The sequence below is a fragment of the Pavona decussata genome, unplaced genomic scaffold, assembly GCF_977016875.1.
Source record: "Pavona decussata unplaced genomic scaffold, jaPavDecu1.1 SCAFFOLD_137, whole genome shotgun sequence".
Lineage (NCBI taxonomy): Eukaryota > Metazoa > Cnidaria > Anthozoa > Scleractinia > Agariciidae > Pavona > Pavona decussata.
Genome location: NW_028145550.1, coordinates 1,449,000 through 1,590,608, shown reverse-complemented (window position 1 = coordinate 1,590,608; position 141,609 = coordinate 1,449,000). Strand labels below are relative to the sequence as shown.

Genomic DNA, 141,609 nt, shown 5'->3' with positions numbered 1-141,609 from the left:
ATTCTGCTCCTACAGTTATAAAACCAGTCTCTATATAAATGTTAACAAATGGAGAATATTGGAAAAAAGTCTTTGGTGTTTGGTAGAATTATTTTGAAGCTTTTAAACTTGTGTGGGTTTACAAACACACGAGAGCTGTGGTGCGAATGAAAAAAGGGTCTGCGAAATCTGCGAGCCAGCGAGCCATGCGAGCCATCGTGCGAGCCATGCGAGTCACGCGAGTCATGCGAGCCATGCGAGCCATGCGAGCCATGCGAGCCACAGTGCAAATGTTAAGAATTTTTATTTAATTGTTTTATTTACATTCGCGTGAGAAAATATTGGACGAATTTTTTTTCTTTGGTTTTCTTTTTTTTTTTTTTTTTTCGTTTTTGTTATAATTTTGGAGAGAATTTTGCCTATTCAAAATCGCCCAAGATGCGCAAAAAAATAAAAATAATACGCAAAAATTTATTAAGGTTCAAGACTTCAGGGAAAAAAAAATCCGAGAAAAACATACGGCTGCACCGCTACTCGAATAGGTATCTATTGACACATGTCATTCATTGATATCCACGTGGAACTTCATTCAAGAAAAAACAAAAAAAAAAAGAAAAGAAAAGAACAGCACTTCGACTCCGTGTGTTGGCGTCAAGAATGGTGAGTAAATCGCGCCATTTTAACAGGTTTGGTCTTTAGTGGAGAATCAGAGTTATCAGAACTCTGTCGGTTGGCTGACTGCTGCATGTGGTTGTCCTTTCCCTTAGAGAAGTCTTTCTTCAAAACTCGCCACTAGAGTGGCAGAGGCTGGTTTCGAGATAGCATTCGACCCACCAGCTGACGACAAATGCTTCTGTTACGCTGCTTCTTTTCAAATTGAATTTAGTGCAACAATATTGACTTCGCTCATCTTTGAGTACTCATTTATCATACCTTACAAGATTGGAATGACACTGACAATCAGTCCTGACGTGTCAATTACAGTCAACCCAGGTCAAGCGTGAACAGTATTTCCAAGAATGAAATGAACATTCGAATTTCCCTTTGTAATGTCCGACGCGTGAATGGAATGTTGGACATTTCTCTGGAAATCGTTCCGAAAAAGACGCATTAACTGAAAAAAAAGAATCAAAATACTTGGGAAACAATTGTTATTCTTGAAATATTCAATTTTGCAGTGTAAAGAAAAATTCATAGCTTTATACCGTCAATAAGCTAGGGAAATTTATACGGGAACTCTGAAATCTCGTTGGCGATTTTCAAAACTGACATGTAAATTTCAACACTCCGTTCAAATTATAAAAATATCGTTCACGCATGACCTGGGTTGACTGAAACAAAAAACTGAAATATGATGGTTTGCGTTGTCCCACTGTAAGAATTAAATATTGCGATGTTATTCATCTTGTTCCGATGCTCTTGTTCTTGTTCTTATGTGAATGTAAATACAACAAATAAAAATTCTTAACATTTATACTGTGGCTCGCATGACTCGCGTGACTTACATGGCTCGCATGGCTCGCACGGCTTGCATGGCTCGCACGGCTCGCATGGCTCGCATGGCTCACACCTTGGCTCGCATGGCTCGCTGACTCGCAGATTTTTATCACTCATGAAAAAACAAGGCCACGAAAAAATATTTTTCAAAAATTAATTTCTACACCAAATAATATCGATGATATCGAGAATTTAATAAACGATCGAAACATCTGTCGGTAAAACTTTAAACACGTAACATAAAGAAAATTAGCGATTGTTGCCTGGAAGAAAGCATTTTCGTTTACAAATGATTTGTAAACGGCCGTCGAATCACGTACTGCATGATATTTTCCGCGAGAGCAAGATAGCTCCCGGGGGAAAATGTTTGGAAATTCAAATTTGGGTCAATTCTTCTCGTATAGTAAAATTTCTAGTCTCTAAATAAACGTTAAAAAGTGGAGAATACTGGAAAATAGTCTTTGGCTTTTGGTAAAATTATTTCAGAGCTTTTAAACTTGTGTGTGTTTACAAACACATGAGAGCCGCGTGGTGCGAATGAAAAAAGCACGGCCACGAAAAAAATATTTTTCAAAAATGAATTTCTACCCCAATATCGATGGTATCAAGAATTTAATGAACGATTGAAGCATCTGTCGTTTAGGCTTTAAACACGTAACATAAAGAAAAGTTATCGATTGTTCCCTGTAAGAAAGCATTTTCGTTTACAAATGAGCTATAAACGGCCGTCGAATCACGTAAACATTATATTTCTGCGAGAGCAAGGTAGCTCCCGGGGAAAAATGTTTGGAAATTCAAAACAGTGTCAATTCTGCTCCTATGGTAATAGTTCTAGTCTCTAAATAAATTAACAAATGGAGAATACGGGAAATAGTCTTTGGCTTTTGGTACAATTATTTCAGAGCTTTTTTTAAAAGCTTGTGTGAGTTTACAAACACATGAGAGCTGGCGGTGCGAATGAAAAAAAAAACCGTGACGGCCACGAAACACAAAGTTCAATAATTAATTTTTACACGAATATCGATGGTATCGAGAATTTAATAAACGATTAAAGTATCTGTGTAAAGCTTGAAACACGTAGCATAATAAATCATCGATTTTTGCCTGGAAGAAAATATTTTCGTTTACAAATGATCTGTTTAAACGGCCGTCGGAATCACGTAAACATGGTATTTTTTGCGAGAGCAAGTTTATAGGTTTAAAATAGCTCACAGGTAAAATGTTTAGAAATTCAAAACTGTGTCAATTCTGCTCCTAATTTTTAATAATTCTAGTCTCTAGATAAACGTTAAGAAAAGGTGAATACAAAAAAATGAAGGCTCTTTGGTGTTTGGTAGAATTATTTCAGAGCTTTGGAACTTGTGTGTGTTTACAATCACATGAGGGCGATGCGGTGCGAATGAAAAAACGCGGCCACGAAACATTTTTCAATAATTAACTTCTCCTCGAATATATGTGAAATCGAAAGCGATTAAAGTGTCTATGTAAAGCTATTTTAGAGTTCTGAAAGTTGCCATAACTGATCACGAACGGGTGATATAGACAAACGTGAAAACTTACTTTTCCGGCCGGTCTGCTGTAACTTGCTATTTATCGCTCTCTTTCACGTTGAACTTTGCTTAATCATCCCCGCTTTTCTGTTTTCTTTTTCTCTTTCTTTCTCTTCTTTCCACGTTTGTCAACATATCCAACGAAAAAATATAAATTGACTTTGTATTTTGTGTTCTTTAGCATTTCTGTTGTAAACGCATCTCGCCATGCAACTTCCCGCCAAACAAACACGGGCGTATTAGCATTGTGGGATTGCGTACGTACGGGCGGGCGGTCGGACGCATGTGACGTCATAACCAACCCAAAATTTCTCGCACGGATGGGTTTACCAAAATCTCTTAGCTATGGGGCTCCGCAAGCGCGCCTCCGGCGCGCGGAGCTGCGCTATCATTGACACTTGTTGTAGAACTGGAAGGCTTTCCTCCCTTGACAGGCTTTTTCGGATTGTCAGCCTTTGCCGCCATCGAAAAAAACACATCGAATTTCCAGGATTTGTTTTGATAGCCAGCCGAGAAGGTTAATTTTACCATCTGCCATCTGATTGGTTGGGTTAATTGGATATCGACAAGTTGTCAAATATGTAAATTTTGGGGGCGGCAAATGAAAATGACTGGAATCCGGGCAGGCGGTTCCTCGCGGCGAAGCCGCTCGTTGACGCGGTTCTCTTCCCATTTCGCCCGCAGCTGCACCACTCGTTTCGGCCCGGCTTTCCCGCCCACCAAAACCGCCAGCTACGCAGGCTAGGTCATGTGCCACGTAGGTTGACTGTAAGGGACTCTCTGGGGCGAAATGAGATTACATCTGTTACCCTTACCCTGTGTAACAAAAAGCTACCATTCAAAAACAGATATTTTGGGTGGGACAACTGAATTAAATTCCCGTCGACTGAAATATTTAATGTCGAGTTTTCACGTTTTGTCTGTATTAACGCTAACCAGAGCGCCCTTTTTTTCAAAAATATTTACGGGCAGGTGGGGGATTTCGGTACCCCTCATCCTGTTAACAACGCGATAACAGCCAAGAGTATGAAAGCCGTGGCAATGAAATTCAGGGGATAGATAGTACGTCCAAATGTTTTTCCCCTGAGATCCGCAGCGAGAAATTATCACGATGCACGAAGTGAGAATTACGTCATAACTTCCAAATGACGGCCATCTTGAATTTCCGGTTTCACCAAAACTGATCTAAATTTGCACTATAGATGATCCATTTTTACGTGAGATGCCTCTGGCAGACCGCGTTGAGCTTTTGGTCGAAATCTTTTTTTTTCTTCTTCTTCTTCATTGTGTCACAAATTGCAATGTTTTTTAATTAATTTATTCCTTAAAGTTGGATTAAAACCCTCACTTCCCCTAAAAGGGATATTTTTTGTCCTCGATTGTTCCAATTGTCTTCAGGAAAAACTGATCAATCAGAATCCATTGTCTGCGCATATATATTTTAGGTCTTAGTGGGGCCTAGAGAGGAAGGCTTTTGTCCTACTCATAAAGGATCAAATTTCAATCAAAATGGCGGACGTGTTGCTCGCGTAAATTTTCAAGACTCCAATACGCCGTTGTTATAAAGAAACATTTAATCGAAAGATTAATCATAACTTCTAAGGTGTACTCGAGAGTTTGACGCGTTCACTTTTACCCGATAGTGCCATATGGCACAAGATGCAATTACATGCTCAATATTCAGTCAATTTGTGTGAAATTTGCACAACTAAAAGATCTTGGAAAGATCTGCACATGGAAGGCATAATATCATGCCCCCCTCCTATACAAGACTTGATTTACCACCCCTGCAAGTTTTGGAACTTTTTATCTTTGTACGTTTTAGGCCAAGTTAATATCTGACAACAACCAATGCACTGAGAGCTGCAAATTAAGCTACAGTTTAGGGACATACCCAATCTGTACAAGGTACAGGAAAATTTTAAACGTTTTTATTTTTTCATTTTGGGCACTTGTCAATTCAATCTGTGACCTCCTCCATTTCTTTTGGTGTGATTTATGGCGTACCCCAGAAAATACCTTTCAAATGGTATATCACATGTGGTCTCCTGGTTCATAGTTACCGATTTAGAAAAATTTGACATTTCCCTCGGGGCTTAAAGGGTTAAGGAAAGCTTTTTTGTCTGTTTCTCTGTGTATTTTAATTGATTTAACGTGGTAACTAAGCAATCTTATATTCGCCCATGCACTCTCCCAGTCAACTGTGACCGAAAAGACACATCTGCACACTAAAACAACCAGTATGAAACAAGGCGAAGAACACCTAATGTCACTTGAAGATATCAGGATCAAGTAAAAGGTTAAAAAAAGAACATTACAAAAAATTGTTTCGTTCAAAATAAATCGTCTTTAATACTGGAGCGTTTTTTGAATGCTCCTGCGTTTTCCAGCCAAAACTTGATATGAATATTTTTCATGTTATATCAGTGTAGTTTGTGTCGCTACTGTTCAATTTTATATAGCAAGAAAATAAACATGTGCTTGGTGTGCGTGTTTTCTCCTCTACATGTATTTATATGCAAGATATAGCCTCATTCTCTCCAAATGAGTAGTTTTTTCCTTTCTCGTTGGTTGACCGATTTAGAACGTAAATTTCCTTAATTTCCATTGCCACAAGCACCCATATTCAGGTGATTCTGCTTTGAGGTAGTAAGAAGTTACACTTAGGCTAAACAAAACTTATCTTTTATCACCATTCTCATCCACGCTTGTATGACCGTGTCAAATGTACCTTAATCTTAAAATATTAAGGGGATGATTTTCGATGTTGTATTTTATGCATAATATCCATTATTCAGAACTAAATGTCAACAAAGCCCCGTATTGCATTAAAAATTCTCTGTGTGAATAGGTACCGACATTATATTAAAAGATGAAGAAAGACTTTTAAGCCGTCTTGACATTTATGAAGGAGCAAAATAGGCTTCTTTCGAAAGATTGAAATTGAACTTATCCTAGAAGAAACAAACAACAGTAATGAATAAACATGTCTACGCAATTTCTTTCTTTCAATTCTGTTTTCCTTTTTTCTTTTTATTTTGTGAACCCTAAGCCTCATTGTGAAGCTCAATAGAAGTATTTCGGAACACACTAATTGACGCGGGTTTACCGCAATACCAAAACTTTGCCGAAATACGCCGCTATTGAAAAAATATATATTTTTTCTCAGGGAGAGGTCAATTTAATTTCGTTTTACTGAAATATTTATTGAGGGGTGTACCTGGTTTTGTCGGTTGAGTTCATATTTTGACTTTGGAGAACAATCTGGTGACGTCATTGCGGGAGACTGGGGAGAAAATTTTAATGCCATATCCCATGAAACAGCGCGCACGGCCTCAATTTTTTTGTTCAAATGATGGCGTTTATGGCTTGGTTAAGTATCTCGTCTTAATTCGCTTTAGTCGCTGTTTACGGAATTGTTTATTGCCTTATACCACGACTGAAACTCTGAATGGTGTGGGAGACAAGGGAAATGTTACATAGAAAGTATATTTCGTTGGTAAAATATTTATAAGCCTGTTTTGAATTCGGAAAGATTTGCTTCGTGCAGAATGCAAGCCGTCGTACTGAAGTATGAAAAATACTTCGTGTTTTATTTGTGGATTTTAGCTGTTTATTCAAAGTTATACTTTTCCATGCGGTGTTAAACATACTTTTCTGTCGATGTTTTGTGTTTGTCTTGATTGAACTCCTTGAAAAACGCGCGATTTTTCGGTTGTTCACTCAATTAGAAATTTGGTAACAAACAATCCCATGTGCGGTACAAATAGCACACCGAAACTAAACCTTAACTACTAGGGAAAGAGTGTGATCAAATTTCTAAAAAGATTTAAAACGGAGTTTCACGCGATTTCCGCGAAAAGTCGATATACAGTGTAACCAGCGCGAGGACAATTTTCGGCACAATTTTGATGCTGCGACTGATCAAGGTACGAGTTCTGGAATCAGCTTTAAAAACTGGAAAAATATTGCCCGCGCCACTGCACGGTATCAACAGTAACATTTCATAAAACACCTTGTTGCGCTGAGAAACGCTCGTTCCGAATCGTCGCGTATAATTTCACCTTTACTTGGAGAAGACAAAAGTTTCAAACTTTCTCCATTGATTAGCAACCGAACAGATAGTTTACTTAAATGATTAACTGCAAATTTCAAATGTTCGTTTTACACCTATTGTAACAGCCATGTTTGAAACTTGTCAAATAACCAAAATTCGCCATAGAAAAATTTCGTAAAGTAAACTTAAATTTTAATTTAATTCATTCTAAGGATCAAACGTTAGAGACACTTTTTACCGAATAATAAACAGTACCAACACAGGAAAGCATTGCTCAATAGTGCTCACTAAAATTAAAACTTAAAACTAAATTCTGACTTTCCAATGGTTTGGTCTGAAGATGTAAAGAGAGGTTTATCTGAATAAACGTTTCGTTTAGGAAACATGCTATCTTTTTTCTATGCTGTTCATTCAGGGAAATTTCACAACAATCCCAAATCCCCTAGTGCGGTTCTGATTCGCCCATGTTGACAACATGAGCATAATCGATTCCTATGCAAATATTTAGAATTTGGACGCCGCGAGATTATTTTTTGGGCATTTCTTAATTCTCAACGGGCGTATTGTATTGCAAATAAGAAGTTCTAACTTTTCTACACCAGTAGATTATTTTGTTAACCTTCGTCATGATCAGGGGACTCCAATGATTCGTTTCGGTGGAATATCTGTTCGGAAAAGACATTACCCGCCTTAGAAATTCAGATTAAATTGTGAAGGGAAAAAAACTATAGCGTTTTCTTTAGCGAAAGGGTAACCTCAGACTTTCGCAATGCTGAAAAGCTAATCGCTGTTGTTTTCGTAATGCGAAATATGTCGTTAATAATGCGACAAAAGGCCAGTTAGCTTTTTCGGAAAGACAATAGCACCTCGTAGATTCGGCAAATAAGATTCCGTTTGCTAAAATTTTCGGCAATTTAATCTACATTTTCAGAAAAGATCACGATATGTTAGCTTACACAAATTTTCCTTTAAAAAGGCCAACATGAAACAGCATTTTAGCCACTTTGCATGTTTTTTTTTTTATGTCCCTGCTTAGTATGTCCATATTTATTTACCGTTTCTCTATGGCTCGATCTAAATTATATATTTTGAAAATCATAACAAATGTTTAATTGTACTCAGCCTCAGAAATCATCTAGTTGGATTGCTTGTCAATGATTCAGGCACTATGTGCTAGGGACTGGCAAATTACTTATCCCTGCCAGTGTTAAAACGCTCTAAAAATCCGATATCGTTTTCACCTCTGTGCCATTAACTGGGCTTAGTTCTTGACGGCATACCCTTAACCTACACCCTAACACATTGAAAATCTTAATTAATGCTTTTTTGTACTCTACGTTTAAAACTCCATACAGTGCCCAGTTTATTGCTGAGTTGGAAAAAGTTAGCCACTTCACCACACTACCCAAATAAAATTGATTTGGCAATTTGCCTTCCAAGGCTCCATCTACAGCGTGGAAAACAAGAAATGGTAGAAAACAGATGGCGAAAACGCCGACGAGAAGGCTTAATGTTTTGGCTGATTTTCTTGCCATGGATAAGGAGTGACTTCTACGACAGACCCAGCCTTGAGTTGTGGTTATTTTCCTTGCTTGCTGCCGAGATATTTGAAATATCTTGGCGTACGTTAGGAGACAAATGGCAAATGGCACAAGCAGATTAAAAACCAGAAACAAAACTGATCTTTCCAAAGGAGCTATTAACATAGAGCAGACAAGTGGATTAGGCTGAGTCCAGATAAAATAACTCGCAATTCCGCTGAACACGGTAAATGACCAAAGGAAGACTAGCGAAACGCCAACGTTAGTTGAAATATCGCTGCAGTATCTTAAAGCACGCGAAATAGCCAAAAAGCGATCGATTCCAATGGCGCACAAGTTACAAACGGAGGCACTTCCAAGGGCGACAAACATGGAGCTCCAGATATTGCAGACGGTTTCTCCAAGAGGCCAGTAAGGGTAATACGACAACAGCACAGCTTCCAGAGGCATTACGAACAAAGCCAATAATATGTCCGCGGTCACAAGGCTAAGGAAAAACGCGTTGGTACGCGTCCGCAAGTTGCTGTTTGAGTAAAACGCGGCATAGACGAGAACATCGCCGAAAATCGTGAGAACGATAAGAATACACACAAAGCAGTTCCCAGTGGTTAAAAAGACGGCAGAAGTTGAACTACTTGGTGCTGAGGACATGGTGTATTTCTGTTGTACGGGCAGGTTTCTCTGTTATAGCTAATTCTTAACTGTCGTGTCGCATGCCTTAAATCAGACCCACTTCAACCTGATTTGGGTTCAACAGAAACTTACAACTTCAGAGACTGTGTAAGATATACAGGTATAGTTACAGCTGGCACAGTATTTAAATCTCCTGTGATTTTAAAACAAAAGAAAAACCAATTCATTTGTAGGAGTTATAACGTTAGCGCCGAAGCAATTAATTCAGGCCCTTTGAGATGCACTGCAGCTTACTTTTAATCCTTACATGATGATATTAATTGACATCAACCCCACTGTTATGTCGAACTTGTTTACTTTCGTTCGCAAATATAATTATTTTTTAAGACTATTTCTCCCTTCGTGTACTTTAAATAACAATGGAAGACATCTTTCATTAGTCATACACATTGATTCGTGCACTTTCCTCAAGCTCTGTAAAATCAATATCTGACAAGTTTGAAAAGGTGTCATTAAACGTCGGCACAATAAAAGTAGTTCTTGTAGAATTCTCCTACTAAGACTCCCCTCTGTATACAAGGAAGCAAAGTTCTGCTCTTTAGAGTAAAACTACTCCAGCAATCGAAAATACACGCGATATGTTCTGTGAAAAAACAATACCGGTACAATGCCACCCAACATAAACATGAAGTTGTACCGACGGAAACTATTTTCTATTCTGCCAGGCTTTCAAAACATAATATGGAAGCTGTTTTATTTCCAGTGTCATGTTGGTCTCTGACACAAGTTCATTTTCAAAGTGAGTGATCACATTCACGTCAGAGTCACGTCAAGCGTTGTCAAAATCTGCACAAGAAGTAATTTATTATCTACTCAATATTCACAATCAAGTTTCAGGATTGGACGAATATAATAAGCATCTTAAAATTAGGACAAAGCCAAAATGGAGTACTATTGTAGCGGTTAATCGTCGGAAGACTTTGAATACTCGTTAGAAAAGTTCGGCTGACGTTCGGTTGTTTTCGTAATACTTAGTATATAGTCTTCAATAATATATGATTCACATTAAGCAATGCCAAAATCATGACAAGCTATTTATTACCTTTCAATCTTCACATTCAAGACACATGAGTGGATGAAGGTTCTCTTAAAATGAAGAGGATATGGCCCGAATGAAGTATTGCTGCAACGGTTAATCACTGGCAGACTTAGAATACTCGCCTGCAGTCGTCAGAAAAGTTCGGCTTATCTTCGGTTGTTTTCGGAATACTAAGGATCGTCTTCAGCAATCTTGGAAATGTTTCGAGTCGTTTTTATTTTAAAAATCTATAGAGGCCTCGGGTCTCCTTCGTTATCGTCAGATGTCTTCGTGTGATCTTTGCCCGGTAATGAAACTCTTGAAGTGAAATATTTACAACAAATAATAACTTCTTGGGTATTAATTTTGTTCGCGGTTTTTCACACTAGTAAAAATATTCCAGGAGACATTCCCAAGGAAATGCATTCAATATTTAATCGAATTCATTCCGAGTGAACAAAAGCACAACAAAAAACAAAGAGTTCTGGATATGAACTATCCTTCTAGCCACTCAGTCGGCACAGCTATGTCACATACGTAATCGTTCACAAGATGATATACCTTATTCTCACTAAATTTCGCGAGTATTTAATTTCGCGAAAATTAAAAATTGAAATTAACATTGGAGTGTATTAAATTTCGCAATTTTCTACGAATCTTTAATGTGAGGGTAGCTTTGACCTCAGAACTGAGAGACAATTAGAAAGAACCAACAGATGTAAAGTTTGACGACTGAACAATTGAGATTTTAAAGAACTAAGCGGCAGAGGACAGTTCTGACAGCGAGAGTGATGCACTGGAAGATAACTGATGGACAAAATCAAACACAATAACTCCTAAAGATGAAGCTGAGACATGTAACAATAACAGCAATAAAACAAAAGCTTGAATTTCATTAACATCGTATTAAATTTCCCGAGTTTATTCTTCGCGTGTCCTATATTTCGGGAGTATTAAATTCAGCGATTTTTTCAAAATCGCGAAAGTTAGGGAGAATAAGGTACACTATTTTAAAGGAATTCGAACGACTGGAACAAAACCAGTCCTTCAAAAAAGGGTGCATCCATTTGCAAAGCGGTAATTCTGGTTAGCCCAGACTGTCATTCTGGCAAATGAAAATCGCCTTAAGGCCAGTCTGGGGCATCGCCCGAGCACGAAGTGATTCAAAACTGGTCTGAGATTTTGTTTTCGTTGGTCAGAGATTGAAAGCATACTGGCCTCGTGTAAGCATCCCCTGTTCGCGTCAAGCTGGACTGGTCTGAGATTTAACAATGCAAATTATTTCTTTCTTTCAACCGACCGAACTGATCCCGATGAAAAATAGTCCTTAGTACATTATACTCGCATTATTTCGAGCATTTTAGTAAGACAAAAATGCATTGTTCGAGCATTTTAGTTACGCTTTTCCTGCAAAAATTAAGTTTTCGGGGAAACAAAATTTTTTTTTTGAACTTGATGTACATTTTAGACGATTTTTGTTGTATTAACACTATTCGTTAAACGATTCCCATACCCGAGAAATAGCGGTCATTACATCTTCCTCTGTTCTTTCTTGCAAAATCAAACCAGCAAGTATTTTTTGCATAGCATTGAGGGCCACTGGCTAATAGTATTATTGTACTATTTTTCTGCTACCCTCATTTAAAAGTCTCCTTGTTAGTCCTTCATCCTTGTAACTAATTTAAATGGACTTCTGATGCACTAACAAAAATAAAAAAACGTATTGCGTCATGCAAGATGAAAACCCAACAGAACTTTGCCAGCCTAATTAACCTCATTTCCTTGCTTGTAATCAAATGCGTCATGGAAGGCCAAACAACCGTAATTATATGTATATCTGGTATTACGAGTCAAATTTTATGAAGAGCCAGAAGAATGTAGCTTTAAGACATTACTACCTCATGAAAGGAATGCTACTGTCCTTTTTAATACCTGGTATAAAATTAAATGACCTCATGGCTACCAGCAAATCTTTCTTCTTTCGTTTTAACTATCATTTTTATGTATCTACAATGTAGCTCGTAGATATTGCGAGATCATTTTAGTACTACCCGCGTTGATTAAGACCCTTTATTAACCTTTAAAATACAGGAACGAACTCGAACTTAAACGAACTCATTCTTCTACCCTTACAACAATTAAAATTAAAATACCAAGCACGTCATCGCTCGAAATTTATGAGCAATTCACAACGAAGAGCCAATAGAATTTAACCAGGTTAATTAACTGTATTTTCTTCTCTTAAGTCAATCACTGGTCAAACAACCAATCAAATCAAGAATTCCTGCCCTTTATTTGAAGGAATGTCTTGGGATGTATGAAGAGCCAATAGGAGTTAGTCTCAAGACATTATAGTGTTAAAAAAGTAATATTATTGTCCTTTTTAATGCCTGGTATAAAGTCAGATATTTCATTCTTTAACAAAACTCAGAGCTTGGTGGACTAAGTGCCTTGTATCAGCGAAAAATTTAACCTGACAGAAGAAGTCTTCCTCGAAGGGTAAGAGCAATACTTTTTTCGGGACAATCTTTATCCATTAGTAAAGAAAATGGAATTTCAAATCAAATAGAAAAGATCCTCGCAGTTGCGAAAAGAAAGCCTGAAATGGAATTATAGTTCACGGTAATTCTGGATTTGCAGTTGTTTTCGTCACTCGTAATCAAAGTCCGCTCCACGAAATTTGACCTTCTCGTCCGACTAACTTTCGTCTGATTCGTTATTTTCGTATGCCACTTCATTTTGATGTACGGTATTTATCTGTTAGGACTTTGCTTGAAAAGGGACTCATTTAAGAGATGACAGGTACGCATAACGACCTACACACATGGTCATGATTTTCCGCCATTTCATTGTTTGTTAGCTTTCGTTTCATCGCGAAGAAGGGCTATTTTCGTTCACTGAGTGAGTGTTTATTCGGGCCGCCAGTTTGGGTGGATCAGGGTATCTGCTCGGAAGACATTAACCGCCTCCAAAATTCGGATCAATTTGTGAAGAAAAAACAGTTTCCTTAGCGCAAATGTCACCTCAAACTTGCGTAACATTGAAAACCACCTTATTATAGGAAATTAACAACGTACTTTATTAACGCGATTTTACAAAATTCGCGTTAATTTAATGTATCTTAATTAATGTCGATGTAAATTTAATGCACGCTATTTTACAACATTGTTATTTTAAAGCACCTTTCTTTCATTACAAAACCTTATTAGTTCATGACTCCTCTATTGGCTCTTCAGAGTCACTATCTTTTGAATTGATAGGGTCTAGTTAGGCTTCAAAACCAAATTTTCGGCTTTAAAAAAAACTTCGAAACATCCGTGCACTTGTCTTGGAAGGTTTTCAGTATTGACGGAGGCCAAAACGCAGTTTGGCATTCAGAAATGTAAAGTTCGAGTTTGCAGAATTATGAAAATCGGAGTAAATAAAGCAAGATGCTTATCGAAAAATTCGCGTTAATTTAATGCATGTAAACCTAACTTTTGAAAAATTCGCGTTAATTTAGTGTAACGTAAATTTTCTTCGCGTTGTCAACGTGCATTGTTAATTTCCTATTATAAGGTAGTCTTTGTTGTTTTCGGATATATATGTCGTTTTAAGTCAGGGGCACCCAAAGGTTCATTTCGGTGGATATATGTTCGGATGGCCTTTGTCGCGTCAAAAATTCGGATTTATTCGAAAGGAAAATCTATAGTTTGCTTCGGCAAAATACCAGCTCAATACAGGTTGATTGCACGCCACGTCATGGCGGCCATGTTGGTGGTTAGGAACAATAAGATTTTTCTCCTCTGGGATTAAACTTCCATTTTTATGAAATCTATGTGAACAAATTTCCTTTTGTTTTTGTACACCAACATGGCGGCAATGCAAACCACCTATTCTCTGAAAATGTCTGCGATTTAAAGTGTCAGCTAAGGAATCCCAACAGATCAAGCGTTCTTAAACAAATTTGCCTTTAAAAGGCCATAAAACCATCTGGGAGTACAGGAGACAGCATTTTAAACATTTTTCTGAAATGCTCTCGTTGGATGCCCCTGGTTGCTCAGAGTTTTTGAAAGTATTGGGTGGGTCTGTGTGGGGGTGGGGGAGGGGGGAGGTGAGGGGGAGGGAAAATGGGGGCTGGGGAAATGGAGCGCCTCCTTCATCCAGTTTTAAATAATTGGACTTTTACAGTGGGGATGGCGGACGTCTGGACCAGCTTCAGAAGAAGGTTCCATGTAGCAGCACTGACTAAACGTAACCATGTGAGAGTCGCGAGTCTTCACGACGTATACGAACGGTCCACCTCCACGCATGCGCAGACGATTCCAAGAGCTAAGAGTGTTGACTACTTAAACTTTTGCTGTCAGTCTGAGGAGGAGATGGAGGAAATATGGAAGGCAAATTTAATGGTATGGAAGGGGAGGGGGGATTCAAATAGAGCGTAATTACCTGTTCTTGTTCAATTACGTGCAACATGTAATTAGCCAAAGGCGCTTCACATGACTGAAGCTACCATTCGTGGAACTCGTGCACCTTTAAAGCCAAACCGAATTGTTACGGTTTTATGAGATCCCTTTCTGAACCCTTCCGTAGGTCCTTCAAAACCAGTGGTACACTTTTCGCCATAGACAAATGTTGCGACTTCTGTTTTAACAAATAAAGGTTTGATGCTGAGCAGTGTATCATACCACGCTGAATGATTTCGTGGTATTTATTACACTACACTCACCCACGACAAACAGCAACTCTATACTTTTCACTTTTTTAACAAATTTAGCCCTCGGCTCGAGGGTCATATTCTGCACGCACCAACTCTGAACGTTCATATTTTATTCAAATATGTGATCAAGACCTTATTTAAATTTGAATTTTGAACATGGCGACTGGACTACTTGTAACAAATTGGAATATTCCTGTTTCTAATTTTATGTTTTGATATCATTTTAGTGTTCTTTAAACTGTTTTGATTTACTTTTCGGCCATTTTTTGTGACCTTCTCAAGCTGTGGCGAAACACAGAAATCAAAATATTGGATCCAAGATGGACGTCGTTCGGAAATCGTGACGTAATTTCTTAGCCACATTTTGTTTTGTTTGGAGTACAGTAAATTTGTACGTAAGAGAATATATGAGACTGATCACAGGTACATTACGAAATCACAAAATGGAAATATTGGGAATACATAAAATGACCAAAGTTGGTGTCCATACATTCGATATCATCGACTGGACCCAACATGATAACACAGATATCTGTTTATACGTGGACGACATTATCATCAGCTGTGCCAGCCACTCTCCTGTTGAAGAGGTGGCCCTCCTCCTGTTGCTCGCGTAGAGTCAAGGGTAAAAGGGAACTTTATTTATGCAAGGTTAGACGTTTTAAATGTACAAGTGATATGCAAATTAAGGGACTTGTAATTGCCGTTGCAAGCGCTTGTGCATATGGAACAGTTCAATAAGTTACAGGTGTTCACACAAAACAACCACATGAGTATCCAACCAGCTACGATTTGTTGGATGCTGGTTTCACTAGGCCACTAGGCCATGTGAACCAAGATCTGTTCACACTGTCCTATGAGGGCAAACCGTGCGGCAAGAGATGCAAGTCACAAACCTTAGGCCTAGTTCATACGTCGCATTTCAGTCGAATATAATGCAGACGAAGTTAATACAAGAAATTAAATTCGTAGGTGAAGCGACGTATGAAACCGTTCGTGCAATTACATTCGTCCAGACGTTTTATCCGTCTGCCCCGTGTGCGTTTCTGGAATCGTCGTAGGTTGTCCACACCAAGTTCCACCATCCCATGTTATTCAAGTCGATTGAATTCAATTCGTCGTCTAAATCGAATCTCTATTATCGTCGTCTTGCAGACGAAGTCAATTCGAATTAAATTCGTCCGAATTTAGTTCAACGTTTGAACTAGGCCTTAGAGAGGTAATAGACGCACGACTGAGAATGACCAAGCCAGGGGGGGTCAGCAGCGAGGCCTGGATCCGAGTTTGCATGATCGCCCCAGTTAAGAAATTTGGCCGAGCGAGACTAAGTACTGATTTTTTGATAAACAAACATGGCGGCGATTTTATGAGAAAGCGCGTCTGTGCGGATTCGGAAACAATTTGGCTATTCGACTTCCAAACATTACAGGAAGGTTTCGGTCGCTTTTTTACCTGAAGTTTGGTCATCAAGAGGGATCACGGATGCAAATTCTGCAGCGAAAAACGGAAATACTGCAACCAACGACTAGCTGACCCCGGAGAGGATCAGTACTAGTTAGATCTGACATATAGTTCACAAGGCTAGACCTGCTCCTGTAGAAATTGACACTCGAGAGAGGTAATAAGACTTCCTCCATTCCACTTTATCGTTACCTTCCCTATTTTTTCATTTATGTACACTGTAGAATTTCCTCCCTTTACAGCAACTACATACTGGGAGTCAACAAACTGGAGGTTCTGGTGATCTAATTTTCTGTTTTGCTTAAGTTAAAATGTTACTATCATACTCTCAACAACAGATTTTTCTTTTTCAATCTCTTCTAAATGGTGAAAAGTTGAGAGGTGATGTAAGCAGCGCTTTGCTCTTCAACTTTGCCAAGTGAGCCACAAATATTGACTTTTGAATTTAGTATGTGTGCTTGGTAATAAATCTCATCATTTTAAAGAAAGAGGTGAAGTTACCTTTCATTATTTTAGATTTTGTCTATCATACCTCTGGGATGAGAACTGAAACATAAAAGAGGCAGGGTGCTAAACAGCAATACTCCAGCCAGTCATTACACTGTGCCAGTGTGTGAAAATGTGCAGTAATTGCATAATTTACAATATGCTAATTGCACTTGACTATGTTACACAATATGTACCAATTAAACAATATTGCAATATGTTACAGTTCTGATGTATATTGTCATGTACTGATGACATAATTATACTGCAGAGTAAGGTGGTCAGCTGGGTTAATCCTCGAGTTGCTACAAACATTTCAGTAATCAAGGGGTGATAATTTAGATTTGTCTTCTTCGAAATGGCTGTTGCATATACATAGAGAAACCATGGTTGGTTTGCCATCCCGGGGTCTATTTGTTTCTGTATCTCCCTTGCAGTTGGGCTTTAGGGTGTATTCCCAGTAGCCCAATTTTGACATCCACCAATGGGGGAAAACCACCATACCGATACAGGTGGTCATGGACATCTGTAAGGGTGACAGGTAAAACAATAATATTTACGTGTACCTTCCAAGGTTTCTGCACATGCATGTGGTTTCTGCAGGATCTCAGTGTATCAGTACATTGTTCAACCCGTACTACTGAACTCAACTTCCCAATTTTTTGCACAAGAGAATAAGGACCTGAATGTCTTTTCACGTAACTTAATCTCCCTGTACAGACAAGAGACAAACACCCCTGCATCCGCTCATACAAACCTGGTAGCTCTATTCACACCAATGTTAAGCAATCTTCTGAGATCTTTATAAGCTATCTTTTCCAGTTGCAAAATTTTCTTACCTAAAATTTCTTAAGGACTCAAGCCGTTTTCCTTGTGTATGCATTTAAACCATTTGTGCATCAAAATTAAACTTACAGGAATAACTGTCGTCTCGCAACATTTAAACAGAGGGAGAATTCCATAAAATAGACATGTTGTTTCATTCGTAACTACGCTTTCAACAGTTAATACGCATAAAATGTGGGACAAATACTTTTAATAAGTTTACATTAAAGTTCCAAGCCGATCTTGAGAAATAAGCTTACATTCTGGGCTTTCGCAATGACAGTCGTGAAACACTGCGTGGTGGCTTCTAGTTTCTTCAGAACTGAACAAGAATCGAAATTGAAATCTACTATTTTGTCGACGTACAATATCTTCCTGAGACGACGAAAACCATAATCGTTCGCTACATTACAAATCATATTCTTCACCACATACACTCGCTGGTAAAATCTTAGCTCAGCTGAGAACATGTCGCTCGCATTTTCAATGCTGACGGCTCTACTAACCTAAAATAAAGCTGGCACCTCATTCCAGCGGTCTTGATTAATCGTAGTGTTCAAACTTCGTACTACCGCAAAAAAAACATGCTAACAGTAAATAAACAATAACTAAATACGACTGCGTTTTCCACCGTCGAGTCGCCACGGACAAAATAGCACATGAATCCTTCGCATTTCGCGCATGCTCGTTACGGTTTTCGAATTATTGACAGATTTCTTTACTGGGGCGATCATCTATTTCCGAAAAGCGGCAAGATCAAAGGTAGCTGCCAGCCCCCCCCCCCGCTGGACCAAGCCATAAGTGGTAAAATCAGGAAAGCAAAATCTGCTCTCGGGTTCATTAGATATGCTGCAGGTCAAAATACCAACCCAGTAACCTGGTGCAAGTAGTGCGTGCAACATGTCTGCACAGACCACAGTTCAGGCTACGACTATACTCTCCATTTCATACACCCAGTTTTCCAACATGGACAGATTCCTGTGCCACGCTCTGGAGATTAACTCGGGGGCAACCCCGAACCCATCAGGAGAAGCTCCCATTCAGTACATGGGATTCTTAAACATGAGGCAAAGATATCAACTCCTTCGCTCTGACGAAGGGCTAACGCTCGAAACGTCAGCTCTGGAATCTCTTTACAATGGCCAAATTACCTTATCAACTCTGTTGATAAGACCAAACATTCATTTCCACTCCCCACCGATGCAACACCACAGTTTCTTTAGAAATTAACCCCTAAACCAACTCCAAGCTGCGCAGGAATACTTGAGAGCTTTGACAACAGAGTCTTTTGCATATGACGAGCTTCAGTGCCACGAGGACTTTGCAGGTAAACTCATGCGGGTAATTCCACGAGCTTTCATGCAAAGCAGCTAGGGACTTACTGGAGGATGTGATACCAGTGGGTTTTATAACGTCAGATTCCTGGGTAGCATTCAATGACAAACCCTTGCGGGTTGAGTCAATAGGTGACCAGAACGAGACAAAGCCACCAACAGCGCTGACGTGTCCCAGTACCTGGGCCGAAGGGAGGCAACTAAGCAATGGACGGCTCAGTCCGAGACGGCATCACAGCCTGAGGTGGTGCAGTGTGGCAGAACAACAAGAAAACATTTGAATGGTGTGCAGGCGGAGAAGCAGGGAAGGACCAGTTCTTTCCAGGCTTAGTCTGAAGTCTTAGTACAGGCTCTGGTCTGGATGGGAAACAACACCACAGAGAGAGAGGCAGGGAAGTCATACTGACGCGTCTACTGAGCCCCGTGACCAGACTAAAGTGTGGCCATGTGAAGGAACCCTGGATGGCTATGGAGGTATCTGGTATAACGAATCTGCCGACAAGCTAGCGGGAGTAGCGGAACCCATGGCTCCCATTCAATTGCACCCAATGGCCAGTGACGTTAGAAACAACGTGTAGGAGGCAGTCAGAGAGAATCCACCTGCTGGAAGAATGTGGTGGAACTTTAACGCTATGGAGTCTGCAGACATTAAGTTCGGGCATGGTGCAAAGCAACAGACAAGGGGCAGCGTTATATCAATCAATCGGGGTATCTCCCAAAATACACTTAAAGAAGTAAAGAAGCACTTAGGAGAGGATACTCCCACAGCCTTTATCCTATGATATGTGCAACAGACCAGACAGAACAGATGTACCAGGGGACCGCCATAGCAGGGATCATGGGTTTCAGGCTTTGCTTAGTAGCGTCTCAGTTGCCTACATAAAACTTTAGTTGTCGTTCATATATCAAGCATCAAGTGTTGTCATTACTTTTGCGGATTTGCTGCTTTCAGTTCTTTAATTTATCACAGTTTTATATTCATTGCAGGTGATCTACGTGTGTCCTTCTGGTTTGTCTGAATTTCAACGGCGTGTTGAAACGATGAAGAACGCAATCGCGATGGAGATGGATGAAGAGAACGCACGAGACATGCGTAACTACAACCTTGCAAAACGAAGAGAGGGGATTTGCAGAAACCTGCTGGAACATAAGGACAAAAAAGCATTTGAACAGTTGGGGATATTAGGTTTCGAGAAGATGTTCTGCCGCTACTGAAACTTTTCGGTTAAGGGTGGGGATGGCGGAGAATAATCATCATGTTTGTTGTTTTCCTTTTAACTTTTGTACATATGTTCGTGAATTCGATGTCCTTGTGCGTCTGAGCAACGCTATTATTACGTTGGCAGCCATAAAATGTAGGCAAAAGAAGTTGGTGTAAGAGCACGAATCTACCTCCCTCGTGATAATTACCTTCCACTAACACAGAGGATACGTTTTGCGATACGGTACATTTTTGCGATAATAAAGTTGATCCCCAAATAACTAAAAATTGGCATGGTATGAAACATCTACATTCTGTAAGCTTTCAAATGACAACGTAGGCTTAGAAATCCGTCCAAAGATTTCGGAGAAATGCATTTGTTTACGCGATAAGTTAGCACTGTGCAATCAAAAATTTCTTGTAGCGCGCTGCAAGAGAACAGTCTTCGAATACTCATAAAAAAATACGTTTGTACATTTTCAACTTTTTAGAAAGCCTCTCACAGCTTTTGAAACTATTTTTGTGTCGCACATGCAATTCAATAAACATCCCTTTTACCGCGATTTTTGTCTTAATTTAGCATCGACAACAACTAGCACCACGGGTTTGGGAGAAGAGTACAGTTATGGAGTTCTTCTTATATACGTTTGGCAACATACCCAACGGTTTTAGGCGTAACTTTAGGTCAGCGTTTAAAAAACAGAGCAAGGTACCCCAGAAGCCAAGTGATACTCCAAGCACATTACAAGGAACATTTTGACAGCTTTCTTCTACATGGTTTAGCCTCCTAACACAATGGTATTTTTGCACAGTTCACGACCAGGCGAGAAAAGTAGATCTTAGCAAGGACTGTTCGAATCCAAAAAGAAAATTGGCGGTAACCACGCATTTTTCAGAGTTTGAGCAGTAATAATTCGAAAAAGCTGTAACTACATAACAATGCATGACATTTTTTCCAAATTGAAGCTTTATCATCTCGATAGGAAGGAAGGAATTTCAGTCCAACGAAGAAATCTTTAGAAAAAACTGCCTCACACCTTTTTCAGGAATCTGAACGCTTTACTGGTAACCACGACCGTAAAGAAACGTGATATTAGAAATAATTCCGGGGCATTGTAGGTATTGTCCGCGACATAAATGACTAATTTAATCTTGTGATGTTTTTTTTTTCCTTTCTCCTGGCATGATTTCGATTTTCTTTCTTCTCTTTTTTACACATCGCAACTGTGTAAATAGCGTTCCTCACATGACTCCAACCTCTTGAAGGACAACTGAATTTCCAAAGGTCTAAATTTTTGCGAAAGTTCATGGGAAAATAGGAGAACATTGAAAGGGAATGTGATGTAATATTTTAAGCCTGGTGAGCAAATGAGAATGATGTATTATTCAGTGATAGCACAGGCAAACTCGGCAAAAGAAATTCCGAGTGCTCCTATCAGGAGTCGAACCTAAGACCTTCCGATTACTAGTTCCGATGCTCTACCACTGAGCTACAAGAGACTCGTGTGAGCTAAGGCCATTAAACTAGGTTCATGGGACAAATATCCTGCAAACTGTTAGGACAAATAGTAGCAGTATACAGGATGTTTGTCCCATGAACCTAGTTTAATGGCCTTAGCTCACACGAGTCTCCTGTAGCTCAGTGGTAGAGCATCCGAACTAGTAATCGGAAGGTCTTAGGTTCGACTCCTGATAGGAGCACTCGGATTTTCTTTTTCCGAGCATCACTGTGTCACTTACCGGCTGAATAACACATCATTCTCTTAGGAGAACATTGTATCTAAGTTTTCTGAACAACCTTCTTTGCTCCAGTTTCCCGTTCGATTAGCGTTTTGTCAAAGTTGTCGGGCCACGTATTTTGATTGCGAAGACCATGGGTACATCCAGAATTCTTTATGAGGTAGGCCCTTTCGAATTCTTGTGTCACGTCTGAGCGGCCATGGTTTGCGGGAGCTTTCAGGATGTTACTATAGCAACGAACAAGGTCATACCACTTCTTCTTTACCTTTCTTTTTTCTAACGATTTTTGTTTCTAAAAAGGATACGAAAAGAATACATATTTGAGATTCCAAGCAACGATGAATCGATGATATCTCTGCTAACTATGCCAAAAACGAAAAGCGACCCAAAATATGAGATTACACGATCACATGTTCCCAGCCATTTTGTTATTACTTTAAACTGGACACAGAAGAGTGTTTGTGATGTTAACTGTGCATGTCTATCCTTTGCATGGCGTGTGACTGAACTGGGGGAGTGCTTACGTGATAATAGTACGATTGTCTAACCGGTACCATTTCAAGGTTCCTGTTTCTCTCTTACGGCCCTGTATTCGTTTACGTGTCACCGCCGGGTACAAACTCTCAGATGGTACGAGCAGGGGCGCATTAAGATGGGCTCCTAGTACGAGTCATGACAGTGTGAGTTCACCATCGGGGTGTACTATACGAGGAACTAGCAGAATTAGTAACTCTCCAAGTTGTTGTTGTTGGTTTTTTTTTTTTATGCAGACATTCTGCAAAACCCCCGAGTCAAAACCCTCGACTCTTGAGGGCCACCCTAATTAAATTCGACTCACACTGTAGCTTGGTGCCACCCTCTCTAAAATATTGTTATTCTATACGCCAGCTTCAGTGATCCACTGGTCGTCAGGTTGGACACTGACTTTAAGCTTTTGACCGAGTTTACCCTTACTTTTGTCGAGCCGTTTTCTTTTGCTGCTTGAGGTAACAACGTCCATTGCGTCCCAAATGTCGTCGTCATTGTCATCATTACTATCACTGTTTTCTCTTTCAGTTGCTCTTTTAAGAGACTTATCTGACGAGACAGCAGTCCCTCCACTGTCTGTAGCTTGTGTATTCTGTGACAGACAACAACAATAAGATGGTCAGCTAGAGTGAAGAGGCTATTTGTTATCTCGCTACATTTAGTGCATTTATCTTAGCTTAGATGGTTCTTGGTTCTCAGGCAGTTTACTTTGCCTCAGCAAAAGAATATCAAAAACGACAAGCTACAGTGACGTCAAACATGTCAAGAGACGCAATAGCCCATCTTACAGTTGTGTGCTTAGTGACCTGGCCTTTGGTTGGAACGAGACTCGCGGTGACTTTGTTTTGATACAAACCTCACTGCTTTTCATACGTAATTGCAAATGTAGTTAGCATAAGAACAGTATGATCTACATATCAAAAGTAGCGAGGTTTGTATCAAAACGATGTCACCCCTAGCCTCGCTTCCAGTCAAAGACCAGGAATCCATTTCTCGAAGATCCCGAGAACTTACCGGGCCCGAAAAGTGTATTAGGTAATAATTGTTTTTCAACAGAAGTCAATTTTTGTTAGCTTTGGATGCTAAATTTTAAAATCTTTATAATTCTAGAAAAACACTGACCAAGTACCATGCCTGTAATTGGTGAAAAAGCATTTAAAAATACACTTATTGGGCCCGGTAAGTTATCGGGAATTTCGAGAAACAGGCCCCTGGGTTAGTAGGACACAACTGTAAAATGGGCTATTCTTACATCAAGAGGCAAAGACGTTTGTCTCTCAAAACGATTCAAAAGCTAACTCAATCACCGTTCCGTTATTTAACTGCAGTAGTGTGAAGGTACACTTACGAGAGAGCCAGACAAATTTTAAATACTGCTCAAATTTGAAACTTCATGGTCCCTGATGGCTAAAATGGCAGAAAAGTTTCCACATGACGTCACCCCAGTGACAACACAGAGTGTTGAAACATGTTGGATCACACGAACCTTTTCTATTTCTCTGGCTGAAAACAGCAAACAATTGAGTGCAGATTTCAAGTACACCTATGACAGAAATAAGGACAAAAAATCAATGATATGATATAAAGAATAACGACAAAAAATCAATGCAGTACAAAACAAAATGGTCAAAGAGAAACTTGACCAGATTTGAGACCAGTTCTATTTGTCGCCAACAGTTTGATAACATGTATGACAACTGCTGTTGTCGCATTCACACACAGCAGCTTGTATAGTTGGTAGAGCACTGCATCAGCAATGCAGAGGTCATGGGTTCGAATACCGTTCAAGCCTGAATTTTTTTTCAGGCTTTCTTTTCGCATCTGCTTGAGCTGCATAAATAACTGCGAGGGTCTTTCTTCTATTTAAACTTGTATTTAACAACTCCAGTTAACAAAATTTAGTTTTGTAGAAGTATGGAGTCATTTCAATATAAAAGGAAACGTCAGAGGTAAGCCCTATTGAGGATGTTCCCTAATACATACAATCTACCAAATACGACACTAAAAATATGACAATATATGCAATCAAAATTAACTTTGTCAGTGAAGCAACTGCAATTGATTATATCCCCTTAAACACCACCTTATTGTTTTACTTTTGATGGCTTACTGCTAAGACTTTTTTTGTTCCACTCTCCAATCAAATGACAAGTGTCATTCTGAGAAGTGTACAGCAACCCATTATCTTGCCCTACCTCCTTAACACTAAAAAAGGTGTACAGTCAGTCTATATCATGCATGACTAGTATTCTGAGAATGAAATCAGCATTTGAATTCCTCTTTGTAATGTCCAGCATTTGAATGGAATGTTGAAGATTTCTATGGGAATCCTTCTGAAAAAGATGAATTAACTAGAAAAAAATAATAATACAGAATACTTGGGAAACAATTGTTTTTTGAAATACTCAGTGCCGTAATCTGAAGAAAATTCATAGCTTTATACATGTACTGTCAATACTGGACTAGGGAAATTTCTTCGGGAACCCTGAAATCTCACTGGCGAGTTTCAAAACTGACGTATAAATTTCAAAACTCCTTCCAATTTTTGAAAAAAAATGGTCATGTCTGATGTAGATTGACTGCAACAGCCATAAAAGTTAATAATCACCTTATGAAGAAGTTTCCTGCTTTGAAGATGATGAATCCTAAGAAATTTGTCTAGTCCACATGACGCCACCATCTGCTGTTTACTAAGACAGGAAATGCAGCGAATTCCACCAGCAAATCCCTTGTAATGTCCTTTTAGTTGACCTAAAGAAACATATACATATTAGTTTGGTTCAAAATTCATATAAAAAAATGCAACTCTTTTAGATTTTCTACCTTGCTTGCTTTTACTTTAATTGTCCAGTCCTTGTCAACATTCTCAATATCCTTATTTCCTAACAGTCCCTCTACTCTTTTGTACAATGACACTATTCCAGAAATTAACAATGATTGTGTTCCAAACCATCAATTAAAAAGTAATTAACACAACAAAGTTTTACAAGATTTTGGGGACTGAGGCTTGCACTTCAGCACAGGGAATAATAATAATTGGAACTGACATAAGTGGAACTTACCCTTGCGTAAGTCTATACTTCCCATGGTGCCAACTGTGTTTCCCACAATAACCACACTGGGAAAAAAGAAATGAATCAATTTCAGAAAAACAGAAAACAAAAAGATGCATCAATACATGCAGGTGGGACTGATTGTTGAAATTGATAACTATTGTTTACAATTTGTGAATTCTATTTAACGTCACAAAAAACAGAGACATTACAGAACACTTACAGGTTCTGTGAAAGCACCAACAGTTTCCATCTTAGACTTAATGATCTGAGCAGTAAAAAAAATCTAAGCAATACTAAACCACAAACAGTACAACTTTCATCACCATATGGTTTGCATTACAGTCTCAAGTCTTCCCCCTCCCCCAACCCCAAGGCCAACAGTGGCATCCTTACTTTTCATCATCAGTCACAGCCAAGGCTGAGATTGGAGATTCCTCAAAGTTAAAGCTCAGAACTGGTCGACGCTGTGTTTTGGTGTCATACAGTCGCACCTGATGATACCCAGTACCAACCACAATCCTGGATTGCAATCCTTGACCAGCAAGAAATCGCAAATCAGTTATCCAGACTGGAACTTGCAGATCCAGAAAATCATTTGGTACCTTTTGAGTTGCAAAAAAAAACCATAACAGCAACGATTAAAACACACAAATTTAATCATACTATTGCACACATGTAGGACTATCTGATTACATTACATTCCAATTACAAAACTTGCTTTCTGTCACTGAAGAATTACAAAAGTCACTATAAAAGATAAAATAATGGAACACCCTTTCAATGTTTCAAAGGTCTTTTTCTAACCTACCAAGGATGCTTGTTATTTACAGGAGATTTGTACTTATGTTTTTAATTGTTGTTGTTGTTGTTGTTATTGTTGTTTTTACAACCATTGTTGATTACTTTGCCTTTTTCTTCACCAATTGATAAGGAGATCAACATTCTTATTACAAGATTAGCTCGTGGGCAGGAAACAACCTTACAATGTAACTAAACTGGGGTCAGTTTTCTAGAGGCAATCGTCAATTCTTGATTGGATGAGCTATTTTCACAGAAATAGATAATGGTGCTAAGTAGAGTTGAGAAACCTAGTTTGTAATTTCTATAAGGTAAAAGATGCAAAAATTTATTATTACATTTTTGGCTCTGAAAATTGGCTCCTCGGGTCTGTTTAGGTCCCAGAGTTTCAGGTCGTTTTTCTGCCCACCTGTTCCTACTTCAGATGGACACAAAGGATTTTGATGCACAGCAGACACTTGATTGCCAACTTTAACATCTTTCTGAGAAAAAAGAGTAAAAGTCACTAAACCTGAAAGAAGAAGGGTGGGAAGGAGGGATGGGGGAGGGAAGAATGGAGGGTGGAAGGATAGGGGGATAGAGTGAGTAAGGGAGGGACAAGGGGAAGGAGCAGGTGGTAGGAAGGAGGGAGAGAGGGAGGGAGATAGGAAGGGAGCAGGAAAGGGCAGGAAGGAAGGGAAGAAGGCAGGGGGAACTGCCAAGAGGAGGGTGGGAGGTTTGAGGAAAGGAGGTAGGGAGGAAAGCAAGGAGGAAGGGAAAGAGGAAGGGAGAAAGGGTAGGAAAGGACTAATATGAGAAAGGAAGCAAGAGAGAAGGAGGCAGCCCAGTCAAAATATTCTGGTAGCTGGGGATTTTGTTGCCTACAATGAAATATCTGCCACCTGTTTCACACCAAAAATTAACATTATGCCTCGAAAATTAATACTAGGTGTCTACTAGTTGCCTACTACTCAAACCATCTTGCCTACTACTGAAAACAATTTTGACTGGGCTGAGAAGGTGAATGAAACCCGACAATAAATTTGTCCCAGGATCCCAGGCTCACTTAGCTTTTGGCCCAGATATTAATAAGCAAATTCTATGAGAAGTTTTCTTTATCTTTGGTTCTCATTATTATACCCTTGTTTCTCCATGGTCTGCACATGTATGTCTGAAAAATGTATTCTAGATAATATATGTACATGTAGATAGTTAAGTTTATGCAACAGATCAATAAAGTGCAAATCATTATAGGGAAGGGGTTATAAGAGATGAGCTCTGGGGCCTGATAAAACCCTTCAGACTCAACCGAAAAATGGGTCACACTATCTAACAGTGCATTTAGTATTTATTTTGTACTTTATGATAAAACAAGCATTTAAAACAAAATACAATGACAACTTACAGGACTGTCATCATTTTCCCAGATTTGAAGTAATCCAGACTCCACACATGTCACAAAGGAGCTAAAAACATAAAATTTAATAATTATATTAAATTTTCAATTAATACACTTGCATGTAGATTACGTCACAGAGGCTGCCCTACAAACAGAGTTCCCTTCAAACTTTTGGTTTCCAAAAATGTTATTTAAATTTTTCATCTTTAGCTTTTGCTGTTATGTCTTGATGATGAACATTGAACTTCTTCAAACTTAATGTCAAACATCATTTTATACATCTTGTTAAATATTATTTTGATTAGCCATTAATCACAGATTTTGTTCACAGCTCTGGGCAGCAAGAAAATGAACAAAGTTTCTCTCGAATGACGTCAACATATAGCATCATCAAGAACCTTCTCTTTACTGACAGAACAGAAGGTTCTGTTTCAATAAAATTTAAAGCTTGTGGCAACCTACTTGTTCCATTTGAAGAGTCCTGTCAGCTTTTTGTCCCCAGTGGAAAACCTTTGTTCAGCAATAAACTCACCCTTGGTGACATCAAAAGTCTTGGCAATTCCATTTGTTAATCCCACTAATATCTAAGGATAACGGAAACAAAATTAACTTTTTTTTCTTTGTGTCATTGAACTTACAGTGAATTAACAGCAGGGTCCAATGGTCAATTAATCTAACCTGCCCAGGTAAGTGTGAAATTTGATTGTGGTTAAAATTATTACTAATCAAAAGAGATCTTTCCAAAAGATTTCTACCATTGAGTTTGATTTAGGCTATTCTTAAAGAGGAAGTGTCACTGGGGGAAGGTGTCACTTCAAAAGCATTAAGTACATGTATTTCAAAAATAACAATCGTTTCCCAAGTATTTTTACTTCTTTTGTTTGAAGTTAATGTGTCTTTTTCAGAAAGATTCTCAAGATGTTTTTCAAATGCCAGACATTACAAAAACAAATTCAAATGTTCATTTCATTCTTGGAAAAAACTTGTCGCGTATGACTTACACTGACTGCAACAGAAAGCTGGAACTAATGGTCCAGTTTTGGTAATGTGGCAAAACTGTCAATGAGTGTCTCTGGCCAGAGACGGACTTATGTCAGAATAGATCTGAACTTGCAAAAAGTAAGGCTAGTTGTTGTTGATGATAAATGATGATGATGACCTCCCTCGTATAAGCCTTGTGGTTTCTGGAGGTCTATTCATCACTCATATTTATTTTACTTGTTTTACTTTGTATTCAAATAATATAAGCCTAATAAGACAATAACAAAATTGCAATAACCTATACCAGAAAAAAAAATAATTTTTATTGTTATGGATGATAATCACTTTTCTACATTTGTTATTTCTGTTGCATGGCACAGCCACTAAATAAATATTAAATTAATAAATAAATATAAATCTCCTATCATTTCTATTGCTTATAATTAAAAAGTTGAATGAAACGGAAGGTGGTTGTTTAAGTAAGTAAATCATTAGCTATATAGAGTAGTGAGCTTAATTTCAATTTTGTCACAATTGATTAAACAGTAAATCACATCTGGCTTACCTGACTCTCGGCCTCATCAACCCAGCTCATAGCACATATTTCGTTTCTTCTATCTACTTTTTCTGCTACGCCATAGTTTGTAAACGAACACTTCTTCAGGTCAATCCCTGAGAACAGTACAAAATTAATCTTCACATCAAGAAATCCGTGAAGCATTACACAGTTAGCCATAGCACGTAGAATCGAATAAGCGATATACGAAAGTGCTAATTAATCTTATATTTCAACCAAACAATGCCATTATCTAACTTTCTCACCCTTTAAAAGTCCACTTTCACTGCCAACCCAAACGTCCGCCATGCTTGAAACTCACGGTCTGGGAGCCTGAGAACTAGCAATGATCTAAGGGAATTATGGGTAGTCCCAGGGTTCCTCTTTTGCGCCTGCCAGAAATTGAGTTACACGAGTTATATGTTTGATTTTTGGCAAGATTTCCACTGATTTGAAGTTCAAGATAACTAATGAATCTGAAAATAGGTATCTCAGCACTTTGCCTTGCATTTTTCGCATTTTTGGGATACTATGTCCAAGAAATTGAGCAATTAGAGCCGCCAGTTTCGCTGAAAACACATCTCAAGTTTTCATCCAAGACTCGGTACAACCAGCAGAAGAGAAACACGACCTTTGAGACGCCAAAAAATTGCGAACCACTTCACATCAGCATGGTGCTGAGACATGGAACCCGATATCCAAGCCTAAACGACGTCAAAAAAATTGACAAGATGCTGAATGTGCTTGAGAAGGCCTTAAATGCAAGCTCTATGCAAATTGGGGATCTCCAGCTTCCCTTGCAAAACCCGTTTTCTCACACCAACGACAAGCTACTGGCGACTGTTGGAGAAGAGGAAATGTATAGCATCGCCAAGGAATTGTTAAGACGTTTTCCAAGCTTGCTATCCCACCCTTATGAACCACAGAAATTTGATTTTATCAGCACTGGGACAAGGCGTGCTTCTCAAAGTGCTATGGCATTTGCCTTTGGTTTGTTTGAAGGGCGCGGCCAACTTGGAGCCAATCGTTTTCAACCCGTGGCGATCCTGTCCAGAGCAATCGACAGCGATCCTCTTCTACGATTTTTCGACTTATGCCAAAAGTACTTAACAAGGGTTGTGGAAAACAAAACTGCTCTTCATGAATATAAAACTTTTAAACATGGTGAAGAAATGAGAAATGTTCTGCAGAAAGTATCCAGTAAATTGAACATAGACTCTGCTGATCTGTCTGAGGAATTCATAGTTGGCATTTATACAGCTTGCACCTTTGAGGTTGCAATTCATGGAAGAGAAAACACTTGGTGTGAACTTTTTAATGAGGAAGATTTATTAGTTTTAGACTACATGTCAGACTTGAAGCATTATTGGAAAAGGGGTTATGGATACCAAATAACTTGTAAAATCAGCTGTCCACTGTTAGAAAGGATAGTCACCTCGTTTAAAAATGCTACCGAATCATCACCGGAGGACAGAATGCACGGTGCCTTCATGTTTGCTCATGGTGAGACATTGCAACCTCTTTATGCATTGCTTGACTTGTTCAAAGATCAGGAAGAGTTGAGAGCAAATAATTTTTTCAAGCATCTTGAGCGCAAATACAAAGTTAGCTACATAGCACCTTTTGGAGCCAACATTGCTTTTGTTTTGTACAAATGCAATGCAAAAGACATGGAGTCTTACGAGACAGAGAGCCTTGATGTGCATCCATTCATGGTTCAAGTGTTTGTTAACGAGGAGTTGATTGCAGTGCCTTGTTGTGGGAATCAAACAGAATGCCGTTTTGAAACTTTTCTGCAGTGTTTTGATAACAAACCGTGTAATCTATCATCGTTATGCAGTGTGGAAAGGAGCACTGAAGCACCTCATGTGGAGCTGTAAGAGATTATAGTCACTGGTTACAAAGAGCTTGCTGTGTGTTGGAATCTACATTGCACAGCAAGCTGATCCCCTTAAGGTAGTGGCTACCACTGACCGCATTTTATAGTTCAACTGTTACAACACAGAATGATTTTTTACAATTTATTCATTCAAATTTTAAATTTGCAGTCTGGCGTTGGTTTCTATTATTGTGCAAAATGTTCAAAACATTGCAAAGCAATAAATTATTGGTGTAGAACTTGTTTCCTGTTCATGAGTTGTACTACAGCATGGAATTTCAAGTTACAATTTGTTGTGTAAGCTCATTTTCCAGTCTTCTCTTGGGTCTGGTATTCCTCAAACAGCCAGTGACACTGTGATAATTACTTCTCCTTTTTTGCCAGCTGGACTTCAGTCTTCTCTATAATTTATGAACTTATTAACACAACTAATGTCAGCTGTCTGTAATTCCTAAATCTTCCTTCAGTTGCTCTATCATTTCCTGCAGGCGACTCTGAAAAGAGAAGATATGATTAAAAAATAATGCTCACCAACTTGTAGATTGGATCATGCTAAAGACAGATGTCATTGCCTGAGTTTCCAACCACTGAGTTACATTATCTTCTGTTGTAAAAAGTAAACTCTGTGAGTGTCTACTTACTAATTGAAGCACAGCCAAAAAGGAACTCATTCACAGCATAACTATGTTGAGGGGGGGGGAAGGGGGAGCGCTCAAGTAGTTAGTGCATTCCTCGGAAGATTGTAAACACATTTAATTATGTAAACTATTCAATTAATGGAATATCCTAAAAAAAAGGACTGTTGTTAAATTTTCCAACTACTGATACACTCAATGAAAGAAATGTCCCATGTTAAGTGTGAATCGTAAATGATACAACCTGGTACAATTATGGAGTGATCTCATTAGCGCACACACATTTTCCATTTTTCTCTTTGTCCAAACAAAGAAAAACAATATGTAAATTTTTAGCTTTAAAATAACCTTGCATACTTTTATTTTCTGACATTAGAAGAATGTAAAATTTAATATAAAGCTCATGGGTCTAACACTTCCCAGAGAGCTGTTGTGTCTTATCATTCATTGTTTATACTTTTCACCTGACAATATTTTTTTCAATAGTGTGTACAGTATCTAAGGACAGAATTCAGTTTTGGGGGAAAAGATGATAAGGTCACGGAAACTGATATTTGAATTTGCATTGAAGTTCATAAAGCTTGATTTCCCATAGTAAGGTTAACTTCGTTTTTAATTTACTTGGGACAAAAGAAAATAGCAAGCAAGCAAGTTAGCAAAGGAAATGTTCACCTTGATGTACATTCATGACAGTGTGCAGGTACTTACTTCATCCAAATGATCTTTTCTTCTATCAATGTGCATTTCAAACACTTGCTTTAGTACCCTACAAGTAAATGAGCATGAAAAAACAAAAGTACTTTAATAGATGTTAAGCACTCTCTTGATTCACTTACAAAACTGTACGTTTAACTGCAGGGCACCCTCATAACACTATGAATAAAATGTATACTGAAAGTTTGAGTTGTCATTGTTTGTGTCTTTTTCCTCAAGGGGTGGCCATTTTGAATAAGTTAGCCATGGTCAAAGGACTGTACTGGGACCAAATTGAGAGTTTTCCAACTGTGCACCAAGAATAATGGCCACGGTTTGAAGAAAGACATGAGCACCAACAAAGGTGATCAAACTTTTATTCAGGTTTTATTCATACTACATGTAGATTGTGGGGCTTCTTGTTACTCACAATGGCTGAATTCACACTATTATTAAGAAATTACTCCAAGATGGGTTTCCCGTCTGTGACGAGTTTCCCAACCTAGTGTGAAAACAACAAGGGACAGGTTTCCACTTTCTGGGTAACTAAACACTTTTCCTCCCAGCACCTTAGAAAAAAGTTGGCCTCTAACCATTCTAATGTGAAATTATGAATGTTGATGAGTTTAGATGCGATTAGTGTCACAATTCCCACTAGGACAGAAAACTCGTCAGATGGGTTATCCGTCTGAACAGACCTTTAAGTCCTCTAGTGTGAATACAGCTATTGATAACGCAAAAAATGATTAATTTCTGGCTTTCTTGTAACATGAGTTTGGGCTGCCTGTGTTGAACCTCTGCTAACAAAAACGGAGTCCCGATATGAAATGACTTTATTACTGACATGTACCTATTGCTGAAGATTCCTCTTGCTAGGATGTCTGTGGTTACATCAGATATAAATCTAAGGTACTTCTGTTCCTCTTCCCTGTAAGACAACATTCACATTGAATCTCTGAGATACTGTAACAGGGCGGGCATAACTCTTAAGAGGGATATACACATTGTTGGTCTATAAAGACAAAATTGCTATTAAAAATTTTCAACACAGCCACAGCAAAGTTATCTGTGACCTTTGGTATTCAGGTGAAAAAAAAGGATTAAATAAATAATCAAAATAACAAAAATGCAAAAGCTAGTTATTTCCGGTATTTATTTCCTTTTTTTTTTACCCAAACCCTAACTCCCCTGTCCTGTCATTATTGAATGCAAGAGAAATGTAGTGATGACTTTTGTCCAAATAAAGTGTTCAAAAATTGTTGAATTTTCTCATGCTGGTTGGTTTTTCAATGGTAAAACTGTTGTTGTTGAAAGTGAAATACCACTGATATAATTTATGTGAACTGCGGATGACAGATTTATTAGATTTATTAATATTTGAATGAAACTTGAGCAGCAGTGAAAAGAAAGCCCAAAAAAAGCTTTCAGGCTTGACCAGAATTTTGCAACTGGTCAGTGAGTGTTCAACACAACTTGGCCAGTTGCATCAACTGTGGTGAAACATCGATCATCTATCATTAAAATCTTTCATCGGCTGGTCACAGCTATGATATAAAATATTATTATAATTATTTCATATACTACATATACCAAATCATCAAGAAGTAGATTCATCTTCCATGGGAATAGTGCAAACTCAAAAAATGACCAGCTCCCAGTGGGCTAATGACAGCCCAGATGGTAGTTGAGCACTGCACCAATTGCAGGGGTCGAACTGCGTTCAAATCCCATTCAAGGCTAAATTTTCATTTTACAGATGCTCAAGCTGTGTCCACAACTGTTTTGCTCACGTCGATTACTATTACATATCAGTACAACTACAGTATGCTACACACTACACATAAAAAATTTTTAATTTAGAACTCACCAAACAGTTGCCTTAAAATCAGTTGAATCATTCATTGCCCTTGTTGAAGGAGGACCTCTATGACTGTAGGTCACTTCTGTTAAGTCAAGGCGTGGAACTCTGTCATCTCTTGTTGATCTGATTGTATCATTCATACCATTCAACATTCCACTTTGATCGTCAGTTCTTTTTAATCTCTCTTCAACAGCACTATATCCAGCTGTCATAGGAGCCTTAACATCTCCAGATTCATCATTATAACAATTCAGTAATGTACTAACATTGTTATCCAAATTGTGTGAAGTCCCCTGTTCATATTTCTCCGGAGAATGTACTGTTCTCAAATCTTTCTTCTTACTTAATTGTCGGCCTGTTCTTAAAGTTTGCCTTGGTTCTCTCGCAATTGGTGAAACTGGTGGTCTTATTGGAAGTTGGGCAGATGTTGATGTAGATTGATATTGTGTTGATGTCTTGATGTCTCTTGGCGATGAAGAAGGTACTGCAGGGGGGTAATGCCTGTCAAGGGACTGCACAGACAGACTTCTCTGCATTGGTGTCCCTGTGAATGGTCTCCGGCCTGGAGATTGTTGACTTCTAGCTGAATTCATTGAAGATGATCCATTATGTGAAGAGGATAGGAACTCCATGGAGGGGGACTAAAAGGAAAAAATTGACGCATGGTGAACCAAACTAGAACATTTGCAAATATGTAATACATAAAAGATCTGACAAAAACTGGGTTTAAATTGGTTTAGTTTCACATCAGTCAGGTTTAAGGTTTAAAGTTTAAACTTTAAACTTATTAGTTTCTTAGTCAAGAAATTAGTTGAGAAACTTTACTGTGCATCCCTAGTCTTTCTCTACCCACATTAGAGAGGTATACCAGTGAAAAAATGCCAGGGTGGGTAGAGTGGCAATACTCGTCCCAGTTGTTCAAAGCCCGATTAAGCTAATCCCAGATTAACATGAACTTTGATGTGAGTTTAATTAACAAATCAATAGAGATTCTCCCAAAACATTTTGGTCCCTCAGTTTTGCCTTAGACTTTCCTTAACCTTTAGCTTGAAATTAGCCTTTTAAGCCATTTTAAATGAGCGAGATGAAAACCCGATTAACTTTTAATCGAGGATTAGCGTTAATCGGCTTTCAAACAACCGGGCCCTGGACAATAACACCTACATTTAGCTGCTATGCTTCATGGTAAAGAAACTGACTGTTAACCCTTTATTACGCCCTTAGAGCGCCAATTGGCATGTAGAAATGATGCCATAACTTTATATTAAACATTGATAAAATTCTATGAATTTTTCAATATTTCCTTTTCAAATTTATACACATACATGTAGCATGTTAAGACATGACTGTATTTCACAGCTTACCCTTGTTCTTGATGAAAGTGGTGTCCCAGCTCTGCTTTGCAGTGCAACACGCTTCTTTTGATCACGAACTGTGCAACAGGAAAAACAATTAAATGTCCATCATTATATATAAATCATCATTACAGTACTGTCACACACAAAGTGACAAATTTACTGTGATTTTAAAATGAACATACTTTTACTCACTGTTGTCTTATACTAACCCTTCATGTGCATGTTCATCGATTTTGGAGGAGAAGTATCAACAGCAGCTGTATGGAGGGAAATGACAATTAATAACAATATACTTAACAATTATTCCACGAGCGCGCATTGGATATGAGATGATAGATAGCCAACGAGGTGCGAAGCGCCGAGTTGGCTATAATCATCTCATATCTAACAAACGCGAGTGGAATAATAACAATCAAGAAATATTGTAAGTTATGGCTGGTTTCGCTTAGCAAGAACAACCAGAAGACCATTTTAATGATCCCTATCCTCAAGCATAATATAATAGCTCACATACCATGGCCGCTAAGCCAATCAAATCCCTGGAATTGCATTATACAATGATACATTTTTTAATAAAATGTATTATTCCATCTTTTACTCTGTAGCCCCCTTAAAAATTGCTTATCCTTTATTAATTAATTAACTTATTTATTTATTTATTTATTTATTTATTTATTTATTTATTTCTGCTTTAAGAAAAAAGTTATTATTATTATTATTATTATTATTATTATTATTATTATTATTATTATTATTATTATTATTATTATTATTATGTACTTATTTACTTTTATAATGGACATATAACATATATTTCTCAACAGGCAAAAATTACAATATAATGTAACCATGCTAATCACACAACATCTTGGCAGCATACTTATTTTAATGCTGGCACCCATTACATCATCTGGCCTGATGGCTGATGATGATGTGATAACATTATTAACTTCGCCTTAACGATCTGTGGCCTCCAAAATAACAAATGGATTGATATGATAATCTCCTTTTAAGATTTAATGTGAATGAATTACCTTTTGCAGACAGTATACGCCTGTAGTGGGATTTCATGTGATTTGCAATGAAATCCTGCCCCATGTAAGACGTAGAAGTTGGAGCGAGTGCTACAAATGCAAAGTGTAAATTTATTATAAATGTGAAAAATTATTTACTTTGCAGAAATGCAGAAATATTTTTTTATCTTCTTTACAACCAATTCATTACTACAGTATATTTTTCCACTCCAGAGACAAAATGGGTATTTTTGAAATCATTAAAATGCACCAGGAAGAATCAACCATCGGAAATATCGAAACATCAAAAATAGGAAACTAATTTTAAGATGCAATTATGAACGCCAGTTTCTCAATGGCTAGTAACAAGAGTAGATGGTATTGTTGCTATTGATAACCATAGTTAATTGAGGGACTGGTTATGAAACTTTGCCATGAAAACAATGGTGCTGCAATTTATGTTGGAGGGGCCACGACAGTGTACAATCCTTTGTTTGAATGTTCACACTACAACTGAATATCGTAACACGAACGTTTCTACTGGTCAGTTGCTCCAACACATTTCAAAATCTATTGCCGTCTGTGCACTTTCAAGGCCAAAAAATTGCTGACAAAAAAATATAACAAAGAAATTTGGCAGGCTTCATAACCATTGCCTTTTATGATAATCAATAAAAACTTATATAGTTGAAGCCCTTGCGGGGGTTGTTCCAGACGGAAATACCTTAATTGAGGCTGAGTCAATTTGACAAAAAGAGAAAGATAAAATGGAGGAATGGCCTCACTCTCTTCAATCGGGAAGTTTGGAGCAGCAGAAAGAATAGCAAAGAAACGAGTTTACAACCACCGGCGCCATCTTGAATCGAGATTCTTTCCAAGTACTTACCACTGCTTTTCAAAGTGAAATGGCCACGCTGTAAACGTGTCTGTGAGTAGTCCATCTTTTAAGCTATACAATGAAGTAATTCATGGTGTCCTTCCGTCATCAGAAGTAAAGGAATGTAAATCAAATCAAGCAAAATTAAATCCACTAATCGGGCTTTTCTTTGCGAGGGAAAACATTTTACCGGCCTTGATCGCGGGCGCAGGTACGCCATGTTGTTATTTCCAGGGCAACAAGAAGGATGGGTCCGAACTGTGTACAAAGATCGGGAAAGCGCTTCAATCGAAGTATATAGATGACGTCTCAAATCTTAGGGGTACAATTGCAGTTTTAAAAACTACTTTTGCAAGGGAAAAAGCTAACTTTTCACAAAGCTAAGTCTTATTTACATATGACGTAGAAATGAAGCCTAGCCAGCCAATCAAATAACAGGGCACGATTGTCAAATCAATTGTTACGTAAAATGCGCGCGCGTGAAATTTTCATTCGCATATACATCTTTCTTGCAAGCGGTGCGCTTTGAACTGCGGCGAGAACTTCGCCTCTTTTTCACAATGAACATGTTCAAATAATTTCTATACCTTGTGCGGATGTTGCTACTCAACGCTGGAAGGCTGATAATCAACTCCGAAGCAACCATGCAAGAATATCAGTGAAAAAGGTATGAAAAAAAAAAACGGCACCAAGATTAGTCAACAACGTCCATTTCTGTTTTAAGAATCGCTCCTAGTGCTTGATCAGAATGCGCTTAAATTTCTTTTGAAAGCGGAAATTTCACAAGTCTCTATTTTTTTTAACCGTAGGCGTCTTTGTTTTACTGTTACACGAACAATTCGTTACGCTGAGGAAGCTAAAGAAGATTCTAGATTCAAGTTTATTTTCGACATGACGTAACAATTCACATTAAGCTCACGTTGAACTGATGAGCTCAGAACTTTTGGCAGATGGCACTATATTTTTTTTCTAAGGAAAGACAGTTTTAAAATAAAAACTTATTGATGAAATTGTGTTTTCCGCGCGAAAAAAGAAACGAATTTGAACCAAGAAAGCCGAAACATTTTGCCCACTTTCATCAGGACATGTTGGCAGGGCAACGAAAAGAATAAGTTCACGTCAGGTTGAGTCAAAAAAATTCTGGGAAGTGCTCCAGTATAGTAACTTATCTCTCAGTTCTTAGGATATTTGCAGTTTAAAACCTAATTTTTGCAAGAAAAAGGTAAAAGTTCACAAAAGGTCGTAATCATCATTTACTTCGTTAACAACTGAATCGAATAGAACGCATACGACGTAGAAATGAGAACTAGTCAGCCAATCAAATAAAAGCGCGCGCTTGCTAAATCAATTGTTACGTAGTATGTGGGCGTAATTGTTTTCATTCAAACACATATCTCTCCTACAAACGGCACGCTTCAAGAGCAGCGAGATAAGCGCTTGAAAACTTCGACTCTTTTTGGCAACTATCTAGTGCAAAAAAAATTCTGCGTTTAGTTAGGATCTATGTGTCTCACTTATTACTGGAGTTCTCATAATCAACTAGAAACAATGCAAGCGTATCAAGAAAAGAAAAAGGTAAGAGTGAAACGCGCCCGCGGCAATTAACAAAAACACTTTACTTCCGTTTCTGTTTTAGGAATCCCTTCTTCCACTTGGTCTGTTCAAGATTCTCGGAGAGCCGCAATGTAGCAAGTTTTGATTTTAAGCTGAGACTTTCTGTTTCAATGTCATACGTAAATTTGCTATGCTACGGACGTTAAATAAGATCCTGGACTCCCATCAGTTTCTTTTTCTTGACGTGACGTAACAATGCGCATTTAGCTCACACTCAACTCGTGATGACATTTTTAGTAGAAACCGCATTTTTTCTATTTTTATTTCAAGATATTGAAAACGAAAGCAATACTTTCAAGCCAAGGCTCCGCGCAAATTGAATTTAGGGTCGCAAACATTTTTCGTGTTTAAAACTGCACCCATATTTTTTTCTTTCAGTAAAAAGAAAGAATCCTAATATAAGTAAAGCTTTGATAATAGGAATACAAGCAAAAATCAACTGAAATCAATTATTGCTTGAATTTGTATTAAAAAGAATTAAAGTAGTCAAGCTAACAGGTAACAGGCAAAGTAATTTTTCCGCGGATAAACAGAAAGAAGAAAGAACAAGATATTAAAGGGAAAATTTAAATTTCAGGACTGAAGAAAGTAACCAAGTATACATTCGTAATTCCTACTTTTGTCCATCATTGTTTTATTGGATGATTTTTGGCTAAATATTGAAACCAATTTTGAATTGACCTTTATATGCGTTTTAAAACTCGTACCAACAGGACCTAAGGGAAAAGATTGGAGATTGCCCTTTTTATTACACATGTAATTGCATGATCTCTATCACGTTCCAAACAGCGCCTTCATTTTGGTTAGCACAAGGGTTGAAATGACTCAATTGGGAACGCGATTCCCTTAATCTCTTAGTAGCCGTTGCCAAATAGAACAGAAAGTTGTTTTCTTCATTCAATTAAGAAAGAGTTACTATACCCATGTTTCTTTTTGCTTAGTACTGGCCGACTGTGTGATTCAGCTTGGTGAGCCCAGGGCGCAGAAAAAAATGGATTCTTTTCTGCGCCCTGGTGAGCCTTGATGAGTTAAAATTAAAATGTCGATGCATTATTTGCAATTCAACCAAATATGATAACGTCAGCTGTGAGTAAACTTATCGACCATACAACTCTCAGGAAAACAAAACCTCCGTCAAAACTACAAAACTCCTGTGTTTACGAAATAATTGGCAGAACCACAGGAAAGTACTGCTGAGTTGCTTTCGTTTGAATAGTCTCAATCAAGAATTTCATCAGCGGACTAAAAATTCAAACTCACCTCAGTTGTCATACATAATAAACCACACTTTAGGATCTCATGAACTAGTTTCTTTTTGCCGAGTACTTGTTGAAGTGAAAGCTAACTTGCCCAGAAAACGCTGAATGTTTTCTTTGACAACAAGTGAGACGGTTGAATTCAGGCTGACAGAAAGCGCTGAACCATACCAAAAGTCAGTTAAAAATAAAACAAAGCACACCACTGTTTTTAATTTTCACACTGTTTCCGTCCATTTATTTGGTATCTATTAATAAAACACAATGTTTTTGTTTTTAAAATTGTGTAGAAATAACATACAAAGCGGCTTTGCCGCAAAAGGAAATACTTTGTTATCTATTACACTCTGTTTTAATTTTACATTTGAGCACTCTATTTTCTAAATGTGATATTTTAAAATACCACACTTCCCTTAACTTTAAATCATTTCCCAGTCACAATTCACTCAAAGTCAGCAAAACGATAAGTCATGCAACGGTTAACATCAATTCCCCCTTTCCTTTTGGTTTCATCCCCGAGCTGGTAGAAGGAAAAAAACCCGTTTTCTACAAAACTCAAATCATGCATGCAAGTACTCAATTTCCAATAGTTTCACGTTTTCTTCCCTGAGTCAAAACTGGAACAAGCACAGAAAACGTTGTCATGAAAGTACTATGGAGATTCCGATTTTCATTCTTCAAAATATAATAGAAATAGGGCGAGTACTCGGAACGTTTTTGCGAAACTGTTTCAAAAATTTCCAATCTCATTGTCCAATCAGATATAGCACTAGTACCATGAACATAAAAAAAAAAAAACTATCCGAAGATTTTCCAATTGCCATTGCCTGATCAGAAAAAAGACGAATACCCTGACAGTCTTTTTACGAAACTATCCGAAAAGTTTTATCCGTTTCTTATTGACCAATCAGAAACGGCACTAGCACAACGAACGAGTTTAACGAATCCATCCGAAAAGTTTCTGTCTCAAGACCATTTGAGCAAAACAAAAAAGTGGTTCTGAGCAATAACTTTGAAATTTCCGAATAGCTGATTCTGTTTAATTTAGAGTTTGTATAGTTGTCTTATTTCTAACAATATTATTATTCGATATATTCCATCCAAAGTCTTCCATCTTTCATTCAGTTTCTTGGAGCATTTCCCAATCCATGGAAAGTGCTTTTTGAGCCAAAGGTATACTTAGAGCAAACTGAAACAAGAGAACGGAAATATCATAATTAATTAAATTATTGCAATTTTGTCCTCTTGGATCAAACTCATTCTTGTCCCGGCGTTGCCCCGCTGACCAAAAAGCCTGAAGACTCTGGGTACGAGATTGGTCCTCAGAGCCCAGGAGGGAGAGGTCAACTCGTGGGCTCGGTTGTCCGGATGATACGGGCCATCGTGACGTCACTTCCTGTGAAGCGCGGGATTTTGTACAGTTTCGAAAATGGCGCTGGTGATTTTGTTGCATCAAACGACTTTTTTTTCCAGCCAGGCTCCGGATGGGGTTTATTTTCTTGCTGAATAGATTTTTAATCTTCTTTTCTCGATATAGGTAAGTGTTCATTTATTTTCAACCCATTAATTATGCTGAAATTATTGCAGTGAAGAGTTACGTGTACTTGTGCTGATCGGAAAAGCTGAGATTGTCCGCGCCAGAAAAATTACATCTTATTAATTATACAAAGTACTGGTGAAACAGACATTTGGCTCGGGACGAGGTCAAATCTTAGTGAAAACGTTCCAGTTGAGATTAGTAGGTTATATTCGACTGTAAAAATGATCAGTGCGTGTGTTTCGCCGAGTGAAAAACAGTGAAAATTATAAGTTTGTGTTTATTGCTGAAACTTGACCTGAAGTTATAGAATTTGCCTCTAACATTATTAAAATAATTGATAGATACAAAATGATGATTCAAAGGAGTTTATTTTAATTTACCCATGCCATTTAACCTTTCTAAAGAAGACTTTTGCTGAGCAACCTAGAATTTTGAAAAAGCTTGCAAAATATGCGGACGCCCGAGGAAACGGACTTTCTTTTGAACTGATAATTACTTTTTGTGAGAAATTTCTCGAAATTTCACACCAAATCGTGTACTCCTGACTCAGTTTTCTGCCCAAACATATTCACTATATCTTCAGCTTTCTCTAGATCTCTAATACGGAGACATTTTGTCATAGAAATAAACTTATGATCCACAAAACAAATGAGCAAGGCGACGATAAATGCTGTGTTTCAGTTGATTTACATTAGTAACTAAGTAAGATGATGAAAGAGTTGAAGTTGAGTTAAACTTAAGCACTAGTCCAGTGTGTAATTGAGCCCTCCTTATGTATTCCAAACCTGTGAGAAAAAAAACTTGTGCATTGCCCCTAGAATTTTGATGTTTAGATACAGAATGTTTGGACTATTTTGCCTTGAAGCTGGCGTCAGCCGCTGGGCCTCGCACGGAAAGTCTTGTCATATTTCCTGTTTTTGTGACATAATTAAGCAAAAAAAGCAAACCCCATTGCCCATTAACAATTACCAAATGGCAAATTACTTAGTACTGAAGGGTTCTTTACAACGTAGCTTTTCCGATAACTGGAGAAAAAAGTGTTTTCGCCTTTCTTTTCGTGAGCGCTCGGCCAGACAGTACCGGAGAAATGCGTTTAAACCCACTGATCATTTTTATTAAGTTGTAAGATAATTGTTTTTAATGGCCAATCGAAAGCTCTTAACCACAGTAAGATGTCACTTTTCCCTCCTTGTTAAATTCTTTTGGATTCTCAAGTTATCTTTCTTCAAAGAGGCGCAGGCTGTCACTGTTTTGTCGCATTTGCTATCAACCAGTGTCAAACTTTTGCGTGTTTTCATACTTGAAATATTAACTTCATGAGCGATGATGCTGTTTTCATGTATTATGGTAATAGGTTAATACATAGCTATGATTCTTTGATGGCCTGGCGTAGAATTATTTGACTGATCATCCAAGAAAAAAATTTGGCGAGGTTGTAGTTTATCAATCATTCAAACTTGCCGGGTTTTACAGGAAGTGACGTCACGATGGCCCGCATCATCCGGACAAGCAATCCGATTGCGAAAAGCCGAAGTTGACCCCTCCCTCCTGTCAGAGCCCAAGCGGTTTTTCTACGATTCAACCGCTGACCAAAATATCGTAGCATCTGGAAAGAAGGATGTTACGAACTTGATTCATTATGGCGTTCGGGCATGTGCACCCGCCTCTCTCCGTGTACGTAAACCAAAACTTCTTTCAACAGAAGTCTGGAGCAACATAAACACGACCAGGAAAAGCTTAGGTACTAGGGCGTAGCTAAATTTTAAAAAAAGCATTGTTGAGGACATTGTTGAGAAGCCATTTTCAATTTTGCCAACAATCACATCTAAACATTGTCTACTGCCCACGGTAACAAGAAGGCTTGCATCCCAGGCTAGAAAACTATTTATCTACTTAAAATGAACCACTTATAAACAGATTTGGATGCCCACTGATTGTCTTAAGCCGCGGCCTAAGTTAGACCCTGTTTATGTCTTTCAATTGGTCTCCGCTAGGAAACGCATCCGAAATATAAGTCCTTTATAAAACGATTCATGTTTTAAGAGAGCTTCAAGATAAGCATTAAACAAAGATATTCGACAAAGATCTGAGGTATCTAAAAACGATTTTATCGGCAGCAGGACATTTTCGTAAGGTGATGAGCAGAAATACCAAGAACGCCAGAGTCAAATGGGATGCCATCACCAGCCAAACCCAAATCCACTGTTGTTACGTTACGTCACATTCTTACATGAAATTCTGTTGACCATTGGGTCTTGTTCCAGCCAGAACTTAAAACCCTCCTTTGCGCGCTGGTTGTACACCGATGGTCGCCTCTGAATTTGTGGTCTTTGCATCTTGGTGGCATTGAGAGAAGGTTTCTCATTGACCGGTTTGTCTTGATAATACATGGTGTAGGATTCTGGGGAGTTAAAAAGTCACAGACCGCTTTTGTCTTGGAACACGCATCTTACTTTGTATTAGACTGATTATGCGTCTGAAAAAATACTGATACGAGTAAAATACACTCCAGACAAATAGATATTAACAACCGCATGGAAAGAAATGACCTGAAATCTGAAACGGTTTAAAATACTTTAGCACAAAATGGTGAGTCCCGTTGATTGTACTTTTACATTTATTTCTGATCATAGGGAAAAGTTCAAGAACTAATAGCGTTGAAATAATATGATATTAGTAAAAGGAAGTCGAATTGTTTTCGTGAGGGTACCAAGACCCCGCTAACTTCATTTGCATTTGAATCTTTTTTTTTTTTTTTCGCGTTTGTTTGTTTGGTGGTTATTTTTTTCATTGTCAATTTTTTTACGCATAAGAATTGTGTCTTAGACGGCGAATTTAATATGGATCTGTCAAGTTAAATAAGGACACCAGTAGCAAGATTTCCTTTACCATATTTCTACGTATGTAGTAAACTGCATGACTGAATCGAAAACAGTTTGATGTTTTCCATACATATATATTAATTAATTAGTAAAAATTAAATTGGGCTTAGCAGCCGACTAAGAGCTTTTGAATCTCTACTTTAGTTCGACCCCCTTGACCGTGGCAGCCGGACCACCGCAGGGAAAAACAAAATTTGATACGTAAAAAAACTTGAAAGACCCAAGGCTAGTCAAACAGCTAGTATTTTAAACTGAAAGATTGCTCTTTATCAAATTCTAAAAAAGCGAAGTCATAAGTTAAAATGTTTAATTGCCAATGTCTCCTAATTAGGCGGGACTTAGAATTTTTTTGTAGTTTTTCGCTCGTGATAAACTCTCAGTTACAGTTCACAACGGAGCTGACCCATGCTTGCAATCATTTACCATCTTAATTCCTTCCATTTCTCTCACAGTCCCGCCAGACTCAAGATTTATCTCTTAGTGCATTATTATATAATCTCTGACTACGATGTAATTACTCCCAAATGAACTGACTTTTCAAAAGTTCCTCTCTGCGTCTGCCCTGATCATAGTAATATCTCTGGAAAGCACTCGACAGGCCCGGAGTGTGTTGGGAATGACCAGGCTTGGGTTGACGCGGAGGAAAACCAAATGAAACGTTATTGACAAACTCGACGTGCTGAAACATGAAAGTTTAAATTCTGATTAGTTAATTTGTTATTGTAAACTTATAGATTATCAAAACCCTGCAAGCAACCATCCCCGATAGTACTGATCACATAATATGCAACTGGACAATTGTCTGCGTTCTTCATCTCTCTCGAAAAGCAAATAGTTTTCTGAGAAAATGTGAACTTCAGGGAACAAGTGGTAAGTCCAACCACAAATATTCGTCAAATTTAAAGTTTTAAAATTAAATCAAAAGATTATTATATCTATAATTCTTGAAATATTTTCACTGCAAACGTGCGTATGTTGGCTTTTCCATGTTTTTCCGTCGCCGCGTTTGGACAAGTATTTTTATTGCCTCATACGTCTCCCCCAAAACAAAACGCTCTTTCATCTTGAGGTTTTCAAATGTTGTATTTCATGGCGTTGAAGCGACTCTAGTCTGACAAGCTGGGATATCATTTGGAGAATATCACCTGATATTTCACATTTTTCAGGGCATACTGCGTCACGTGATGACCTCTGACCAATCACAGGCAGCGAAAATATTTAATGGATCACGAATGTAGCGACTCTCACCGCTCGATATATAATCAACAACTGTTCAAGACCGAATCAGCGTTGAAATTCAAAAGGGAAAAATGATCAATGTATACAAATAGATGCACAGAAAATAAATTAATTCTTGAGCTCGAGACTTAATTTGAGACTCCAATAATTAAGATTAGACATTCCAAACCGATTTAATTTTATCAAATGTAAGCTTATATTGTGGTACGCAGATTTCAGACAACTGATAGACTTATAAAGCTTCATCCTTAATCAGCCAGACGTAAAACTATTAGTTAATTAATTTTCAATTTCTGTCTTTTGAATCTATTTTTTTTCTTTCGATTTCTACTTTTTTGAATTCTTTTTGTTTTGTTTTTTTCGTATATAGATTTCTTTGTATTGTATTATACACTGTTCCTGGTTTTACAAGTTTGAAAGAAAAAAAAACCGAACGAATATTTGTTCCATCAATTAACGAAAACTATAGACTGAAATGCAATACTGGTTTATAGTGAAGCTTTTAGCTCTTCGCCAGAGGCTACAGATTCCTAATCTAGTAAATTCTCTTCTGGGCTCTCAATACCGACCTGACAACAGCGAGCGATCAACATCAAATTTCTCAATACCACTGACTAAATTTTGAAACGGAAAGGTAACAAGAATTCGAAGAAAATCATAAAGAGAGAATAATGTTTTGATGGTCACCAAAGGTTTCACACTACAAACATTTCGGAAATATACGTCTATCGATGCGGAGTTTTTATGTTTTGATATTGTACTGAAAAGATACGAAATGCTTCTGGCGGCCGACACATTACATGGGTCAGTAATACTCTGTGCGCATAAGTGTAAGATAAAATGCTTACTTTCCCCTTCAGCTTGGCCCAGTGGTCTGTGTCCAATTGGGAAGCAAGTTTCAGTGAGGGTACATCTCGCCTGGTCCAGTGTGACAGATCCTTCCTAAAGAAGTAATGTTTCAGATAAAACTTTTAAAAGCTTTGTAATCATCTTTCTTTATTCTCTCTCTCCCATAACAGACGATGAAAAGAAAGCTAAATCAAGAAGGTCTGAAAAAGAAGGTTGTGTCCGGTAGGCTAAAACGTTTATTATCATAAATATTTTCCCATTAATTATAGAAAAAATATTTCTAATAGAACTTGTCGAGATATTTCACCCAACTAAAAAGTCAAGCCTCAGTAAATTTATACCGTCAACTTATAAATTAAGGTTATTCTTCCCTCAACCACGAACTGCATTAGTCCTAACTGACAAGAATTCAAAACGGTTTATTTTTTTGTCACCATCAAAACCGTTTAATCCCCCTCCCCCCCCCCCCCCCCCCCCTTCTCTTTAGTTCCTCGTATAAGGCATCTATAGATTATTGTACCCTACGAGCAGTGGCTTCTAATACAGCTGTGTGTCGAATTCCACACGACATCAACAAAGAAACAAATATTGAAATGTTTTATCTGGCCAGGGGTGACGCTTACTCGGTATATGAAACAGTCAGCTTATCGTTATACTATGTCACCTTTCTCGTGCAAAAGCGAAAACTTTAATTTTCTAGTTTCAGTGTGTTTGAGCTTGAGTACACGTGCAAATTTTACCGTCTTATTAAAATACTTGTGTTAGCTTCTATAAGTTCTAAAAAAAATTCTTATATAATCCATATATGTCAGTAACAAAAATCTACCCGAAAAATCCAGTTAATTTACAACGGAAACCTTTCCACACAGACATTCGTCTATGTAATTTTGTTTGCAAACAAAAGTTCTTGCACACGCTTATGCAGAATTATGAACGTTTTCGTCTCCATCAACTTGACACACGTTAACACATTATCTCTTTTACCTGTGCTCCCAAACTTTTGGAAATTCTTTCGCCACCGGCGCTTGCGAAATGGCAGGAAGATGCACTGCAGCGGCCATTTTAACCAACCCGTTCGAGTCGCAAACACTTAGTATCTAAGAGACCTGAGAGTTTTCATTCATATTTAATTAATTCTGTCTGAAAACATCTGCTCTCTGGGGAAAAGATCTACAAAGCAAGTATATAATAACCGAATAACCAAACAAAGTCTATTGTCTTAAAACAACATCGCTTCGGTTCGTTGTTGTTTGGAATACTTCTATTGTTTGTGCAAGTATTTTGCACATTTGGAATTAAAAAGAGGTGTTTTTCAGCCCTAATCTCCTTGATTAATTTCTTCGGTGTTGTTTCCCGGGTTTTATTCATCGTGTCCCGAAACAGTCTGGCTAAGAATTTCAGACGAATCTTAAATAATCCTGCTTTAATACTCAACTGTTAGTATCAAACATTTAGTTCAGTTGCGATTTCGGCTCGTATATATCTCAAGGTCCCCCGCGCATTTTTCAAGTCTTTCAGCCTTTATCACGAGCTGCATTTCAGTCACGTCAGACGACTATTTTTGCCTTATAATTTCTGTGTTTACCAACCGTTGGGACTGGTGTAACTTAACTTCTTAAATCATTTTCATCCATACCCAGACGGGTAAAGTCTTGTTTGTTCAGTTTGATCACAGTCGGTGGATCTAACAGCAATTTGAGGCTGATTTGAATAAGAACAAGAAGAATTAACTAAAGATAGCAGTTTAAACGCTGCAGGTGGAAAAGCCCGAAGAAGTATATACTATTTTTGCATAATAGCACTTTAATTTTATGTTCCGGGGTAATTTATTCGTAAAGAGATCTAGAAGTTTCACCAAAAAATAAAAAGTCACATTAATCAAATGTGCGTTGCTTCCAAAAAATTCAAACTCTCTACTTCACCTTTGATGCTATTCATTATGCCGCACAAGGTATTCGTGAATGAAATCCTAAAATCCTAAAATGCCACGCGATTGAAAGCTGGTGAGCAGTGCGTCTAACTTATTGATCGTGAATGAAATCTTTAAGTGTAAACTAGTTTGAAACAAAGGCGTATACTAAGCAGGACTTACTTTCATGTAGTCCCATATTTTTATGCTGAGAAGGTCGTTTCCTGGCTTCTGATTGTGCAGAACTTCTGGTGGGGCTGTATAACGCCCAGTTTTCCAAATCCTGATCTTTTTCCAGAGCAACAGAATGTAATTTTCCATTACCTGTTCTCAAAGTTAGTTTCTCGTTGTGAAAACCCAAGCTCGTTTTCAGACTTAAACCCATTTTCAGATCAGCACTCTTCAAAATCCCATACGCTTTTGGTGCCATATACCTATATAAGGGAGTACCCTCTCCTCCCCTCAACCACCCCCCCCCCCCCCCACCTGAGATGACTCCCTCAGTTTTGTTCATTGGTGAGCTAAGGTAAGCCTTTGTTAACTACTGTAGCTCCCAATATCAACACACTGTTCAGTCTCAAAATCCACTGCGAATATATTTCTCATGGAACGAGTTGGGAACATTTTATCACGGAAACACAAAGATACGGTTTTCGAGATTATTTTTGTTAATCTTATGGCTCAAAAGTATTTTAGTTTCCTACGCAGCCGTTATTAGGGTCGTCACGCAACGTTCTCCTATAAGTCTTATAACATCACTGAGATCACTTTGGATCGTAAAAGATTTGTTAAAGAGGCGTCAAATCTAAAGTCAGTGAAAAAAGGTCGATCAGAGGATCACACTGATTGCGGTTACAGCTGTGGTTACTCGGATACGAGGAATATTGTTAACTACCAAACTGACTGTCACGTCTTGCATATCTCCCGTGAAGGCTTGTGCCGTCTGCTTTGTTTGAAATGCACCATAATCGTCAACGCACCCAACATGTACTAAATCAGCGTTTCTTTTACAACTGTTTTACTTAAAACCTTCTCTTTACCTTTTCACTAAAAAACAACTTGATCACAAGCGGAAACTGTAATAAATCGCTCTTTTCTTGTTATTCCAACAAACAACAGAGCATCCAGCTGTGTAAAATTCCTGCTTTACAAAGGGGTCTCTCTTAAGGCTCTCCGCATTTGAATGTACCCTGGATGTCAAAGGCTTTTCTTGTGGGGTAGAAATCTCTTACCGTCTTATGCGAAAAGCGATTGAACTAACAGATACACCTTAACATCAAGCAGGCGCACCTGTTGTAAGCACTATTTTCACTGGACCGGCATGATAACCTGAAGCTCCATTTTTTATGTCCAGCAGTATACATGTATGTTCTTTTGTTCTCTCGACCAATAATGTGAGACGTTGCAAATGCTGCAGGTTCAGTACCCTAAAGGCCTGTTTAAACGGTTTCAACATTTGAACAACATTCGTTCAACAAAAGTTACACGGATGTTGGGCAAATGTTGGATTAACGCCGGGAGTGTTCAAACGGTTTCAACGCAATTCAACATTTTCAAGAACGAAGGAAATGTTGAATCGATGTCAGTGAATGGAACTTTCAACATTTTCTTTCGCTTTCAACAATGTTGAAAGATCTGTTCAAACGTCCCCGACATTTGATTCACTGAACAACTGTGTTGAACGCATGTTGAAGCGAATGTTGAAACCGTTTCCGCCAAAACGGGTCTTATATTATACTATCGTACCTGTCCAGTGTCCAGTGTCTAGAAATAATAGGTTCACAATGGGTGTGAAGAAATTTACGGTCAGTGGCTAAAAATGGGCCTGAAATTAATTTTTTCCACCTACGCGGGAGTTATCGATTTCTTAGCCCCCTAACCATGTTAACTTTCTATAACTTTACTCTCACGCAGATTCCAACCCTGCGAGGCATTGTGAAGCGTGGCTCTAACTTCAGCCTGTGCCTGAGATTAAGGATGAAATGCTAAGTTGTATATAAAGTGTTTTACAATGATATAATAAATTATTTAAATATAGGTAAGGGGAAAGTTACTAGTAAATAGTGTAAAAATTTGCTTCAAAGTTTGGGAACTGAGGGGGATTGAAAGGAATTGGGATGAAAATAAACTGTGGCGAGGACGTCCCCAGAAACCATCACGCTTATAGCTAAGGGACCTCATGGTAGCTGAGCGTATGCATAATTAGGTATAGAACGGCAACAAAATAAACATAATTAATTTTACAAATGTCGGAAAGAAAGAGAGAAGAGGAAGACGAAGACGAAGGAGATGCAGGAGGAGTAGGAGGAAACTGAAGAAAGGGAAGAAAAGAAGAGAAGACAAAATGAAGGGAAAGGAAAAGAAAAACGTGGTGAGACTGTTGCTATTTTTATTTATATTTTTAAGTTTTTTTCTCCTCCCAACTGTCAATGAACGAAATAATGCAGCAAAGTACTAGCCAATGCAACTGATATGACCCGATATCCGCTATAACGTGAGCTCATTACAGCATGACCTTGCTAGCATAAATAAAACTCAGCCTGATGCGATCGAATGACTAAAGGTAATCAAAGTGGACTAAAAAATTAAGAACGTGAATTGGCACGAATAGTAAACGAGCTTTCCTTCGTTAACCTTATAATTAGAACTGCCAATCCTATTACAAGATTTTTTCCCCCTCCCTTAGCCTGTCTCAACTTGCAGTTATATAAATTAATATTTAGTATAATATACGTGCTGATGACGAGGTCGATATGTAAACAGATCTGAAACCCGGCCGATGCCAACATAAATGCAAAAAAAATATATATATATGAATTTTGTTCCATTGTGTTGCTACAATAAAAGTTTTCAGAGATACTTTTTATCAACGGCTAAATCAAATATACTAAGTTTAGGGCTTCCGGTTCTTGAGCACAAAAATTCTGTCAAGAGCAAAGCATTTGGGTTAATATCGATTGAAGTTGACTTCTCGAAAGAATATTGCACCCGACACTTAACGTTTTGCGGCAAGAGTAAACTGCTTTAATGAGCAAATTAAAATGTATATTCTCAACGCACGGTGGGCGATTTATCGTTATTCTAACTGGAGATGAATTAAAAAGTTCGTAAAGCCGGTATGAACTTGCCAACATTTGAGGTTGTTTTTGTTAACCAGTGAATAACCTTGCGAAAGCGAAACCCTCGTCCGAAGCATTACTGAAAAATAATACGTCTTTTTTTTTTTTGTCAAAATTAGCAACGTTTTTTGTTTTCATTTTCCCTTTCAGAGTCATCTATCAGACTCATTAGTACTGAAGGTGAAAACCAGATATTTATAACAAACAAGAAGACTATTAGAATACACGTTTTTATCATGTTACTGAAATGTGCTCCGAAAACTAAACCCTGAAGAGCTTGGATCGAGATGTTTTGCGCTACAGTGTTGTAAAATGAGTGAGTGTTTTCAAACTTTTAATTTAAAATTCAAGCACTTAGTGAAAGCCTCGAGCGCTAAAAAACTGACAGCATTCTTCACTTTGCTTTCAGTTTCCTTGGTTAAAGAAAGTAACTCCACAGTGGGGAGTTCTATAGTCTAGAAATTATTCAAACTACGCTGAAAAAACATTGTGTGAGAATTTTCGACATCTTATAAACAAAAAGCGATCGACCATAATTTTTAAGCTCGCATTATATGGTAACCGTAGTCAAACTCTCTACTGTTTGGTTTCATTAATTGATCAAACGATCAATCGTTTGATTAGAGCCTTCTGTTTTGTTATTCGCTTTTCAGTTTAAATCGAGCATGTTTTTCCTCTTTCACGTGTCAACTTTGATCATTAAAATACAAGGCGCTTTTTGAGTTTATATTCTAATACCGAAAGCGCATATTATCTTTTCGGTTGAGGGAACACAGCTCGAATTGCCAGTTGCAAGGTGGTTTTAAGACTCCAGTTTATGGACGCTTAATCCACCAGCCTAACGTTTTTATCGAGGCGTCTTGCGTGTGACAAAAGCATATCAGCCGTGTTTACCTAACGATGGACAACCTTGTTTCTAACAACTATTCTACTTCAAATTACACACAAGGAAACTCTCGCTTGAAAACAAATTATAATTTCGCAATCAGTCGGTGTGCTAGCGGCGAGCTTTTCCCGCGGGAGGTCATTTGCTTTTATTTTTCATTTTATCAGTAAACTTCTTTTAAAGACATATATTGAACTTCACTTATTTGTTATTAGCGCATATCAGCGTAAGCGTGAATCACCCCTACTTTTTCGTTCGAAACCAAACAGTTTTTTTTAACATGTCAAAAGTTCGACGACAGTTAAGAGTAATTAAAATTCTTCTTTTTTGAAATGCTCACTAGCTTGAACTATTTGAAAACGAAAGACATGAACTCTACGTTGAGTAGCACAATAGAACGACGCTGTTACGCCTGTCCGTTCTTGTTCAAATTAGAGAAACGGGTTTTGACTTGAAATGTGTAATGATAAGCGAAAAAGGCATGGGCGGAATAAAGAGATGTTGTTTCATCATCTTCTGCCCAATGTTGCAAATTATTTTCTTTGCGGTTTTGTTTTAATCTGAATAATCGTCTCCCAGATTAAATTTCGAGCCTGAGTTGATGCCTGTGACACCAAGCTATGTTAGCAAAGCTCGCATGTCACAGAATTCCTTTCGATGGCCTTTCTCATCGGACCAACACAACAAACCGACTAACCAAGCAGTTAATTCGCGACATTTTTATTTTCATTTAAATTCAACCATTATTTAAATAATTACTCCATGGCAAGGCTCGGATAATTTTGCATAACAATAGCATTAATCACGTGTGTTTTTTGTTCGCTGGTGAATGATTGACAGATCTTACGTATCGGATGAACAATTTTTTTGCATTTCTGTGTGGAAGAGCCTTCGTCTTCATGCACCACGGTAAAGTTCTCAACTCCTTTTTTGTCGGTCGTTTTACCAGCATCGCCTAAAACTCCGGATGAACGCTGTCCGGCGTTAAATTTTCTTGCCGTTTCGCTGGGTCGAGTTTCGAAATCCGAATTTTTTCGGGCGAACTGAAAAGTGGGTCTTGTTTTCTATATTAGCACACAGTTCTGGACTAGCCGGCAGTTTAGTTTTCATCAAGGCCTTTTCTTTTTACGCGTTTGTTTGTTTTTCAACGAGGATGGCAACTTCCTGACTCGCTTACTGTTTACTCCTTTCATTTCAGATGATGTTTCAAGGAACAGAAACTGGCCTCATGTCCGTAGAAGATAATGCAAAGCACAAAGGCAATGAAGACCTAAAGCAGCAAAACAAGTCTTCGCATGGAAACGAGGTCAAGTATTTCACGCGCTGCAACACAACCATTTCGATTTTTCATCCTTTTAAGTTCACGCAGATCGGTTTACCATCGAAAGAAAATTACGGCAATGCTAAGCAATTCTTCGTCCACGTAACCTCTGTCTTAAAACGGACAATTCGACGGGGAAAGGGCCGTTTTTCTAAATCGAAACTGCCTGAACCTAAAGGTTATTGAATATTCAAACAGTGAAACACTTGAAGCGTGTAAGCGACATGCATTGAAAAAAGGGCCACTCACGCCAGAATTCGTTCAAAACTATTTCCGCCGGTTCTGTCTTGCCCCAAGCTTACAATTAATCTCGTTCGCTTTCGTTTGAGAGCGGGACGCCAAAAGATCTTCCCGATTTTCCGTGTCACAAGTATTTTCCTATCTCGCCGTGTGTTTCCGAAAATAGCTTTTAGTAATTTATGAATTGATTTCATAACATTATAATACCATTTAGCTACTTTTGTTTGTTCTATGTTTCGTTTTTTCCGTACGCAGAAAATCGAAAGTTCAAAAAGGATCGCTTTTCCTTGCCGCTTCTCTCTGTAGTTTTCAGTCGAGAGTTCCGCAAATTCGAAAATGCAACATCTTTTCTTATTTGCTCGCGCAAGACAGAACTTGTTTAGTTTCACACCGAGTTGCCTCTATTTGACAAAATCGCTCGACCCCGGCTTTCCGGGGTCGCGATGTGGCAATTCTTTGAAAGCTTCGCTGTCAGTTAATTTTCCTACGTAAACTTATAATCATTCCAATAGGAATTTTGTCTCAAAGTCCGAAATTTACGTCATTTAATTATTTCAAGGACACTCGGTTTTGTAAAAGAACCCGACACCGCCTTTCCGCACTGACAAAACTTGACCGATTAAAAAAGTTTTGTTTTACTCAACGGGCAGATTATAAACAAATATTTTTGTCTTTGATTCTCAAAATTCTACCGGCTGTTCAGTCCTCAGACAGGTTAATTGTATAGTTTCTTACTCCGCAAGAATGTTTTCGCTCGTTAAAAATATCGAACCGCTATGGAGCAATATGTGGTTTTACTCCTCTTCCTGAAACAAGGAAGCTCTATTTTTTATCGCTTGATGAAATATTTTTTCTTTTTTTTTTCTTTTTTGATTAAAGCCTTGGCATACTAAATGCGTGAATTAATTTGGACCAGTCTCGACGTACGAATTATATTTTTCGAAGACTTCTTCATCTCTATTTAACATCAATACATCAACATACAAAAAACACACGCGATTGTCGAGAAATTAATGTTCGTGTTTTCGTACCGTGTTTGAGTTTAGCCAAAAGTTGTATTAACCACCAGCGAACCGCGTATCATGTTAATTAATCTAGTCTTGTCATTTTACATGTAAAACATCTGCAACGAAACGCCTCCACTGATCACTCGCAAGCTGAAGGCAACTCAATACGAAGCTTTACTGAAAGGTCAAGTATGGACGGTTTATAATACATTTCGTCACGCAACGAAAAAGGCTAGAGGAAGATCTTGTCCTGTTACTTTGCTAACCTTGAATAACAGATGGGCTGCTAAGTAGTTGAGAACAAAAATAGCGAAAACTAATTGTACGTGTCAAATTTTTGCCCCCGTTAACTGAAGGCGAAGTTAGAAACCTGCTTGAGGGAACCATAGGAAATGGTTTGTTTGGTTTCCTTGTCTTGAGAGCAGAGCAGAGAAGTAAGCTGTCTAAAATATTGGTGTAGTCGGCCGTGGAAGCTCGGATTTATTTCCGTGAAAAAATGAAACAAAAATTTTCCGCCCTCGCTATCTCGGATGTGTTTCGCAATTTTGGAAAGAAAAGAATCGAAAAGATGGAGTGCAGGGATGGATTTTCAGTTTTAAATCATTTATTTAGTCTACAACTAACTCCATAAAATCGTTGTTTTGTTTCCAATCTGCCACTCATCATGGATTGTAAACGGTGTCGATTTTTGTCATCTACAAACGTGTCGATTCACTTGACATTTGTCACGCATGATATCCGACATCTGAATTATCACAAGTCAGTCACAAGTCAGTGGTATATTCACCACTTTTCGGTTTGCGCATTAAACAAGCTTCCCATAATCCATTTTGCACTGCTCAGATCCTGCTTCCTGCAACGTTGGGAGGATCTAAACCACTTCTGGTCAACTGTCTGATCAAATCTCTTCTACAAACTGAAAGCAGGCTGTGTGAATGTATGAAAGAAAATTAAGCGACTTCAAAAAGTTTATTGGGTTATTTTTTTCTTGTTGACACACTCTACAACTTGTCTCTGCCGTCGCACGCGACTAAGAAACCTAATTTGTTTGCCACGTATGTGAACGCACCGAGTGCACGAAACTAACAACAAATTAAATATAGCTAAAGTAAACTCACTCTCCAGATAGCTTAGACTGCGAGCAGTCTCTCTTTTGCTCAAGAATCCGTGGAGAAGAACGCAAAAAACTGAGCGAGCACGATATTCGGGGGGACGAGTCGCGCGCGAGAGCGGCAAGGCCGCCCGCGCTACTCGCGGCTTTTCGGCTCGCGCGCGCAACTCACGCTCGAATCTTCGCGGATTCTCGAGCAAAAGAGAGACTTATTTAACTTTAAGCATTCAAAAGAGCAAAAAATCCGCAAACGGAGGATTATGTTCACGTTAAGCAATGACTGAAAAAGTGTCCGTAAAGGTAAGATAATTTTCTGAAAATCTCTACTCAATAGAGCTATGGGCAAAAAACGTGGGGGGGGGGGGGGGAAAGGGTCAAAGACTGGATAATGCAAGGAATAACACACAAATAACTCCAGTGACACGGGCTAATAACGTGGAATTATAGAGATTAGAGATATTAAACCTATGGTAAGGGAGACTCTACATGTATACTCCTATTGATAGGAGTTTAGGAGTTTTAGGCATAATGGCCGTGCGTCATAACGGAGCGCCCTTTCTTTTGAGGGAGAGTTCCATCTTCAAATGAAAATATCCAGCGCTTTCCGCATTTAGCCAAGATTTTCTTGGCTACATGAAAAGCGTTTATAATTTCTTTTGATGTTCTAGGTACTCCTAGCTTACTCCTCTAGTAACTGAAATGCGTCCTAACTTTCATTCTTTTCCCTTATCTTTTCCTCAACAGTGGATCTACGGAAGCATTTCAAATGGCGACCTCCAAAAAAATTCGTTCATAGGAATGGCTTATGGACCGCCGACAAAGAAGCCGAAAATTCAAAATGAAGCTGCAAATCGGAGGGAATTGTCCCCACAGTCAAATGGTATGTAAACGTTACTAAAGCTAATGACAGAGCGTTTTTCTAATGAATACCATAATAATAATAGTAATAATAATAATAATAATAATAATAATAATAATAATAATAATAATAATAATAATTTATTTCTGGCACATTACATTAAAATCTCAATGCTCTTACAAAGTACAACAATTTAAGAAATACAATATCAATGAAAGCAAATTTGATAAAAGTAGATAAAGTAAATTAATGACATACATAGAAAGATAAGATACTAAAGTTCATTATTAAATAAAAACGTTTTAAGCCTAACTTTAAAAGTCTCAACTGATGGAGCGCTCCGCAGATCAATTGGGAGACTGTCCCATAGCGCTGGTGTACAAGATGAAAAAGTGCAACCCCCAAAATTCTTAGTCCTGAACATTGGTCTGTGCAGTCGCAGGTGGCCATTAGCGTTAGAACGAAGAAATGTGTGAAAACAGTGGAAACAAAAAGCCTCACCAAATCAAGGACAACGAGGGCATTTAAGCAGAATTGCTTGCAGTTCCTCCTGCATCCCCAGTTAATTTTCAGTTATGGCCTTTTTTTGGCACTGTCACAGAGACTTTTCTGTATTTTGGTCCAAACTGATCAAATATTTGACAAAGAACCTGTTTTTCTAACATAACATGAATCGCTCTTAAAGCACTGGGAGGAAAATATTATGGGATTTCTTAAAGGAAGAACAGACCATGATAAGGCCGGTAGCGACTTATCCAAGATACGCAGTGAACTTGAAAAAAATTTGCCTTTTTTTATTAAGTTGCAATCCATTTCCATCCTAATCATCTGCAGTCAAAAGTAATTAATGCTAGTTTCTGTGCACTGGTAGGGTAGTTGCTAGCAAAACTGGACCATCATTTTAACTTTTCCATCATAGAAATTTGTGTTTTTAGCTGGTTAAATGAGACACTAAAAATAGGTGACACTGCCCCTTTAAAGGCCAGTTTGTGTGGGCTAAAACACAGTTTGATTCGTTGGTATTCTTTGCCTGAAAATACAAATCGCAGCCGTTTTAGGAAACTAAATCTTGGTACCCAAATTTTCGAGCTGCTGTTGGCTTTCCGAAACTTCCAGGTGGCCCTTTTTCGCACTTTTAACGACGTAGTTGCCGCCTACGAAAACAAAAGGGATAGACCCTTATCATTCGACGGACATGTTGAGTCTCGGGGGAATAAAAAGCTTTGTTTTGGCACGGCAAGCCTTGGCCAGACACGAATAGACCTTTCTCACTCGGTGGCCATGTTGAGTCTCAGGAGAATCAAAGCTTTGTTTTTGCACGGTTAGTCTCGCCCACACGCGAATTCAGTGCGAGGCTTGTCGTGCAAAAACAAAGCTTTTCATTATCCTGAGACTCAACATGGCCGTTGAGTGATAAGGGTCTATTACTTTTCAGTTACGAAATTTTGAGATGATATTTCGCTAAAGAAAATGCTAGTTTTTCTTTACAATTAAAATCGGAATTTTTGAGGGGTGATAATGTTTATCGAACAGATATTCCATTGAAACGAAGTTGGGTGCCCCATGGCAGAATTTAAAACGGTGTTAAATTCTTGTCTTTTTTGGCTTCTTAAAGGATACCAAAAAAGTTACTCTGGCTCCCAACAAACGCAGACTGCACAATGAGCCAATCAAAATTCACGGCAAATACATGTAACCCGCGCCAAATGCGTGTGTCAAAGACACAATTTTGGTTTTACTCCTTATTGGTTGAGAAATGCCGTGAATTCTTTCAACCGGCAATCACAGAGCGTAGAGCCAGTAGAGGAACAAATGAAGATGACGTCGAATTACATTCGACACTCCATAGAAATCTGTTCTAATCATATACTGCTAGCGGTCCCTTTCTGGATAGTCGAGAGGGTGCGAAATAGCCAAGCTGGAGCGAACGAGTGCAGGAGGACTGGGGGAGAGGCGGAAAGAAGGCGCCTCTCCTCCAGTCTCTTCTCGTTTTTTCTCCTCGCTCCAGTCTCGCCGCTTTTTCGTTCGACTATTTCGCGCAACTGATCATAAACCAATTGCGGTCTCAGTTGATCATAGTGAGATTGAAACAATTCCAGGAAAATAACATGTCAACATTGTAATTGTAAATAGACGTGAAAACTGCAAAGGACCGCGAACGATAATGCTGCTAGTCTTACGTCAACTAGCAGCATTATCGTTCGCGGTCCTTTGCAGTTTTCACGTCTACTTTATTTTTTGGGGCCGTAGGTCTTAACAGATCCGATATGCTGTGCCTTTTAAGCATGGTTTTGTCCATGTGTTTCAATGTTAAGATGGTTTTATCCATCTACATTCAGTTGACTTTGCAAGACAGGAATTCGATGCTTTGCCTGCTTTCTCCCTGAGGCACGTGATGTGATTCGGGGAGCGGGCAGGTTGAAAGTACGAAACTTGATAGGGCATGAGTTTTGTTGCATTTCATTTGAGCTGGCTCTGTTGCTGGTTTCATGTAGAACTGCTACACCGTGCTGATGAGTTCCAATAAGAACGAAACAGCTGTCCACGGTTGCAGCTCTGTTTTGTCGGTTTCTGTCGCGCTGTTGTCTCGCAAAGTCAACTCTTTCACGTAGTATCAGCCTTGCAGTTTGCGTTATAATTGTAAATGGTTCCACGTAACCAGTCAACCTCGTCGCCTGATGAACTGACTAGCAGCAAGCAGTCGAAACGTCGCGATTTACATCTCAAAGTGACTTCATCGTGAGACGAACGATAATACACTTATTGTTACTGTATCTACCACGATGAACAACAACAACCTCTTTTTGACATCGTAACTGAGTTTACTCATTTATCAAAGTATTTTCAGTGATTTCGAAATTTAAAGAAAGCGCTTTCACCTTAAATCAGAGCTGCTTTCAAGAATGAAGTATCGTGAAATTAATAATTTCTTATTTATTAATTGCACGTGACCGAGTGGCATGGCGAAGAAGAATTTCCGGCTCATCCCCCCCCCCCCCCCCTCCCTTGGGGACAAGGAAATAAGTCAAGTCAAGTATTTATTAATCAATTTCTTAATTCCTAATCATTTCTTATCCTTCACACAGAAAATCTTGTTATAAGATCGGAACCGTTTCCCGAAGGAAGTATCTCTTCTTCGCCAATCATCCCGACCGCCGAAGAGAAGATTAGCGAAGCCAAGAATACGCTACCAACGGAGACCTCTGCAATTAGCCAGACTCCTGTTACTAAAGAAGCAGTGAATAATAATGCAAGTAGCGCTGGAAAAAAGGTTTCTGCGGAGAAGAAAACTGCCGACGAAAATGATGATCCGTTTGGTGCGTTGGACTGGAAAGACGGAATTGCTACTCTACCGGGTAATGTCATAAAAAAAAGAATTTCTCTATTTGACAATTATTCCACAAGCGCGCGTTGGATATGAGATGATAGATACCCAACGAGGCGCGTATTGCCGAGTTGGCTGTAATCAACTCATATCCAACAAGCGCGAGTGGAATAATTGTTTTATTAAAAACAACTATCAAGTAATATTGGTAGGCCTTGCTGATTTCCTTTTCAAGAGCAACCAGAAAACAATTTATGGTCGCTACTTCTCGGGCATGGTATAATGGCTCATATACCATGGCTGCTAAGCCAATCAAAACCCTGGAGTTGCTTTATACAATGATCCAGTTTTTAATAATTACAGATATCATATGAATGCCATTATTTCTTTCCTGCTCTACAAAACTGAGACATACTCACTAAACTGTCCGTCCTTAGAGCAATCCTCGTTGATCTATAATTTAACGTTCTTATATATATTCCCTTGTAACACTTGGAGTTTGGGGGGGGGGGGGGGGTACACTTCTCGAGTTTCAGATCCATCAAATTTCAGGCTAAGGGGCAACCATATGACCGATAGGCAACTAGAAAATTATTTAAAAGAGCAGTTTACCAGTATCATTTTGCTCAGTATTAATCACTGCCATACCGACCTTTGAAACATCTATATTAGTTTAGTGTTTCCACGTTTCCTCTCTTATATTATGTTTTATGTTATAAAAAATCTAATTCAAAAGGGCATATAATTAGTATAGAGCGGTTTCCAATTGAGTGTCGTAAAACCAAAACCAAAGCAATTACTCTGGTCAATTACAACAAACGTAAACAGCACAATCAGCCAATCAGAATAGCAAGGAAATACATGTAACTGGCGCCAAGTGCGGGAAAACGCGTGCGGCCAAAACACGATTGGTTTTGGTTTGGATTCCCATTGGTTGAGAAAGTGGCGCGAGTTATGTTAACCAATCACAGACCGTAGCAATGCAAAACCGAAGCAAACGCGAAATTATTTGCGACATTCAATTGAAGCCGCTCAATGACTGTATCTTGCCCTTCTCCATTTCTTTCGTAACTATTGTAATTGTTGTAATTTTAACATGAAGTGTAGGAAAAATAAGAAATCAAAATTAAATACAAATATCAGATCTGACCGAAACCCCCGACACAGAAACACCCTATAATTTTTATTGTTAGCCACTAAATTTCTTTCGCATGTAAACAGCCTTTCTTACTTATTCAATTTATTTGTTGATTAAATATTTGTTTAGGAAGCAATCTCAAGTTTAAGCTGACTGAGTTTGGCACTCTTGAGATTGTGAGCACAGTGGAAACAGAGAATGGGGAGTACGAGTGGAGCACACCTACGCAACACCGCAAAACAAGTGAAACTGAGACCAGCAAGAAAGGAAAGAAAAGTCCCAGCAAAGGTAATTCAACAAAGTAATAGAGAACTTTAGCAGCGACGACGGCAACGCCAGCGAAACTTCACTTGAAGGTAGCCTTTTTTTCATTTGTGCTACTATACTTCGTGATTATTTCATCTCGGTCAACTTCAATAGAAACGGCGAACTACCCAGGACCCAAATTGGTGGGAGTGCGTTCACGTTAAGAAAGAAAATGAAAAAATTCACCGTCGTGTGTTCACGTTCTCCACAAAACCTTGAATTTGGTCATTTCACGTTGTTGTTTTGTAGAGGACGGCAGAGCAATGTACCAAAATGTAAAACGCACTTGCAGAGCGATTGTTTTAGCTCATAAAACCGATTGTTTTGCGGCGTTGTCGTTGCCGTCGGCCGTCGTTGTCGCTTTAGTTCCCTAACAGAGACCACATCCCCTTATCTTCATAGTCACTACGGGCGAACGGCCATTTTACAGGTGAATGCTATTTTGTCAAATTTTTTTTGCTATATTTGCGATTTGTGTTAACAATGTTTATTTGCTATTTATTTGCCGTCCAATGCAAAATGCTTGTTACTTTTCAGTAATTTTTATTTTTATGCTATTTTTGTCAGTTTTGTTCTTAAAAAAACTTATAGACTGAAGTAAAACTGCATGTCAACGAGTCAGAAACGCGCCTTTACTAAAGTTTATTTTCTTGTTCGTTGTTTTTTATGTTTTTTCTACAGCAGTTTCTAAAGCCAACACAGAAGCGAACGCATCTCCTGACACCAGCGGTATACTGTGTTGCGAGGTCTGCGGAAAGTACGGTCTACCCCAGGAATTCTCGGCCTCAGGGAGATTCTGTAGCCTGTCGTGTGTAGGAGTTTACACCGGAAGAAGAAATAAAGGAAGGGAATACGTGCGGCATGCGAAGACAGTGGATGGCAAGATTGTGAAAAGGAAGAAAAAGGATAAAGGGAAAAAGCCTGCAGTTTCTCCGAACAGCGGTGCAACTCGTGACCACGTGAGTACGCATGAAATGTAAAGAGGACAGCTTTTTAAATAAATGGTTTAGAGTTGAGAGTCTTAAGACTAAGGCCAAAGTAGCCATTTTGTCCAATCACAACAGAAGCAAAGAAGATAATGACGCAATCACATTAAATCCGCGCCAGGGGCGGGAAACAAGACCCGTTCGAACAAGTCACGATAGGTTTTGGTTTTACATGTAGTTAATTGATTGATTGATTGATTGATTGATTGATTGATTGATTGATTGATTGATTAATTGATTGATTGATTGATCGATCGATCTATTGATTGATTGATGATTGATTGATTGATTGATTGATTAATTGATTGATTGATTGATTGATTGATTGATTGATTGATTGATTGATTGATTGATTGATTGATTGATTGATTGATTGATTGATTGATTGATTGACTGACTGACTGACTGACTGACTGACTGACTGTTTGATTGATTGATTGATTGATTGATTGATTGATTGATTGATTGATCGATCGATCGATCGATCGATCGATCGATCGATCGATCGCTGGTTGAACATATCAAGATCATACAGCACGGAAAGCGGAGGCTGCATTCGACACCCATCTGAAAGCCACCCCGCAAATCACATAACACACATTATTGTTACCAACTTAACCTCTGCAAGTTATACTTTAGGCACATACAGAATTATAATTTATAGTACGAAGAATGAATGTATCCGTTTGCACTGCCAAGCAGTAATTTTGCCTTCTAAGGGAAAAGAAGCTATAAAGAGAGAGAATATGAGCAGCTACATTTTTTGTCATATGCTTTACAGATTATTAACTGTTGCTATTGATCAAAGTCGAAATTTCAATGCTTTTACGTTGTTTTAGGTAACATCGTCAACTCAACAAGCCAAACCAGAAATGTTAGGAGCTCGTCGAGTCTTTAAAGTAAAACGAAAGCGGATGAAAAACAAACTGAAGTTCAAGAAGGCTTCCCTAAATGCAACGGATCTCATGAAAGGGGAAGATGGTGGGTGGTCAAAGAGCATAATACTGAAATTCTTTGTTTTATTTTGTTTGTTTGTTGTTGTTTTTGTTTATGGCCTGTTGCTTGTTTGTTCTAGTTCCCTATGACTCAACAAAGCCGTTTATATGGGCAGACTATCTCTCAGCTTGCGGGGCAAAAGCCGTTCCAGTCAGCGTCTTTAAGCAGGTGTGTTTTTCTTAGAGTGTTTTTCAATTGTCAGAACTGGCCAGACCTGCCGTCTGCAAATCAAATGCGCCATTTTGAAGAGATGGCCCCTAAGTTCTGTTAGGTTCTACAGCCAAGTTGTCCTAGTATTTTTTACACTTTTTTGTTTCGTTACAGGAGAATCCGTTTCTTGATCTAGAAAGCAAAACGACCTGTGGATTCGAGAAGGACATGAAGCTGGAAGCAGTCGACCCCAAGCACCCTTCATTCATTTGTGTTTGTACTGTGGTCAGGGTTAAGGGAACACGCATGAGGCTTCACTTTGATGGCTGGTCCGAGAGTTATGATTTCTGGACAAGCACGGATTCGCCTTTCATATATCCCGTTGGCTGGTGCAAGAAGAATGGCCAGCGACTCAATCCCCCTCGAAGTAAGAAATCAAAAAGGGCTTGTGTTATTTTGAGGCTATTAGGGACCTTTAAAATAGGGAGCTTAAGTAACGACGAAGGCAACGGCAACGAAAACGTCACCCGAAAATATATCTCAACTACGTTTGTGCTACTTCGCGATTATTTCAAATCGCTCAATTTTTATAAAAATGGCGAACTATCCATGAACCAAATTGGTAGAAGTGGCGTACAAGTTAAGAAAGAAAATGAAAAATTCAACGTCGTGCATTCACGTTCTCCACAAAACCTTAAATGTGGTCATTTCACGTTATTGTTTTGCAGAGAGCGACAAAGAAATGTACCAAAATGAAAAACGCACGTGCAGAGCGATTGGTTTTGCTCATTTGCTCAAGGTTTTATGGAGAACTTGAACGCATGATTTTATTTTCCTTTCTCTTTCTCAACTTTAAAGCCTCCCTACGACGTTAGCTCCTGGATAATTCGGACACATTGTGCAAACCAAATGAGTAGAAACCATGTCGAATGTGTTCAGAAAACGCGGATGTAATTTTTGCGTCCGGTCTTCGTTAGCGTCGTCGCCGTCTCTGCTTTAGGTCCCTATTCTCTCTTCTTCGTAGAGGGTCCTTTAGAAAATGGCGAGAAAAATCTGAAACGGGGAGTGAAAACGGAAAGGAAAAATGCGCACGGGGTGTGATAGAAGGGGCTGTTTAGTTTTCCTTCTTCTTCCTTATCTGCTTGGAATACACGCAAAGAAGCCTCTTGGGCGAAGAAGGAGCAATTCCTGCTTGTGTAGCAGGAATGCCGCATTAGTAGGAGTGTGCGTCTCTCACCAATGTGGCCTGGGATCAAATCCAGGGCTTGGCGTTATATCTGGGTTTTCTCCGACTTCTCCAGGTTTTCTTCCCCCGAAAAAAGCAACATACATTTATACATTCCAACTCTATTCTGAACCTCTCATTTAAACGTACCATTTTCCGTAAGACCAACTTCAAGTGTATGTATTTATGGAAAGAAGAAAATTGTACGTTTCGGGATGACTTGGACGACCAGTTAATGAGCAGAGTCTGAGGTCATTTTCAATTGCACGTACTCAGCAACTTTGCAATGAATGTGAATCACCTCTACCTTCATTAGTGACGAGATCGATCCTCCTCCTATCTTATGGACCTTCCCTAATTTTTCGTAGCATCAGTGATTGCTGTTTGAGATACGATAACTCAAAAACTCCCTTAGTCGTTACGTTGTTTGATCGTTTATGCTTGGGATATATTCCGTACTCGTTTTCAATCTTTTTCTTTGCTGTCACTTTTTGCCATGAATGCAGTTGACCACAACTTGGTAGCAAAATGTCTGATTCCCAAATAACATAAGCCGCAGAGTTTGACTCCGCATTCACCCACAGGTCTTTACTACAATTGACTTATTTCCACTCTTTGTCTTTTCAAGGCATGTCGTCTACTGACTTCAACTGGGACAACTACTTGAAGATGTGCGAGGCTAAAGCAGCACCCGAGCATCTCTTTAAACCAGTGAGTTGAATGATTTATGTCATCTTAGTTAAATGCCCTCGCGAAAAGGCATTGGTCGTGGAATTCGTGTAGGGGAAAGTAATTTGTCTTTATGCCAAACGCGGGAAACCAAAACAACCAGTCCGTTTTTAAACGTGAGAAGATCTTAACACACCAAAGTGTAGGAAGGTATAAAACCTCCTTAAGTCAAGCGTGGGGATACACTAAAATCTTATTTTATATAGCGAGGATAGTGAAGAAGAAAGTTGACAAGTCTTTTCCTTCATGAAGATAAGGTCTCCGAGGTGGCGTTATATCTGGGAAAAGGCTTCCACTGATTGAGTTCTTGAAAACAAAAGGGTGCATTGTTCACGATTTGTTTGGCAAGTATGATATCGGCGACTAGCTTCAGATATGGAGCAGTTATACGATACATATGCAAGATTATATCCTCATTATCAGTTTTTATTTCTGCTAGATTTCGCCAACCAAGCATGGCTTTAAGATTGGAATGAAGCTAGAAGCTGTAGATCGAATGAATCCCGACCTCATCTGCGTTGCTACGGTGACAAACGTGACTGGCAACTACTTCCTGGTACACTTTGATGAGTGGGACGACTCCTATGACTACTGGTGTGGGGATGATTGTCCATACATCAGACCTGTAGGGTGGTGTAGGGAGAATAACAGGAATCTAAACCCGCCAAATGGTGAGTTGCAGTTTTGTTTCATAAGTGAACGAGTACTCCCCAATCAGTTACTTTCGTAAAACCATAACAGGCCATATCCTTCGTATTTAGTCAATCTTAGCATTAACGGCCGACAAGCAACCTGGTGTACCAACCACAACTCAAAGCTAATGCATGTAACCAGGAACCTTCATCATGTGATGTGAGTTACATCAGGAGCCGACTGATGGCTTCTGATGTAACTCACAGCCATGAACGCTCGTTATTTAGCCGTCGTTTGCTCCGACCTCATTCCAGTGAGGATTCTGACTTATTACACGGCTAGATGTTGAGTCTACTGTGCAGTGTCCTAGCCACTCTTTTCCCTTCTCTCTTGCTTTGCTCTTTAAAACCACGAGAACGTCTCTCAGTCCACAAGATAACAGTGTAGCGGTAGCCTAGATCACAGAACCTACGATATGAAAATCTGGCGTACATTACTCTCAAGTCCCGAAAACATTTTAGTGGGCCCAAAAGAACTGTTTTGACGGGAACAATGTTAATTACCAGAAATCCGATTTCTAATAGTTTTGAAAGCTAAGAAACATATTGGGCAAGTTTGCACGAAAAACTTCCATCAATAAATAAGAAACTTTTCGTGAGTTTGGAGAAATGGGCCCCTATTCCGTATTTGACTTGTAGGGAAACTCTTTCTAAATGGGTACTCAGCTACCGAATTGCTTTTATCGTTGTACTTTGGTAGCAAATCACCACAGCCGTCAGAATAAGCTAACCTGAGCCGTGATATCGCCATTCTTGGCTTAAGAGATGAAATTTTCGATTGAGCCGTATGTTTCGATGTAAATCTGTTGGAAATTAACATAATCAGGGATGGCAAAATTCATTGGTTTCAGACGTCGAATTTAATTTAGTCGAACTTTGGAAAGAAAAAACTAGCAAGTGGTTGTGCGAATAAATTCAAGATGCCCAAATTAACCAAGTTTTGTAACGTAGTAGCATTGCATTCATAATTTATTTATTGAGTTCGGCACGGCAGTAACACAAAGTACCGTGACGTTTGAAACCCGGCAAGTCGTGCTACTGTCGTGTACAACGCCACAGAGCGTCCCTTGCTACACGAGATTAGCACGACTTGTTTCAAACGGTGTGCCAATGCGATCAATTTAGCTCGGCACCGCAGTAACACCACGTTTGCAATTGGCCTCACATTTTTCGGTTAGTTCTCCATTAAATAGAACTGTTTATTCCTGAAACGTTAACATTATTCACACATTATTATTTTTACCATTTTTTCATATCACTTTCAGATGATGACTTTCACACCTTCCGCTGGGAGCAATACTTGAGGTCCACAGGTTCCGTAGCTGCATCCAAGCATTTGTTTAAATCGGTAAGCAAAACGAAGGCATAGGTATCTTACTTAGACCACAGGAATCCCACTAGGCCGGCGATTGCATTCTACCCTCGGACGGATGGAGGTAGAGGGCAACGCAGTCAGGGTACTTCTTGTTCTCTATTCATGGGTGTGAAGACGCGAAACGGTGAAAAGATCGCACAAGCCTCCCGATCCCCCAATCTGCACACGAAATTTTCCCACTCAGTGCAGCTGGTTTTTGATCATCGTGCGTTTCACGCAACGAACCGAACTCATAAAAAAATGCGGGCTGTTTTGAAGTCAAACCCAGAGGAAACTAAATAAATTTCACGTGTGATTATTTCCTTTTCCTCCGCTGAGAATTTATCAATCAGCAAGAAAAATACAATGTAAAAGGTTGTCAGAATGTCAAAAACTAATGATGAAGACTACTGTTGTTGCTGTGGGAGTGCCTAGCAAATGACCGATGTCACTGCGAGTCTTCTTGTAGCTCAGTGATTACAGCATTCTTCAGGTGCGTGGAAGGTAGGCGAAAGATCATGAGCTCCACGACCCCACGATACGCTGCAATCTACATCTTTCGAATCTCTTGACATGTTCAGTAACTAACCTCCGCACCTCTCTTCTTCTTTGTAGCGGTCTCTACCCGGTTTTAAAGTAGGCCAGAAGCTTGAAGCGGTTGACAAGAGAAACCCTTCCATGGTTCGTGCTGCCACCGTGGCTGAAGTCAGCGAATACCGATTGCGGATTCATTTTGACGGCTGGGACGACATTTATGATGATTGGTTTGAATCTGAATCCTTGGATTTGTACCCGTGCGGCTGGTGTGAAAAGACCGGTCATCCCCTGGAGACACCCCTCAGTAAGTTTTGTTCTATTCTACAGGAGCGAGTTTGTTCACATCAACATCGTTCCCAATTGCAAGATCTTTTATCGTCCGGCAACGAGGTTGTGCATGTTCACACATGCGAAATCTCTGCTTAGCTTTGATGTTCACATTCTCAATGGCAAATCATGCAACGCAATAATTATAATCAGGAGCCCATTACTGGGCTCCTGTTATAATATTGTCCATATTTTCGATAATTCATAGCGGGTGTTAAGTTTAGGGAGTCCTAAAAATGCCTTTGGGGTTATCACACGCATCTTGATATTTCATAGCACTCGTGAGAAATTAATGTCATCACTGACTAGTTGTTTCATGTTGTGGAATAGATCTTGACAAATTACAACGGCACGTTAGAAAGGATTTGTTCTAACATGGTGCTTCTTAAAGAGGATAAAATGATAACGTCATAATATCGTGTTCCATATCAGAAACCATCTTCCTTGGCCTTGGCCTCAATTTTGTGTTAGTTAAACGAAATAATCCACGCGTGTTCGTTGGAGGAATATTAACTTATATAAAGGCTTATTTCCATGCTTACGCGAACCTTTTTTTGTGTGTTCCTCAGCTACACGCGAGAAGATCTCGAGCGCTGCGTGCCCAACTCCGGGATGTAAGGGTATAGGTCATGTGAAGGGAGCTAAGTATTCCACTCACCACAGCACGTTCGGCTGCCCCTACTCACTACAGAACCTGAATAAAGACTCATGCCTTGTGGACCGACTGTCCAGCAACTCCATGACCGAGGAATCCGACTGGTCATACGCCTCGAAGCAGAAGCTAGCAGTTGTAAAGGCAATAAAAGGTAAGAAAAATAATTGAAATTGGTTCATTAACTAACCCGTCACTTTCAATAGTTGGCCAGGTGGTGGTGAAGATCTCTGATGTTTTCCATTCGGGCGAAAAGAAAGACAAAAGAAATTGCAGCTTGAGTAACATTTCAACTAAAAATCTTCAAGGCTAATGAATTAACTGATCAATAATAGACCCTTCTTCCAAAATGGCGGCAACAGGTTTGAATGAGTTAAAATTGAACTGAATGAAAAACTGATACCAGCACTGGAAAGAGCACCTTTACTTTAATAACCTTGCAAAGTTTCAGCATATTAGGTGTTATTAAAAACTAAATCATTGTATAATGCAATTCGAGGGATTTGATTAGCTTAGCGGCCATGCATGGTATATGAGCCATTATACCATGGCCGAGAAATGGCGACCATTAAATTGTCTGCAGGTTATTCTTGCACAGTGAAATCACTGAGCAAGATCTAGCGATATTTCTTGATTGTTTTTAATAAAACAATTATATCAGCTTAGGAAATGTAAGATGAAATTTGACAAATTTACAGACGTTGTATGACTGGGGATATACGTCATACCCCCAGTCATACAAACGTCTTTTTACAATAACTGTCCAAATTCCCGCACGCTGATTGGCTCGTAGCTATTGTCTATAAGAGTACAGACGATAAAAATGACGTCACATGTAACGCGCGCGCTTTCTCAACGAAAAAAATAGCCAATTCCGCTCGTACTTTTTCCATGTTATTGTAAAAAACAAATCGACGGCAGTTTTCTATGGTCTATACTCTTATAGGCCATAAAATGACGCCATAAAATGTCCAAAACTTGGCAGTGAAACCACTCGCCTGCGGCTCGTGGTTCCACTTGAGTTTTGAACATTTTTTGACGTCATTTATGGTCTATAAGAGTATAGACCATAGAAAACTGCCGTCGATTTGTTAAGTAAATTTTTCATTTTTCAACTTACATTTTCTCAGCTGATGTTACACCTGATATGCTGAAACTTTGCAGGGTTACTCGGCTAAAGTAAAAGTGCTCTTTCTAGTGCTGGTTTATGTTTTTAATTTTAACTTATTTGAATTTTTGGCGGCCATTTTCGAGAAGGGTCTATTAACCAGGCTTAAAGGAACAATAGAGACTTTTATATTCTAGTACGAGAACGACCACGAATGCGAGATTTGACTTCAAGATTTTACCGAAGCACTAAGAAGAGATATATCCCAGGAAGCTTCATGTTACTCTTTATAAGCGAAGAAATTGTTGCAGTTGTTTTGAATGATAATAGCTAAGCCCTTTCGTGATTCAAAAAGGAGGAGATCACCTGCGTTTCAAGGACTTGTTCTCGCCACTACGCCGTTCTCACAAAAACTTGAAGTAAAATGACGACGGCTCTCTCGTTTTCCCGCCAAAATGACACTGGTTCACGCGCGCGCACTCTTTGCCTATAGACCTTTCTCACTCGGCGGCCATGTTGAGCCTCGGGAGAATAAAAAGCTTTGTTTTTGCACGGCTAGCCTCGCTCTGAATTCGCGTGTGGGCGAGGCTAGCCGTGCAAAAACAAAGCTTTTTATTCCCTGAGATTCAACATGGCCGCCGAGTGATAAAGGTCTATTGGAAAAGCTCGTATTCGGACTCGCACTGGTAGTAGAATCTAAGGGTCTAATTAATGTTGTAAGCGCAGCCGGGATGTGGAAACCCTGTCTTAAAAAAGCGCGCGTCGATTGTCGATTACGTTCTTCGTTTCCTCTTTATATTATAATACTAGCCGTCGTTGTACAAGAAATAACCACCAATCAAAAGTGTTACCTCAGTGCCTTCAACATCTCGAACTTCCCTAATTTTATTTTACAATCATTCATGGTGTTGCCTATTCTGACAAAACGAAAGTTCTCTCTTGCTGATTTATCCATTCTTTTCTTTTTGGAATTTTACGGTGCATTCAACTCTCTAAAAGTGGACACCTTCGGGACCACCTAAGAGAGAATTCGCGTACAGACAAACAAGAAAATTCGGCCGAAACCCATTAACCTGCATCAATTATCGCAAGTCTTGAACGTTTGGCCACACGAAGCATGCTTGTGTACGCAACTGGGCACTTCCAAACTTGCGACTGACTTACGTGTCCGATTGGCCAGGACTCGTTTCAGACACCTCGAACGCTTTAGTAACCAATTTGTTTAATCTTTTATCGTGATTGCAGAGGAGGTTGACACCAATCCAGTGGATGGGACTTGTCCAACACCCGGATGTGACGGCTCAGGTCACGTGAGCGGTCAGTGGAAGACGCATTACACGTATGTACAGTTTCGTTGTCCCATGTCCCAGTTTAAATGATAGGCTTTGTAGCCAAGGTCACCGCATGTGGCCAGCCTCGGTTGGGTGTGGGGGGCGCGGTGGTGTAGCGGCTTAACATCTGGGCCCAGTTGTTCAAAGACTGATTAAGCTAATCCAGGGTTAGTGTAAACTTTGAATTCAGTTAAGTTTCTAATCTATAAAGATTTTTCCAAAAGATTTTTGCTCTTTAGTTTTGACTTTGACTTCAGTTTTAAACTTTAGCTTAAAATTAGCTTTAGAAACATTTTCAACTAACGAGGTGAAAACCTCGGTTAACTTTTAATCGTGGATTAGCGTTAATCGGCTTTCGAACAACTGGGCCCTACGCGCTCGATCCTGAACATAATGACAAGAGGCTAACGATTCATTTCCGAGGAAGATCTGTTCGGAAAGACATTACCCGTCTCAGAAATTGGATTAAATTATGAAGAAAATACTTGCGTTTACTTTAGCGACAGATCATTTGAAACTTTTGCAATGCTGAAAAACTAATCCCTGTTGTTTTTGGTGGGCAAATACATCGTTACAAGAGCAAAAAAAAGTATTTTCGTAAAGCCGACAGCAGCTCGTAAATTTGTGGAATAAGATTCCCTTCCTTACCATTCTTTCAAGTTCAATTTTCAGCTAATGAATCCGAAGAGATCAAACTTCGTTAACTTACACAAATTTGTCTATTAAAAGGCCATAAAATGATGTGGGAACTCAGGAAGCAACCTTTTAACAATTTTATTTTAAAGTTCGCTTTGGGTGCCCTAGTGCTGGTATTAATTTCTAAGCAAAGAACTTTGCTTCACATTGTTTCTCTACGGACTCAAAACTCAAAATGCCAGGGTTCCTTTTATCTTACGAAACTTCGAGGTGACATTTTTAGAAATTGTGTAAAACTTGACTCCTCACTCCTGTTAAACCCGAACTTCAAAATCGTTGTTTACCATTCGCAATCTTTCAGTTGTTTCATAAAACGATCAGTTCTTTTCTGTCAACTTATGTATATCCGAAATCGTAACAATTTAGTATCAGCACGACAAATCGTGTTGCTCGTCTAATACTTTGTCTTGTTATTCTCTCTGCAGTCTGTCCGGTTGTCCTCGAGTGAAACATTTGTCAACAAAATCTCCAACAACAAAGAATAAGCCCGCACTCCACTCTCCCACAAACAAAAGTTCGTCCGTCACCAGTACGGATTCAATTGGTACACGCAGTGCCTCCCGGTAAGGAAAAGTTTGTCACTTAACATTTTGAATTCGGACCGGAGAGGTGGGGAGGGATAGTTATATGGGTTAAAACGGCACCTCGCTAAGAAGCAGCTAGCATCCTTTAATTTACGTCGATCAAGACATTAAATCTGGCTGTATCTTGCTATAATACGACGTAACAACATGGAAATAACGCTAGCGTGAGCCAGGTCAATTCAGGGTTGTAGTACAACAAACGACAGTTCAGTAAGGTCACTTTTCTGAATTACATGTCTATTGCTCTTTGAAAAGTGCCTCTAGTACAGATTGGAGAAAGAAAGGCCTGGGGCAAACGTCGAATCTTAGTCGAACTTAATTCGTCGAACCTATTAATTTTGAAATAGGCGCATGATTGGTACGACGTTTGCCGCAATTAAGTTCGACTCAAATCAACTGGTTCGACTCCAGCGTAAGTTCGACTTGCCAAGTCGGATAATGCGACAGTGGTTCGGCGTTACAGCAAACGCCATTCTAAACACGCGCTGAACTCAATTCATAAATCATGCAAATTACAAAATAATTGATTCAAATGTGATGGACTGCGCAAACGTCACAAAAATACCGACTCCCCCATCTGCCAAACGCTATTTCCCCCCCTGACGAGCATGCGCTGTACAAAGATAACTTCGCGACCAGAAATGGCGAGCTATCGAAAGCCATTGCTGACATCGCACAGCGTGATGGAAATGTGTTTTTCGTGTTTCATGAACACTAAATATAAATGATTGAAATGCGAATTGCCTATTTGCAATAAATGTTCAGTGTTTGAGTCTTCTCTTTCTATTTTTCGTCATTAATTGACAAAGAAAAGGCCGACGAGCACTGTATTTCGGCATTTCGCTAGCAAGTCCTAGCAATAACTAGCCGCGCATCGAGTGAATAGGGACCTTACGAATGCACAACGGTGACGCCAACGAAAACGTCATTTGAAAGTATAACTTTATTTCATTTGTGCTACTTCGCGATTATTTTAACTCATTCAACTTGTACACAAACGACAAACTACCCAGGAACCAAATTGGTAGGAGTACCGTTCAAGTTAAGGAAGAGAATGAAAAATTCACTGTCGTGTGTTCACGTTCTCCACAAAACGTTGAATTTGGTCATTTCACGTTGTTGTTTTGCCGGGGACGACAAAGAAATGTACCAAAATGTAAAACGCACGTGCAGAGCGATTGTTTTTGCTCATTAAGCCTTTTGTGTTGTGGCGTTGTCGTCGCCGTCGCCGTGGTGTTTTCATAAGGTCCCTAATAGCACGGGGACCCGTGTTTCACGAAGTGCAACTTGTGAATTAGGGTCTACGCAGGTTCAACGTTTGCTACCACACTGGAATTAAGTCGACTCTTTGTCGAACCTATTTTTAATAAATTCGACGCGACTTAGATTCGACGTTTGCCCTAGGCCAAAGATATTCATTTGCCAAGTTTTTATATACCGGCGTTATGCTCACCCTGTGAACACATCAGAATCTTACCAGTATGTTCCCCTATCATTAGGCACTAGAAGACCCTAGGGACAAACCATAAGAGACTGAAGTGATTTGGACCGCTTGTCAATATTTCCCCTTAACATGCAACGAATTTACTTTAATCCACACAACGTTGATGTCAGAAACAGCTGTATTCCCGCCGGGCTAACATATTTATATTTATCACATCTATGATATCTTTATTTCATCCTTGTTGCCGTCAAGAGCTAGAACATAATGTTTCTTCCTTGTTCGGTTCTACGATTAATTATTTGAGTGAACAATCCGACTAACGCTGTTTATAACGATATTTATTTTCAGACGAACTAGTTGCAAGGAGGAACAGCCGGAGGGAAGCAGACTCAGAGGTAACTGTGAACCAAAAAGTTTATGATGTGCTGCGTGGCACAAAGTGGCACAAAGTGGCATCAAAGTGCCAAATAATGGTTCAGTGAAGAAAAATCCATAAGTTTCGGGCTTAGCCCTTCTTCAGTGGCCCGAAACGTATGGATTTTTCTTCAACCATTATTTAGTGCTTTGATTTTCCTATCACCGAGAGATACTTCAGAGGTAACTGTTTGGTGAGAGAGGAGAAATTAACTGAAATCTCAGAGAGAAATTCAAATGAATTCAGATACCTGTACCGCAGTGACACCCAGCGGCTTTATTTCATTGCCGGGGTCATGATATATGATGGGCGATGGTTAAACGCCGTACACTAGATAAATTTCGATGATTTTGTTTGTAAAAACTTTCGAGGGCCCGAAGGGGGTTTAATACTTGAAAAGCACTATCTTAGCTTCATTTACTCGAGTTACAATATGAAAATGGCGAGGCATTTTGAGATCGTACGCGACCCATAGTGCATTGCAAAACCATGCCAATTAATTGTGGCTCGAGTAAAAATTCGAGTAGAATATCCAAGATAGTGGATGTCCGGACAATCTGGCACTATCTCCGATCAAAATAAAGATTTAGTATGACACATTTCCTGTTAAGCAAGAAGAATTATTTATATTTCTGCTAATTAGGTGACTGGTATGAAGTAGATAGGTTGATTCACTCCGGCAGGAACAAACTCTGCTGCTGGACTAAACATCAATCTTAGAGTTGCCTTCAAGGGTGTGTTACCGTTTATATCAAGATACTACAGGATAACTGTTTTGACTTATCCCTGACCAAATTCTGATCGAAGAACCATCATTAATAATAAAAATGTGTAGATTCAAGGAGATTTCATATGTCGATCTTTGAGCTCAGAAATGTTCCATCAACCTTGTTCTCTTGTTCTCTTTCAATCGCAGACAAAGGCATCCAACACGTGTCGCCATTTTCCTTCCCGTGGCCACTAGGGAGTGGATTTCCTTCAGCGTTTCTAAGCGAGCTCAAGAGTTCCATGAATCACCATAACCACGCCGCGGTATCCAATGAACGCCAACGAATCATGCGCTGGAATACCGATGACGTAGCTAATCACGTGAGGGCAATAGGTTGCACAGACCAGGCCAAGATATTCGTTGAACAAGTAAGAAGACTGTGGGGGCCTTTTTTCTCTAATTCGAGGGAATGAAAGAAAATTTTCAATGCATGTTGCGAATGCTTTTCAATTCTATAGCGGTTTTAACACTGGACTTGTTGCACGCCGCGGTAATTGTAGAGATTGTTTAGCTTTGAGTACGAGGAAGACTTTAGATACTTGCCAGACGAAGTTTGTCTCTAGAGTCTCCTTATATCCGGGTTAACAACAGAAAAGAGTGAGAAAGATGAACTGACTGGATTGAAATCCAAAAGTTGTACTCGTACTCAATCTCATAGTTCGTGCGCGCGCGTTCTTAAGTTCGTAATACAAATTTGACACAATCAATACTCATTCATGACGTCAATAACTCAAAACGCCCGCAAGCCAGCAACAAATTCGCATTGAAACCTCCTAAATTCATGGGCTGTTAAAGCGGATTTCTCTACCAGTCTAAGTACAGCTATAACTGGATACAGAAAGCTGAAGCCTTGACAGTGCTTTGCTTTCCTTCGTGCTTTCGCTTGTTCTTCGCGGGCTTGATAACAGTTGAAAGAAAGATTAGGACCTCCTTCCTTAAGTTCAAAAGGTAACGCAGTTAAGTCGTGGGTAAAGATGTTTTCAAACGTTTCCTTTCGGATTGCATTGGGCTGCAGTGCACGTCTCATAGAGCGCGATTTCACAATCGCTGTGGTGCTCATAAGGGGACACAGAAAAAATCTGAGCCCCAGATGGGATTCGAACCCACGACCCTCCGTGTTCTAGATCGGATGCTTTAACCTCTGAGCTACTAAGGACTCGTTAGCGAGCAAGGGCCCTTTATTTCCTTTATAATACTAATATCATGCGGTAGCATTTAGAATTATGTTTTCGGTAAACAGCAGTAACACCACGTACACTTGCGCAAAGCTGACACACTAGTCTGTGCTTTCTTATCATTGATAGCATTGCCTTTTACGACATGGTTCCGACACTCATTACTTCATGCATAAAATCAAACCATACACGACACGAAAAATGTCACAGGATTGTGCAAAATGCTTGTATCCCTACCATGGTGGTAGCCATTGCAGAAAAGAGAAATCGCTCGCAGTAGTCGCTGCACAAGAATAGTCCCGTTGAAATCGACTCTGACAGATTTTCTGGTGCGGTTTCCTATTCTAGTACCTATTTTTCTCTTAGCTAGTATACGTTTCTCTATTTCCGTTTGTAACAGGAACATTGCCACCTAAAACAGCAAGTCATATACACTTACGCATATGCCACCAATTGTCAACTGATCTGATGATACGCTTCTTCTTTTTTTTCTTATTGCAGCAAATAGACGGCGAAGCGTTCCTCTTGCTCAACCAAAGCGACATTGTTAACATTCTGAAGATCAAACTAGGACCTGCGCTGAAGATCTTCAACACAATTCCCAAATTTTAATGATTATGTCTTTTCTTAACCACATGTAAGAAAATACCAATTGATCCATTCCCCCAGGTCCCTAAAACTATGAAGAGCAGAACACGTACATATTAAGTATGTCTCAAACCGCGAGCATGCTTTTGTCTCCCTGACAAATTTGTCAAGTTTCGCCTTTGACAAGTCTCGTTGTTGAAAATCCTTCTTTCCAATTTTTGACCAAATTCACTGAACACTTGTTCCCTGCTTACACACGAACAAGTAAAAAATAATTAAGAAAATTGTCAAGGAAAACTCGCTAGCGTGGAACCAGCCTTGCCTAAACACTCTTTAACCTCTAATATCAAAGAACAAATTCTCCTATCTTGTCCCCATTCTTTTCCTATAAACGTACTGGGGAGAAGTTATTGAAATATCAAGAAAATTCACCTTGCGTGATCATATCCTTAATTCTCATGACCTCAGGGGTTGAATGAACATTGATGTTACAAGGAGAAATTTCATGCTGATCATTGTTAGGGCTTGAAGGGTTAACCAGGCGCATATAACTTGTATGTCTCGTAGTATAATGATTGTTACACTTCAGGGTTTCATACATGAATTCTAGTCCTAGTACTCTCTTATCCATTACGAGTGCCTACAGTTGACGTTATATAAGACAATTTTTAACGTCCACCCAACTCTCAGAAAACGTCGATGGCCGTTTCCAAAGTCCTTCTATCACTGATATCGCCATCTTTGAATTAGTGCTATAATTGAAAATTTTGCAACATGTTCGGTCTGTTCCCGCCTCAACAAACGTTTTGGCTGGGAATTGAAATCATTCTTGATCCATGATGCTGTTTCATTCTTAAAAAAAACTGTCTCTTATAATCTTATAACGTCACCCCTAGGCGAAGTGATGAAGAAAGTACTGTGACAATATATAGTTAATTTAGACCAAGCCATTGTGCTTTTTCTTCCATAAAATATATTTTAGATATCAAAATAATCTACGTTGAAGTTATTGCATCAGTACAAAAAGAAGTCAAATAAGTGTCATGCAGTCACTTTTTAAATCTTTAGAAAAGTAAGCAGTCGAGCAGGAGATTTATGAACGTTTGGTTTGCGTTCTTTGTATACGATATAAATGACTGTTGAGTCTTTGAAGAAAAAATTCACTTTGCTCTTATTCGTTTCTATATGTGTACTTTGCACCTAGAAATGTTTTGTAGTTAGCAACATGAATAAAAATGTTTTTATCTTGTGAAAAGATTTGTTGTGATAATACGCGAATTGGCCACCATTTTAAACCGGGGCGATGTGAAGCAAAATACATGGGAATCTCTGTTGACAAATAATTTCTGTACAAATTGACTTCGGAGACTTCTAAACTCAGTTAACTTAAAATAAAGGGCAAAAGATCTTGTCGATCGAATTTGAGAAGACCAGGTTTGGTGGAATGTGGGCAGTATTCGTTTCCAGACATCAGTGCCTGTCTATAAATAAATCGTGCGTGTTTAAAAGTACTTGGGGATCACGCGGGAAAGTTGAGGCCTCGATCCGCTTCACTCAGTAATATCTTTGGCCAGATATCTTTAGTTTTCGCAGTTTCAATATTTCAGAAATTGGTTTTTCTTATGTCATTCCGGTGGACATCTGTTCGGATGGCTTAATCGACTGAGAAATTCGGATTTAGTTTTAAAGAATACACTCTGTTTTTTTTTATAAGAACCTTTGTTATAAGAACGTCGATGCTGAGGATAACCAAAATTTTAAGAACGTATTAACATTCCTCGGGCTGAGAGTCGATTAACAACTTTTTTATTTTGCCAATCTGTATAGGAAATCAAGGTAACAAATCTACCCGATCGCGGTTTGTCATAATCAGCAGTTCTTGATACCATATCTCAGCAGGCAATGCACTTTGATAAGTTTCCTCGATTTACTGAAATACATGTAGTGTATACCATGTAATTTAAGAACATCTTAAGAACGTTTTCAGCCTCAAATCGCAAAAAAATATAAGAACGTTCAGCCTCAGCTCCAAAATTAGACGTTCTTATAAAAAAAAAACTGAGTGTATTGGAAAACCAATTTCCTCAAGTTCGTTTTCGACGGGGCAAATTTGTCGCTAAAAGTGAAAAAGAAAGGTCAGTTACGTTTTCGTAAATTTTACAGGGTAATCTGAATCCGGGCAAGATCGACGCGACAAAACGGCTTTCAGTTCGAAGAAGGAATGTGTGATGAGCCCAAAGACCGTCCGCCCAGTTCAAAGGCCGGATAACTTTATCCAGTGGATAAGTCACTATCCGACAGTTTCAATCTGTGCAATTCCTCGTGCACAAGCGAATATGCACTCTCTAGCCATAGCTTAGTTGGGGAGTGTACGAAAACCTTGGACAACGTTTAATGTAAAGTATATTTTAGACGCTGAAGAGTGCCTTATCCAGCGGATAAAGTTATCCGGCCTTTGAACAACTGGGGCCTGAGCCCGTTATTGAAAACAACTTGCCGAACCTGTTGAAAAGCCGATTGACGCTAATCCCCGACTAAAAGTTAACCGAGGTTTTCATTTCGCTCGTTAAAAAATGTCTTAGATAGCAAATTCTAAGCTAAAGGCAAAGAAAAGGGTCCAGGCCCAGTTGTTGAAAGTTCAATGAAGCTAATCCTGGATTTACCTGAACTTTGCTTCAAGTATATTTACTAATCCGTAGGGATTCGTCCAAAAGATTTTTGTCCCTCAGTTTTGCCTTAGAGTTTTCTTTACCATTATATTAAAATCAGCCTTTAAAATCGTCGAGAGCGAGATGAAAACCTCAGTTAACTTTTAATCATGGATTAGCATAATCGGTTTTTGAACAACCCGGCCCAGACTGAAGAATTTGGGACGACGGTATTCTTTTCCTTCACCACCCCCCACCCCCCTCCACCCCTTCTCTCCATATCGGTTAGCCGGAAAGTAATTTCCGAACGTTGAAAAGATAGACAATGCGAAAAGGAAGCTGCCTAAAGTGCCAGTACTAGTCGCCAAGTATATTTCACTTTCCTCATGGAGGTTTGATCCCCCCTCCCAAAGTCCACCATCGATCCGGGAACCTTCATGACAACCAGAAAAAAGTGCCCGGATGTACCGTTCCATGAGCGTGTTCGCCATTTTAGCGGTACAGGAATACTTTTCACTATCATGTCTGGTCTAGGAAGGTATCCTTTAAACATCCCGTCTCTTTCTGACGCTTTTCTGGGTACTAGTCAACGACGAGACCGGCTGGATTTCGATTACGACGACAGACGTAACTTCAGAGAGCGGGAGCGAGATCGCAGAGACGATGACTACAGGCGAGACAGCGGCGGCGGTAGTGCATCGAGAGGCAGGACTTCCCGGGATAGATATTCACCTGAAGTAAGATAAATCATGTGTAATGAAAGGCTTACATGCTTAAAGCGGTTAATGTAAATTAATAGTTACAAAGAACACATGGTATATAGGAAAATGGTGTGTTTATCAAATGGAATCTATGAAAGATTCGAATTATTCATGATCAGTGACTCTACAGCATGCTTTTGCAATTTTGTTTCTAGGACACCGTGACAGCTCGTAAATTTATTGCGCTTCATAGCTTGTTTACCTCCTTTTCCCTTGGTAGGCTACAACTTAGCTTAATATTATTTTGGGTTTCAAAGACTTTCGGATTTAAACTATTTCTAATGTAACAAGTCTTGTATTGTAGGTGTTGAAAACTTACAGTCAATTTCACTTTCTTCAAAACTCGCTTGGCAAAGTTCTTCGGCCAATCACTTGTAGCACGGTACCTTATATGGAATATGAGTTATGACAAAACCTTCAAGCAATCAAAGAATACTAAGATCATTATCGTGATTATGAAAATGTTTATACAGAATGACCTACTGTCTTTGTTTTCTGTGGGGATGTTGTATAATTTGAAAATGGAATTGAACCCACTTGCTGTTAAAGAAAGTCACCAAAATAATTAATTTGCTGTTGGAGTTGGGAGATAATTTCAACAACTGCTTTGATCACGAGCGGTTTATGGACAAGAAAATCAGTGGACAAGTGAAGAGCCCATGTTGTCACATCAGGAAACTGTAAAAGTAGTAAACACAACATGTTAGTGTGAACATTTATACAGCAGCCTTGTATATACATGTAGCATTGATGGGTTAAGTGTATGGGAATAAAATTAATATTATTTATACATGTTAAAACATTTTACTAACTCCAAGCTTGAGGTTCTGGCTTCCTAAGCTGCATTGCCATAAGGCCATTCTCTTAAATCAAAGCAAATTTCAGTCAATGGATGGCCAAAGTAATGTTCTACAAATCAAATGTTTGCGTTGGTGAGTTATCTTATGTTGTGGGTGCTAGCTTGATTCAGAATAGTAACTGGCCCGAGTCCTGTGGATAGCTTTTCTTTTAAAGTTCAGCCTTTCGACATCTTGCGTCAGTGTAAGTGTGTGAGGTTCCCTCGTTGGAATATGAAGGGGTTTGTTATCCATAAAAATGTGAGGCAGGCAAATGCAAGCTTTTCTGCTTGAATCTGTCCTTCATTTTTCATGGCCCTCAGTTGATGAATGATGCCACTTCTTAATCTACTTGAAAAGTTGAAACCTCTCAAGGCTGCTGCCTAACGGGCGCCCGGTCGCCAGAGGCGCCCAAGGTAAGAGCATGGGCGACCAAATTTCGGTACAAGGAGCCCGCGCGGGCGCCTGACTTAACACACGGCATTAGACTTAACCTCCTTGTACATTATATTCCTTTAGCTGGAGTAGGACTTTAAACAGTGGAACTGTTGATATGGTTAGCGATGATGCGATTAGGCAGTATAAAATTTCCACAAGTAAACCGTAAATTATGTAAACCTAACGTGTTCAACTGTGAAGCTTTGTCGAAACGAACGAAGCCATCGTTTCCGAGTCCGGATGGCAGTTGAAGACTGGGTCTGAGATTTGACTTCCAAATATGGAATAGCAAAATTATGGGCTGTTTGTTGCCTATGTTGACATTCGTGCAGTTCATCGTTTGCTTGGGTTTTCGTCGATTTGATAACTTTTTTGTGGCGAGAATGGGAAGCTATCTTGCGTGCTATCGACTGGACGTGCTTGATGTTGGGAGTTTTTCCTTGAGTAAAATACAGTACTATTTGAGGGGCTAATTAAGCTCTTCTAAAATGGAGCTGTTTTGGACAACTCCGAGCTGTTTTGGAGAACTTATAAGACTTAAAAAAATGATCTTTTGAATTTACAATGTAGTTACATTGACATAAAATTCTTTTATAGCACAGAATCAGATAGGAAAATGTTATTCAATTTAAATGATTCCTCAAATGTTTAGCACTTCATTTAATGAGATCCATCCAGGCTAAGGTTTACATAAGGCACTTGATGTTCTGTTCTGTTTTTCCTGTTCATGTATAAAAAAGGCAAGGAGAGGATTGGTCTACTTTAGAAAGTTTTTGGAAGACTAGTTAAGTTGTCATGTGGAACACAACTGTTACTGAACAAATGTGAAAGTCAAGTAAATAATTCTGAGTTGAAATTACCTACTGTTATGTTATTCTTTTATTGTGAAAATTGTGAAAATTCCTTTTACACGCAAATTAAGCCCCTCAAATATTTTTCCGGCTCATGAATGTGTATAAGAAAGGTAAGAAGCAGTTTAATTGTTACATTTTAGAAAATTCTTTGAAGGCTCTTCTAGGTCACATTGAACACAACAGATGTGGAAGTTAATTGAATAAATTAATAAATGAAAGTAAATAATTCGGTTAATTCTTGTTTACGTGTTATTTATTAGGCCCGGCGAATTCTTATTAAAGTGTGCAAGAACCTCTATAACCTATGTAATGATCTTGGAAAAACAATACATGGATTTCAAACTGGGCTCCTAACAATGTGGCTCGGGCTCCTAACTTTAAACTTTAGGAGCCCGAAGGGCTCCCTAAAATTTTTCTTAGGCAGCAGCCTTGCCTCTATTTATAATGTTAGTGACGTTATTATCAGTACTTAATACTGGAATTCTTCAACAGGTTGAACTTGAAATAAAAACGTGTCACACATGTAGGTTTGTTCATTTTACTGTGAAGAACATTCTTGGTTTTTTTTATAATCCTTGGAGTAATAAGGATTAGTAGACAGCTGGTACTTTATGCTGGTACTTAAAAGCTGGCACAGCCATCTGTTTTGGCTAGCCTGTCAGTTGAATTCTCTAAGAAACTTAGTTTGCTAGCTGTTAATTTTGTCCCCATTACCAATATTCCTTGAGTTTACTGAGGTTGTGTTATTGCATGTTTCTAAACACTGACAAATTGTGTTTATGAAGCGGCTGGCTTAGGCTGTCGCTTTTCCTTCTGTGCAAGACCAGTACATTGTAAGTCGATCAGCTGTTGTTCACATTCTGACAACAGCCCGCTGATGGGAATATATAACAATGTCTTAGCAGCCTCTGAGGTTTATAAGCATCAACCATCACAAGTGATGCAATGATGCATGGCTTTAGTTTTGTACATGTATGAACGTTTCTTTCTGCAGGGAAGAAACTGATAACGAATGCTTCTTGTACTGATCACATTCTTGCCTCTGTTTTGTCACCCCACACGCAGCCTTCGTATTCGTCATATCTTGATGACCAGCGGCAGGATCTTGTCAGGTATCCATTAGATCACTTGGGCAGTTCCCGATCTAATCGTGACAGTAACCGGAATGACAGGAATCGTAATCAGAATAACAGAGACCGCTATCGCAACAACAACAACAACAACAACAGCAATAGTCGGTCACAAAACAACAGAGGCCCCACAAACCAAGGACCTGGAATCTTGGGTGCTAAGCCTGGTGATCGCTCAGTCCCAGAACTGCCAACAAACCCTTTGCAAGTTCCAGGTCTGCTGTAATTAACTGCCTTTGTTCAATCATTCCAGTTTTCTGTAAGAATGATGCCATTTTGCATTTCATTTGTTTACCACCTAACATGGCTTCTGTGTTTGTTGTTGTGGCAAACCTGCTATACTATGAAGATTGTCTTCATAGACTGAAACAATTTCTTGTTTAATTCCTTCTCTAAAACTATTTGTGTTCTTGTTCTCTGTCCACTGATCATGGATGTTTGCATTCATGTTTTTCATTTGTAGTCTCCCTAAATCTGTTGTAAGATTGTTCAAATGAAAATATTTCATCCCACTTGAATTATTACCCCTAGTTGATGATAGCACCATTTCTGTTCAATCTTCACTTGAATTTTCTCCTTGTTGTCAATGGGAGCTTTTGTGTTGGGGATTAAAATACAAAGCAAATAGGGTAAAATACCTGACTGTGAACTTGACTATCCTTGTTAAGAATTACTATCTTGTCATCAGTGTAAGCACCCTATTCATGAGGCCATTGTCTTCCCCATCAACAAAACTACATACAGCTTTACCACAGCTGTTCAATGACATCTTCATCTGCTGTAATTTTGTTGGTGCTGTACATTGTAACAATTCTGCACATACCACAATGTCATGGATTTACAGCTGTAGATTGGTCATGTTTTCTGGATTACTTCACTTACATGCCACTCTCTCTTGCAAAGAGTTTGAACTCAACACTTGAATGATTTTAACTGCCACTGGATTTTAGTATTTTAATTTGTGACATCGTTATTCTCTTTACAAATAACGTGTGCCCATTAATGAAGGTTTTATTCAGTTCTCAAGCGCTTGAAGGCAATACTTGAGTACCCTCATACCACATTACAAGAGGAGAATGTTATGTTTTGAGAGGCAACAAAACTGAAATGGTCCTTGCATCATTGATGCACAATTTGTACAGGATTCTAGTTTGTGTACAACACTCAATCTTGTTATGTATTCCTGTCATCTGTCAGTATAACACTGTTCTCATTTGAGCCTGTAGCATGTAACAACTGTAAGTTGTACAGCTGTATCATTAGTTTATGTATTGCTACTGTTGTGCCATGAGGGATGTAAACCAAGACACCAAAAAATACCTGTTAGCCATCTGTCTCACTATTCCTGCCCATAGAAACATTATGTGTGCAATCGTTGGTGGAGTTTTATTGGAATCATAGGCTGTTTACAAGAGTGTCTTATACTATATGCAAACCTGGATACGGTTCTTCAGAATTTGGATATTTTTGTCCCATTTCACTACAAACACAAGCTTTTTATGTTCTTTGTCAATCCAAAGCCAGTCTTCGAGACTATCCCATTCTGGTACTCGTAAACATTACTATGGCCTCGCCTGTACATGATATTTGCCAATATAGTTGTCAGACTTCCTGGATTCTTTGATGCTGTAAATGTTCAGCAAAGAAAGTTGTACATGAACATTGACATATGTCAGATAATTCATTGCATGTGGTGGAATATTCTCAGCTCAGAAAAAAAGCCAAATAGTATGAAATCCTGCCCAATAACATCATTCTCAGACGTGAGATTAACTCTGTAGAACGGTGTTTCACTTGTTCTATTGGTCATTACACAGTTCACAGTTCACTGCCAAAAAGGATTTCTCATTGAGGAGTTCACCATGCTTTCTGTAATGCCATGTGTATTTGGGCTTGTTATTGCGTGGATTTAACTTTTGAGAAGGTCAGGAGGTTACAAACTGAGTAAAACCCTTCACCCTAATCAATGTTCCAGATAATTTTCAAAGTCAGGGTGTCGATGAAACGGGCTCAAACGATATGGATCTCTTCAGATCCTCTTAAATTTATCATTTTTAATTTATTTATGAAGTCAGGTTATCAGCTTTGTCGGAGACCTCTCTCTTTTCTGAAACATTGCCATTTCCACCAGACACTGTGGTGAAAAACATAGCACCTTGATATAGAGGGGTTAGCTAGACCTGTGTTTCCAGAGGACTACATACTATAGAATAGCATGAAGTGAATCTCCAATGGCAATATGGCTGGTGTGAAGGCAGAAGTGGAGGCTGTTACCTGCTATTTGATGGTGCTATTTGAAGCCAACAAATATTTAACACACCAAGAAAGTGGAAAATGGATTTGCACTCTTTAACTGTTACAACAAGAGCCAACTTTATTCTTGCATTTTATTGTTCCTCTATGTAGTAACATGTACTTGAACATCATTATTGCCACTGATCACAGTGATAATAATACTCTCTTCTGCAGTCTCCTTCATAAAGAAAAAGAGCAAAAAGTTGGAAATGGAGAAAAAGTGGCAGGGGGATGACAAGAAGAGCAAGCTTGCGCTAGTCATCATTTCACTTTCTCTAGATCCTTATTTGTCTCTGCTCAACCCCCATGCTCTCATTATTTCACCCTCCTCATTTGTCTCCGTTCGAGAGCGAAAGAGGCCTTTGCAGAGGAGAGAGATGAAGAAAGTACTATGTTCATATATAACCTGTCTAAACCATAATACTGCTCCACAGAGATGGAGTATCACTGAATGTCATACATGTACCATTATGCCCTGTTTTCTCTTTTAAGTTTGCCTAAATCTCTGCTTGATACCCTCAACATTACATGTAACTTTGACACAATAATTACATTGTATTATCACCACGTAAGTCAAGTCAAATCAAAGTACCTGTAGTTCAAGTGCAGGTGACAGCAGTATTCAATTTTCAAAATTAAAGGTGTTCACACGAGCCAGTTCATACATATACAAGTACACGTCCTTTGTGCGAACAAGGTGATATTTTGCAGTCTGACTACTTAAACTGGGCCACATCGGTTTTATCTCCAAATATTTTAATTTAAGACTTTCCTGATGAGAACTTTGCAATCCAGAGAATCAAGAAGATGTCCTTCTCAAAGAGTCCAATTTCAGATTATTGGGGGTGGGGGGGGGGGGGGACATCTTCTTTAGTATTAGGAGAATGTACGTATACCTGTATATGTACCTTCATTAATTTTCTGAAATATTTTGTTTTGTATGTATGAGGAATCATTAGTTTCAATTCTAAAACACTCAAAGAATAAGGAGCAAAGTATGAAAAACTGAGGAATGTGCTCAGCTCAATCCAAAAGTTGAGGAAGCTTTTGTGATAATGTTATAATTTCAATTATGTTCTTAATTATTGAAACAGTTTTTCTTCATTGCTGGAGTTGGAGCCCGAAATAGTTGCCTTTAAGTAATTATTACATCATTGTAAACTCCGGTCCGGTCCATTTGCCAAGGAAAGGAAGAATAACGTCATTTTGAATGATATCCTGAAGTGTCCAAATTTTGCAATGCAAGCCGCAAAGGTGGAGCACCCAAGTTTCAGTATTTCACTGTCAACTTTACCATAATTATGTATAATGATGTATGCAAATTTTGTTTCCGAAGTAAGTGTTTTAAAAGTACCCTGGTTTGTACATCATGTACAAACCCTGTCCTGTGTGGCTATACTATGTACATGTGCACTTGTTAGAACCTCAATGAAAGTGAGAGGAACAAATTTGAATGGAATGCATTGTGTTTTTAGTTTTTTTTGTAGCTTGCCACAAAGGGCTTTACCCTTCTCCAAATGATGTGGGTTACGATGATGAACGAGCTAGTTAGGTAACACCTGTATACTATACTGCAGGATGATAGAATGGTGCAGTTACATGTAGAATGCAATGTAAGCGCATTTTGAAGACATTCACTGTGCTTAGCAGGTGGAGGGTAAAGCATTCAGGTGTTGAGTTCAAATTCTTATCCAGGTAACTGCTGTAAGTGTGGTTTGCATTTTGTACACAGTTTGCATAGTTATATTCTCAGTGCTCATTTTGAACTTCTATCTTTAAGTTTTACAATGTACATGTAGTGTTTGAAAATTCATGTAATGTGCTTCATTAATTGGAACTAACCTCGCACCCTGCGTCATACAGGGTTAGGAATGGCTGGAAGTGGTCTGGGGACTGGTCTGACAGCCCAGTTGGCTCAACAGCAGCAGCAGCTGATGGCCATGGTGCAGACGCAGTCTCTACTTGCTGCCATGCAGGCCCAGGCCAATGCAAATGCACAAGCCCAGGTGCAGGCGAGGGCTAAACAGGGCTCCGCCATGGGATTGCTGCCAACCCCACTGATACCAAGGAATCAGTCAAGGGACTTGCAACGGCAGAATCGCAAACGGGGAAGGAATGACAGCTGGGGTGGAGGAGGTAACTATGGAAACAAGAGAGACCGGTTTGATAACAACCGCCGGCAACAGGGTGGCAACATGTACAGGGGACAGAACCAGCAGAATAGAGGCAGGCAGTATCAGCAGAGTCAACAGGTCAAGAAAGCTGTGACACCTGATAAGGAGAAAGAGAAGGCAGAAGCTGAGGAAGAGGAAGTACAAGACCAGGGGGAGGAGGAAGAAGAAACTGCACAAGGTACAAGGTTTACCTTTTATTTTATAATCCATTAAATGAAAACAGTTGTACACACTAGAGGATCTGCAAACTCCAATTAACAGTGGCCTTACATGTACATGAAAAAGGGGCAATTAAATAAATTGGCAGTGCTGACAAAAGGGGTGTCTGTCAGTTTTTTGGCTAAGAAAAGTATGCCAGTTTACACCTTTCAATGGAAGGCCTTCAGTTTTTCTGCTTTGCTCCGTAGCTGCAGAGAGCTTCATGTTCATGTAGCTGTCAGCTAGTCGTTTCTTCAACCCTGAGTATTTGTGTTCCTGTCACTGTATTCAACTTTTGGTTTTCCACATTATACACAACAAAACTGAGAAGGGAAATAGATTTTGTGTGAAAGCAGGTTGTCAGAAATATCATGTGCTGTTGATTTTTTTATTGGTATTGTTTTCAGGTGATGATGAAACTGAGGAATTGACATCAACACAAGAAGAGGACAAGCAAGTTGATGCAGCTGAAACCAAGAAACCTTTAGAATTCAATGATCGTCCATTACCAAAGGCAGTGAACTTCCTTGGAGAGGATGTTGATGCTTTGATGATCTCACTGTTTGACAAGAAAAGGTCCAAGTACATTTGCCAGCAATGCAAGATCATCTGCAATATACCCGTGGTATGTACACTTTTTCATGCGTTATGCCAGCTTGCATGTGCAGATTACCAAAGCTCACATCATTAGTGTCCAAATCAGCTTAAAACACTAGGGAGCCACCTTACACAAAACATTAATTTTATTGTGTCGCACTAAAACTCGAAATAATTATTGAATCACCTGTCATGTCCTTTGTCATTATAGTGAATGGTGTACTAAATGGAAATTTAGCCTTCAAATCCAAATCACTCCAATTTGGCTTTCAATGAAGGAGATGTAGTTCAGCTTTCATTTTTTATCTCTCCAGTAAATGGAATGTTAAAGTGCCATCATAGACTAATCCTTCAAATTTAAACCCCAAGATTTGGAAAGTGAAAAATAAAAATTCAAGTAAGTAATAAAAGTAGTAAACCTAGTGGCTAAAGTGAAGTGAGTAGTGAAAGTAAAATCAAAAGCAAGGTTCAAATCCATGGCAAAATGCACGGTTAGTGAACAGATGATGAATGGTTCACTAAGCCATTTGAAACAGTTATAGTGAGTGGGTGAATATATGGTGAACTGTGAGAAATATTTTTCAAACCCGTTTCTTATTGATCGGTGGTACATGTAGTTTTTATACAAACTAACCCCATGCCTTTCTCCATCAAAATTGTTAAAAATAGAATTTCTAACAAACGAACATTGTGCTTTCCAGATTTTTGAGAAGTTAACGTATGCCTGGTCACTATTGATAGGGTTAAGTCATCGGGATTCATGTTTTTGCAGTGGACAATAGTTACTGTCAACAAATTAATCCCCCTTTGGATTGCTTTTGTTTTCAATAATAATGGTTTCATTAAGATTTTGAACAATTGGGCAAGAGGTCAGTGCACCTGTGCAGGATGTACTTAAATTGGATATGGTCTTTTATTGAAAAAGCTGGTTGAGGTGTTAAAAACAGCCCGGCAATGTCGTTTTTAGGGACAGTAAATTTGCTTTGTGCTCAGCCCTTAATGAAACCCCTTCAATAAGTGTTAGTGCAAAGCTTATTCATAATTCTGGTTACATGTTTGTTTAGAGTTTTTATAAGCATCTGCTTGGCAAGAGACATGCCCGTACTGTTTTGGAGAAGCAAGGAAAGGAACTTGACGTGGAGGAATTCAAGAATTTCAGTCAGGTATGGCAATTAAACATTACACTTGCACACAGTCCGTGAGCTTAGCAGTAAATGGTAATTCCCTAGCCTTAAATATAACCATGACTTTTCCACTTAAACTGGGCTCTGTGTTTTTATATTTGACTGGGTTTTGCATAATAGCTGGTAATCCTTTAACACTCACTCTTCTTTGATACTGTTTACGGTGCTGCACTAAGTGGTTAATTTAACTTCTGAAACATCTGTTGATGAAATCCTGAAGTGTCACCATTCAAACAGCAGCTTTTCAGCAGCACTTTGCAGTGGTGCTGTTTGTTCTAGTGCATTAATTTTTTTAATTGTTTTTATAGGATTTCTTGTGAATGACAGCACCCTTTAATTCTTGAAACTCCAGACATCCCATTAATTATTTCTTCGCAAAAATGATTTGTTTGGAATCTATATGAATTGATGAATTAGAGCTATTAAAATGACGTCTGCATCTAAAAATATTGGCTTAGAAACAATGCTTTTAAGTAGTGTCTAAAATTGTTCAAATTAGTCTCCAGGAATATCTTAAAGTAGATGACATTGCCCCTTTAAAAACCACCTCTGAAAGGATTTTTTTGAATAAAAGGATGAGAGAATAAAATTGTTGGGAGATACACTATCATGTGTATGTGGTGTTATCTTGTTATTCAAGGAAATTGCACCTAGCAAGAAGGTGGAGACGGAGAGCAACTTGTCTCCGACAAAACATGATGAAAAAGAGAAAGTTGATACTCCAGAAGCATCAGGTCCATCTGCAGTCCAGTCACCTGGTGCTGAGGGAAATGTTGACTTTGTCAAGTACACCTGTGATACAAGGAAAACAGCTATGAAGGAAGGAAATATCATCACCATCTCGTCTGTTACCCACGCACGAGTCAGGATTGATGGATTTACGAGTGGAAGGAACATGTTAGGTAAACAAAATATACTTTGCTGTGATGAAGGACTAATGCAACATAATCAAACATAATCACTTTACAGTGCCAAAATTACAGCATTCCTTGTCAACTTAGTTGATAAATCCCATTGTTATATACCTAGACTTTCACTCAACAAAACGAGCACTGTGATTGGTTGATTCTTGGTCACGTGCCCCTGATCAAATACAAATGTATCCCGACCAGGATACAATTCCGCAGTTGTTGCCCTCTCAGTTGTTTGTTTGTTTGTTTTGCTGTGATTGTTGAAGGGAAAGTTTAAATATATAACAAAGCACTTAATGTATGGTCCCTTGGGAAAAAACTGTTTCGCTCCGGACCATACATTAAGTGTATAGTATTTGTTGCCACTCCCTCAACGACGCAGCACCGCAGTTTCTTCAAAAACTAACTCGCTTATTTATTTGACACATGCATCAGCTTGCTTGCCGGGTTTGTAGTAAGGTGTTAAAGCTTCAAGCTCTAATAGTAATCAGTAACTTATAATTTATTATCTGCTATGTTTAGAGTTGTTTTTTCCTCACAAAACCCATTAAATTACTACAGCATGTAGATGTGAATGCAAGTCATCCTCTTGCCTGTCGCCACCTTGAATAATTATGGTTTTCCTTTGTCTCAGGTTGCGAGTTTGTCAAAGCAGTGTCTGGGTTTAACTGCCGCCTTTGCAAGACCTTTATCCGCTGTGGAAATGATGTACTCAGTCACATCAAAGGGAAGAAGCATCACAGTAATTACAAGGTGAGAACTCTGCTGTTGGATTTATTTAAAAATCTCAAGCCAAAATGAAAAGGCACACCATTTAACCTATGCCACTGCATGATATTAGTATTATAAAGGAAATAAAGGGAGATGCAAAGAATCAACCATAACTGCGTGATGCAGTTAAGCCTTAATGTGTTGCTCGTGATGGACTGTGTGACTGCATGATGTGGTTCCTAAGTCCAACCCACAAAAATTACCCTTCCCATCCGATCTAGAACACGGAGGGTTGTGGGTTCAAATCCCATCTGGGGTTCAGATTTTTTCTGTGTCCTCTTATGGTGGATTCTTTACATCTCCCTTTACTTCCTTTATAATATCATGCAGTGACATAGGTTGGTTGGTTGGAGGCTCCTTCATAGGCGAGACATTTCTTGCAATTAATGTGACTGCGTGATGCAGTTAAGCCTTAATGTGTTGCTTATGATGGACTGCGTGATGCGGTTCGTAAGTCCAACCCACAAAAATGACCCTTGCTCGCAAACAAGGCCTCAGTAGCTCAGAGGTTAGAGCATCCGATCTAGAACATGGAGGGTCGTGGGTTTGAAACCTATCTGGGGCTCAGATTTTTTCTGTGTCCTCTTATGGTCGATTCTTTACATCTCCCTTTATTTCCTTTATAACACCTTCATTTGTCTTTTTTTTTTTTTTTTTTGTCTTTTGCTTGGTTCTGCAAGAGATTGTCATTTCTTTGGCTTCAGTAAAATTTACAGTGCTACTCATCAGAAGAAAGAAATTCTCTTGCTTTGATATTCTCAGTCAACACAAACTAATTTATCTGACAATGAATGATGGTTCCTTTACAATGTAAGTAAGAAGCACTGTTAAGAAGACAGAAAACGAACTGACATTTGAATTATCATAAGCATTTAGAGTTTCGTTCTTAAGTTACATGTACTATTGTCGCGTGTGCGAGATGTTTTTGGGTGGAGACGGTTTTTGTGGGGAATTTTTAGGTAAAGTTTGGTGCCAACCTCATTACCGTTTTTGAGGGTTTTTTGGGTCGATTACCGTGTCTTTTTTAGGAAGAGTTTTCCGCAACTGCTTATAAACAAGCACAGTAATTTATTAAAGGTTAGCAAGGTGTAGGATATTATGAAGGAGAACCTTTATTGATTTGTAATGCTCAGGGTTGCCCCTACAGATGCAAAAAGCTGTCTGTTATCAATGGGAGCCCTGAGCACAACAATGTACTAAAACTACAATATACATATACATTAAACTAATACTGATAATAAAATAGATAGACAACTATGTACGAATAAAAATTTAGAAACAAATAAATACGAAATACCACCAAGATAGTTCGTTAAAAAGAGTGCAACCATAGTAGTAAAAAGATCGTTTTGCCATCTCAGTCCTCACAGCAGGCCGATGTAAAAGGTTGCTTTGTCTAGTGGCGCGCGCATGGATTATATTATTACGTTTAAAATATCCTTTAAAATATTGGGGACATTGACCTTGCAGGCATTTCTTAATAACCAGGAGTAACCGGGTATTTATCTGTGTCTTCTTCACCCCTGTAGAATTACATCCAGGAACATCCTCAGTACGAGGAACATCAGCTGGCAAGGAACAAAGAGTTACAGACGGTGCTGGAACCAAAAGAAGGAGAAGAAGTAGTGTTGTATGAAGTTCTAGATAAGGACATTGAATCAACTGCTTCGAAGCCACGAAACCGTCATAAGGAGTCGCAGAGTGATGAATCAGACGAGGTAACTGTTTGTTATTGATTTCTGGTTTTGACAATGCTTCTTGGGTTTTTCCTACATCTTCAATAATTGTATTTGAATCTCAGGTTTAAAGCTGGACCATTGGTTCACTTGGCGCTGCCATCAATATTTGCTAGTATCTCAAACTAGTAATAGTTTTTCAGGTCCAAAATCTTTTCCAAAGCTTGAGAAACACACTTAATGCCATACTGCAACTTTACCTTACGTTCATCATTTTTCCAGAACCTTACTAAATGACTACCCTCGTGCAGGTATAGTTGCACCAGACAAGCTGCTGAAATAGACACTTCTCCAAAATGGCAGCCAAAAATCCAAATAAGCTAAAATTAAAACCGTATACCAGCACTAGAAAGAGCACTTTTACTTTAGTGACCCTGCAAAGTTTCAGCATGTTAGGTGTCATATCAGCTGAGAAAATGTAAGTTGAAAAATGAAAAATTTACAGATGTTTGTATGACTGGGGGTGAGACGTATACCCCCAGTCATACAAACGTTTGTAAATTTGTTAGATTTCATCTTACATTTTCCAAGCTGGTATAACACCCAACTGTGCTGAAACTTTGCAAGGTTACTAAAGTAAAGGTGCTCTTTCCATTGCTGGTATCAGTTTTTCATTCAGTTCAATTTTAACTCATTCAAATTTGTTGCCACCATTTTGAAGAATGGTCTATTCCTGGGTCTTAAAACATTTAATCAATTTTATTTTTGAGGGGATCTGAATTATTTTACTTCTACTTCATCACAGGTACAGATAACAAAGTTTGTGGTAGCATCTCAGTCTTCTGATGAAGCCGACCACTGTGAAGCAACCGACTTGGATGTTGACGTGGATGGCATGGAACATGTGAACGAAGACTCTTTTATCACAGATGAAAGCATCGATGAGCAAAAAGCAATGTTCACGTCAACAGAATCTGAGGAAGATCTCTTATATGATCCTGCGGATATAACGGGTGGTGATGAGTTACAGGAAAATCAGCCGTCGATGGCAGCAGGACCTCAAGTGAGTAGAATGTTATGTGCATTGACAGTGTGCATGTTGTAGGTGGTTTACTACAGGAGCATTTGGCTGTTCAAGTTATCACCAATTTGGACCCATCATGCTGTTGCGAAAGGAATGAAATAAGTCGCCCGACATTAAGGGATTTGACCTCATTTGAGCCTTTTGGCCCCAGGGAGAGAATTTTGAGTGCAAAACTGTTTCACAAAATTGAATATGTCACAGGAGAAGTTAATACTACCTCTTGCTTGCTCGTCAATTCTCCCTGCCCCATAGGTTGTATCATAAGCCTTCCTCTTCCTTCTTTCAGCAAATTCAGCTACTCAAGGCTAGGTTCTTGCTATGTGGCCTATACGACAGGATCCAGAGGACTGTATTCTACTGTTAGTGATCCTGTGGGTGGAAGGGTTTGTCAGTCAACCCTTCCTTACCCCTTACCCCCCCCCCCCCCCCTTACCCCCCTTTCCCAGATGCCATAAAACTCATTTACAGCATAAGCTTTCCCTTATAGTTCATCTTTTTTATGTGACAGGAGACAGAGGACTTTATTCCACTGTGTTTGGATGATTCTATGAAGACTGAGGAACAGGAGGAACCCAAAGAACCCTTGACAGCCACACCCAGACTCGCATCTAACCAGTTGAAGGAAGTGGAGAATGACACACCAGATAGTTCACAGGAAGAGTTTGTTACCCCTTCCAAGGAGGTCACCCCCACTGCTAGGCGTGGTAGGAAGGCTGCAGCAAGGGGAGGGGCTACCAGAGGGGGTTCAGCCAGGGGAAGAGGGCGTGGTCGTGCAGCAAGACGAAGTGGAAGAACTGCCGCTGGGGCAGGCAAGACTGGTAAAGCTAAAAAGGGGAAAGTGGATGAGGATGCCGACAACACCGATGATGTGAACTTAATGGAGGGCTTTGAAATCATAGATGAGATTGGCGACGGTGAAGATTAGAAACTTGATGTACATTTCTTCTGGATCGAGTTTAAAGATTTTCCTTAAGGTTTTAAGCAAAGATTGTTCGAAATTTGTTCTGTTGTTTTCCAGAACTTGCCATTTTGATTGTTCTTAACTTGTAAGCAAGCATCATGGAATGCTTCTGAGAATATTGTGTCGGAGTAAGGTTTGCTTACAGTAACGATGCAAGCATCGGTATAAACACATAATAAAGCCACAAGCTTGTTCGCACTTGCCACTAGCCCAAAAATAAGCAAATCAGAACGAGCCTTCGTGCACGTAGCAGGCACTTTAGCTTTAGACTTTGATCACTTCTTTTTACATTTGCTTGTATTGTGCAATGGCACTAGCAACAAGCGCAAAGCATAAGAGAAAAAACATATTTTCTTCCCTTGTGTGACACCGGTTAAAGTGCTTATATTCCTACGCTTGCCTCTCATGTAAACAGGCCGTGGATAGAATTCTTAGGTCATTTTAAAAGCGGACATTATTTCTCAGTAAATTTAGTGCTTCACAACTGCTTTCTTTTGCTTATATATTTATGTGGATATTCTGTGGTGGCTCTAATTAACTGTTACAGTTCTAATAAAATTCGTTTTCAAACGTTTCTACTCTATGGCCGCAGTCTCATCAGCGCTCGGTTGTTCAAAGTCCGATTAAGCCAATCCTGGGTTAAGATGAACTTTAGAGGGATGTAGCCTTGCCAGAAAACGTCCAGTCGAGTTTTGAACTTTCCATACATTTGTCTGTATAGCGAACCAGCCGTCAACTGCTACGAAAAGTAGTTCGCGGGAAAAAAACACAGGGAAATGTATGGAAAGTTCAAAACACGACTGGACGCTTTCTGGCACAGATACATCCCTCCATTTTTTTTTCTTAAAATCCCTTTCCTCTGCTGTGCCGAGTGCCGTGAGAAAATACTATTTTATCGCCCCATTCGTGTTTCCAGAATGATTCATTATCACTGGGATCTAAATATGTCTCTTCAAGAAAAATCAAGAAGCTTTAATTTTTCGTGATATAGTGGCTGGTGTCTATTCGGCTATTCAAATCCTTGTAAACATTTAGGTAGCGTTGGGAAAATAGAGCTACAAATACTTGGGAGTAGCGCAGGCCTTAAAAAGAAAAAAGCAATTTAGCTCTGAAAAACATACTCGAATGAGCTAAATTTAACAAGGCTAAAACGCGCACGAGGGAGACGCGCGGGCATCACTCTATATTCAGACATTTGATAGATAGATAGTTAGATATGCGGTATGTGTCAATGGAGATGCAAATTTGTGCAACCCTTGAAAATGCGAGCACAACCCCGCTTTTTGCATATTCGAAAGGCGTGCCTGTCTGGTGAATCCGCCATCTTGCCTGAGACGAATTTGCAAAGTATCTGCGTGAAGCGGTTGAGTAAGTACCAACCCTTTCATCTTCTCAGAATTTGTCCACGGCGGTAGCTGCAGACTGCCACAAAGTAAGCATTTATCAAGTCAAATGTTAGATCAGGGAACTCGGCAGTCATGTTAAAATGAATTTGCCACTGAGCGCTAACCCTAGTAAAGAAATGGGAGATTGCATGAAGCAAAGAAAACTTCTCTGACCTCGGCGGGAATAGAACCAAGACCTCCGGATTTGATCGTCCGTTGCTCTAAGCTAGAGACCATGAAAGGGGAACAAGTCATAGGTGATTACGGTGGTGATCGCAACAATGTGAATGTGAAGGGAACAAATGAATTCATTTCAAAGGGTTTCATTCACAACACTGTTATTCCCTGCATAAGACGAGGTACCCTTATACTAATGAAGGGAAGGGAATTAGAGTCACAAATGCCTCTTTGCAAATTTCAGTCACATCAAAATAGAGGGTCTTTTCTCACGTCACGAATAATACAAAATATTCTATCACATTCAGGCAAATATCGAGGGGATCATGTTTTCACGCGTAAATAAAAAAAACGACTACTTTGAATAATGTTTTCCTCTAAACAGATTAGACTATTTACGCTCCAAAGTAACTCAAAGTTACTTAAATCTTTCAACCGGCTTGCTTTTCAATCCCGTTGAAAGACCTAACAGGCTTCTTCTTTCATTGCATATTGCAGACACGTCATCACTTACTATTTGGGGTATTTGCGAGCATGCAGGCAGTGTGTTTATTTTTGCGAGTACGAGCAGTCGTCAAATTTTTCTTCCGAGCACCGAGCACTTTAGAAAATACAGATCGCGAGAAGCGAGCACTTTAGAAAAATACAGATGGCGAGCAGCGAGCACTTCGAGTACTTCGTAAATTTTCGCTAGCTGGAATCTCTCTTTTATTAATAGGATAAATGTTTTGCGCCAAGTAGTAGCTACCTCCAAAACAGAACAATAGTTACAGGCCGAACTGTTAAAGAAAGACTGAAGCCAGTGGTAAGGATGTTTAAACCTTTTTGTTTTAACCCTATCATAACTGATTTATCGTTTTTTATATGTATAAAAAATAACTACAAAGGAGGATTAACGAAATTTCGAGCAATCGAGCACATGTTAACGAGAATGCGAGCATGCGAGCAGTTGCAAAAATTTTGCGAGCACGAGCAAGCGAGCACCCGTGTAATTTTTGCGAGCAATTCGAGCAAAGGCCAAATATTGCGAGCACTTTTAAATTAAATGGGACCATTCGATACCCCTACTATTTAAATTACTAATCGTCTACACTGATACACGTAAATCGTTTTTTCTCGCGATTGTATAGCACAGAAAATGATCGCAACGTTTCGACTGCACATTTACCAGAAACAAAAAGTAATTCACGAATCACATTTAATACCGTGACACCCAGTCGCTCACGAGTCAACCTTAAATTAGCAAATTCTGTTCACGTGGAGGTTAAAAGATCGTAAAATAGATTATCACGAATCATGAATAAAGTCCATGTCACTCAATACCGCGCTTGCACTAAAAGGTTACTTTTCTCTCTGGCTCTCCTAGCGTCAGCTCTGCTCGCTTTCGAAGCTTTCTGGTCGTGCTTTGGCGGCCCTTCGCTTCCCATAACTGATACAGAATTCAGTTCAGGTTAGTCAAAGTTGTCGCCTTTGCATGAATAATTAGAAGCGCTGCTGACCCAGATACAGTTTGTTAATCCATTTACAATCGTATTCTGAGCAACGGTAGTGCTCATTGGGAACTTGAAATCGACAGGGATGTTTTTTAGTTCGTATTCAAAGCGAAACCATCGATCAGGATGTTGTTGAGTCTTCATATGCAACTACGGTCAACTACAATGGTCGATCGGAATATTCTGCACCCTTCACTATTCAAGTAAAATCCTCGATCAAATAGTGCGGTGACATCCTTGACAAATTTGCTGTAAGCAATGTTCATAGCGTCCTTGCTATCAGCTAGGGAGATTACCAGGCGATGTCTTTGACTCTCTGGATACAAGTGAAATCCGTGACAAATTTCGTCTCCACCATGTCCGTCCATGCAAAACACAAGACATATTTCGTTATGATAAGTTCACTTATTACAGAAAATATTTAGCATATAGATACAAAGACCTACAAAGGAACGGCTATGTAATATTATATTTATTGATTTTTTATTTCTATGTATTTTCGTCAATGTTTTCATCAAATATTTTAAATCAGGGCATAACCAGTAAACACTTTCTCATATTATTACTCAATTGAGTTGATCCAAGTACCCAGCGAAACCAAATGAATAAATTCCCGTCATCGGTATTGGAGGTGCCTACTTTATGAGCAATTGAAAACGTGAGTCGCCAGCCCTGGTGGTTTGTTAATAGCCCAATTTCGATATGTTAAAATTCAGCCTGAAACAATAAACATCACTTTGAGGCTCCGGGGAATAAACCCATATAAACTCTACAATTTTTTCCTCGGAGCCTCGAAGTGATGTTTATTGTTTCAGGCTGAATTTCAATACAGTCAACTCTCTCATAGCGACCACTTCTCGTAAGCGACCGCCTCCCGTAAGCGACCTCTTCGTAAACAACCGTTTTGTTTCTTAGTTAAGCAACCAAAACTCAACTTTCTTAAGGGACCGCGACCACTTTTTAGGCAAGAACAGTTTGACATATGCTTTTGTTTTCTGTTTCCGGTTAGCGACCACCCAAAATAATCACGTAAGATCGTTAGTTAAACATTACTCAGAAGTGACAAAAATTCGATTTTTAATGACGCTATCCCGGGCTGAGGAGTTCATGTACTGATAACATGAGACACATTGAAAAGTGCTGTACACTCTACTGTACGTTTCCTGAAACTTGTTGCACGTGAAAAAATCAAGTAAATTAGTTTCTGTTGCGTAATTTATAGCTGATACGGTATGTGATAAATAAATCAATCCAGTCAGTAGTCTTATTTTGTTGGTGACAACAAAATTGCAGTTTAATGTGAAAACATAACTTATATCATTTAGTACTTTTTGCTCGATATCAAAAGTATGTATCCAGGCTACAGTAAAAACAACTTCATTACTGAATAGTCAGCAGATGAGACTCAGGGAAATGAAATTTTTTTGACGAAAATATAGTCATTTTTTATCCCCCAGTCTTGCCTCGCAACTATTCACTGAGCACTCATAACAAAGAGAAAATTACATCACTGTAATTATTGAAGGGGTGTGCGAAATAAGGCCCTAAGTGACCTTTGATGTAAGATCAAAAAAAACTTTATGTTTCACAAGTCAATCCAAGGAAATTTGGAAGGAGAATTTAGCAATTTATCAGAAGTCACTTAGCACTTTTTTTCCAGGCACCCTTTCAACTGTACAATCACTTCCCATACTGCCAACTGAAATTTTTTTCTTCAAAGCAACCACAATCACATGTTATCAGTACATATTTTGTTTATGCAAACAAAGCAGTTTCAACTATAACTAATGTTGCACTTTCTCAGTTTCAATTAATCATTAGCATGGAAGGTATGGGGAGGGGGCGGAGGGAAAGAATAGAGAGCAAAAAGATGAGCTACAGTTACATGTACCATCTTCTGAGAGCTCTTTGTTAATTATCATTTGCAAAATATTGTACACTTTTACTAACCCTTTCACTACCAACATATGAGAGCTGGTTCTCCTAGGTAATTTTGGTGTCATAGCAAAACGCTATCCCCTTATTGTTTTTATTTCCTTAATTCTTGTTACCTGTCTGCTTGACAGTGTATTGAAATTAAAAGGAGAATTTAAAATAATGTGGCTCACTTCTGGAAGAGAAAGGATTAGTGGGAAAGGGAGACTGTTGCACAGGGTAACACTTCACCATGTCCATGGTATCAATTATTTTGCCTTCCGTTAAATGTTTACACTCTATTGAGTGACTACTTCTGAAATCCTTGAAGACTAAGGAGATCAATTCAATTTATAGAATCTTCTGGTCAGGGAAGCACCATTACACGTGTGAAGGGGGGTGAGGGGGAGGACTTTCTGGAAAGGTATGTCAGTTTTTTCACAACCAGCAGGGTACAAGATTTTTTCCAACCTTGAAATCCTTTTTCCTACTTCTTTTGCAATGCAGAAATCTTTTTTCGTAAACTTTGGTTTTCCACGATTTTTTTACCTGCTTTGGGACACCTCCACCCTCCCCCCTTCACATTTCTAATGCTCCATTCCTACCGTGATGTTAACTACAGTGTATCACTCCCATAGTCTGTGAGGATGACATGACAGAGTGGGTGTGGTAAAACCAATTGCACAAGGGTGGGGCTTTTCAAAGGGCACACTCCGGGCGGCGCACTATCCCCTCCATCACTATCATAAAGGATGATATTATTGATATTTTCTAGCTGCCCTTGCCCATTCCTTCACTCCAAATCACCTGTCCACATACCCCTAACTTCGCGAGGTTTTGCAAGTCTCGTATTTCTAGGACACAAGAATATTTTCAGCCTAAAATCGGCAGAAAAATAAGAATATTCATCTTGGGCCGGAAAAACAACATTCTTAAAAAGAAAAAGGTGTACTTGAACTTCCTGTTTTTCTTTTTCTTCCTTTAGAATTTCGTCGACGAGATAAAGTACATTAAGTATACAGGAAACGTTAAAATGGCAAAGAAAGAAGAAACGCTGTCGTATCGATCCTACTCTCACGAAGACGAAGTTAAGAGAGCCAAGTGGTTCAAAGAAGATCTGGATAAAGGTGATGGCTGGTCTGTAGCTGGCGAAGTGCCCGACTACAAGTACTGGATTAAAACCTTCGACGGAGAAGAGGTCCCCACAAAAGTATTGTACGTAGCAAACTTTCCATTCCCCATCAAGGGCTTTCAGCAGTTGTTGGATCCCCAGAATCTGCCGGCTCGTCTGGATTGGGACAAAAATTTTGTGGAACATGAGCTTCTGGAAACCTATCCTGACGATGGAGGGAGTGTGGTATACATGCGATCGGTTTTATCTTTTCCCTTAAAAGATAGATCGTTCGTTTTGTATCTTCCACCAGGAAAACAGATCGATTGGTATGGCAAGCAAGCGCTTTTCTTGATGATGAAAAACTGGCGGCACGCTTCCAAGCCCGAAGGCGAAGATGGCCTCGTTAGAGCTACGAATGGCGGGAATTTCTATGTGGTGCTACCAGACCAAAAGGATCCAGAAAATGCGTGCACCGTATTTGGTTTATCAAACAACGTCTACAACGGATGGGTTCCAAACATGGAGTGGTTGCAGAAGATGATTGTGCCGAACGCATTCAACAATTGGTTTGCCTGTCTTCGGAATGGATATGAAAAGTATTTTAAAAACTAAGCAGCATAATTCTGAGGATGAACACAGGGACTCGTCATTTCAGTTAAAAATTTCACTAATAATGAATACTTTTTGTAGCCAGATCTCTTGTAGTAGAGACACAACTACTTTAATTACGTCACTTTACAACTCGACAAACCAAACTTATTGCATGCGGGACTTACACTACGGCAAAGGACAATTTTATTTAATTTGGGCCAATACTTCCTGAACTAGTATTACTAGTCCTCTTTAGGACAAGAGTTACAATTAGAGAAAAAAACGGCTCTTAAAAATTTAAATTTGAAGGCAAACATAACTGGTTAATGGTTAACATGACGTAGCGTTTACAACGGTTTATTAGATATATGTATGTAGGTGAAAAAGTGTTAAAAAATACTAGAAATGATTCATAACTAAAGTTCATTTCGTCGGTTAAGCTAAGTCTGTCTAGCGATAAAGTTTTAACTCTGAAATTAAATGATCCCCAGATTGGACCGCAAATGATCCCCGATCGCCTCACCATAAATATAGAATGGAATGGACTCAAATCTGGACAGTGGATTTCAACTTTATACACAAAATATTTTTTTTTCTTAATAACACTAGGCGTTATATTAAAAAAATTTAGTCAGTTATAAAAACTATCTGAATGCAAATTTCACAACTTTAAAAATAATAATAATGTAGCAGCTCAAAGCAACAGAACAATTTAGTTATAAACTGGAACATACATGCCTTTGTCCATGATTTACGTACACCATTACAACGCTTAAAATGTGCACGAATTGTTTAATATTTGGGGATCATTTCCGGTCCGGGGATAATTTACGGGCCTGTAGTTCCACAGCTATAATAAACCTCATGTGTGTAACAAGGTGACCCGGCAAGCCTAGGAACTGCTTCTCAAAACCCATCCCCTATTTATGACCAAAATCTGCGATTTTCCTTACACTAATTATCACCTGACTTAAAATTCTTGAGTTTATAGTGTCTGATAAACTTCAGTTCAAAAACCCCTGGAGTGGATGCAGAAGAGGATTGTGCCGCGCAAATTCAACGAGTGGAGGGAAAATATGGTGGATGGATATGAAAAGTACTTTAAAAACTAGGCTACTATTAGTGGCCGTATTTTTATTAAAAGAGGCATCATTCTGATAAATACAGGAATGCTTCATTACAGTTACTAACAATAACAACATCAATAACAAATGTTAATATACACGAGTAAAACTATATGTATACACATGGTTTAAAATAGCAGACATTAGCCACTGCAGTCATATGTAAGAAACCTACCGAGTTCGCTGTCGCTTAACGCCTAGAACGAGATGTTAAAAGGATAGTCTCTTTCAGTAAGTGACATCGCGATACTCGCAAATCAGTTCAGTTCAGTTCAATTCGTTTTATTCACACTTCGATATTGACAAAGGCAGTCTCGTCAAATTTGGAAAAAAATTTGAACACTTCGGGAGAAAATGGTTTACACACAATATAGCCTTGTATCATGTACTTTTATGTTATGAAATTATAGTAACAACATCAATCTGGAGTTTCACGTGAAAAAATTACCTTAATAAGTTAATGATAAATAATATAACTACACTTAAAAATGAACAGAGGGAATTTTTGTAACATGAATATACTCAATTCCGTTTCTATGGTTACCAAACACGTAGCTAATTAGCATCATTAATGATAATTTGAAAAATATGAAAAGAAGCCAAATAAAAGTTTGCTGATTTTATAGTTCACATATCAAGGAGCAATTGTACCAAATTTGGTGTGAATCCATCAAATACCCATTAAAAATAAGTTGGGTGGGGCCAGATTGGGTATATGCGGAATCTTATTATTTTAGAAAATGACTGTTAAAGTTAGGTTAAGTTTAGCCAATGAAATAAGTCGTTTCAAAAATCACAAAAAAGGTTTAACCTTGATGAATCTCACTCAAAAAAGTGTTTTCTTGAATGAAAACATAAGTTGTTTATGTACATTTCTTTTGGATCGCGTTTAAAGATTCTCCTTAAGGCTTTAAGCAAAGATTGTTCGAAATGTGTCCAGTTGTTTTCCAGAACTTGCCATTTTGATTGTTCTTAACTTGTAAGCAAGCATCATGGAATGCTTCTGAGAATATTGTGTCGGAGTAAGGTTTGTTTACAGTTACGATGCAAGCATCAGTATGAACACAACATAAAGCCACAAGCTTGTTCGCACTTGCCACTAGCCCAAAAATAAACAAATATTATAACCACAAACCTTCGTGCACGTAGCAGGCACTTTAGCTTTAGACTTTGATCACTTCTTTTTACATTTGCTTGTATTGTGCAATGACACTGGCAACAAGTGCAAAGCACAAGAGAAAAATTAATTATATTTTCTTCCCTTGTGCTAGTATGATTGTGTGACACCGTAAAATTAGGTTTCTTGTGCTTATATTCCTACGCTTGCCTCTCATGTAAACAAGCCGTGGATAGAATGTTTAGGTTATTTTGAAAGCGGACATTATTTCTCAGTAAGTTTAGTGCTTCACAACTGCGTCCTTTTGCTTATATATTTATGTGGATATTCTGTGGTGGCTCTAATTAACTGTTGCAGTGCTAATAAAATTGGTTTTCAAACGTTTCTACTCTACGGCCGCAGTCTCATCAGCGCTCGCTTGTTCAAAGTCCGATTAAGCCAATCCTGGGTTAACATGAACTTTGAAGGGATGTAGCTGTGCCAGAAACGTCCAGTTGTGTTTCGACCTTTCCATACATTTGTCTGTGTAGCGAACCAGCTGTGAACTGCTACTAAAAGTAGTTCGCGGGAAAAAAATACAGGGAAATGTATGGAAAGTTCAAAACACGACTGGACGCTTTCTGGCACAGCTACATCCCTCCATTTTTTTTTTTTTTATCCTTTTCCTAGTGCCAAAAGCTTCCAATTCATGAATTTTTCAGAAGTGATGTTTTATGAAAATTATTTGACATCGGATTTCCATACAAACACTATTATTTCAGGACGTGTTTGCCTACTCGTCAAAATGGCGTCGAAAACCGCGATAAGGCCTATTCGGACCTGCCAATGAGTGACTTGTTTAGATTCTGCACGAATTGGTATATTGGATTGCAAGCTCTTTCAATATCCAAACTCCTCTGCTGTGCCGAATGCTGTGAGAAAATATTATTTTATCGCCCCATTCGTGTTTCCAGAATGATTCATGATAACTGGGATGTGAAAATGAAAATAGAAAGAAGCTTTACATTTTCGTGATGTAGTAGCTGGTGTCTATTCGACCATTTAACCGCTATTACGCTATCCAAATCAGTTGTAAACATTAAGGTAGCGTTGGGAAAATAGAGCTACAAATACTTGGGATTACAGTAAAAACCGGCATATAAGAATCTACAGGCTAAAATTTGGCATTTAAATAGCCAAAAATATAAGAACCTGTTCAGCCTGGCAAAAAGAAAATAGGTTATTAAACAAAAACAATCACTCCAATTCTGATGGTCAAAATTCTGGATTTTAATTGTGTGAGAAACTTCTGACAAAAAGTTATTGTGTATATGGTTTCCTTGATTTACATTTGTTTGGATTTTCACAAGAAATATGGTTTCCATAAGCTACTGTGCAACAAGGCAAGCATTTTTGTTGTTGAAAATACAAGTGCTAAACCATTTTGTATTAGTAGTGCAACTACGACAACCTCTGAAATATATTATCCTAATCAGCCTGAATTGTGAAAAACTACCCTAAAATATGAGAACCTGTTCAGCCTGACCTCGAAAATTATAGGTTCTTATATGCAGGTTTTTACTGTAGTGCAGGCCTTAAAATAAAATTAAAAAAAAACAATGTAGCTCTGAAAAACATACTCGAATGAGCTAAATTTAAAAAGGCTAAAACGTGCGCGAGGGAGTCGCGCAGGCATCACTCTATATTCAAGAATTTGATAGATAGATAGTTAGATATGCTGTATGTGTCAAAGGAGATGCAAATTCGTGCAACCCTTGAAAACGCGAGCACAACCCTGCTTTTTGCATATTCGAAAAGGCCTGCCTGTCTGGTGAATCCTCCTTCTTCCCTGAGACGAATTTGCTAAGTACAGGTCTGCGTGAAGCGGTTGAGTAAGTACCAACCCTTTCATCTTCTGAGAATTTGTCCACGGTTGCTGCAGACTGCCACAAAGTAAGCATTTATCAAGTCAAATGATAGATCAGGGAAGTCGGCAGAGTGTGTTAAAATGCTTAAGTGAACGGATGAATTTCCCACAGAGCGTTAACCGTAGTAAGGAAATGAGAGATTGCACGAAGCAAAGAAAACATCTCCGACCTCTGCGAGAATCGAACCCACGACCTTCGGATTTGATCCTCCGTTGCTCTAAGCTAGAGACCAAAATTAAGGGGAAGAAGTCATAGGTGATTACGGTGGTGATCGCAGCAATGAGAATGTGAAGGGAACAAATGAATTCATTTCAAGGGGTTTCTTTCGCAACACTGTTATTCCCTGCATAAGACCAGCTACCCTTATACTAATGAAGGGAAGGGAATTAGAGTCACCTATGCCTCCTTACAAATTTCAGTCACATCGAAATAGAGGGTCTTTTCTCATGTCACGAATAATACAAAATATTCTATCACATTCAGGCAAATATCGAGGCGGTCATGCAAATAAAAAAAACGGCTACTTTAAATGTTTTCCATTCTCCAAACAGTTCAGACTATTTACTCTCCAAAGTAGCTCAAAGCTACTTAACGTTTGCTTTTCAATTCCGTTGAAAGACCTAACAGGCTTCTTCTTTCATTGCATATTGCAGACACGTGATCACCTACTATTTTTGTTTAAAAGTATCGAACCCATATATATTTTATCTCATTTTAAAAATTACTAATCGTTTACACTGATAAACGTAAATCGTTTATTTTCACGATTGTATAGCACAGAAAATGATCGCAACGTTTCGACCGTACATTTACCAGAATCAGAAAGTATAAATTCACACAAAACATGAAGGCAATTCACGAATCACGTTTAATACCACACCAAGTCGCTCACGAGTCAACCTTAAATTAGCAAATTGTGTTCATGTGGAGGTTAAAAGATCGCAAAATTGATTACAGGAATCATGAATAAATAAAGTCCATGATTTAATTCAATTCACTCGTTGCCTGTCACTCAATACCGCGCTTGTACTGAAAGGTCACTTTTCTCTCTGGCTCAGTCCTAGCGTCAGCTCTGCTCGCTTTCGAAGTTTTCTGGTCATGCTTTGGCGGCCCTTTGCTTCCCATAACTGAAACAGAATTGACGTTAGTCAAAGTCGTCGCCTTTGCATGAATAATTAGAAGCGCTGCTGACCCAGATACAGTTTGTTAATCCATTTACAATCGTATTCTAAGCAACGGTAGTGCTCATTGGAAACTTAAAATCGACAGGGATGTTTTTTAGTTCGAATTTAAAGTGAAACCATCGATCAGGATGTTGTTGAGGTCGATCGGAATGTTCTGCACCCTTCAATATTCAACTAAAATCCTCAATCAAATAGTTGAGTGACATCCTTGACACTAAATTTGCTGTAAGCGATGTTCATAGTGTCGTTAAAAGGCAATGTTTTTGAGTCTCTGGATACAAGTGAAATCCGTGACAAATTTCGTCTTGGCACCGTGTCTAGCAAAACACAAGGCAGATTTCATTATGACAAGTTCACTTATTAAAGAAAATATTGAGCATATACATACAAAGACCTACAAAGGAATGGCTATGTAATATTATATTTATTTATATATGATAGATACAAAGGAACGGCTATGTAATATTATATTTATTTATATATGATAGATACAAAGGAACGGCTATGTAATATTATATTTATTTATATTTTCTTTCTATGCATTTTCTTCAATCACTCATCAAATATTTAAAATCAGGGCACAAATGTAAACACTTTCTCATCTAATTATTCAATTGAGCCATCTCTGTATATCATCCAACCGCATCCAAGCACCCAGCGAAACCAATAAATTTTCCATCATCGGTAATTGACGTGCCTACCCGGATAAGCGATTGAAAAAGTGAGTTGTGCTCTTTCAATAACGTTATCAAAACACCTTAACCCTTTGCATACCAACTATGCATATTTGCGTAAAAAACACCGTTCTTGCTTCTATGAGTTGCCTGATAATGATAATGTGTGAATGGCAATAGCTGATGAATATTGTTGTCAAAAGAGACTTCCGGTATGACGTCAAGTAGCGTAGCGGAAAGGCATGATCACTCAACCTCGTTCCTGAGCGGGAAGAAGAGAGACCCTGGGAACGAGGTTGAGTGATCACTGACTAAAACTATTCAATTAGCTCAATCGCGCCATGAGAAAGGTTGAAAATATCTGTGAGGCATACATCAGGATTATATAAAGCCGATAGTTGAGCCTTTACGGCTTTATTGTTTTGTTTTTGCTTTTTTCGGACATACCAAGTTGCATTGATTTTTCTCTTGTTTAACTAACTGCTTCGGACAAAACTTTGGTCTGGCTACAGGCCTGGCCAAGGCCTTCTCATACTTGAACTTCCTTTTTTGTTTTGTTTTTTTTTCACTAGAATTTCATCGACGAGATAAAGTACGTTTGGTTTACAGGAATGGCGAACGCGATCTCCCAAGAACCTGAGTCGTTTCGATCCATCTCTTACGAAGACGAACTTCAGAGAGCCAAGTGGTTCAAAGAAGACCTGGATAAAGGTGATGGCTGGTCTGTAGCTGGCCAAGGGCCCGGCTACACGTATTGGATTAAAACCGTCCACGCAGACAAGGTCCCCACAAAAATAGTGTACTTGGTAGACATGCCTTTCCCCGTCAAGGTTTTCGGCCAGTTGTTGGATCCCCAGAATATAAAGGCTCGTCAAGATTGGGATAAAGCTTTTGTAGAACATGAGATTTTGGAAGCCTATCCTGACGATGGGGGTTATGTGACATACATGCGAGCGCTTTTATCGTTTCCCTTAACAGATAGATCGTTCGTTTTGTATCTTCCACCCGCAAAACAGGTCGATTGGTATGGTAAGCAAGCGCTTTTCTTGTTGATCAAAGACGGATGGCACGCTTCCAAGCCCGAAGGCGAAGATGGCCTCGTTAGAGCTACGAATGGCGGGAACTTCTATGTGGTGCTGCCGGACGAAAAGAAACCGGAAGCTGCGTGCACCGTGTTCGGTTTAACAAACAACCTCTACAACGGATGGATCCCAAAGACTAACATGGAGTGGATGCAGAAGAGAATTGTGCCGCGCAAATTCAACGAGTGGAGAGAAAATATGGTGGATGGATATGAAAAGCACTTTAAAAACTAGGCTGCTATCAGTGGCCGTATCTGTATTAAAAGAGGCATGATTCTGATAAATACAGGAATGCTTCATTACAGTTACTAACAATAACAACAACAATAACAAATGTCTATATACACTAGTAAGACTAGATCTATACACATGGTTTAAAATAGCAAAGACATTAGCCACTGAAGTCATATGTAAGGAACCTACTGAGTTCGCTGTCGCGTAATGCCCAGAACGAGATGTAAAAAGGATAGTCTCTTTCAGTAAGTGACATAGCGATACTCGAAAATCAGTTCAGTTCAGTTCAATTCATTTTATTCACACTTCGATATTGCCAAAGTTTATGCTTAAGGAATAAAACAATAAAGAAGAAAGATGGAAATAAAAGATTTTAGGGGGAAGTGTGCTGCGGTTAGAGGAACATAACTATCGAGCAAATCAAAACGAGTTCTTTCCACAAGAGTAAAACCTATGACTTTCCGATTACTTTAATATTCGGATGCACTACCACTGAGCTATACCTAGGGGACTCGAGGGAGCTCGGCCGTTAAACTAGGTTCGTGTGACAAACATTGTGCATACTTCTTGGATTGAATGTCGATTTTGTGCAACAAATACTGCTTGTTGACTAGACTATTCAGAAACGCATATCTGTTGAATCCGCAAATTTCCCTTTCCCGCTTTTTGATTGGCTAGAAAACATTTTCTGGCCAATCAAAAGCGGGGAATTCAAATGCTTCTGGAACTGGTTCGGCAAGAGTAATTTCCTAGGAGTTCTACCGCTGTTACAGTAAACTTTTGCCCACGTACGAAAATCCCTTCCACCCGACTAACTGCCCCTTGTTCCCCGAGGATGAGTTCAGTGAGGGTAAACTGTGGAAAGAGTTTGCGGAATGGCATAATTATGCGAAATACGAGATATGCGGAATGACTTAAAGAAATAAATTAACTTAAATGAACCTTTGTTTTAACGTTCACACCACAGTTGAATATCTTGTAACAAAAACGTTTCGATTGGTCAGTTGCTCCAACACATTCCAAATTCTGTTGTAGTTTATGCAAGGTCAAGGCCGAAAAAAGGAAACAAAAAGATACAACAAAGAAGTTTGTCAGGTTTCATAACCATTGCCTTCAATTAACTATTGTTAAACATGAGAATATATACGGAAGGTGGAACAATACAGAAATATTTTATGGTCCTCTGAGTGTAATTAAACAACTTATGCAATCCTAATTAAAAAGTAAAAAGCGTCACTAGAATTCATCGACGAGATAATTTAGGTTCGGTTTACAGGAAAAGTATAAATGGCGAACGCGATCTCCCAAGAACCTGAGTCGTTTCGATCCATCTCTTACGAAGACGAACTTCAGAGAGCCAAGTGGTTCAAAGAAGACCTGGATACAGGTGATGGCTGGTCTGTAGCTGGCCAAGGGCCCGGCTACACGTACTGGATTAAAACCGTCCACGCAGACAAGGTCCCGACAAAAATAGTGTACTTGGTGGACATGCCTTTCCCCGTCAAGGTTTTCGGCCAGTTGTTGGATCCCCGGAATATAAAGGCTCGTCAAGATTGGGATAAAGCTTTTGTAGAACATGAGATTTTGGAAGCCTATCCTGACGATGGGGGTTATGTGACATACATGCGAGCGCTTTTATCGTTTCCCTTAACAGATAGATCGTTCGTTTTGTATCTTCCACCAGCAAAACAAGTCGATTGGTATGGTAAGCAAGCGCTTTTCTTGTTGATCAAAGACGGATGGCACGAATCCAAGCCCGAAGGCGAAGATGGCCTCGTTAGAGCTACGAATGGCGGGAACTTCTAGGTGGTGACGCCAGACGAAAAGAAACCAGACGCTGCGTGCACCGTGTTCGGTTTAACAAACAACCTCTACAACGGATGGATCCCAAAGACTAACATGGAGTGGATGCAGAAGAGGATTGTGCCGCGCAAATTCAACGAGTGGAGAGAAAATATGGTGGATGGATATGAAAAGCACTTTAAAAACTAGGCTGCTATCAGTGGCCGTATTTTTATTAGAGCCAAAGTATTTACGCTATAATCCTTAAACCCTTAAATCGTTCCTTTTGTATCTTGAACCAGGAAAACAGATCGATTGGTATGGCAAGCAAGCGCTTTTCTTGGGGAAAAAAACTGGCGGCAAGCTTCCAAGCCCGGTTTTCGGGAGATAAGTAAGGCCGGCAGACAGCCAAATAACACTTTGGTCAGTTTCGAACGACACAGGGAGGGAAGCGAGGAAAACGAATTGCATGAGAGGGTAAAAAGACAGTAAAACGTCGATGAGGAGAAAGTGTTATTTGTTTGACCCCGATTCTACTACTCCGTGGATAGAATTTTTAGGTCATTTTAAAAGCGGACATTATTTCTCAGTAAGTTTAGTTCTTCACAACTGCGTTCTTTTGCTTATATTTTTAAATGGATTTTCTGTGGTGGCTCTAATTAACTATTACAGTGCTAATAAAATCGGTTTTCAAACGTTTCTACTCTATGGCCACGGTCACATCAGGGATATTAACAATGGTTAATACAGTGATAACTTTCATACAGTTGCCATTTGATTTCAGCTCCAACTATAGAGTGTTTTCATGGCAACCATGTTGGAGGAGCCAAACAATAAAAGGTATTTGCATAAAAGTAAAAATTATTTCCCAAAGGAAAATCATTCTATTGTTTCGCTAATCCAATATAGCCATCATAAACACACTCTATAGTCAGAAAATTCATACTTTGGTGACACAAAACAATAGGTTGAACTACAATTAGGCCCAAGCAAGGGTAAAGATTGGTTAAACAACGAAGAACCAATCAAACTCGTTCCCAGGGTCTCTGCTGTTCCCGTTCCCCGCAGGGAAGGGAATTAAGAGCAGAGAGGGAGATTGAGGCCCTCCCCTCCCCTTCCCCGATTACGTTGGCCACGTAGGCTACGTCGTGAAGGCCACATTCAAGTGTTCCACGCTTTCTACCAAATCTTGTGGTGATCACTCGCATTGTATTAAAGCGCAAACTTTTGCAAGAGCTTTTTCCGTCATCTGTGTTCAAAACCGGATATTTACAGGTTTGGACAGGAATGATTTAAAGTAATCATTTAGAATTTCCGAGATACTTCTTTTTATGAATACTTAAGTCTTATTTTTAGTCGTTTGTCTTGCATCCGCCGTTTTGTATGTGACACGTCATTTGGTCATATACGAAGACTTGTGCGTTATCTCTTGGCCAATCGCGACGCAAAATAAAGGAAAAAAGAATTTGCGAAAGCGACCGAAAACTTAACTCGTGCCGCCTTACGACCCGAGTAATAAGGTCTTACTGTCTAATATCGTACCTAGATTTTTCACTTCAGGAGAGAACATCTGGCAAATTCCGGAAAGTCAGGAATGTGACTCATAGCACAACTGCGCGTGCTCAATGTTTTGCGGCAAAAATGACTTTGCTCACGTATTGCCCAACATGGATTTTCAAGATAAATTTTATCGCTACAAGTGTCGGTTATATTTCACCTACCGTATTCAGAAAAGAACTGCATGATCAATGATTTCAAGTTTTTTGGCAAAGAACAAAGCCGCCGATAAAGTTTTCAGTTAACAATGGTAGCCAAAGTGCGCGCGCATCTTTCAACGACATGACAATAACGGTGGGAATTAATTACTGTCATTGGTATATTGGACTGCTAGCTCTATTAATATGCAAACTCCTCTGCTGTGCCGAGTGCTGTGAGAAATATTATTAAATTACCCCACTCGTGTTTCCAGAATGATTCATTATCACTGGGATCTGAATATGTCTCTTTAAGAGAAATAGAAAGAAGCTTTAATTTTTCGTGATGTGGTAGTTGGTGTCTATTCGATCATTTAACCGCTATACGCTATTCAAATCCTTGTAACATTTAGGTAGCGTTGGGAAAATAGAGCTACAAATACTTGGGAGTAGCGACGGCCTTAAAGAAAAAACAATTTAGCTCTGAAATGCATACCCGTACAAGCTAAATTTAAAAAGGCTAAAACACGCGCGAGGAAGTCGCGTAGGCATCACTCTATATTCACTTACTGAGTCACATGTTTGATTTAATTAAATATAGACAGTTAAATATATCCCAATATTGAACAAAGAAGATGCAAATTTGCCCAACTCATGCACGCGAGCACAACCCTTCCTGTTGAATTTTCGAAAAGGCCTGTCTATCTGGTGAATCCGCCATCTCCCTGACACGAATTTTCCAAATACCTGTGTGAGGCGGTTGAGTAAGTACCAACCCTTTCATCTTCTGAGAATTTGTCCACGGTAGCTGCGTAGACTGCCACAAAGAAAGCATTTATCAAGTCAAACGATAGATCAGAGAACTGAGTAGTGTTTGAATGAAGTGAACCGTATGCATAGGAAAGAGACTTGAATCTCGCCGTTGTACAACGTCGAGGTAAAAGCCTCTATAAAAAAGAGACTGAAATCTTGCCGTTGTACAACGGCGAAGTTAATGCCTCCGTGTATAAAAGAGACTGAAATCTCGCCGTTGTACAATGGCGAAGTTAATGCCTCTGTATTTAAGAGAGACTGAATTCTCGCCGTTGTACAACGTCGAGGTAAAAGCCTCTATAAAAAAGAGACTGAAATCTTGCCGTTGTACAACGGCGAAGTTAATGCCTCCGTGTATAAAAGAGACTGAAATCTCGCCGTTGTACAACGGCGAAGTTAATGCCTCTGTATTTAAGAGAGACTGAATTCTCGCCGTTGTACAACGTCGAGGTAAAAGCCTCTATAAAAAAAAAACTGAAATCTCGCCGTTGTACAACGGCGAAGTTAATGCCTCTGTATATAAAAGAGACTGAAATCTCGCCGTTGTACAACGGCGAAGTTAATGCCTCTGTATTTAAAAGAGACTGAATTCTCGCCGCTGTACAACGGCGAAGTGAATGCCTTTTCTTTGTATATTTATTATGGGAACGAATATTTTTTATTTTGTAGAACTACTTTTTGGGTGATTTTTTTAAGAAAACGTAGAAGGAAAGTAAATTTCAAAAAACACAAAGCATTATGTTAAGTACATATGTTAAGCACTGTACAAACCATCGTTCGACTACATGTACTCAGCAAAGCGACTGCGGGCCTTTCAGGCGGGAGTCGAGTAAAGTGCTCAAGTCAGAGAAGAAATGGATAGGCGTGCAAAGCTACGAATTTTGTACGAGACAAGATGGGCGAGCAGGGCTGATGCTTTATATTTCTTCCGTGCAGCGTTCACAGTAGTAGTTCAGGTGCTCGAGATCTTTTTCCAGGATGGCGTTGGAAAGAAAAGGAACTACTTATGTTCTATCTATCAAGCAGTTTGATTTCATTATTGCTTTACGTGCAGCAGAGTATGTCCTTTCCAACACAGTTGCCTTGTCGACTAGTGTTGCAAGAAAAGAGCGTAGATCTCATCGAGGCAGCCCCTGGGGCACGCAACGACGAAATGTTTCTAAATACAACAGAAGAGCCTAACATGGGTTTCTGTATGTTTTAGAAACCTGTTTAGTTAATTTGGTGCTGCCGTAAAAAATGTTTATCTGTTGGGATATTTTAGGGGAACTTTAGTCGTTCCGGAAGTTTTTGAGGAGACTTTTTTTTGCTATCCTGATGGGTCTTGCCGAAAGTTCGAGGACACATAATAGCCATATTTCCATCTCTATAAGTGTGACTATGGAAATTTAGCAAGAATCTTAAAGAATTTTAATGCTCATTTGAATATTATAGACGTATATAAACCTATTTATCCGAAAACGTTAGGGGATGAAACCTAAATACGCATCTTGCTTAATAGACGGGTATACTACCTATAATTAGGAAAATAAAAGACATGTTCATGTACGTTCCTGATGATATCTCAATTCTTCACCGAAATTTTTAGCAGCTTTTAGAATAGTTACGACGGACGAAAATTTTGGCGGACCAAAACACCATCCAAAAATTATGGGAGTTATAAAACGTGAGCACATTATTTTCCGAAAATTCTAGGGCACTTGATGGTTTTCCGAAAAACCTCGAAAAGTCTAGGAGATCGCTAGGCGAAAATTTTGAGAATTTTTAGGGGACCTTCTATCCGAACCGATATTTTACCTAAATATTCTGTTAGGTGCCCCTGGTAACCCAAGAAGCGAGAGTCGTGATACATATGAAAGCTGAGATCCGTCGGTTTGGAAGGAAGTGCATTCAGCGGGGCAACAGGTTCAGCTGAGTTTGACATTGGGCCATGCATGCCAAGAACAACCCAAACGGTAGCAACACAGGGTGAATGTCCCAGCCACAAACCCAGCGTCCTACTGGCAAAGAACTGTGTATCTCCTTCTTCTTCCGGCCCCAGAAGACAAAAAAGATAAATAGCGCGGTCTAGATAGCATTAATCAAGGGTAGCGCTAATCAGAAGAGGCCGCTTATTTGAAGCGGGGCACTTACTAGAAAGTTTATGGTTTATTATTCAACATAAAGTAACAGACAGGTTCACTTCGCCGATGATCAACGGCGAGATATCGATGCCTTCTGTTCTACAGACGTTTACTTCACCGATGATCAACGGCGAGATATCGATGCCTTCTTTCATACAGACAGTTCCCTTCACCGATGATCAACGGCGAGATATCGATGCCTTCTTTCATACAGACGGTTCTCTTCGCCGATGAGCAACGGCGAGATATCGATGCCTTCTTTCATACAGACGGTTCCCTTCGCCGATGATCAACGGCGAGATACCGATGCCTTCTTTCATACAGACGGTTCCTTTTGCCGATGATCAACGGCGAGATATCGATGCCTTCTTTCACACAGACGGTTCCCTTCACCGATGATCAACGGCGAGATATCGATGCCTTCTTTCATACAGACGGTTCCTTTCGCCCATGATCAACGGCGAGATATCGATGCCTTCTTTCATACAGACGGTTCCCTTCGCCGATGATCAACGGCGAGATATCGATGTCTTCTTTTACACAGACGGTTCACTTTGCCGATGATCAACGGCGAGATTCACATGAAAAATCCATGAATAAAGTGTTAAACTGAACTCATGAATTTGCCACTGTGCGTTAACCCTAGTAAGGAAATTGGAGTTTGCATGGAGCAAAGAAAAATAATCTCCGACCTCGGCGAAAATCGAACCCGCGACTAGCCTGTGAAGACGTCTTTTCGCGGCGGTTGAAACAAAAGCCGGGACCTTGCGTCTGCTATAGTAGGTTGCTCACCCGCGACCTCCAGATCATTGATCGTCCGTTCCTCTACCCAATGATCTACAAGGCCAGACGGGAGCGTTGGGTGTTGAAAACCTGTAAATACAATGCAATTATATGTTTTTAACTTGACCCGTATAAAATTATTACTTTCTCTATACGGAAACTAGCCAACAAAACGAAACAACCTCCACTAGCTATAGCCAAATGTTCAGTGCTAATGACAGTTCGATGAACGGTACATGCAATACATATGTACAGTATAGATAGCACAAAAGAAATGAACTAAGCTGCAAAAAGTATCATGATCAATTCTTTCTTTAATATCAGTGATAACCCAATAAATTCTGAAACGGAATTGTCGTAAGATATAATTAAAGAATACATGTAATACAAGAGTATTTTCAGACCAAAATCGGCCGAAAAAAAAAAAAGAATATTCAGCATGGGCCGCAAAAAAAAATTCTTATGAAAAAAAAATTGAGTGTACTTGAACTTCCTGTTTTTCTTTTTCTTTCTTTAGAACTGATTTCCACGACGAGATAAAATACGTTAAGTATACAGGAAAAGTTAAAATGGCGAAGAAAGAAGAAACGCTGTCGTATCGATCCTACTCTCACGAAGACGAAGTTAAGAGAGCCAAGTGGTTCAAAGAAGATCTGGATAAAGGTGATGGCTGGTCTGTAGCTGGCGAAGTGCCCGACTACAAGTACTGGATTAAAACCTTCGACGGAGAAGAAGTCCCCACAAAAGTATTGTACGTAGCAAACTTTCCATTCCCCATCAAGGGCTTTCAGCAGTTGTTGGATCCCAAGAATCTGCCGGCTCGTCTGGATTGGGACAAAAATTTTGTGGAACATGAGCTTCTGGAAACCTATCCTGACGATGGAGGGAGTGTGGTATACATGCGAGCGGTTTTATCTTTTCCCTTAAGAGATAGATCGTTCGTTTTGTATCTTCCACCAGGAAAACAGATCGATTGGTATGGCAAGCAAGCGCTTTTCTTGATGATGAAAAACTGGCGGCACGCTTCCAAGCCCGAAGGTGAAGATGGCCTCGTTAGAGCTACGAATGGCGGGAATTTCTATGTGGTGCTACCAGACGAAAAGGATCCAGAAAATGCGTGCACCGTATTTGGTTTATCAAACAACGTCTACAACGGATGGGTTCCAAACATGGAGTGGTTGCAGAAGATGATTGTGCCGAACGCGTTCAACAATTGGTTTGCCTGTCTTGGGAATGGATATGAAAAGTTCTTTAAAAAGTAAGGCGCATAATTCTGAGGATGAACACAGGGACTCTTCATTTCAGTTAAAAATTTCACTAATAATGAATACTTTTCGTAGCCGGATTTCTTGTAGTAGAGACACAAGTACTTTTATTACGTCGCTTTACAACTCAATAAACCAAACTTATTGCGTGCGGGACTGACACCACGGCAAAAGACAATTTTATTTAATTTGGGCCAATACTTTTTCATGAACTCCTGAGTATCAATAGTCTTCTTTAGGGCAAGAGTTACGATGAGAGAAAAATAACGGCTCTTAAAAATTTAAATTTGAAGGCAAACATAACTGGTCAATGGTTAACATGACATAGCCTTTACAACGGTTTATAAGATATATGTATGTAGGTGAAAAAGTGTTAAAAAATACTAGAAATGATTCATAACCTAACGTTCATTTCGTCGGTTAAGGTAAGTCCGTCTTGCAACAAAGTTTTACCTCTCTCTATGAGGTAAGCGTGAAGCTTTCCTCGCTTTTCGCTGGGCTCCGTTGCTGATGGTTAGTAGTTCCACAGCTGTAAATAACGTCATGTGTGTAACACGGTGGGAACTGCTTTCTTGTTTGATAGTATGCTAACGTTACATTGTTTCGCATATTAAAATTCGAGTTTGTGATTTAGTTGTGACCAATTACAAAATATATTTTTGTCGTTGTTACTGTTTGATAGAGGGGGGAGTAATTAGGCAATATATGTATACATGATGTTGTCAAATTTAATAGAAAAGCTCTAAAAAAAAGCTAGTGAAATCAGGGAAAATAATATTTTCGTTGAATGATATCGAGAAGTCATCATTCACACTTTATAGGCAACTGAAGAGATCCACAAGATTAGTAGCGAAACCGCGGCCTTGCCTGCCCGTTTCTCAACATAACAAAAAATATTCTAAACTCAGAAGGGTTAACAGCAGTCCCTCAACGAAACATTAATGGTAAATGTAAAAGACAGTCGATCTACCAGCATAAAAAAGGAGGGAATTATTGAGTTCCCACAATTCAAACGCCGCCATTAGTCATAAAAGTGGTGCGAAGCATTTGCAAAAATCCGGTCGTGATTTAAGCACAACTAAGCAATTTACAGCACGTTGCACGGCTAGCCGTGTATAACCAGGTAATCACTGGAACAATCATTGTTTGGGTTGTTCAATGGTCTTTACTTTGGATTGACGACTACTTCACAGCTAAGTTTACAGAATTCTCCAAGTGTTAGAACTTCTCGCGTTGTTTTTATAATAATAATAATAATAATAATAATAATCATAATCATAATCATAATCATAATCATAATCATAATCATCATAATAATCATAATCATAATCATAATCATAATCACAATCACAATCACAATCATAATCATAATCATAATCATAATCATAATCATAATGATAATAATAATAATAATAATAATAATAATAATAATATTGTAAATGGTTTGAACCCAGGAGTCATGTCATAAGACGTAAATTATGATCATCCGGGTGAGTGTAGTCCTGAGAAGGCTGTTTGTGGTGACTTTGACTGACGTTTTGACAACCTGAGCGGAAGTCATCTTCAGAGTCAAGTGAATTGTTGAACGTCAGTAGGTGGTATATACGTCTCTGGTTGTTAACCTGATTGGTCAACGATGATAATGATGATGATAATGATAATGATAATGATAATGATAATGATAATGATAATGATAATGATAATGATAATGATAATGATAATGATAATGATAATGATAATGATAATGATAATGATAACAACAATATGTTTATGTTGGTTGGAGTATGATTGACAACTTACTTTCAAACTCTCATCAATTGTTAATTCCAGCTAACGTAAGTCGCTGATACGATTGGTTGGTAGCGGAATTTGTAATATTTCCTCCCATTTATTTGCTTTTCTTTTAGGAATTTCTTTACGTCCAGCTAAAATATAGCAAGGGGAAAATATAACAATTACAATGAGCATTGGTATTGATAAAAATTATACATTAACAACCAGAAGTATGTAAAACATTAGGTTGAAAGTTACAAGCAGTGTCAAACGTAGTGGTTATGAAACCTGGGGGGGGGGGTTCTCAACAGATGCTTAGGTAGGGAGGTGCAGCCCGGGCGTTCAAACTCTGACCCTGTTTAAGACACAATTATATGATTTCCCCATCCCGTTTAAGACAGAATTCAAAATTTTCAGACCCTATCTAAGACATTTAACCTACACTAGTTTCTTACTGGTATTTTAATGCATTGGCAATCACAATCTACTTGAAATCATTGAAATACTGGCTTCGTTCTTCAAAAGACCAATAAACAGACATCTCAGCTTATCCTGTTTAAGCCATCAGCCTCATGTAGAGATACCCTGTTTAAGGCAGAAAGTGATGAAATAGATACCCCGTTCAAGACAAAACACCCTGAAAACCATACCCTATCGTGCCGCACGTCCCCGTTATGGTCATATAAGGAAGTACCCCCCCCCCCCCCCCCGTATGAAACAACAACTTTCCAAGAAGAAAGGCGGTACTACAAGTCAACGCATAGACCTGTTTCCAATTGAGTGTCAAAAGTAATTTTGCTTTTGCTTTGGTTTTGCATTACTGCGCTCTGCGATTGGTTAACAAAACTCGCGCCACTTTCTCAACCAATGGGAATCCAAACCAAAACCAATCGTGTTTTTGCCGCACGCGTTTTCCCGCGCTTGGTGCCGGTTACATGTATTTACTTCGAATTCTGATTGGCTCGTTGTGTTGTTTACATCTGTTTTGATTAGCCAGAGTAATAACTTTGGTTTTGGTTTTACGACACTCAAATTGAAACCGCTCTATTTCCATAAATTACAGGGTACGTGTTTACAAGTCTCAGTTCTCTAATTAAAAATACATGTACAGTACATGGTCATAAAGCCAAAGTATTTACGCTATAATCCTTAAACCCGTTTCAAATGAAAAAAAAAAAAAAAAAGGTTTACAAAAGGGTTTAAGGATTATTGTTATTCAAATGAGTTTGGTGAAGACTAACACTAACGCTAATTAAAAAAAACTTAAATTTCGGCTGGTGAACATAATGAAATTGTACAGAAAACGAAAATAATAAGGAGAACATGAATCACTATTTCCAGGCAAATACCTGCGAAAGGTTAACTTGAGGTCGGGGGGGGGGGGGGGGGGGGAGAGGGAGGTATTCCAAAAAAAAAAATGGGAAGGGGTGTGCGGCCCGCTTCCCAAAACCCTTCCGCTATTTATGACTAAAATCTGCGATTTTCCCTACCCTATTTATGACCTGACCAAAAATTTTTCAGTTTATAGTGTCTGGTTAACTTCAGTTCAAAAGCCCCTGGAGCCCCGCACATGACAGGAGCGCGTGACAAGCTGTTGCGCACGTACACAGTTGCCGTAAACATCATGATGAAGAAGTAGCTTCTAAAAAAAACGAATTAAAGACAAGAGTGCAAATATCGATACCCTATTTATTACCAAAATGACGGCAAAATGGCTAAAATCGATACCTATTTACGACCAAAACAGCTGAAAAACCATACCCATTTGGGGCCGGACATACCTATATAGCCCATATAAGGGAGTACCCCACCCCCTCTCCCGGGACTTGAGGTCAAATGCAGTAACCGTAATGCATGATAAACAATCTATTGTTGTACCAGACAGAAGGATTAGCCACCTTAGAAACAGTCCAAACCAGAACACCAGTTTTTATCATAAAATTAAGCGCTAAAAGATTTTTAGAAAATACTATAAAACTCTAAAAAACCGACAACATTTTGACGCTACTCCAAGTCAAAAAGGTAAGATAAACATAAGAATATATAGGAGGTGAAACAATACAGAAATATTTTATGGTCCTCCGAGAGTAATTTAACAACTTATGCAATCCTAATTAAAAAGTAAAAAGCGTGAAGTAAACAGTTTTGAGCTAATCGAGTCAGTTTGGGTGTTAAGAGAAGGCTTGGAAGGGCATAAAGCCTTCCCTTGACAGCCAAACTTATTCGATTAGCGAAACTCACTTATTTTTAGAACACAGGAAGGAAAAATGTTTTATCAGCGCTAGACAAGTACTTCACTAAACCGTGATAAATAGAAAGGTAAACCATTGAACTTTAAATATTTTTAGCCCTTTGAATAGAATATTCACCATAAATAAGACACTTATTGCATCGTTTGAGGGAAACCGAAGGCAAAATTGTGCAAGTGCGAATCTTTACAATGTCCATCATTCCCGTGTGGAATAACCCCATGGAATTCCATGGAGTTCCATGGAGAGTTCCATGGAGTTCCATGGGATTGCATGGAACTCCATGGAGTTTCCATGGCATGTCCATGGAACTCCATGGTGTCTGTGGAGTTCCATTGAGTTCCATGGAGGGTCCATGGAGTTCCATAGAATTCCATGGAGTGTCTATTGAGTTCCATTGAGTCCCATGGAGTGTCCATGGAGTTCCATAGAGTTCCATGGACGTCCATGGGATTCTATTGAACTTCATGGAGTGACAGGTGTGTCCAGAGAATCCCATGGAGTACTTGAAAATCTAATGTAACACATTGTAATAATTGGGTTGACACCAATCAGAACTTCACTGTACAATCTGGAATTTACATGTATAATTCACAGTTTCTTTGTTGTAAGTTTTAATCTTAACCATGGCAAATTTTAATTAAGATGCAACAATAACAAATGGTTTGAAAGAAAGAGAAAGGAATTGTATAAATTGTCTATACCACACGCGCGAGTGAGCTGTATTTGTATGTTATTTTAATATTGGACATATCAAGACATAAAACCAAGATGAGCAACTGATATAAGTATTTGCAACTGGCTTCCTTTCAAGAAAAGCTTTAATACTAAAAAACCTGAGCTTATAATATTATTATTGGTGGTACACTGAACTGCATTTGTGAAAACACTATTATTTTCAAACCTTCTTTGATGAATCTTGACTCCATTAAATGCCACAAAGAACAGCAATGCTTTGAATCATAATTCCAACGACCTTCATGCGCAATGCTAGCTTTTAAAATGAGCAAGAAAGCGACTGGAGCCTGACTGAGTACCGGCAGCCATCTTGGATTTCATTTAGACTGGGAAGACTGGGCATGAACAAAGCCATTTTGGTCAGCAGATATGGCACTGCAGGCTCGTGAAAAGAACATTTCATTTTAGATTTTAGGCGGGATTCAAGCGTTTAGGAGACATTTCCTCTGGATTTTTACCTCTGTTAAGCTAAAAAATGATGGATTAAATAAAAGCAGCAAATGTGGATAACTACTTTTAGAAAGAGGTAAGATTTCACATAATAATTTTGATGAAAGACTACGTGAAAATGTGTGATTTTATAGATCTTCTGGGCGAGAGCAATTAAGTTTACCCCTCTTGAATTTTTAGAGCAAATTCAAGATTTTGCAAGTAGACATTCCCTGTTTATTTTTAATACAAAGCTTTCGCAATTGTTTTTACTGGGTAATAAACATTATTATTATTTGTAGCCGGTTTGATATAATGTCTTGTTATAAGCTAAGCCGAAGACTTACATGATCTTGATTTGAATGAAGCATGGAGATCAGACTTTATGATCAGCTTCATGCCCATTGGGTGTATATTTTTGTAACTGTTGCCTCAGATGTTAAAATGCACTCATTTTACTCAGAAACCAATAAGATCACTGTGATCACTCAATAGAACTCACTTAAAGCGCTCAATTTTCTGTTTTACTACAGATTTTCAACTCAATATTGTTGTCAAGACTGTTAACTGAGCTTCAGAGTGAAGTCACCAAATCCTGCTAAACAAGATAAGTCGACCAGTATGATCATTGGACTCTATTTTAACTGATTCATTTTGTTACGAATCGTGCCTTTTGCTACTACTGTACTACTCAGAAACAAATTACATGAATTTACATGAATGTAAAGCCTGATCACAGAAAAGTAATAAATTCAAGTGTGTCCCTCAGTCACTACTTGTGGTCAAAGCCTTTAGTGTAATTTTAAGCTTTATAAATAAAGCTGTTTCCATTAATTGCAAAGCATGATCAGTGAAATGTTTTCATCAATGAACTCCATGGATATTGTCTTTTCATCAAATTCCATGGAAATTCATTAAGAATGCAGTTGTGTTCCATGGAACTTAATTAGCCCATGGAATTCCATGTAAAATTTTCCATTAAATTCCATGCAGCAACTCCATGGAGCTATTTCCATGGAGCTCCCTAGCCTGTTGTTATTTCCATGGAACTCCATGGAATTCCATGGAATTCCATGTCCTAATACCCCATGGAATTCCATAAAATTCCATGGAGTTCCATGGAAAATTTTCCATGGAATTCCATGGGGTTATTTCACACGGATTGTTTGTTAGAAATATGGGTCAACGTTAATTAGACAAAGGAGATGCAAATTTGTGTAATCCTTGAAAACTCAAGCACAACCTTGCTTGTTGCATATTCGAACAGGCCTTCCTGTCTGGTGAATCGGCCATCTTCCCTGAGACGAATTTGCCAAGTACCTGCGTGAAGCCGTTGAGTAAGTACCAACCCTTTCATCTTTTCAGAATTTGTCCACGGTAGCTGCAGACTGCCACAAAGAAAGCATTTATCAAGTCAAATGAAAGATCAGAGAACTTTGCAGTGTATGTTTTTAAACATACACTGCATAACTTAAAAGTGTTAAAGTGAACCCGTGGATTCCCACTGTGCGTTAGCCCTAGTAAGGAAATTGGAGTTTGCAAAAAGCAAAGAAAAAATAATCTCCGACCTCGGCGAGAATCGAGCCCGCGGCAAACCTGCGAAGACACCTTTTCGCGGCGCGTGAAACAAAAGCCGGAAACTGGCGTCTGCTATCGTAGGTTCACCCGCGACCTCCAGATAATTAATCGTCCGTTGTTCTACCGACTGAGCTACAAGTCCTACAAGGTCAGACGGGAGCAACTTGTGGGTGGTTCTGGTGGTAACTGTGCGGCAATGTGAATGTGAAGGGTACAAATGAATACATTCCAAGGGTTTCTTTCTTAACTACTTTCTCGGTTAAAACTTTGCTCTGGCTACAGACCTGGAAACGCCAGGCCAAGGATTTCTCATACTTGAACTTCCTATTTTCCTTTTTCTTTCACTAGAATTTCTTCGACGAGTACGTTAAGTTTACAGGAAAAGTATAAATGGCGAAGAAAGAAGAAACGCTGTCCTATCGATCCTACTCTCACGAAGACGAAGTTAAGAGAGCCAAGTGGTTCAAAGAAGATCTGGATAAAGGTGATGGCTAGTCTGTAGCTGGCGAAGTGCCCAACCACAAGTACTGGATTAAAACCTTCGACGGAGAAGAGGTCTCCAAAAAAGTATTGTACGTAGCAAACCTTCCTTTCCCCGTCAAGGGCTTTGAGCGGTTGTTGGATCCTCAGAACACAAAGTTTCGCCAAGATTGGGATGAAGCTTTTGTAGATCATGAGGTTTTGGAAGCCTATCCTGACGGTGGGGGATATGTGACATACATGCGAGCGCTTGTATCTTTTCCCTTAAAAGATAGATCGTTCGTTTTGTATATTGCACCAGGAAAACAGATCGATTGGTATGGCAAGCCAGCACTTTTCTTGGGGTTAAAAAACTGGCGGCACGCTTCCAGGCCCGAAGGCGAAGATGGCATCGTTAGAGCTACGAATGGCGGGAATTTCTATGTGGTGACGCCAGACGAAAAGGATCCAGAGAATGCGTGCACCGTATTTGGTTTATCAAACAACCTCTACAACGGATGGATTCCAGACGCGGAGTGGTTGCAGAAGATGATTGTGCCGAACGCGTTCAACAAGTGGTTTGCCTGTCTTGGGAATGGATATGAAAAGTTCTTTAAAAAGTAAGGCGCATAATTCTGAGGATGAACACAGGGACTCTTTATTTCATTTAATAATTTCACTAATAACTAATACTTTTCGTAGCCAAATCTCTTGAAGTAGAAACACAAGTACCTTAAGTACGTCATGCACTTTACAACTCAATAAGCCAAACTTATTGCATGCGGGACTGACACTACGGCAAAGGACAATTTTATTTAATTTGGGCCAATACTTCCTGAACTAGTATTACTAGTCTTCTTTAGGACAAGAGTTACAATTAGAGAAAAATAACGGCTCTTAAAAATTTAAATTTGAAGGTAAACATAACTAGTTAATGGTTAACATGACAGAGCGTTTACAACGGTTTATAAGATATATGCATGTAGGTGAAAAAGTGTTACTAAAAAACTGACTGGAAATGATTCATAACGTACTAACGTTCATTTCGTCGGTTAATCGGCCAAGTCCGTCTGGCGACAAAGTTTTACCTCTCTCTTTGAGGTAAGCGTGAAGCTTTCCTCGCTTTTCACTGGGATCCGTTGCTGTTGGTTAGTAGTTCCACAGCTGTAATTAACCTCATGTGTGTAACACGGTGACCCGTCAAGCCTAGGAACTGCTCTCCTGGCCCCAGTTGTTCAAAGGCCGGATAACTTTATCTGCTGGATAAGGCACTATCCGGGGTCTAAAATATACTTCGCGCTAAACGTTGTCCAAGGTTTTCGTACACTCCTAAACTAGACTGTGGTTAGAGTGTGCATATTCGCTTGTACACGACAAAATGCTGAAATCTTTGAACAGATTGAAACTGTTGGATAGTGACTTATCCACTGGATAAAGTTATCCGGCCTTTGAACAACTGGGGCCTGTTTGATTAGTATGCTAATGTCACTGCGTTTGATTTGCCACATATTTAAGTTCGAGTTTCTGACTTAGTTGCGACCAGATACAAAATATATTTTTGTCGTTGTTACTGCTTGACAGAGGGGGAAGTAATTAGGCAACATCATACATTATGTTGTCAAATTTTCTTTAAAAAGGTTGTTCACTCCCTCTAGGGACAAAATTCAACCTCGATATTTTTTCTTTAGTCTGACAGTTGGAAGTCATATTTTGCGCTCAGGGGTATGAACGCTAAATCTATTATCGATCATCATTTTTAACCTGTCATGTTATTTTTTTTTTTCAAATGTTTATTGATTTCCCGTCTATTCGTTTTATGATTGTCTCAACTACAATTCCATCAACTGCCTCACAAGCTAAGCTTCATACATTATATGCAACAACTCTGTAATGAGGAAGCCTTACTCTATAAGCCCTGCGGTTTTTCCTAATAAGGCTTCTTCACCACTTTCTCTGCAATTAAATGTACTTTTATCTACTTTTATTTCCTTTTGTTGTAACGTGTGTGGTGAAATAAATGAAATAATTTGCAGCACGTGTGTTTGGGTTTCGTATTCACTGGACTGCCTTTACCAAATGAGCTGGGTCGAACGATTTTAAAATTTATATTTCTTTTGACAAACTGTAAGTCACAGTATAACAGACCTCTAGGTAAATATGGCACGAAATATAGTTTTTGTATGAGGAAAAAAACCGAGCGCGATGTCTCATACTTTCCGTATAATCATATAACAACCGATGGTTTCTAAACTCTACTAAGCAGATAAATTTTTTTTCTGGTGAGATTGAAAGGCTACAACACCTTTTGCTGTTCATTTCAGGGGCGTAGCCAGGGGAGGGTTCCAGGGGTTCCGGAACCCCCCCTCTCGTCAAGGACCCCCCCTCCTATTTTTAACAGTGATTTTATCCCAACAAGAGTGTAATGGACTCTCGATTCCTGAAATTCTTCGTTTTGTTCTATCCTTTCAATAAGTACAGTGAACGTCATTGTAGTATCTATTTGCGTTTCACTTACATTTTTGGAGACATGAGCAGAGCTGGGATTCCTGTGTAACAAGATGCACGTGTGTGCACAGCAGCAATGCCCGCAAAATTAGTAGACAATCCATTGGTGTTATTCGAGCTCGTAGTTTTCGTACCAATGTCCCGATTGCAAAAGATCAATGCATTCAGTCCAATCAGCAGCAGCATCGCGTCAATGTGCCAGCCCAGACACCATCTGATTACTATAAGAGGGCAGTTGCTATTCCCCTTCTAGACCATCTACAATCAGAGATGAAAACATACTTCAATCCTACTAATGATGCTGCCTTGTCCAGTCTCTTTAATCTTCTTCCTGAGCTGGTAGCCGTCGGAGACAGAAATCCTGACATTGAAGCAGCGCTGGAGTTTTATGAGAACGGCCTTCCTTCTCCTCATGTGGTTGATGTTGAGTTCCTGCGATGGAAGAGAAAGTGGTGCAGCACTGAGGATGCCGTGCAGTTCAGACACTCGCAGCATGCGATCGAGAGTTCTTTTCTAACATCCACACCTTGATCCGCATTTTGTGCACGTTTCCGATAACGTCAGCTGAATGTGAGTGCTCATTCAGTACACTAAGAAGGTTAAAAACATACCTGAGGTCGACCATGTCATGCGAGCGAGAATCTGGGCTGGCGTTGATGAACATCAATTACCACTAAGACGTAAATATCGAGGAAGTGATAAACACGTTCGCTCAGTGGCAACCAAGGCGTCTTCTGTTTGCGTAGCGTAAACGCCAAAGTCCTGTACGTACGTAACGGAAAGGATTTTAGCCCAACCGTTTTCGTTGGAACCAATTTGGAACCCCCCCCCCCCCCCCCTCCTAAAAATCCTGGCTACGCCCCTGCATTTAGAGAAAATACGCAATCATTTGCACTAAAAGTCAGACAATAGTGCGAAAATACGTCCATTTGCGTCAATCGGCATTCAATTACGTGAAATGCACCTTTCACAAGGATATCTGCATAATTGTAAACATTCAATTAAGTTTCAAGACTTTCATTAAGTAAATTTTAAACCATGGCTAGACAGTCAATAGCATCAATGAACAACCCATACAATTTTGTTGATAATCATTAGCGCGCCTATACAAACAATAGAGTGTTCTTTACATTCTTTTCGCAAAAAGCTTTTTTCATTTCGACATTCCGGAACCGACTACTGAGATCGGGGTACGAGAGTAGCTTGGCACTGAATTGAAAACCGCTCTATTACGTTACAAGAAGTTTCTGACAAATATTCCTGAACATAACGTTTTAGGACATTGGGCAAAACAGAGCGTTAAAATACATAGAGGATATTACATGACCACGCGGAGATACGAAATTTCTCTTGTGTTGAAAAATATTTCACGAGTGAGCGCAGCGAACGAGTGAAATATTTTTCAACACGAGAAGAGAAATTTCGTATCTCCAAGCGGCCATGTACCGGTAATGTTCTGTTTATTATATAAACACCAATGAAATACCAAATCATTGCAAAAGGCGCGATTTATTATGTAACCATAGCAGCGGTGATCCTTTCACGTGTGAAGATAACATGTTGTTTTCACGTGTGAAGATATCATGTTTTCGCGCGAAAGCTCACCTGGTATTTCACTGGTGTTTATACAATAAATATTTATATTCTCCCGGAATAAGTTTCTTTGCCTCACTACACCTAAAGCTTAGAGCCCCTTCTTCTCCCCTCACCCGCCCCAACTTAAACCAATTTCAAGCATCAAACAAACAAACAAACAAAGGTTGTTTATCAAACCTTTATTACTCAAAATGTCGGTGACAGATTTTAGCATTAAGTTTTAACAAACAATACCGGAGATGGCACATGAGCAGCTGTAGTGTCCAACTGCAGCTGTTCATTGTCAAAATGCTGTTAGTAAACAGGACAGCTGTAATAGGACAACACCCATATTGTTATATTGGCCAAATAGATCCTTCTCCAAAATGGCGGCAACAGATTTGAATGAGTTAAAATAGAACTGAATGAAAAACTGATACCAGCACTGGATAAAGCACCATTAAAGTAATACTTTAGTAACCTTGCAAAGTTTCAGCATATTAGGTGTTATATCAGCTTAGGAAATGTAAGATGAAATTTGACAAATTTACAGACGTTTGTATGAGTGGGGGTATACGTCATACCCCCAGTCATACAAACGTCTGTAAATTTTTCATTTTTCTCAGCTGATATTGCACCTGATATGCTGAAACTTTGCAGGGATACAAATGTAAAAGTGCGCTTTCTAGTGCTAGTAAACGTTTTTAATAATCATTATATTGTTATTTTAACTTATTTGAATTTTCGGCCGCCATTTTTAACAAAATTGGTGCGCAGGAAGCCCATTTGAATTAGAATTGAAAGTTGGGTCTAGCTAATTTAATGGCCACAGTGACTCTTGATGCATTAAAACCAATATTCCTTAAAGTCATTAATAATTCATGAAGAGAACACGGGAAATCACTACCACAAAGGAGGTTTGCAAAAGTGATCTTAATTATCATAAAATTCGGTAGACTTTCTCCTTTGAATTTCTCCAGGAATTTATTAATGGTTTGAGAAGCTGGTATACTCCAAGGAGTATGTTATCCGATTTACAAACACCTCAAAGTTGGTTAACAAAAACTTGGCTGGGCCTCATTTCTCAACCCACTCCTCGGCATATAATTTAGGGTTAGGCTTATGTGGTACCTTAACATTTCTCGGTGTTTGGAAATCGGATAAAACACTCTTACCTGCGTTTGACACATTACTTCTAGCCTGCGTAGCTGACAGTTTTTGTTGGTGGGCTCGCCGGAAAGCCGGGCACAAAGTTCAAAACGAGTGGCAAAGCTGCAGGGAAATGGGGCGAGAGCAAGGTCCTGCTTGTTGACGCGGCTTTGTCGCGACTGTCGCGGCTCTTGCCCCATTTCCCCCGCAGCCGCATCACTCGTTTTGGCCCGGTTTTCCCGCCCAGCAACAAAAACCGCCAGCTACGCAGGCTACATTACTTCATGCCATTGACATTTGGCAAAATGTTTTGTTAGTTGATTCTTTAAACATTTTGACAACTTCAGTTGAGGTCCTCATCCCTCACAGTTGCTTTTGACCAGCCAGTTAAAAAGAGGGCACTGATCAGATTTCTTTTAGAAGCCAAGTTGAACAAGACCAAGGAAACAATGCTGGGTGGGACAGATAAGGCTGCTTACATGATATAACCAACAAAAGCTAAAGCTGTGTAATGCAAGAACCATGAACAGAGACTTGAAAAGAATCAGCACACACAAGAAAGCTTAACCCTTTAAGCCCTAACAGTGATCAGCATCAATTTTCTCCTTGTAATATCAATGCTTATAACCCCTAAGGTCTTGAGAATTAAGCATATGATCACCAAAGGTGAATGCTCTTGATATTTTAATAACTTCTCCACAGTACTTTATAAGGAAAGTATGGTGACAAGATAGGAGAATTTGCTCTTTGATATTAGGGGTTACAAGGTTAATGCTCTCCTGCAACACCCAAAATTTGGGGTTGGTGCTTTGCCACTCACTAGTCATTCATTATGCATAATTGACTGCAGGGCGGTGAATAATGTTTTGATATGCTCCATTGAAACCAATATTTTGTTCTGACAAATTTTTCCACAAGCTTAGTTGGCACATGTACAATGAGTAACTGTTATTGACAGCTGTAGACAAATTTTGAAGAAAAAAAGACAAGGCGCTTCTACATGACATGCTTGAGGACTTGGGGTGTAGATTAGAATTTTGGCAAAGTTATTTTTAATTTAAACCAGAACTTTGTTTCAAGTGAAACATGAATGTTCTCACAAGAATGAAAAATTACTTTGTGAACTTTCCAAGATGACATGGTGTTAATTTTAGACAGATAACTACAGTAAAAAAACCTGTATAAGAACCTGGGTTTTCAGAACCTGTTAGGCTAAAATTTTCATTTTAAGCCCCCATCACATAAGAACCTATTAAGGCTAAAATTTTAAGTAAGGTTCTTATCAGTGGAGTTGCTGTAAAAGTGTATAGGTAGAAACTGCTGAATTAAAATCATCATCTGATTATAATAAACTTGACATAACATTTTTTCTTTCAAGTTAAAGTACTGTGTTGTGTGTCTATTGTGTTTAAACCATTCAAAGAAATGATTTAAATTGTATTATGAGATGATATTTATACTTGGTAGCCTAAATTTGCTTTAAGTACCATTTATATAAGAACCTGTTTAAGCTAAATTAAAAAATCCAGGTTCTTATACGCGGGTTTTTACTGTATAAAGGCAATTCTTTATTTAACAGACTGTTTCATTCTTACTGTATGCTCCGATACCCTGTTTTGATATGGGAGGAAATTACCAGACTACAAGAATTTTTCTGTATTATTATTTTTTTCTTCAAAGTCAGTGGAGTGAACCTGATGCATGAATAATATGGTTCAATATGCATGTCCTTTTGTTGATCAATACACTATGCTACTCACAGAAATATTCACAATGTTCACGCACTGCGCACTCTTGTGTCTTTGAAGAAAAACATAATGTTCCCAGTCTACAAGGTATAGCAAACAACTTTTCCGAATTTTTTCCAAACTGGCTTGACAAAAGTACAATTATACAGCAACATTAGTATTAAATAAATAAAATAAAAATAGCATCAGATCAACATTGTTTTCGACAAGTACATTATAAGGATTTTGCCCCATTTGAAATTTCAGAAAGCATGCACACTGTTTATTTAACATTTATACAAGTACAGCTCTTACTGACCACAAAATTGTTTTACAAAGTAAACAAACAAACAGAAATGATTTTGGACATAGTTACCCCACTTTAATTAACCCCTTCAGCCCCAAAAGTGGCCAGCACATGTGCTATTTCTCCAATACTCTTTCTCAATAAATTATCACTGACAACTTGATCAAACAAACACCCCATGACGAAGTTGTTCAAAGACCAGATAACTTTATCCAGTGGATAAGTCACTATCCAGTAGATATAATGCATTGGTTGGAGGACATTTTATCCGCTGGATAGCGATTTATCCACTGGCTAGAGTTATCCGCTCTTTGAATAACCAGCGCCAGGAAATTTGAAAAAAGAAAATGAAGATGAAACAGTGTTGATGTCTAAACAAATTCTTCTAACTAGTACAAAAACAGATTTATAGAAAAATGTGGGGAGAACATGTACGTCGATACTGGGACTTAAAGCACATGCAACCAAAACATTTTTTACAGTAGAAAGAATTTCCTCTTGAGCCAAACAAAAACGTATGAAATATTGACAGAGGTTTCTGGCTACATGTCAAAGAAGTAGGGTCAGTCCTGCTAATTAAAAATGTTTTTATTCTGGCAAAAGAAAGCAAACCCTAGCCAGAGAAAAAATATTACTGGACTTGTGGTCAGAAATAACTTCTGACTTGCCTTAATTCTTTTGATTAAAAATCTCTGGCATTAATTTTTGTTGAATTAGCTTGTTTATTGTTGCAAGAAACCGTAGACCGTAACCAGTGCATTTCTGGATAGTCAAGTGATAGAGAGGCTAAGAGAGAGACACAAGCTTGATGAGATTGGAGATTTTAGTTCCTTCACTTGCCTGCATAATAAAGAGCTTTAGATTGTAGTACAAGTACCAGTCAAATTATTTCAATAGAAAAGAACACGCTCAAGTGAATCAGTGTCATTTTCATGGGAAAACGAGATGGCCTGTGTCATTTCACTACAAGTTTTTGTGAGAATGGTGTGTGGAAAAACATCATTCCTCAAAATGTAGGTGAGCTTGTCTTTTTGGAATCACAAAAGGGAATAAGCTATGATCATTCAAAACAACTTCCTCAAGTTCGTCACCCACAAAGAGTAAAATGAAGCCCCCTGGAAGATCTCTCTGTATAGTACTTTGCTAAACAATTGACGTGAAATCTCGTATTCGTAGTTGTACTTGTACTGAAATCTAAAGGTATCTATTAGCTTGCCTGTTTTTTAACTATTAAGAAAGGGATTGCTTGCAGTATATTGAAACCTAAGGAAATAAAAATAAAGCAATGGAGGATCCTGTTACTTGGTTAATTTCCTTTGTTATGGTTCAAAAAAGACCAAAGGAAATTACAGCATTTCACTCAAACCTTTGCTTGAGTCTAAATTATGAACTCTCTGTCGGTTAACCAGATAGACAGTTTTATTTATTTTTTGTTTGGCGTCAGTGGTCAATTTAAGCAAAACGATAGCTTCATCTGAGCCACAATTTTAACCTCAGTGCGTCGACTCCATTAAGGTAGTACCTAAAAAGCCTCTTGTCCCTGACAAAACCCAGATTTTCGTAAAGCCGGAGGGCTCCTGTGTTGCTCACTTCAGTCTCCAGGACAACCTGTAAGCAAACGAAGATGACAAGTATGTGTGGTGAGCTGCTGGCCTCCAGATAGACAGCTCCTCTACTAGCAAATCCAATCAACCCAGCCATAGACCCCACAAACCAGGTAAAATAGTCAGTCCAGAGGGGAAAACACTTAGTCTACTTAATGTTTATTATGCACCAAAACTAACTACTAACAGCAGTGCAAAATAATAATAATAATAGTAATAGCCGGTTATTCACAAATCCAAGTGAAAAGGAGATAAATGAGGTTTTCCCATAGTTTCTAGTTTATCTCCTGATTTAGAAAATAAATCAAAACATCGATTATTTACAACTGTTTAAAATACTTAGCATAAAAATTATATATAACACATCACACAATAGAAGAACTTAGTGTTCATTAGAAAAATTTGCAAGATGACATCTCAGTCTGTTCTTAAAGGTTGCAAATCTTCCGCCTCAACAATTTCCTTTGGCAGATTATTCCACTTATCGATTATGCGAATAAAAAAGGAATGTTTTAAACTACGGTATTCAAAGTCGCAGATGCAGACTTAAGTTTAAAACAGTGATTTGCTCTTAAGGGCCGGAAATCATGTGCAAATGTAAAAAATGCTGAGGGATTGCTCAATTTCTGCAAGTTTCTGCAGGTTTATGGCTTACTTGGTCCAGAAAATATCCATACCCCCCCCCCCTCCCCAGAAGGTTTTTTTTTTAAATAGTAGTGATAGCTCACTAAATTGGTTTCTTGATTCACTGGGTGTCATATATTTAACATTTAGTTTCCAGCCAAAAACAACAGTACCTCCAAATTGCAAAAAAGTAGTTCCTGCAAACACAAAATTGCAACATGTAAATCCTGCATTAGTTCCATGCCGTACATAAGCATCAAAAGTAAATCCTACAGTACCTCATCACAGCTGTCTTCAATCATTGCCTTGATGGCTCTCACTACAAGATCTGTACCTGTAAAATGCAAACAGTCGGATAATATAGACTTTGTCAAACTTCATCACGTTTAACAACAATATTGATAAAGAGAAAAGATGAATGTGGTCGTTAGTCAAGTACATGTAGTATGAGAAATGTACTTAGTGCATCACAAGCACGGGTGACAAAGAAAAAGTTGAGTCGCCGATGGGAATCAAATGAATAACCTCCCACAAGAAAGGTTGGATGCTTTAACTATTGAATTAAATGGAAATGGTAAACATTGACCTTTACTACATGAGCTCTGAGCCAACAGCTAAGCTGGAACAATGTTTCATTTTGTCTAGACAAGCCCACCGTATGTTTACTTACAGTGGAACCTCAATTAAATGATCCTCGGTCTAAAGATATTCCCGATTTAATGATCAACATTCTGTGTCCGGGAAAAAGTTATTTATAAATCCAGAGTTTGTTTACAATGATATCCTGATTTAACAATATGATTTTGCTGTCCCCTTGCCATATCCTAAAATCGAGGTTCCACTGTACTTGACAAAAGAAACATTTTCTTAGTACAACTGTGAAAAACATGAACACCTTTATAGACCTGCCAACTCTCATGTGTTATGCACGAGTCTCATGCCTGCCAATTGATCGACAACAACACTCTAGCTTTTGCCTGTCAATTTCTTGTGCCTGGAAGTCCTGCTAATGGTTCCTTATTCCAAACAGCATGTAAATTTTTGATTCAATTAAAAAAAAGAGTCACATCAACAATGCTACATGTGGAGAGAACTGTAGTTGAGTTTCTTTCAACAGAAACTCATGGGCTATCTTTTGCAATCTTCAGAAATCTTTGGACATCTTGCAAGACATTACATGTATTTTGAAATCCTCCGAAATTCTTCAGACATCCTTCGCAATGTTTGGAAATGACTAGAACATCATCGGCAAATCCAAATAATATGAAAATGAAAATCTCATGCATTTGACTAAGGAAACGTTGGCAGGTACCAAAATTTCATTATGAGTGGACAGCCCATATAACAAATACAAGGTACATTTACCTATTTTATGTCTTCTATATTCTTTCTGAACAGCTAACATAGCAATGTATCCCCTGCGAATCATGTTCTTATGCATGTCAAGTTTGCAGACAATAGCACCAACACACTTCTCGCCATGCATCGCCTAGTGAAACAAATCTCATCATTAGTCAGAGCTTCTTGTCACCCAAGCGGTATGGCTAAACAGGAAAGGACTGAATAGTAAGGGGCCCCTGGTTCACACTAGCCACAGAAATGACGGAAGCGAAAATGGAATTGGAGTCGGAGTCAGAAGAACCTTCTGACCTCGTGTGAATCAATATGACAGAAGCAGAAACAAAGGTCTCGTTTACGTTCAAAATGGCGGAAGCCCCCCATGTTTCCCATTCTAAATATCATGTATGATTTGGGATTGGGAATAAGCTATGTGATTGTTTGATTTTTCTGCTTGTTCTTCCGATTCCAATCCACCAGTTCACACTTGATCGCAAGTGATGGAATCAGAAGTGGAATCCGAAGAAAAAGGAAACTTTGTGATCCTTGCAATTTCGATTCCGTCAAGCTTAGGATTGTGATTCTGTTTCTGTTTTTCACTCACACTGGAATGGATTTATGCTTCCAATCAAAATCTGCTTCCAATTCCGTCGCCAGTGCGAATCAGCCCTAACCCTCCAGGGTAGGATTTCATTCAAAAATTAAAAGTTAGAACTGTTGGGAAGCTTAGTGTCATCACAATTAAGGATTTCATCCACCATTTTAAAGGTTTGAGCCACCTTTTACAGCATGATTAACAATGCGACAGGAAAGTTCTGCCTTACAGCTTTTCATTCCAGCAACCAGTGTTTAAGACCAGTAACTACAATGACAAGGAACTGCTGACCAGAATTTGACAATTGCTAAAAGACAATTCAGCAACTGTCAGCAATGAGCTGAATGATTACACCTTATAAGAATTTGACCCACAGGCTTAACATGAAAAAGTTAGAACTATATGGTACAAAATAATAAACAGCTATTTTGCAAATTAAGTGAAAGTCAATTTAAAATTGTTACACAATAATAAAGTTACAAAGATAGAACTTCCTTGTACAACAGTTAAAAATATCATACAGTTGTACATGTATGACAAGTACCATTAAATAGCTTTCATTTGGTTGTTTCACCTAAGACTCAAACATTAAAAACACCTTGTACAGCCTAATAACAAGCACCACAAGAAAGATATGCTAAGTCGCCTCGAATTTGCAGCACTGAACATGTTGCACAACTTAAACTAACTTTAGTAGCGCGATTGGGGGGGGGGGGGGGGAAGGGGTGAGATTTAAAACTTTGTACAGCTTGGTACCACCCAAAATTCTGATTAGTACCTCTGGGCTCAGTTGTTCAAAGCCCGATTAAGCTAATCCTGGATTAACGTGAACTTTGATTTGAGCTTAATATTACTAACACAGAAAGATTCTTCAAAAAGATTTTTGTCCCTCAGTTTTGACTTAGACTTTTCATTACCATTAACTTCAAATCAGCTCTTAGAAACATATTTAACAAGCAAGATAAAAACCTTGATTACCTTAACATTAATCGGCTTTTGAACAACCGGGCCCTGGTTATTGGTGGATTCAGGGGAAGGGTTAGAGGGGTCTGGTCTGGTTCAGATCTAATCACTTTGCCTTCAAATAATCAAATGTCTTTACGTGTATAATAATGAGAGAAAACACAGTAGAACTAGTCTAGCTGGAATTATTTTAGTGAATAAAACTTGGTGAGGCTGAGTGATAGTTCCTTGCTTCTGAAACCTCAAATCAGATTTATAGGCAGATAGCATTTGTTAGGTCTTGGCTTCAGTTGATACATTTTGACACTGACAAAATTTGTACATAACAGCTACAGCTGCACATACAAGAGAACATTGTTTCAAAGATTTCTTCAAAACAAATGTCAATCTTACATGTTAAATAAATGTTATGGTGTATTAATAATAGTGAGACTAACTTTTCTTTTAGTGGCTACTGGATGAAATGTAACATTTAAACACTCATGTCAAAAGTTCCTCAATACACACCTGCCTAAGGTGTATAACTATTAATTACTTGAATTATTATTGCATGATCCTAGTAAAAATCATCATCATTATCACCACCACCATCATCGTCATTATCACCTTAAGTAGCACTTACCAAGAAGCACAGCTTGGGCCAGTTATGAATGAAATAACGGTACGTGTAGATGGAATAAGGTTCAGAAAGGTCCTTCGTTATAAGTGCCATGATGGCCTCCATTTGCAGTTCAGACTCGTAAGAAACATAAGAGAGATTAATATCTTTTTCACTAGCATCTCCAGATCCTGCCTGTTCGGAATATTGCTTTTCTTCAAGCGATGACATTTTCGTAATTCCGGGGTCACATTTTGACTGATTGGAGTCATCTTGGGTCAAACAATTTTCACTTCCCGGTTTACTCTGACATGTTTGACTGCAGATCGTCACGCCGTTTAGATCTGTAACTTTCTTTGCACCGCAAATCTTCTGTGCCTGCTCTGGATCGCAACTTGTGTCTTTATCACCACAAGACCTCGATAATTCGCCGTTAACGAGGACGGTCCTATCTTGAGGAGCTAACAAGTTTGTCTCGTCTTTCCTTTCCAAGGGCGCTGAAGCCATTTCCTTCCGTGAAAGCAAGAATAACTTTTAATACTCAGGTGGAGTGTTATCATACACTATGAAAACCAATTTTTTAAAGAGGAATGTCTCCAACAAGGAAACTGCAAGGGTTACGTGATGAAGCAAAGGAACGGGAGACAGCCGCCATATTGAACTCGCCTAACTCCGCTAAGAACGCTGGGTACTCACAGGACACCCACAAAGAACACTTCCCGTTAGAAGGCCCTGTGGTTCTTTGTGAGCTTACGTAACGTAAGGCCGCCGTTACACGTTGAAACTTTTAGCTGAAACTTGTGTGCCACGGCGCTGCGAAACAAGTTTCACGAAGAGGTGTTACACGGTGAAACTCTTGTTTTTTCACCACTGCGACCGTTGCGAGCCGTTGCAAAAGTAGAAAGCTGTTCTACTTTTCGTGAAACTTGTCTCGCAACGGAAGTAAGAAAACGCTTCACGAAACCGACCATGTTACACGGTATCCGGTCGTTTCGTTCCATGGTCGTTTCGTTCCAAGTCGTTCCAAGTTTCGTTTTGTGGCTGTGTTTTCAAGTCTATGTTTCAACAAATTAATCTTTCACCCAGCATTATTTGCGTCTGCCATTTCTTTACTGACTGAACACCCATATACCCACGTAATTTGTCTCCATTTTTCCTTATCGGTTGAGTTGTTTGATTGAAGTGTTACGGTTAAATGAATGATTAGATAAATGAATAAATGAATGAATGAATGAATGAATGAATGAATGAATGAATGAATGAATGAATGAATGAATGAATGAATGAATGAATGAATGAATGAATGAATGAATGAATGAATGAATGAATGAATGAGTGAATGAATGAATGGATGAACGAATGAATGAATGATGGATGAATGAATGAATGAACGAACGAACAAACGAATGAACGAACGAACGAACGAACGAACGAACGAACGAACGAATGAATGAATGAATGAATGAATGAATGAATGAATGAATGAATGAATGGATGGATGGATGGATGGATGGATGGATGAATGAATGAATGAATGAATGAATGAATGAATGAATGAATGAATGAATGAATGAATGAATGATGGACGAACGAACGAACGAACGAACGAACGAACGAACGAACGAACGAACGAACGAACGAATGAATGAATGAATGAATGAATGACACTGACCCCAGCCCGTACGTTGATGTAACATATGTTTTAGACCTTTCTAACTTTTTAAATATCAGGCCTGCGTTTGCGTGACTATTAATTTTGTGAACTTTTCTCAACCTCAAATGAGCCCGGTCGACCGGGCTGGCTCGGTTTCCGAAATCTCGTTTCGCCACTCTTTTCTTTACGAAAATTTTGATATGTCCATATGAGAAGGTGGGCTGACCCGGTTACCGAGATCTTGGTAACCGAGCTGGAATTTTTTCCCATATGAACACTCCAGCCCGGATACCGGATACCGGGACTGTCGCGACGAAACATTTTCAACTGCACATGGCTTGTAAGGTCGCTGACAAGTCGGAAAGCGATTCCACGGGTATTTTGGAGGCCTTTTGGACATTTTTCATCTCGGTGACCGGGATTAAATTTCCCATATGAACAGAAGACTACCGGGCTCATATCCCGGGGCTCATATGAAGAGGCCCTGAGTCTCCGAACTTCGTGTGATGCTCCTGGGATTCCTGTGGTGATTCCAAGTTGCTAGAGCCAGTCTCTTGCGGCTTGTTTTCAAAACACAACATGGCGGGCAGTGAAGAACGCCCGTCAGACGAGGATGAATGGTCTGATTTTAGCGGCACTAGCGCGAAGACAAACACTTTTGAGAACTCGCCTTTTGGTCTGACATCTCTAGATTCTATTTCTGTACTTCGTACCTTA

At 39.0% G+C, this 141,609-nt stretch overlaps 12 protein-coding genes, 1 long non-coding RNA gene and 2 pseudogenes across 29 annotated transcripts in view; 9 read left to right on the top strand and 6 right to left on the bottom strand.

Moving 5' to 3' along the window:
- Positions 1-7,557: 7,557 nt before the first annotated feature.
- On the bottom strand, positions 7,558-9,858 carry LOC146467251 (histamine H2 receptor-like). The gene has a single exon (XM_085126132.1). It carries the CDS (start codon positions 9,273-9,275, stop codon positions 8,301-8,303), a length of 975 nt encoding a protein of 324 aa, XP_084982258.1. The 5' UTR covers positions 9,276-9,858; the 3' UTR covers positions 7,558-8,300.
- Positions 9,859-21,534: 11,676 nt separating this feature from the next.
- Positions 21,535-29,723, bottom strand: LOC146467250 (WD repeat-containing protein 74-like). 2 transcript variants are annotated; one of them, XM_085126181.1, is made up of 11 exons: positions 29,645-29,723; positions 29,388-29,494; positions 28,304-28,425; positions 27,848-27,908; positions 26,802-26,945; positions 26,059-26,267; positions 25,672-25,727; positions 25,218-25,360; positions 24,096-24,152; positions 23,030-23,201; positions 21,535-22,373 (listed from the first exon to the last, which is right to left on the bottom strand). In XM_085126181.1, the coding sequence occupies exons 1-11, from the start codon at positions 29,685-29,687 to the stop codon at positions 22,327-22,329; spliced, it is 1,161 nt and encodes a 386-aa protein (XP_084982307.1). In that variant the 5' UTR covers positions 29,688-29,723; the 3' UTR covers positions 21,535-22,326. The 2 variants fall into 2 exon arrangements, with proteins under 2 accessions (XP_084982307.1, XP_084982308.1); XM_085126182.1 differs by having other exon boundaries at positions 23,036-23,201.
- Positions 29,724-29,774: 51 nt separating this feature from the next.
- On the top strand, positions 29,775-31,496 carry LOC146467249 (multiple inositol polyphosphate phosphatase 1-like). The gene has a single exon (XM_085126180.1). It carries the CDS (start codon positions 29,849-29,851, stop codon positions 31,256-31,258), a length of 1,410 nt encoding a protein of 469 aa, XP_084982306.1. The 5' UTR covers positions 29,775-29,848; the 3' UTR covers positions 31,259-31,496.
- On the bottom strand, positions 31,386-38,388 carry LOC146467248 (spermatogenesis-associated protein 7 homolog). The gene is made up of 8 exons (XM_085126183.1): positions 37,704-38,388; positions 36,839-36,928; positions 36,014-36,061; positions 35,811-35,878; positions 34,453-35,087; positions 33,436-33,513; positions 32,601-32,658; positions 31,386-31,751 (listed from the first exon to the last, which is right to left on the bottom strand). Exons 1-8 carry the CDS (start codon positions 37,756-37,758, stop codon positions 31,692-31,694), a joined length of 1,092 nt encoding a protein of 363 aa, XP_084982309.1. The 5' UTR covers positions 37,759-38,388; the 3' UTR covers positions 31,386-31,691.
- Positions 38,389-40,772: 2,384 nt separating this feature from the next.
- Positions 40,773-48,251, bottom strand: LOC146467247 (uncharacterized). The gene is made up of 5 exons (XM_085126184.1): positions 48,059-48,251; positions 47,074-47,167; positions 45,521-45,665; positions 44,335-44,505; positions 40,773-41,753 (listed from the first exon to the last, which is right to left on the bottom strand). The coding sequence occupies exons 1-5, from the start codon at positions 48,133-48,135 to the stop codon at positions 41,686-41,688; spliced, it is 555 nt and encodes a 184-aa protein (XP_084982310.1). The 5' UTR covers positions 48,136-48,251; the 3' UTR covers positions 40,773-41,685.
- A 2,627-nt stretch (positions 48,252-50,878) lies between these two features.
- LOC146467246 (lethal(3)malignant brain tumor-like protein 4) lies at positions 50,879-79,308 on the top strand. Of its 5 annotated transcripts, none has more exons than XM_085126175.1 (19): positions 50,879-51,354; positions 54,187-54,294; positions 57,412-57,547; positions 60,613-60,882; positions 62,119-62,277; positions 62,977-63,254; positions 64,121-64,262; positions 64,357-64,445; positions 64,602-64,854; positions 66,281-66,363; positions 66,821-67,052; positions 68,339-68,421; positions 69,043-69,268; positions 69,861-70,097; positions 72,297-72,390; positions 73,504-73,641; positions 75,455-75,501; positions 76,438-76,658; positions 77,967-79,308. In XM_085126175.1, the coding sequence occupies exons 1-19, from the start codon at positions 51,328-51,330 to the stop codon at positions 78,075-78,077; spliced, it is 2,934 nt and encodes a 977-aa protein (XP_084982301.1). In that variant the 5' UTR covers positions 50,879-51,327; the 3' UTR covers positions 78,078-79,308. The 5 variants fall into 5 exon arrangements, with proteins under 5 accessions (XP_084982301.1, XP_084982300.1, XP_084982305.1 ...); XM_085126174.1 differs by having other exon boundaries at positions 51,270-51,354; positions 62,980-63,254; XM_085126179.1 differs by lacking the exon at positions 50,879-51,354 and adding an exon at positions 52,304-52,418.
- Positions 79,309-81,158: 1,850 nt separating this feature from the next.
- On the top strand, positions 81,159-105,547 carry LOC146467244 (uncharacterized). 3 transcript variants are annotated; one of them, XM_085126257.1, is made up of 11 exons: positions 81,159-81,438; positions 84,656-84,935; positions 88,879-89,367; positions 89,795-90,012; positions 91,049-91,147; positions 91,809-92,070; positions 92,714-92,832; positions 94,380-94,568; positions 95,332-95,589; positions 96,119-96,584; positions 105,277-105,547. In XM_085126257.1, exons 1-10 carry the CDS (start codon positions 81,223-81,225, stop codon positions 96,533-96,535), a joined length of 2,547 nt encoding a protein of 848 aa, XP_084982383.1. In that variant the 5' UTR covers positions 81,159-81,222; the 3' UTR covers positions 96,536-96,584; positions 105,277-105,547. The 3 variants fall into 3 exon arrangements, with proteins under 3 accessions (XP_084982383.1, XP_084982382.1, XP_084982384.1); XM_085126256.1 differs by lacking the exon at positions 105,277-105,547 and having other exon boundaries at positions 81,160-81,438; positions 96,119-97,145; XM_085126258.1 differs by lacking the exons at positions 84,656-84,935; positions 105,277-105,547 and having other exon boundaries at positions 81,160-81,438; positions 96,119-97,145.
- LOC146467245 (uncharacterized) lies at positions 97,805-105,001 on the top strand. Of its 5 annotated transcripts, XM_085126261.1 has the most exons (4): positions 97,895-97,939; positions 98,852-98,938; positions 99,500-99,583; positions 102,526-105,001. In XM_085126261.1, the coding sequence occupies exon 4, from the start codon at positions 102,574-102,576 to the stop codon at positions 103,264-103,266; it is 693 nt and encodes a 230-aa protein (XP_084982387.1). In that variant the 5' UTR covers positions 97,895-97,939; positions 98,852-98,938; positions 99,500-99,583; positions 102,526-102,573; the 3' UTR covers positions 103,267-105,001. The 5 variants fall into 5 exon arrangements, with proteins under 5 accessions (XP_084982385.1, XP_084982386.1, XP_084982388.1 ...); XM_085126262.1 differs by lacking the exon at positions 99,500-99,583 and having other exon boundaries at positions 97,886-97,939; XM_085126263.1 differs by lacking the exons at positions 97,895-97,939; positions 98,852-98,938 and having other exon boundaries at positions 98,983-99,583; positions 102,526-103,171; positions 104,257-105,001.
- Positions 105,548-107,352: 1,805 nt separating the features above from the next.
- LOC146467241 (uncharacterized) lies at positions 107,353-119,189 on the top strand. 3 transcript variants are annotated; one of them, XM_085125993.1, is made up of 2 exons: positions 107,353-107,418; positions 118,280-119,189. In XM_085125993.1, exon 2 carries the CDS (start codon positions 118,332-118,334, stop codon positions 119,022-119,024), a length of 693 nt encoding a protein of 230 aa, XP_084982119.1. In that variant the 5' UTR covers positions 107,353-107,418; positions 118,280-118,331; the 3' UTR covers positions 119,025-119,189. The 3 variants fall into 3 exon arrangements, with proteins under 3 accessions (XP_084982119.1, XP_084982120.1, XP_084982118.1); XM_085125994.1 differs by lacking the exon at positions 107,353-107,418 and adding an exon at positions 114,159-114,200; XM_085125992.1 differs by lacking the exon at positions 107,353-107,418 and adding an exon at positions 114,492-114,807.
- Positions 109,547-110,936, top strand: LOC146467243 (uncharacterized). Its single transcript, XM_085125991.1, has one exon. It carries the CDS (start codon positions 109,863-109,865, stop codon positions 110,565-110,567), a length of 705 nt encoding a protein of 234 aa, XP_084982117.1. The 5' UTR covers positions 109,547-109,862; the 3' UTR covers positions 110,568-110,936.
- Positions 111,793-113,057, top strand: LOC146467242 (uncharacterized; annotated as a pseudogene).
- LOC146467240 (uncharacterized) lies at positions 115,297-124,095 on the bottom strand. 3 transcript variants are annotated; one of them, XR_014867752.1, is made up of 3 exons: positions 123,954-124,095; positions 120,828-120,952; positions 115,297-117,852 (listed from the first exon to the last, which is right to left on the bottom strand). It is a non-coding gene; the product is annotated as an uncharacterized LOC146467240 (long non-coding RNA). The 3 variants fall into 3 exon arrangements; XR_014867751.1 differs by lacking the exon at positions 120,828-120,952 and having other exon boundaries at positions 123,954-124,062; XR_014867753.1 differs by lacking the exons at positions 115,297-117,852; positions 120,828-120,952 and adding an exon at positions 121,271-121,385 and having other exon boundaries at positions 123,954-124,016.
- An 89-nt stretch (positions 124,096-124,184) lies between these two features.
- Positions 124,185-128,288, top strand: LOC146467239 (uncharacterized; annotated as a pseudogene). Its single transcript, XR_014867750.1, has 3 exons — positions 124,185-124,313; positions 124,750-125,553; positions 126,143-128,288. The product of XR_014867750.1 is annotated as an uncharacterized LOC146467239 (transcript).
- Positions 128,289-133,573: 5,285 nt separating this feature from the next.
- LOC146467238 (N-alpha-acetyltransferase 30-like) lies at positions 133,574-139,912 on the bottom strand. The gene is made up of 4 exons (XM_085126087.1): positions 139,263-139,912; positions 137,110-137,233; positions 136,023-136,078; positions 133,574-135,124 (listed from the first exon to the last, which is right to left on the bottom strand). The coding sequence occupies exons 1-4, from the start codon at positions 139,743-139,745 to the stop codon at positions 134,987-134,989; spliced, it is 801 nt and encodes a 266-aa protein (XP_084982213.1). The 5' UTR covers positions 139,746-139,912; the 3' UTR covers positions 133,574-134,986.
- A 1,540-nt stretch (positions 139,913-141,452) lies between these two features.
- Positions 141,453-141,609, top strand: part of LOC146467237 (fasciculation and elongation protein zeta-2-like) — a 10,104-nt gene continuing 9,947 nt past the window's right edge. Inside the window, exon 1 of the mRNA XM_085126102.1 lies at positions 141,453-141,609. This exon is cut by the window's right edge and continues 83 nt beyond it. Coding sequence (XP_084982228.1) covers positions 141,472-141,609 — 138 coding nt within the window. The 5' untranslated portion in view covers positions 141,453-141,471.

Excerpts from the sequence above, each read along its gene's own strand:
- LOC146467251 (XM_085126132.1), bottom strand. The coding sequence starts at position 9,275 with ATGTCCTCAGCACCAAGTAGTTCAACTTCTGCCGTCTTTTTAACCACT.
- LOC146467250 (XM_085126181.1), bottom strand. The coding sequence starts at position 29,687 with ATGGCGGACGTTTGGGTTGGCAGTGAAAGTGGACTTTTAAAGG. Across the intron at positions 27,909-28,303 it reads GGACTCTTCAAATGGAACAA|CTCCTTTGTGACATGTGTGG; the intron begins GTAGGTTGCCAC and ends TTATGTTTTTAG. Across the intron at positions 26,946-27,847 it reads GGGAAAATGATGACAGTCCT|AAAGATGTTAAAGTTGGCAA; the intron begins GTAAGTTGTCAT and ends CTTTTTTCTCAG.
- LOC146467249 (XM_085126180.1), top strand. The coding sequence starts at position 29,849 with ATGAATCTGAAAATAGGTATCTCAGCACTTTGCCTTGCATTTTTCGCA.
- LOC146467248 (XM_085126183.1), bottom strand. The coding sequence starts at position 37,758 with ATGGACTACTCACAGACACGTTTACAGCGTGGCCATTTCACTTTGAAA. Across the intron at positions 36,062-36,838 it reads GCGTATACTGTCTGCAAAAG|CTGCTGTTGATACTTCTCCT; the intron begins GTAATTCATTCA and ends CCCTCCATACAG. Across the intron at positions 32,659-33,435 it reads AGAGGAATCTTCAGCAATAG|GGTACTAAAGCAAGTGTTTG; the intron begins GTACATGTCAGT and ends ATTTACTTGTAG.
- LOC146467247 (XM_085126184.1), bottom strand. The coding sequence starts at position 48,135 with ATGGCCGCTGCAGTGCATCTTCCTGCCATTTCGCAAGCGCCGGTGGCG. Across the intron at positions 45,666-47,073 it reads GGGCCAAGCTGAAGGGGAAA|CACGTCGAGTTTGTCAATAA; the intron begins GTAAGCATTTTA and ends TTCATGTTTCAG. Across the intron at positions 41,754-44,334 it reads AATGGTCAACAGAATTTCAT|TTTGCTCTAAGTATACCTTT; the intron begins GTAAGAATGTGA and ends CTCTTGTTTCAG.
- LOC146467246 (XM_085126175.1), top strand. The coding sequence starts at position 51,328 with ATGAAGGGAAAGGAAAAGAAAAACGTG. Across the intron at positions 51,355-54,186 it reads GAAAGGAAAAGAAAAACGTG|ATGATGTTTCAAGGAACAGA; the intron begins GTGAGACTGTTG and ends CTTTCATTTCAG. Across the intron at positions 75,502-76,437 it reads GGAGGGAAGCAGACTCAGAG|ACAAAGGCATCCAACACGTG; the intron begins GTAACTGTGAAC and ends TTTCAATCGCAG.
- LOC146467244 (XM_085126257.1), top strand. The coding sequence starts at position 81,223 with ATGTCTGGTCTAGGAAGGTATCCTTTAAACATCCCGTCTCTTTCTGAC. Across the intron at positions 92,071-92,713 it reads GAGTGGAAGGAACATGTTAG|GTTGCGAGTTTGTCAAAGCA; the intron begins GTAAACAAAATA and ends CCTTTGTCTCAG. Across the intron at positions 95,590-96,118 it reads CGATGGCAGCAGGACCTCAA|GAGACAGAGGACTTTATTCC; the intron begins GTGAGTAGAATG and ends TTTATGTGACAG.
- LOC146467245 (XM_085126263.1), top strand. The coding sequence starts at position 102,574 with ATGGCAAAGAAAGAAGAAACGCTGTCGTATCGATCCTACTCTCACGAA. Across the intron at positions 103,172-104,256 it reads CTACAACGGATGGGTTCCAA|AAAAACCCCTGGAGTGGATG; the intron begins ACATGGAGTGGT and ends AAACTTCAGTTC.
- LOC146467243 (XM_085125991.1), top strand. The coding sequence starts at position 109,863 with ATGGCGAACGCGATCTCCCAAGAACCTGAGTCGTTTCGATCCATCTCT.
- LOC146467241 (XM_085125993.1), top strand. The coding sequence starts at position 118,332 with ATGGCGAAGAAAGAAGAAACGCTGTCGTATCGATCCTACTCTCACGAA.
- LOC146467238 (XM_085126087.1), bottom strand. The coding sequence starts at position 139,745 with ATGGCTTCAGCGCCCTTGGAAAGGAAAGACGAGACAAACTTGTTAGCT. Across the intron at positions 136,079-137,109 it reads ATATAGAAGACATAAAATAG|GTACAGATCTTGTAGTGAGA; the intron begins GTAAATGTACCT and ends TGCATTTTACAG. Across the intron at positions 135,125-136,022 it reads TTGAAGACAGCTGTGATGAG|GTTGTCCTGGAGACTGAAGT; the intron begins GTACTGTAGGAT and ends GTTTGCTTACAG.